At 45.5% G+C, this 144,179-nt stretch overlaps 1 long non-coding RNA gene across 1 annotated transcript; it reads right to left on the bottom strand.

The window, feature by feature from the left end:
- Positions 1–46,573: 46,573 nt before the first annotated feature.
- On the bottom strand, positions 46,574–109,524 carry LOC140912152 (uncharacterized). Its single transcript, XR_012159233.1, has 7 exons — positions 109,383–109,524; positions 50,482–50,540; positions 50,213–50,372; positions 49,711–49,773; positions 49,142–49,280; positions 48,414–48,537; positions 46,574–47,418 (listed from the first exon to the last, which is right to left on the bottom strand). It is a non-coding gene; the product is annotated as an uncharacterized lncRNA (long non-coding RNA).
- Between the last annotated feature and the right edge of the window lie 34,655 nt (positions 109,525–144,179).

Raw genomic sequence — 144,179 nt, 5'->3', positions numbered from 1 at the left:
GGCTGTGAGAAGAGTGTGACGGTGCCCCCCCATAAAGCTTTATGGAAATAGGCTTATGAATATATATGACATAACTGGAATATGTTCTATGCTACATATGCCATGTAACATATCTATGTAAAGGTTATGATCTACTGAATCTATTAATCCTATTTGTATGCATGCATCATTTTTGTTATGAATGTTGGCCGTGTACTGGCTTGATTTCTAAATAACCTTAGCAGAGCATTTGGTCAGTTCCTGGAGAAAGGAATTCGCACAGTTAAGTGCCCAATCGAGAAGCACTTAAGGAACAATGCATCTTGGAAGGCTCCAATCCACATAAGAAGTCTTCCTGGAGGCATTCAAGATGCCAGGTGGGCAATGGCTTCCACCTGTAAAAGTGTGTGTCATGCATGGACCTGTGACTTGACCAGGTGACTCCAGAACTCCATCGTGGAGCTGGACTTTGCATAGGCGAGAGGAGGGGGTCTCCACCCACAAGAGAAAGTCTATTTAAACCCGTGGGAGACCCCTCCATTTTGTCTTCACCTGACTAAAGAGAGAGCCTCTCCACCCGCAAGAAAGAAACTGGAACAAAGGACAATAACCCGGGGGGGAGGGAGTGTGATTGCTGGACCTGAATGAGAAGGAGATCAGTCTGTAAAAGGAAGCTTACTAGAACTGGTGAGGTTTTGTCTGTATTCAGTTTTATTAGACAGAGACTTGTGGGTTTTATTTTATTTTGCTTGGTAATTCACTTTGTTCTGTCTGTTACTACTTGGAACCACTTAAATCCTACTTTCTGTATTTAATAAAATCACTTTTTACTTATTAATTAACCCAGAGTATGTATTAATAATTGGGGGGGGAACAGCTGTGCATATCTCTCTATCAGTGTTATAGAGGGTGAACAATTTATGAGTTTACCCTGTATAAGCTTTATACAGGGTAAAATGGATTTATTTAGGGTTTGGACCCCATTGGGAGTTGGGCATCTGAGTGTTAAAGGCAGGAACACTTCTGTCAAGGTTTCTTCCCCACTCTGAACTCTAGGGTACAGATGTTGGGACCTGCATGAAAACCGCCTAAGCTTATTTTTACCAGCTTAGGTTAAAACTTCCCCAAGGTACAAAATTATTTTACCCTTGGATTTCCACTGCCACCACCAAACTTTATCTGGGTTTACTGGGAAACGTGGTTTGGACACATCTTTCCCCCCAAAATCCTTCCAATCCTTGCACCCCACTTCCTGAGGAAGATTTGGTAAAAATCCTCACCAATTTGCATAGGTGACCACCGACGCAAACCCTTGGATCTTAGAACAATGAAAAAGCATTCAGTTTTCTTACAAGAAGACTTTTAATAGAAATAAAGGAATCACCTCTGTAAAATCAGGATGGTAGATACCTTATAGGGTAATTAGATTCAAAACATAGAGAATCCCTCTAGGCAAAACCTTAAGTTACAAAAAAGACACACAGACAGGGACAGTCATTCTATTCAGCACAGTTCTTTTCTCAGCCATTTAAAGAAATCATAATCTAACACATACCTAGCTAGATTACTTACTAAAAGTTCTAAGACTCCATTCCTGTTCTGTCCCCGGCCCAAGCATCAGACAGACACAGACCCTTTGTTTCTCTCCCTCCTCCCAGCTTTGAAAGTATCTTGTCTCCTCATTGGTCATTTTGGTCAGGTGCCAGCGAGGTTACCTTTAGCTTCTTAACCCTTTACAGGTGAGAGGATTTTTCCTCTGGCCAGGAGGGATTTTAAAGGGGTTTACCCTTCCCTTTATATTTATGACAACTTCTGTAAGCTGCTTTCAGTTAAGCCTACAGCTGTTAGGGGACGTGGTTCAGACCTGGGTCTGGGTTTGCAGCAGGCTAGCGTGCAGGCAGGGTGCTGCAGTCCTAAGCTGACTGGGCAGGAAAGCAGGAGCAGAAGTAGCCTTGGCACATCCGGTAGCAGCTCCCAGGGGGTTTCTGTGATCCAACCCATCACAAAGAGGTCTTGGCCTGTTGAAAATGGGAGCCACAGACATTGTGCTCATGGCCTTTCTTTGGAATAGATTTTTTCTTGGTATTCCCCGATTCCCCAGTGGTGCCTGTGGTCTATTCTGGACTTCGCCTAATGGCAAAAATAGCCAGAGAAATCAAATCCTACCTGGTTTCCAAGGTGAACATAGACTCTCTCAACCCTCAGGCTCTCAACTTCTGAAACCCTTTTACGTCTTGAGATGGCAAAGGCCCTGAAAAAACCTCAGGTTCAAAGTGGACAACTAGCCTGATCAGTAAGGGGTGCTGTCATTCTGGCCGAGAGCAGTCCCCAGGATGTTCACCCAGTGCTTAGTGTGACTGAGTAGTCTGACACTTAAGGGTAGTGGGGCTCAATGGTCAGTCCACCACATGGCATGGCCCTATAAGAATCTGAAAGGTCCCAATAAATGTACCAGGACCTGGGAGATACTGGGAGAGAGGAAGCAGTCCTGCGAGTAACAAGTGCTCAGGAAGAAATCCCGGTACTGTTTCTTTAAGGGCCTGAGTCCAGGAGCCTTGCAGACAGGCCAGAATATGGCTCCCCGCTCCCCCAGCCAAATGAGGATGAGGTGGGAGAATGGGACCAGCATAAATGCTGCCTCCTCTGTCACGGACACCAGGAGATACCAGCAAGGAAAGGCTGCCTGCTGAGCACCCTGATTAAGGAAAAGGGGCCAGCTGAGTGACAAGCTGGCCAAGGCCTCACAGCTCGCTAAGGATATGTCTACACTGCAATAAAAGACCTGCAGCACCAAGTCTCAACTGACCCAGGCTTGTGGGGCTGGGCCACAGGGCTAAAAACAGCCGTGCAGGTGGTTGGACTCAGGCTGGAGCCCAGGCTCTGAGGCCCCGTGAACGGTGTGGGTCTCTGAGCCTGGGCTCCAGCCCAAGCCTGAATAGCTGCGCTGCTAGCTCTATAAGCCCAAGTCAGCTGTTCTGGGCTCCGAGACTCGATGCCGCAGGGTTTTATTGCTGTGTAGCCATACCCTGAAACACAACTCACTCCAGAGAGGAGAGCTGGGGCTGCTGCTTAAGGAAGGATGGAAAGGAGTAACCCAGAGAAGGAACTGGGAAGGGTTTCCAGGAACAGAGATGGTTTAGGGCATGGGAAAGACGAGCCTCCTACTTGGGTTTATGGCTTTTGTTAACAAATGAGACCCTGGGAAAAGGGGGTGCTCTTTTTAAATCAAAGGTCTGTCTGGACTTGTGAAGGGAAGTGAGGCAGGGCTCACCCCTAGTGCCATGCCTGACTGAAAGGGGGTGCACCGAGATGACCTCCACCCCACCACATGCGCACAGCTCATCAGCAGTGTCAGGCACTGCGGGGGCAGTTGATTTTCGTTGTCTTCATCAGCTGCTCCATATTCAGAGGCAGGACAAGACCAGCAATGGAAGATATTCATAGTTGAACCCTACAACCACCTCCATCAGCACTGGTCTGGTTTTGGCAGCTTTCTTGGTTCGGACATAGGGTGGAAGACCAACAAATTGCGAAGTGCATTTGCAAAGGAGTCCTGCTACTTGGCCAGCGATCACATGGTCGCCAACAGCTGGCGAGTGACAGACATAGACAAGTAAGATCACGAGTGACAGACATAGACGGAACACCAGCCAGGCCGTCTTAAAGACGTAACTAGAGCTCGATCATGGTAGGACTCAACTTGAACCCTGCCTGGAAGCTCACGGGCAGCGGAGTAGCTCATGGAGCACTAGGGCAAAATGGACAGTTATCTTATATTCTGCATTAACTTTTGTTTCTGGGTGGCCTTGAGGTGAACCCCCATCTAGAACACATTGTAGTAGTCTACTTTTCAGGTGACAAGGGGTGAGTGGGGTTAGGGGAGAGTAGCACATCTCAAAGGAATAGTTCCAGTCTCCTCTCCATACTCTGTAGGAGGAATATATTCTTGAGTGCGGTTGCTTCCTCAAGAGTTAGCAGCAGCAACCGGACTAACCCCCTGTGACGTTATTGACATAAACTGGGACCATATAGATCATTGTTGCAACCAAAGTCCTGTAGTGGCACCAAATCTTGTATAGAAGGGATCAAATAAGGTGTCTAAGACAAGATTATGGTTTGCTGATTATGATTATGCTGTCTATATGTGTGTATCATTTTGTAGTTGAAGTTATGAATATTGGCTCTATACTGTCTATATTTCAAACTTGTGCTATGCTTCTGGGTGACACCCCAGACAGTTTGGCATTAGCTCTGCCTAGTCTGCTTGATGGCCCATTAAGGACCATCGGCTATACAACTGACCCATTGAGAGAAGGCAGACACACCTTGTGACTCAGCAAGGTATGCAGGGACATGACAATGGACAGAACTTTGAGGTTTTTCCAGGCCATGTGATAGACCGCTTGTCTTTGGGACAAAGAAAGCTGAGACCACATGGCAAGAGACTATAAAAAGCTGCTGCAGCTCCTCCATCTTGTCTTCAATCCTGCTTCATACCTCTGGAGGGACTTTGCTACAGACGGAAGCTCTACACAGAGGCCTGATGACCCATCCCAGCTGTGGATGTTCTCCAGAGACTTGATTTGAACCTGCAGTTTATTCTATCACTGCTACAAGCCTGAACTAAGAACTTTGCTGTTACTGTATGTCATTGATTCCATTTAACCAATTCTAACTCTCATCTATATCTTTTTCCTTGTGTGAATAAACCTTTAGATTTTAGATTCTAAAGGATTGGCAACAGCGTGATTTGTGGGTAAGATCTGATTTGTATGTTAACCTGGGTCTGGGGCTTGGTCCTTTGGGATCAGGAGAACCATTTTTCTTTTACTGGGGTATTGGTTTTCATAACCATTTGTCCCCATAACGAGTGGCACTGGTGGTGATACTGGGAAACTGGAGTGTCTAAGGGAATTGCTTGTGTGACTTGTGGTTAGCCAATGGGGTAAAACCAAAGTTTTCTCTGTCTGGCTGGTTTGGTCTGGTTTGCCTTGGTGTGCATAGAAACCCCAGCCTTGGGCTGTAACTGCCCTGCTTGAAGCAATTTGTCCTGAACTGGCACTCTCAGTTGGGTCCCACCAGAACCAGCATTGTTACACCCCTCTTTCAACTATGTCACAAATGAAGATCACACCCTCAGTCAGGGGCTCAGATATGACTGAACTCCAGACCAGATCTCCCTGACACACACTACTTATGAAACTTATCTGGGACCTGTCTGAAGCAAGCAAAGGTGTATCTTCCCAGTGACGGCCAGGAATGGATTCACAAGTTAAAAATAATACAAAATCTTGTGTTACGTGCCAGATACATAACAATACCTATTATATAAATAACACTGTTGCCTCCAGTATTCTTACCTTGCTCTGCAGGGGAATTTTTTTTCTGATATAGAATCACATTGTGATACCCTTGTGACACAGAGTAGCACCTTACATCTCCAGTATTCTAACTGAAATCAATGGGACTACTTGATGAATAAGGTGCCACTCACCCTGGTGTCACAATCTAGCCCATGGCAAGAACTTCTGAAGTAGCACCATCATTGTTATGCTATTGAAGTTGCACCACTGTTATGCTGTTACTATAATTGATCACTTCAGCAAATGGCTAGAAGTAGCCTTTAGTTCCTAGGTTGCTTGTACAATAGTAACCAAGTTCTTGGTAACAATTTTCAGTCATGATAGAAAACCAATAGACAATCTCTTATCATGGACCTCAGTTCATAGCCACAGAATCAGAATTTCTGCGGGAGAAAAGTATTAAGCACAGACATTTTTCTCTTTAGTGTTTTCAGGACAACAGGGAAATAGAATATTTGAACTGAATTATGAAGAACTGTGCGCAGAATCCTGCCTTAGATGGGAAAGCCTTAGCTATGCTTGGCCCTCCTTGTAGAAGTGTTGAACAATCTGACAGGAAACAATGCAAATGCCTCCCACAAAATTGCTGCACTGGAGGAGTGGGCAGGCCAGGCTAAATGGTGACATCCTCCAAAAGCATAAGTCTGATTTTAAAAGGTGGAATACAATTCTGAACAGCAGCATGTGTTCAACAAAAGCAAGGCATAACAAAACAATGTACAGGTTTTATCTGGGCTAAGTTACCAGAACTCCAGTGTAGTCTTGTGTATGAGATCATAAACATGCATTTGTAAACAATGGCTAATCAACGTTTAGCAACTCCAGTTCACACAATGGAACTGAAGGGACCTGCACTTCTTCCTACAGGAACATATGAAATGCTATGCACTTTGCATCTGTACGTTAGGAACTGACGATCAAGACTCATGAACCTCTTGATGAACTACACTATGAGGTGTCCTTATCATCTGCAGGTGTGCTCCAATGAAATAAAGTTGTGGCAAATTACTGTAGAATTAGAACAAGAAGTGCACGTTTATTATCCAGAGATTGTTGTGACAAGAGACTATAAATGCGCCTGAACTCTATGGCTGCTCCGCTCTATTCATGTGCTGTTTGTTTCTCTGTAGTGCTTTAATATTAGAAACTCATTCTTATTAACTATATTTATGCCTTTGCCATCTGCATGAAGGTTCTGCTAAGAGCAGTATTTCATAGGGGAAATATATGGTGAGGTGAGTTGCATAGGAAGTTGGCTAGGTGGCGCTAGATCACAATTATGTGCTGTTAAAGGGCAGTGGTTCTCAGATTGTGATCTGGGCCCATAGAGTCTTTCCAGATGAAGAGAAAAATGAAACTTGAGGAGGTGCAGATTGGAGTGATGGGAAAGCAGACTGGTCCATGAGATACCATGGATATCAAAATAAGAGCCCTCTCCTTTTAGGAACTGGTCAGCAGAATGGAAAAATTAGATAACTCCTTTGCTCTACTGAGGCTGTTGAGAGTATGATCTTCATTGTTGATTAGAAATTCCTGCAGTAGAGAAGACCTGAACTTTTTCCTAATTAGAGACTGTAACAAAACTATTTGAGCATAAGCTCATGCTCAAATAAATTGGTTAGTCTCTAAGGTGCCACAAGTCCTCCTGTTCTCTTTGCGGATACCGACTAACACGGCTGCTGCTCTGAAACCTGTCACAAAACTGTTCCTCTAGTTCCATAAATAACACACACTTGGGGGTACATTTCCAGCTTCATTGGTTCTGTCACATAAGGCAGGTTCCATCTCCAGGAAAATCAGTTGATTCCATGAAACACAGCTAGCTGGAAAACCGTATTAACCAAGCAGAACTTTTGTTGTTCCTCCTAGAGGAAAAGACCTTTATGGGGAGAGAAGATATTAATAGATGGCAATTATCTGCAATAAATATGGGGAAAGCACAGATGGTTTGGCTGTCTGGTTAGGGTCAGCAATGAAAACTTAGAATGTTGTAATTATTTAGACCTACATATTTTTAGGCTTCCTTCACTTTCCTTGCCAAGTTTGGTGCAACTCCAGGTGTCATAGATATAAAGGGAAGGGTAACCACCTTTCTGTATACAGTGCTATAAAATCCCTCCTGGCCAGAGGCAACATCCTGTTACCTGTAAAGGGTTAAGAAGCTCAGCTAACCTGGCTAGCACCTGACCTAAAGGACCAATAAGGGGACAAGATACTTTCAAGTCTTGGGGAAGGGGGAAGGCTTTTGTTTTGTGCTCTTTGTTTATGTGGTTGTTCTCTCTTGGGACTGAGAGAGGCCAGACAGAAATCCATCTTCTCCAACCCATCCTAATCCAAGTCTCCAATATTGCAACCAGTATAGGTAAGCCAGGCAAGGCAGATTAGTTTATCTTTTGTTTTATGTGAATTTTCCGTGTGAAAAGAGGGAGGTTTATTCCTGTTTTCTGTAACTTTAAGGTTTTGCCCAGAGGGGGATCCTCTGTGTTTTGAATCTGAATACCCCGTAAAGTATTTTCCATCCTGATTTTACAGGGATGATTTTTACCTTTCTTTTTTTTTAATAAAACTCTTCTTTTAAGATAGACTGATTTTTCTGACTGATTTTTCCATTGTTCCAAGATCCAGGGGTTTGAGTCTTTGATGATTTCATACCAATTGGTTAGGAGATTATTCTCAAGTCTCCCCAGGAAAGGTGGGGTGTAGGGCTTGGGAGGATATTTTGGGGAGAAGACGTCTCCAAGGGGTCTCTTTCCTTGTTCTTTGTTTAAAACGCTGGATGCTGGCAGCATACTGTTCAAGGACAAGGCAAAGTTTGTACCTTGGGGAAGTTTTTAACCTAAGCTGGAAAGAATAAGCTTAGGGGGTCTTTCATGCGGGTCCCCACATCTGTACCCTAGAGTTCAGAGTGGGGAAGGAACCCTGACACCAGGTGTGACACTTTGTGCAAATTATTCATTGCATTAATTTGCATACTCAAAACAATTTGCATGTTAGTTTTGCAGGTTTAGCGCTAATGAATGGTGTTGCTCTGACAGCCCTAGTGAATGAAGTCCACTCTTTATCAGCAAGGGAGGCTTCCCCCATGCATCGCCCCATCAGAATGCTGCAACAGTATGCTATTGTGCACATTATTTCTTCCCCACATGGGTGGTCAGCAGAGTTCTTCAGAGCTGGAGTAGAGGGCTCTTCCATGTGAGCTAAAGGAAGTGGTAGCAGAAGCACACTGTTACGCTCAGTCTGGAGGGGGACATGATGCTACACAAGTGTTTGGAAGAGCAGTGGAAGTGCTGAGCATCAGGATTCCTGGATCTGTTCCTGGCTGTGAGAACAGTCTAGTTGTCAGAGCCGTGGTTATGGAAAGAACAGCCAAGCCAACAGCGCTGGCATATTCACTCTGACAGAAGTGGGGCTGAGTGGACAAAGTGGAATCCTCCCACTGTGCAGAGCATTTCCCAGCAGGAAGAACAGACGCAAAGGAAAAGTGGTTTAGAAGTACCCCCTTTCTATGCTATTGTAAATTAAAAATTTTACCTTCTGATTTTGAGATTTCCTGGAGCAGCTGAATCCATCTCCTACCCTCGGAGCCTTGCTTGCACTTTCAGCTGTGGGTTTGCCTCACCACCATTTTCAGTTCTCATGTTCCATTATAAAAATGAAACCCAGAGATCCCTTCAGCCTTTGCAACAGGCAGACAAGCCAGAAAGTGCTAAAGATCAAACTGTGCTATCATCTGACTCTCTTCAGAGCCCAGCGCCCACTCCAAGGCCTACTCGCAACAGCAAAAGGACACAGACGAACAAACAAGTGACCAAACCCAGGTGAAGAAAACCAGAGCCAAGTCTTCAGTCTTATGCCTCTCTCACTGTATGGCATTACATAACCTAGACACTATAGTGATTGGGACTGTATGAGTATGATTGGTTAGACCGAGAGTAAGCATGCAGATGGGACAATGACGAGGGACGTCTACTTTTTCTTCTCTCCCTTTCCTTTCTCTATCTGACCCCTCCCACTTTGGCTTCCTTCTTCCCCCTTCCTTGTCCTCCCTCCCCCCTTTTCACTATAAACTGTAGCCCAGCTGCTTCTCTAGCATTTTTCAGCACCACAGCTGCAGGGAGAGGCAGTGGTTTCCCTTTGAAGTCCTGTTGCAGTTGGAGTGCTACCAGAGAGACAGACTGTGTCCTAGTAGAATCTTATGATAGGATCTGCCTTCGAAGAATGATGAGCTCTCCTGGTCCGGTGGGAAAAGCCAGACAGATTGCCATTAAGAAGCCATCAAAGGCAAGAGATGGGACATTGTAAATTATGGATACAAAGAAAGAGACCTGGACTCAGCAGTACCAGAAGACGACGACATTTTAAAGTCTAGGCCTGCGGACCTGATTTCTGAATGATGATCCACCATCAGCAGAGTAGAACAAAGGGAGCTCCTATGAGTTGACAGGTGAGGAAAGAGAAGAAGGAAATCAAAATCCCTAGTTAGAGCAGCACAGGGAAGAGTGTGCAAATGTCTGAAACCACAGAGGCAGCGTGGCCAAGAAATGTCCCTGTTTTTCCTCTGCCTTATGGACGAGGAGTGCACAGCAAGTAGCATTAGGAGCAGTTGCTGAGCTGTTAGAAAAAGGGGAACTAAGGTTAGGTTCCAAAGTCTGTAGTTAGGCCCCTAGGTAGGTGATTTTCAAAAGTGCTGAGCACGCCAGCTGAACTGAGATGGCCAGCTGCTGTCCTCTTCTGGACTTTACACCCCTGGGAGTCTGACTGTAGGCCCCATTTCTGAAACCCTGGCTGATGAATTCCAGCACAACTCTCTGGGGTGATGCGGTTAAGCTGTGACTAGGTGCATGAAATAGAGGAGGATATTTTGAGTGCTCGCAGTGGTTCCACTCAACTGGAGAAATACAAACTTAGGTGTATAATCCCATCATCTCACACAGCGAAAGATGTGCTTAGCTTCTATTAGCATTATTGGAAGTCACGGGTGTAATTCCCTGCACAGTAAGAAGATAACAGTATGTGCTTAAAGCCATCACTCAAGGGAAGTACAGTAAATAGCTACCTTTTCATACCCTATGACTGTGAGTGAAGTAGTTTGATGTTTACCTTCTCAGCTTCAAAACATTTCTGTCTTGTGGAGGACTGAGCATAGAATCATAGAATATCAGGGTTGGAAGGGACCCCAGAAGGTCATCTAGTCCAACCCCCTGCTCGAAGCAGGACCAATTCCCAGTTAAATCATCCCAGCCAGGGCTTTGTCAAGCCTGACCTTAAAAACCTCTAAGGAAGGAGATTCTACCACCTCCCTAGGTAACGCATTCCAGTGTTTCACCACCCTCTTAGTGAAAAAGTTTTTCCTAATATCCAATCTAAACCTCCCCCACTGCAACTTGAGACCATTACTCCTCGTTCTGTCATCTGCTACCATTGAGAACAGTCTAGAGCCATCCTCTTTGGAACCCCCTTTCAGGTAGTTGAAAGCAGCTATCAAATCCCTCCTCATTCTTCTCTTCTGCAGACTAAACAATCCCAGCTCCCTCAGCCTCTCCTCATAAGTCATGTGTTCTAGACCCCTAATCATTTTTGTTGCCCTTCGCTGGACTCTCTCCAATTTATCCACATCCTTCTTGTAGTGTGGGGCCCAAAACTGGACACAGTACTCCAGATGAGGCCTCACCAATGTCGAATAGAGGGGAACGATCACGTCCCTCGATCTGCTCGCTATGCCCCTACTTATACATCCCAAAATGCCATTGGCCTTCTTGGCAACAAGGGTACACTGCTGACTCATATCCAGCTTCTCATCCACTGTCACCCCTAGGTCCTTTTCCGCATGCTAATATGCATCCTTTACTGAACTGTGATAAATTGGCACATAGTATTTGGTGGTAATTTATATCGTAACTCACCAAATACAAATACTCTACAACCTAATAATACACTTGATAAAACATGTGTCATTACCTTCTCTTAAGGACTACCTACAAGATGTTATTGATATTGTCAGAAAGCTATATGGGGCTTACAATGCACAATTATAATACTGTAACTTGTTAGGTATTCAGTAATATTGGTGCATGACATAAATACAACCATTACCATAAAGAAGGGATTCCCAGGGATTACACTGTTGTTTATTTTCTGCAAGGTTTAATAAGGGGCTTAGGAACAGAAGATGAACAGTAGTTTAATACAGTACAAGAAATTTAAGGACAATACCTTAACATTAATGGATATCTTATCAGATGCAGGATGCTTAACCTATCTATTTCCGATTGTACTGCACTCTAGTGTGATTTAATCAATACAGTGTCTCAGATGAACACAGATCTTACACTTGGAAGCAATTACTGAGACTCTTCTTCATTAAAAATGGAAGACTAGCCACTAATGCTGGCACTTAGGAATTGAAGAACAATATATGCAAAGTCTGAAATGGTTATTTGTTTATGCTTCCATCCAGCCAAATGCTTCTGCAGAGATGATAAGAATGCATCCGCCTCTGAGAGGGATGCTCCTCTACCACAGGGACGGAAGCTGTGCTCCTTTCCATCTCCACCTGCCTTGTGGGGCCTTAGCGGTTGGAGAGAATTTTCAAAACCCAAAGAGGAGACTGGGAGATGCTGGTAGAAAAAGGAAACAAAGACAATATGTCTTAAATTTTCAAATCTGTTATTGGGGTTTAAGCTGCAGAACTCCTAAGTGGCATAGCTAAACTCCAGAGTGACAGTTCTAAACTGCAGGAGTCCAGGGTTAAAATAGCAGCTGATTTTCCAAACTACCTGTTTAGAGAAAGAGACTTGTAAGAGTTGTTCGTTAGATTACAACTGTGGCAGTTAGGGATGATCCTATGTCACAGACATCAATGGAAAAGATCCCATTGACTTTCATGGTGCAGGATCAGAGCCTTAGATTCCAGAGGGAAACGCTATACACGAACCTAAGTTAGACAAACAGACTGTTCCTTTTAAAGCCTTATGTGTAGTCTGGTGTTTCTTTAAATCAAGATCAGACATCTCTGTAAAACGTGCTCTAGCACAACCAGAAGTCATGGGCTTCACATAGGAACCATTTGCTGAAGTTCACTGGCCTGTGCTATGCAGGAGGTCAGACTAAGTGATCATAATAGTCCCTTCTGCCCTTAGAATCTATGCATCTATACCTGACCTATAGCTGAGCATGGTTGTCTGTGGATATCTATCAGTCTACTGATTTATTGCTAATATGTCCGTCTCCAAGTGACATGTATACATTTTTAAAAGCATAATTTGTTCATAATCTGATTCAAATCCCACTGAGGTCAATGGGAGTTTTTCTATCAACTTCAACAGCCTTTAGATGAGGCCCTCTGTGCCTCTGTACCCCTATTTTATGGGTGGGGAAATAGTCCTTCCTTACTTCTACCTTTTGTCTGTCCTATCTACACTTAAACTGTTATAGCAACACAGCCTAACAGGATGGGAGACTCATCCGAGAGGCAGTAGCTAGGTCTACATAGGTACTTAGGTTGGCTTAACTACGCCACTTAGAGGTATGGATTTTTCATACTGCTGACCAAAGTAGTTAAACCGATCTAATTTTCTAGAGTAGACCTGGCCAGTGTCTTGCTATGTATACGTACAGTGCTGAGCACAATGGGGGCCCTGACCTCATCTGGGGCCTCTGAGTCTAACTGTAAAACTAATCGTAACTTATTCATTTACCCACACAAAAGAAAAAAAAAGAAGGATGTTAGAACAACCTGAAAAAGTCTGAAATCAAAATACTTGATCTCTAAATTAATTCAGCAAAAACAGCGAGGAGGCCTTGTGGCACCTTAGAGACTAACCAATTTATTTGGGCATAAGCTTTCATGAGCTACAGCTCACTTCGAAGTAAGAAGTACCATTTCCAGGTAAGAAAGCACAGATACATTTTCCTATTCTTCAGCATGCTATGTTCCAAAAGTCTGTCACAATGAGATTTTCACAGCAGCGTGCCTCCATAGTGGAAGCAGGATCATCCTTTAAATTGGTTTCAGAGTAGCAGCCGTGTTAGTCTGTATCTGCAAAAGGAAAAGGCGGACTTGTGGCACCTTAGAGACTAACAAATTTATTTGAGCATAAGCTTTCGTGAGCTACAGCTCACTTCATCGGATGCATTCAGTGGAAAATACAGTGGGGAGATTTATATACACAGAGAACATGAAACAATGGGTGTTACCATACACACTGCAACAAGAGTGATCAGGTAAGGTGAGCTATTACCAGCAGGAGAGCGGGGGTGGGGGAACCTTTTGTAGCTATAATCAAGGTGGGCCATTTCCAGCACTTGACAAGAACATCTGAGGAACGGGGGGGGGGGGGGGTGAAATAAACATGGGGAAATAGTTTTACTTTGTGTAATGACCCATCCACTCCCAGTCTTTAGTCAAGCCTAATGTAATGGTGTCCAGTTTGCAAATTAATTCCAATTCAGCAGTCTCTCGTTGGAGTCTGTTTTTGAAGTTTTTTTGTTGAAGAATTGCCACTTTTAGGTCTGTAGTCGAGTGACCAAAGAGATTGAAGTGTTCTCCAGCTGGTTTCTGAATGTTATAATTCTTGACGTCTGATTTGTGTCCATTTATTGTTTTACGTAGGACTGTCCAGTTTGGCCAATGTACATGGCAGAGGGGCATTGCTGGCACATGATGGCATATATTACATTGGTAGATGTGCAGGTGAACAAGCCTCTGATATCAGAGTATTAGTCTGTATTCACAAAAAGAAAAGGAGTACTTGTGGCACCTTAGAGACTAACCAATTTATTTGAGCATAAGCTTTCGTGAGCTACAGCTCACTTCATCGGATGCATACTGTGTCCACAGTATGCATCCGATGAAGTGAGCTGTAGCTCACGAAAGCTTATGCTCAAATAAATTGGTTAGTCTCTAAGGTGCCACAAGCACTCCTTTTCTTTAAGCCTCTGATAGTGTGGCTGATGTGATTAGGCCCTATGATGGTGTCCCCTGAATAGATATGTGGACACAGTTGGCAACGGGCTTTGTTGCAAGGATAGGTTCCTGGGTTAGTGGTTCTGTTGTGTGGTGTGTGGTTGCTGGTGAGTATTTGTTTCAGGTTGGGGGGCTGTCTGTAAGCAAGGACTGGCCTGTCTCCCAAGATCTGTGAGAGTGATGGGTTGTATTTCAGGATAGGTTGTAGATCTTTGATGATGCGTTGGAGAGGTTTTATTTGGGGGCTGAAAGTGATGGCTAGTGGTGTTCTGTTATTTTCTTTGTTGGGCCTGCCCTGTAGTAGGTAACTTCTGGGGACTCTTCTGGTTCTGTCAATCTGTTTCTTCACTTCAGCAGGTGGGTATTGTAGTTGTAAGAACGCTTGATAAAGATCTTGTCAGTGTTTGTCTCTGTCTGAGGGGTTGGAGCAAATGCGGTTGTATCGTAGAGCTTGGCTGTAGACAATGAATCGTGTGGTGTGGTCTGGATGAAAGCTGGAGGCATGTAAGTGGGCATAGCGGTCGGTAGGTTTCCGGTATAGGGTGGTGTTTATGTGACCATCGCTTATTAGCACTGTAGTGTCCAGGAAGTGGATCTTTTGTGTGGACTGGTCCAGGCTGAGGTTGACGATGGGATGGAAATTGTTGAAATCATGGTGGAATTCCTCAAGGGCTTCTTTTCCATGGGTCCAGATGATGAAGATGTCATCAATGTAGCTCAAGTGGAGTAGGGGCATTAGGGGACAAGAGTTGAGGAAGCGTTGTACTAAGTCATCCATAAAAATGTTGGCATACTGTGGGGCCATTCGGGTACCCATAGCAGTGCCACTGATTTGAAGGTATACATTGTCCTCAAATGTGAAATAGTTATGGGTGAGGACAAAGTCACAAAGTTCAGCCACCAGGTTTGCCGTGACATTATTGTAGATACTGTTCCTGATGGCTTGTAGTCCATCTTTGTGTGGAATGTTGGTGTAGAGGGCTTCTACATCCATAGTGGCCAGGATGGTGTTTTCAGGAAGATCACCGATGGATTGTGGTTTCCTCAGGAAGTCAGTGGTGTCTCGAAGATAGCTGGGAGTGCTGGTAGCATAGGGCCTGAGGACGGAGTCTACATAGCCAGACAATCCTGCTGTCAGGGTGCCAATGCCTGAGATGATGGGGCGTCCAGGATTTCCAGATTTATGGATTTTGGGTAGCAGATAGAATACCCCTGGTCGGGGTTTCAGGGGTGTGTCTGTGCGGATTTGTTCTTGTGCTTTTTCAGGGAGTTTCTTGAGCAAATGCTGTAGTTTCTTTAGGTAACTCTTAGTAGGATCAGAGGGTAATGACTTGTAGAAAGTGGTGTTGGAGAGCTTCCTAGCAGCCTCTTGTTCATATTCTGACCTATTCATGATGACAACAGCACCTCCTTTGTCAGCCTTTTTGATTATGATGTCAGAGTTGTTTCTGAGGCTGTGGATGGCATTGTGTTCTGCACGGTTATGGGGCAAGTGATGCTGCTTTCCCACAATTTCAGCCTGTGCACGTCGGCGGAAGCACTCTGTGTAGAAGTCCAGTCTGTTGTTTCGACCTTCAGGAGGAGTCCACCCAGAATCCTTCTTTTTGTAGTCTTGGTAGGAAGGTCTCTGTGGGTTAGTATGTTGTTCAGAGGTGTGTTGGAAATATTTCTTGAGTCGGAGACGTCGAAAATAGGATTCTAGGTCACCACAGAACTGTATCATGTTTGTGGGGGTGGAGGGGCAGAAGGAGAGCCCCAGAGATAGCCCAGCAGAAGCATCTGTCCTAAGAGTATAATTGGATAGATTAACAATATTGCTGGGTGGGTTAAGGGAACCACTGTTGTGGCCCCTTGTAGCATGTAGTAGTTTAGATAGTTTAGTGTCCTTTTTCTTTTGTAGCGAAGTAAAGTACGTGTTGTAAATGGCTTGTGTAGTTTTTGTAAAGTCCAGCCATGAGGAAGTTTGTGTGGAAGGTTGGTTTTTGATGAGAGTATCCATTTTTGAGAGCTCATTCTTAATCTTTCCCTGTTTGCTGTAGAAGATGTTGATCAGGTGGTTCCGCAGTTTCTTTGAGAGTGTGTGGCACAAGCTGTCAGCATAGTCTGTGTGGTATGTAGATTGTAATGGATTTTTTACCTTTAAATTGGGACATCCAAAAGAACATACACAGATCTTCCGTCATCCTTTGGGTACTAAGGTACGGCAAAGATTTGAGTGAAAAAATGGCATTGGCTAAAGAACGCATGACCAAGAGGTAGAATTTTAGGTGACTGTATGTATTGATGGTTCTTTGGCCACAAGAAATATGGCTACTCTGTCCTGAGACTGTCCGTGCTTCTAAAGACTGGCTTTGATGCTTAACAGAAGGAGCAGTGAAGGCAGAGGGAGGAAGCTGGGTCTGAAGGCCCCTTACCGCACTCTCTGGCCTTGGCAGCATCCCATGCTTTGTCCGGTGGCCTCCATCCACAGCCTGCAGGGAGAGAAGCAGAGGGTGCGGAGACAGCTGAGCTCCACAGTCAGAGGCATGGCTGCTGGTGTGGACCATAGGGACTCAGGAGTGATCTTCCATCCAGCTTTACTACCCGGAGGAGATGTGAGGCCGCTTGACCCAGAGCCAGTCCTTTTTCAGTCCTACCTGGCTCCTTCCCTGCGCTGGGAGCGGGGAGGCAGAGGCGACCCCGCCCAGACTAGGGTGTAAGGGACACTGCACTCTGTCTGCAGCCGCTGCAGATGACTCAGAAAGGGAAGTGGAGCTGAAGAATGGGCTCCCCAGAAGGCCAATGAAGCCCGGGGACCCGGCTGGGAATTAGAGAGACATTCCTGGGCCAGAACCTTAGGTAGAAATTTGAAATCAAGTTTGGCGTTTCCCTCAGAAAAGCTCTGCCTCTGCAAGGTCTGGCTCAGCTGCTGGGGAGGCAGCAAAACCTTCAGGGAACGTCATGAGGCAGGGCCTTCCCCTGCTGCCCTGACCGACGAGACTGGTTCCATCCCAGGGCTGCAAGTGGGCCAAGTAGCCATTGTGATGGGTCTGTGGCCCTTAGTATGGCAAAGGAACAAATTATTAGTCATATGGTAGCACAGGGAGGTGCCACACATGATCAGGGCCTCTGTGTGTACAAACACAGTGAGAGACAATCCTTGCCTTGCTGAACTTACAGTCTACATAGACAAAAGATGAGAGGGGAAAACAGAGGCACAGAGAGGTGAAGTGACTTGCTCATGGTCCCACAGGGAATCAGTGGCAGAGCTGGAACTAAAACCTAGGTCTCCCATTCCTGTGCTTGATCCATTACACTGACTCACAGAACACATTATTGCCATCCAGTACAAAGGAATCCCTCTGCTGGGGTCTTTTGAAAATTTTAATTGCACATGGAGCTAAATCAAGTGCTGTATAAATGCTTCCAATATGCTTTTTAAGGGAAAGCAAACTTTGGTAGCTGCCCACCAAGAGCTGCTGAGAGCAGCAACTGGATCAAAGGAGGGAATGCAGCAGTTTCTTTTGAGGTTTGCCTGCTCCCACTCAGCTGTCCATGGCAGATGAGCGTCATGGGGAAATGCCAATATTGGTTTTCAGTTTGGCAGGCACCGTGCTCAACAATAGCTTAGGGGTAGCTGAGCTGCTCCCAAGTTAAATTTATATTTAAAAACCTAAATTGGGAGCATTAATCATCTCCTGATTTCACCTTTAAATGCAAACTTGACCGTAACCCATAAAACACTGGTGAGCGCAGCAGCAAGGCATGTCTCATGGGAGAAAATCAAGTCCTTTAATGAGTGCCATAGCTGCAGTGCACCTGGAGAAGTAGGCAGAGGAGGGGACACGGAAGAGATGAAGAAGCGATGATCAACATTCTGGCCTGGCAGTCAGGTCCTGAGAAGGGAGATGGAGAGTGTGGGGAATGGGACAGAAGAGGAATTCAGTAAAAAGGAAGTGAGAACAACCTTGCAGATGCCAACAGCTAATACGGGCCAGATTTTCAAAAGCGCCCAGGACCTAACAGCACTCACTGAAAACAACAGCTGTTGGGTAGTGAATACTTTTGAAAAACTGGCAAATAGTGTGGGTGCTGGAAACTACTCAAGAATCCAACTAGTGTAAGAATTTGAAGAACAACATATATACCTATGCAAACAGTTAAAGCACTACATTAAACAGTAATGCTTTTCATCTGCCTGTTACACCATCACTAATGCAGAATGGAAACCAGTTTAACATTCTGGAATATCAATCTGCAAGGGTCAAAAATGATCTCACTTTTCAGTTATAAGACTGATTTAAGTGGGAGGCTCAAATACATTTTTAAATTAATCAAATAAAAAGAGAAATACAGATAAATTCTAAAATGTTATGGAAGACGCCTGTGTAACTGCTGCATGAAAGCAAGCTGTAGAGGGTAAGATAAAAATAGTCCCCAATTTAGTTGGTGTTGGTCCTGCTTTGAGCAGGGGGTTGGACTAGATGACCTCCTGAGGTCCCTTCCAACCCTGATATTCTATGATTCTACAATAAATGTGCACTTAAACCTTAATTAGCCAAACTCTGGTTAGCCATAACTCTTGGTTAGCCTGCAGAATTTATAAAAGCTTCAGTAAAAGAACTTGCTCCTGCAGAGTCTACAAGACTATATAAACTCTCTCCTACAGAGATCATAGGCTACAGCTCCAGTTTACCTGAGTCACCAGTATCTGACTGAATATTTTAATCTCCTTTTTATATTTGGATATATTTGGTTGTACTCTTACCAAACCAATTACAAACTGCAGAAAAGCAGAGGGAACATGGGGATGGCCAAATTGTTTACAGTAATCCAAAAGTGTGAGACCCATTTACACTTGTTAAAGATTAAACTAATCATCGTCTGGATTAAATCTTTTTAAAATGAAGCTATTTTTGAGCAGAGTGCAGAAACACACCTGGAACTATTTATCATACACATTAAAAAATATATAGTTATTTCTTTTTTGCTTGAACAATTTTTAAAAAGGTCAAGGAGATGCATTTGCGATGTATGTCGCCTGTGCTATGGCCTTTTGCAAGGCGCGATGTTCCAGCACGGACCCATTTTTAGGAACTCACCTGGAAGTGTGACCATGAAATACAAAAGGGAGCCCAGGCTCAACTTTTACAAAGCTGGTCTTTCCTGCTGCACTCTCACATATTCAGAAGATGCTGCCAGAAATGGGCTTTCAAAAACCTTCCCGAGAGATAAACGGCTGCTGAGAAAGGGAGGCTTCTTTTCCGGGAGAATTACAGAGAAGACTTGGACATTGGAAAACATCAGATGCAATCTGGGAAGGCAGAAACCAGCTAGCTGAGTTTCTTAGGCACTTGGCTGAAACCTAGGTTGCTGATATTCTGAGTAATCCAACGCTTTTGAAAGAGCTACTGATCTGATGCTGCTGCAACACAATTGTGATACAGAGCCATTTATACATAATTCTGGAACCTTATTTGAGATCATTACTCACATGAGTAACCTTGACTCATGCAAATTGTCCCAATGTCTTCAAGGAGACTGTGTGAGAAAAGAGAAAAGGAGTACTTGTGGGACCTTAGACACTAACCAATTTATTTGAGCATAAGCTTTCGTGAGCTACAGCTCACTTCATCGGATGCATACTGTGGAAACTGCAGAAGACATTATATACACAGAGACCATGAAACAATACCTCCTCCCACCCCACTCTCCTGCTGGTAATAGCTTATCTAAAGTGATCACTCTCCTTACAATGTGTATGATAATCAAGTTGGGCCATTTCCAGCACAAATCCAGGTTTTCTCACCCTCCGTCCCCCCCCTCCCCCAAACTCACTCTTCTGCTGGTAATAGCCCATCCAAAGTGACCACTCTCCCTACAATGTGCATGATAATCAAGGTGGGCCATTTCCAGCACAAATCCAGGTTTTCTCACCCCCCCCCCCAAACTCACTCTTCTGCTGGTAATAGCCCATCCAAAGTGACCACTCTCCCTACAATGTGCATGATAATCAAGGTGGGCCATTTCCAGCACAAATCCAGGTTTTCTCACCCCCCCCCCTCCACACACACAGAAAAACTCACTCTCCTGCTGGTAATAGCTCATCCAAACTGACCACTCTCCTTACAATGTGTATGATAATCAAGGTGGGCCATTTCCACCATGATTTCAACAATTTCCATCCCACCATCAACCTCAGTCCAGTCCACACAAGAGATCCACTTCCTGGACACTACAGTGCTAATAAACAATGGTCACATAAACACCACCCTATACTGGAAACCTACTGACCGCTATTCCTACCTACATGCCTCCAGCTTTCACCCTGACCACACCACACGATCCATCGTCTACAGCCAAGCTCTGCGATACAACCGCATTTGCTCCAACCCCTCAGACAGAGACAAACGCCTACAAGATCTCTATCAAGCATTCTTACAACTACAATACCCACCTGCAGAAGTGAAGAAACAGATTGATAGAGCCAGAAGAGTTCCCAGAAGTCACCTACTACAGGACAGGCCTAACAAAGAAAATAACAGAACGCCACTAGCCGTCACCTTCAGCCCCCAACTAAAACCCCTCCAACGCATTATTAAGGATCTACAATCTATCCTGAAGGATGACCCAACACTCTCACAAATCTTGGGAGACAGGCCAGTCCTTGCCTACAGACAGCCCCCCAACTTGAAGCAAATACTCACCAACAACCACATACCACACAACAGAACCACTAACCCAGGAACCTATCCTTGCAACAAAGCCCGTTGCCAACTGTGCCCACATATCTATTCAGGGGACACCATCACAGGGCCTAATAACATCAGCCACACTATCAGAGGCTCGTTCACCTGCACATCTACCAATGTGATATATGCCATCATGTGCCAGCAATGCCCCTCTGCCATGTACATTGGTCAAACTGGACAGTCTCTATGTAAAAGAATAAATGGACACAAATCAGATGTCAAAAATTATAACATTCATAAACCAGTGGGAGAACACTTCAATCTCTCTGGTCACACAATCACAGACATGAAGGTTGCTATCTTAAAACAAAAAAACTTCAAATCAAGACTCCAGCAAGAAACTGCTGAATTGGAATTCATTTGCAAATTGGATACTATTAATTTAGGATTAAATAGAGACTGGGAGTGGCTAAGTCATTATGCAAGGTAGCCTATTTCCCCTTGTTCCCCCCCCCCCCCCCGACGTTCTGGTTAAACTTGGATTTATGCTGGAAATGGCCCACCTTGATTATCATGCACATTGTAAGGAGAGTGGTCACTTTGGATGAACTATTACCAGCAAGAGAGTGAGTTTGTGTGTGTATGGGGATGGGGGGTGAGAAAACCTGGATTTGTGCTGGAAATGGCTCACCTTGATTATCATGCACATTGTAGGGAGAGTGGTCACTTTGGATAAGCTATTACCAGCAGGAGAGTGAGTTTGTGTGTGTGGTTTTTGGGAAAAAAAAATAAAATAAAAGGGGGGGGAGGAGGTGAGAAAACCTGGATTTGTGCTGGAAATGGCCCAACTTGATTATCATACACATTGTAAGGAGAATGATCACTTTAGATAAGCTATTACCAGCAGGAGAGTGTGGTGGGAGGAGGTATTGTTTCATGGTCTCTGTGTATATAATGTCTTCTGCAGTTTCCACAGTATGCATCCGATGAAGTGAGCTGTAGCTCACGAAAGCTTATGCTCAAATAAATTGGTTAGTCTCTAAGGTGCCACAAGTACTCCTTTTCTTTTTGCGAACACAGACTAACACGGCTGTTACTCTGAAACCTGTGTGAGAAAAGATGACTAATGGGCCAAAGCACTGTAGGAGCTGGCCCCAGTGACAGCAGCATTCCTTGCAACAACACAGGTTCCAAAAGCTTACAAGCACAGCTGGAGATTTTCAATCACTGTAAGGCACCTGGATACCCAGTTTCCATTTAAAATGAATGGAAGTTGGGCACCCAAATCCTCCAGACAGCTTTGAAAACCCCACCAGCACGATTAATGGCCCTGAGCTGAATTACCCAACAACTGCCACAGTTATCGATGAGAAGGAAATCATTCACATTTGATGATATGTTCTGGTGTTCATAGAGCATCCTGAAGCTGCCCAGTTTCTAAACAGTCAGCGTGACCAAGGGGAACAAAACCACCCAACGAGAGGACTGTCTGGTTTAAATCCAGACAAGTGGCCTCCCGATTTAAGCGTAAAAGCAACTATGGTTAAGAAATTCCTTTGCTAAACCAGTGTTACTTTCTTGCCTGCCACACTGTCCCTAAAGCGGTTAATGAAGAAGCTCAGAGCGCCCACAGTGAGGTGGAGCTCCGTGGGAACATTTATAAGCAACTAGGGGCTCAGGAGGGCTGGAGCACCTGTGCTGGGGTCTTAGGTTGCTAGGCTATAGAGCCGCACAGCCTCAGGAAGAGTGACAGACATGGGGCCTGCACAGAGAGTGCACCTTAGAGGCCAAGAGCTAGGAAGAGTGACCTGACTGGTTTAGGAGCATGGACGATCCAGCAGTCAGCCATCCAGAATGGGCCAGGTTGCTCCTGTATCATGATCAGTGCTGGAACTGGCGTCAGAGGGTCTAGGCTCCCTGGAGGGACTGTTATTAACAGGACACGAGTGGAACAGGGAACATGGTGCGTTAGGCTAGAAGCAACTCAGCCATAAAGACAGAGCACTGAACAGGGTTTAATAAAGTTTCACTTGTTCATTTAAACCTGTATTCAGCTTCATGCTTTGTCAGATTTCCAGACCTAAACTGTGATTATGTAAAAGGGAATTGGAATGACAAGAATCATAGAATATCAGGGTTGGAAGGGACCTCAGGGGGTCATCTAGTCCAACACCCTGCTCAAAGCAGGACCAATCCCCAATTTTTGCCCCAATCCCTAAATGGCCCCCTCAAGGATTGAACTCACAACCCTGGGTTTAGTAGGCCAATGCTCAAACCCCTGAGCTATCCCTCTCCCTAATTGTATATCGAGAAGTCGATATACAATATATTGTGCAAACGGTTTTGTTTTTGGAGAGGTACTAGCGGTAGTTCACAGACATGCAATTTTTTTTAACATCAGTGCCAGACCTTCCTTTTTATAACCTATACTCTTTGGGCTTGTCTTCACTGCAGGACTAGCTTGAGATATAACTTGAGTGTTGGCGCTAAACCTGACTCTCATCCACAGCAAAAATCTGTAGCTCAAGTTAAGTGATGCTTTACCCTTGAGGTAGCTGGCCCATTGAAAGGGTGGGTTGAAGCTACTAATGCAGGGAGGATGCAGCATCTACAGGCTACAGCTGGGGCCATGTCTATATTATAGAATTATGTTGACCTAAGTTACGTTGGCATCCAGCTGCCAGAGTTATTACATCTCTTGTGCGTGTCCACACTACACTCCTTGTATCAGCAGTGTGCATCCTCTCCAGGAGCACTTGTGTCAATGCAGAGAGCAGTGCATCATGGGTAGCAATCCCACTGTGCAACTCGCCGCCATGTAGTGCAGGGTGTTTTGGGAAGGTTTTACAGTGCCTCATGGGACCAAAACGAGTCACGCAGGGTGACTGGGAGCACGGGTTCAAGGTCCCATAATGCAGTGTTGTGCATCCCATAATGTTTTATGCCTCTTTTCAAAATCACCTGCACAAACCCATGTGTCCCTTCCTGTTTGCCAACCCAGACAGAAGCATGGATCCTGCGCAGCGCTGTACTATTGTGATGAGCATTGCAAGCCATGGGCTGCCTGATCCTGCAGTATCTGCAGAGCTGCAAGAGGAGCTGTGGGGAACAGGATGATTCCTTGGAGGCTAGATTGCTGTGGGACATAGAAAGAAACAATTCAAGGTTGTTGGCAGTGTTCCCAGAGCAACTTCAGATGGTGGAGCACTGGTTCTGGGCCTGAGAAACAAGCACTGACTGGGGGTATCGCATGGTCTTTCAGGTTCGGGATGACAAGCAGTGGCTGCAGAATTTTCAGCTGTACAAGGCCACATTCTTGGATCTGTGTGCGGAGCTTGCCCTAAACTGCAGTGGAATGATATAAGGCATGCATATCCCCATTTTCGCACCAGACCAACTTGCCACTGAGTACATCAACAGAAAGAGCTACTTTTCTATAGTTATGCAAGCACTAGTGGATCATAGGGGACACTTTACTGACATTAAAGTAGGCTAGTCAGGAAGGTGCATGTCACTTGCATCTTTAAGAACACAGGCCTGTTGAGAAAGCTGCAAGCAAGGACTTTTCTTCCTGGCTGGCGGATTAGCATTGGCAATGTTGAAATGACAACAGTGATCCTGGGAGACCCTGCCTACCCCTTGCTCCCAGCTGATGAAGCTGTACATTGGCCACCTTGAAAGCACCAAGGAGTGCTTCACCTACAGGCTGAGCAGGTGCAGAATGAGAGCTGAATGTGCCTTTAGTCATTTGACTGGTGGTGTGGTCTACCCACGAGATTGGCCCTCAGCGAAAAAATACTCCAATGGTTACAGCTGGCTGCTGTGTTCTACATAATATCTGTGAAGCAAAGTGGGAAAAGTTTCTGCTGGGATGGTGCTGCTGTCTGCTGATTTTGAACAGTCAGATACCCGAGCTACAAAAAGAGCTCAATGCAGAGCTATACAGCTCAGGGAGGCTTTGAAAGACCATTTTAATAGTGAGACAGAGTAGTGTGTATTGCTGTAGTGGTGGAATCTCTGTGGAGAATGGCATACAGTTCTTTGTAAAAGTGGCAGGTCTGTGGCTCCGTCCCAGAGTGGAGCCTTTTGGAACCTCTGCTGCATCTCCTTGGCTTTCAAGAAGCACTGTGGCTGGTGCCTCTTGTAGCCCTTGTCCTCCATGCCCTAAGCAATCTGCTTGTAGATGTCAATGTTTCTACGGCTGGATCAGAATGGTGTGTTCACAGCACAACCTCTTCTCCCCACAGACCCAGGAGAGCCAACACCCCCTGTCCTCTCCAGGCAGGAGCACGTCTGCAGAGTGGAGTTGGCATGATCAGTTGCCAGGCATGCTCTTGAGTTGCTAGGTGAGCTCTCCAAGCCGGGCAACCAGGAAATGGAATTTCAAAAATTAACGGGGCTTTAAAGAGGAGGGGCTGTTTCCTGGCCACCTGGTCATTGTTCCAGCTCCAGATGATGATATGATCCCACCAGTCTGTGCCTGTGGCCCTGCTCTAGAAGCACTGGTCTGCATAGGAAAGAGCAGCAGCTATATTGAGAGTCATGAGCAGCATCAGCCCATTAAAATCTGCCATGTCTGTATCATCCTCCCTCCTCCCCCCGACATGCGCCTTCAGTAGTTCAGAAAATGCTGCCGAAATGTCTGCCAGGGTCTCATGGATGCTCTGCCCGTTTCCTGAAATGGGAATGAAAGCCCAAGCAAGACACTTTCTTCAAAGGGCGACTCCTCCATATTTCTGGGAACATGCTGGATGTATTGGTGGGCTGCAACAACTTCCTGCGAAGTGCTGCAGGATGGATATGGTACCCCACTAACAAAGGGCTAGAGCGATGACAGCTGGGTACTGGGAAGCCTGGGATAGGGTGGTTTGACTCAGGTCTGCATCGTGCGGAAATGCCTGAGTATGGGTGTAAGATCTGGAACCAGAAATTCTAACCTGAGGGTTAACATTCGGTGTGGATGCTCAAGCCTGGCTTACAAACACCAAGCCTGCAGGCTCGAGTCCCACAGACCCCGGACTTCTGTTGCAGTGTAGACATACTCCCAGGGGATTTAGCCACATAACTCCCATTCATTTCAATAGGAGTTGTGTGACTAAGTCCCCTTACTGGCTTTGAAACTCTCCACCAGTGTCTGCCAGCCGGCAGGATTACTGCACAAATCGGCTCCCCGTGTGTTTTCTGATTAATAAAACAATAGCCAAAACCCCATGAATCTTTACTGTCAGCAAAGCAGAGCCAATATAGTTGTGGATGCACAAAATGATATCCTGTTATGCCTTATTGATCATCAGGATAGCTGCTACTTAAACTCTGAGACCAACATAGCTATTGTTGTTGATTACGTACATAAGACAATTTGATTTTTCACACATTGGGCTGAGCTATGCAGTGTTAGCAGTTAGAATAATCTAGTTTTAACTTGAAATATTGATGCAGAAGTTACTGATGTAGAATAAATATGGAAACCAAAGAGGACTATCATAGAATCGTAGAATATCAGGGTTGGAAGGGACCCCAGAAGGTCATCTAGTCCAACCCCCTGCTCAAAGCAGGACCAATTCCCAGTTAAATCATCCCAGCCAGGGCTTTGTCAAGCCTGACCTTAAAAACCTCTAAGGAAGGAGATTCTACCACCTCCCTAGGTAACTCATTCCAGTGTTTCACCACCCTCTTAGTGAAAAAGTTTTTCCTAATATCCAATCTAAACCTCCCCCACTGCAACTTGAGACCATTACTCCTCGTTCTGTCATCTGCTACCATTGAGAACAGTCTAGAGCCATCCTCTTTGGAACCCCCTTTCAGGTAGTTGAAAGCAGCTACCAAATCCCCCCTCATTCTTCTCTTCTGCAGGCTAAACAATCCCAGCTCCCTCAGCCTCTCCTCATAACTCATGTGTTCCAGTCCCCTAATAATTTTTGTTGCCCTTCGCTGGACTCTCTCCAATTTATCCACATCCTTCTTGAAGTGTGGGGCCCAAAACTGGACACAGTACTCCAGATGAGGCCTCACCAATGTCAAATAGAGGGGAACGATCACGTCCCTCGATCTGCTCGCTATGCCCCTACTTATACATCCCAAAATGCCATTGGCCTTCTTGGCAACAAGGGCACACTGCTGACTCATATCCAGCTTCTCTGGAATAATAATAACCAGTGCAGGAATGGAGCAGGATTTGCACTTGGAATGGGAGAAGGTGCTTGAACATGTAACAAAACCAGGGAAATGATCCTCATCTGTAGCTGCTTACGGCCCTTCTAACAAGCCAAGCCCCATGGGCGGCAGGTATTAAAGACCAGGGGAGGCTAGGCCTCCCCAAACAACTGCCAACCCGCTGCCTTTGACAGTACAGATGCCTGGGCTGTTGCCCTGCCTGCCCCGAGGTCCCACTCCCACTCTTCCCCGCTTCCCATCCCTGCTCCGCCCCTTCCCCTGAAGACCCCACCACCTGCCAAGTCACTCCTCTCCTTCACTCCCACAGTGGAGAAGAGGAGCAATGGCGAGAGGCTGGTGGGGAGGCCGAGTGGGAGCGGGGTTTGGGGCAGAATGTGGGCAGAGCATGGGCAGGGCCTCGGGGGGAAGAGGCCAAACTGAGGTGGGCCTCAGGGCAGAGCCATGGCCCAGGCACCAGAGGAACTTCTGCTGCTCGTGCCAGCCTCCCCAAATGCTGGAGCCACCACCCGCCCAGGCCAAGCCCCACATTGCAACACAAGGTGATTCTATACTAGAACTAGTCACAACTCAGAATTTTCATTTAGCAAGAAGTTTCATAGAAATCAATATGATTTCATGAAAAATTTTCCAACAGAAAACTACGATGACAAAAATGTTCCAATGCACTCTGTCCGCATGCACTACGCACTCACTCCAGCCTCATGCCACTGGGCTGGATCTCTGCTCCGGTGACTAGACACCCTGACAACCCCTGGTAAGCAGGCCCGCACCCTGCGGTATGTTCATTTTGGATGGTATCAAAGGCTTTATCTCGGCTCATCTTCCTTCCCCAACTTTCCCACCACTGCTAAGGCAGGATCAGCTCCCCCTTGACGTCAAGCTGTGCTCTGGCAGGGTTAGATGATATGGTGGTAAAAATGCTAGCAGCTGCCTGCAGCCCTGTTTGCACTCAGTGCTCACATCAGTGGGGCTGAATCAGTGCTAACAACGGTGGCAAGCTGCAATCTTTTTTTATCATAACCACCCTTTAAAGAGAAACTTTCAACTTGTCTAAGACTCCACATGTACGTTCCATAATGAAATACATTTTCTTGTCTCTTGGCTCTTATGTAACGCTTTCCTGTTGTTCCTCTTAAATACCAGTTGGAAATAGCCTCCTATCCAGCTCCTGCTCCAAATATCTTTCCCCCACTTTTCACTCATCAAAGCATTAGAAATTGGTCTTCCATTGCCAACAGTGTGTCTTCTGTCTATCTCTACTTCCCTCTTCTTCATTGCTGACAGTCATGCAAAGACTATAGGAAGAGAAGAGATGAACAGAGATGGCACATTAAGTCAAGACTTCTAGGCTAGGTTTGGCAAAATCAGAAGTCGCCTAACTGCTGGTCATTCTGCAGCATTGACCCTATGGACATTTCTAGAAAGCCAGTGCATAGCCCCTCAGGGCCCAGTGTAAATTCCAAAAAAGTGGTCTGAGTTATAGGAACCAGTTGAAAGCTCCTGTGTTCCTTCCTCCATGCCTTTCTCACTTGCAAAGCAGCACAATGCTACTTACTGTATAGATTAATGTTGTACCTGTCATATAATTCACTCTAGGGGCACTCCTGGGAGTTGAACTGTGAACGCTCCGTCAGCTGGCATGAGCAGGCAATCTGCAGTCTGAGCTGGATACCTGAAAGAACAGCACAGCTGTACTAGATCAAGTCACCCAGACAATGGAATTAAATAACTGCTAAGAAATACACTACCAGTATTTTGTAGTGTAATTTATTTGGAACCTCAGAAAACATGCATGAACTATCTGACCCAGAGGGAGCTAGGATCCTTACAAGTGCACAAGAGATTCCTCATTTCAAGCTTCCAAAACAGTGTTTATCTGCACTTGAACTTTGCAACTCAATCTAGCACTGTAGGCAGGCAGGCAGGCAAAAAGAAGCACCAATAACCCTCAATCAGCTCAGAAGCAAGCACTCTACACTGAATTCATCATTTTCCCAACAGCCTATTTCTTTTTCACAGAGAACAGAGATTCACTTACAAGGTTCTCGGCCTCAAAGATTAAACAACAAAAATGGTACATTCACTTTATTAGTAGCCAGAGGTGAAAGTAAGCCGGTACGTCGAACCAGCAAGAGCCGGTGCACCAGGCAGGGCCGGACAGGACCAGCTTCCCCAGGCTAGCGATTTAAAGGGCCCAGGGCTCCCTGCAACAGCCGGAGCCCTGGGCCCTTTAAATCGCCTCCTGAGCCCTGCTGCTGGCGCCCCAGGGTAGTGGCAGCAGGGCTCCGGCGGTGATTTAAAGGGCCCAGGGCTCCCCACAGTGGCCCGGGCCCTTTAAAGCGCCGCCCAAGCCCCGCTGCTGGAGCCTCGGGGTAGCAGCGGCAGGGCTCTGGGGTGATTTAAAGGGCCAGGGGCTTCCAGCCACTGCTACTGCACTGGAGCACCAGGCCCTTTAAATCTCCGTCCAAGCCTGGGATTGCGGCAGCAGCCGGGAACCCCTGGAAGTCCATCGGCGATTTAAAGGGCCCAGAGCTCCGCTGTGGTAGCGGTGGCTGGAGCCCCAAGCCCTTTAAATCGCCCCTGAGACCCAGGGCTCCCAGCCACCTCTGCAGCTGGTAGCTCTGGGGGTGATTTAAAGGGCCTGGGGCTTTCAGCTGCGCAGCCCCAAGGCCTTTAAATCTTGATCTAAAGGGCCTGGGTATTAAAGGCCCCACCTCTTCCAGTTAAGGCCACACCCCCTGCTCAGGACTCTGGCATACCAGTAAGTCCTTTAAATTACTTTCACCCCGTTAGTAGCCTATGTCCAAATTGATAACGGATTTCTAGAGCATCAGTCTTGTGTTTTGACAAAGGTTATTTAACATGACAAAGATACAGTTTCTCAGCACCGAAGTGAATTGCCTATGATGACTGCTATGCATTTAGCACAGTGTTCCTTGTAGAGCTAGTCATTTGCCGGGGGCAGTAGAGAGCTTTCACTACCTTCCCATGACCTATTCAATGAGGTCAATGACCATATTGTAGTCTGGAGGTATTCATTGTCACAAGGAGGAGCAGGGGTCTGTATAATAATTGCTTGTAAATGTCATGATAGCTGTTAATTAAAATGTCTTTTGCATTAAACTTAAAGATGTTTTGGTCTGCACTAACTAGTTCTGGTAATGGTTTGCTCCTTCAGGGAGATGACTCATTTCTGTAGCACCATTGCAAGGACTGTTTGCATTTAATTAGTTCAGAAAGAGTGGCAAGCAGCTGAGAAGAGAGGAGAAGGCACTGAGTTATAGAACTGAAATGTGCGGTGTTAGATAGGGAACGAAGATCAAACCTTGTGGAAGGCTCTGCCAGTTTTACATCTTTTAAGTGATCACTGTTCTTTGAAGACCACCCCCGAATGCCAAAGAACAGATTCCTGCACTGGGACACAAAAGGGTGGAATGGAAATGTTGGGGGTTAGGACAGATGCATGGCTCTAAAAGACTAACGCCCCCATGCAGAGGAAGTGTCGTGGGCATAGGCCAGTTCTCCCTCTAATGCTCTTCATGGCTGGTGGCACAGTAACTACCACTTAGTGTGGCTGAGAATTCCCTTTTCTGTGCATTTCCCTAAGTGTGCTCCGCTGATTTGCTTATTTCCAGCACTTGAGCCACAGATTGCAAGCTAGTGTTCCAAAACCAGCCTTGACCATCAGAGAGGAAAGCTGGGGCAAGGCTGAAGCCTCTATTTGTGAAGCAATTACTGACCATTGTCAAAGCAAAACCCCTTCCACCTTGCACTTATTTATTACCATTATAACAAATTGCAAAGCAAAATGAGGCTTTCAAAGTTTCTCTAGCAGCTGTGTGGAGTCTGTCCCCGCACAGGCCGCTCAGGTAAGCTCTGAATGAGCATCTGGAATGTTCCTGTCTGAACCGGATGGAACAGCTAACCTATTTTAAGTTTTCCCAACACAAGTAACAAAGAACCTTTGGCCCGGATCCTGCTAGAATAAATCCCAGCACCTGGGTCACTTTGTTAGCATTCTTTAAAAGGTCCTAGGAAACCAAAGTGAAAAGAAGCTATTAATCTATTAATAATCATAATGATAAATTATAATTATCTAGCGCCACATCCCTACTGGTATGCTCAGAGTTCTGCACAACAGTGTAAAATACAGTTTAAAAAATGAAAAATTAAGAAAAAAAAGCCCAACCCTTTCAGAAGTCATTGTGAAACGCTGAGGAGCGGGAGGGTAAGGCATGAGACTGGAACCCACGAGATCTGGGTTCTGCCGCTGGCTCTGTCACGGACTCCCTGTGTGTTACTTGGGGCGAGTCACTTAGGTCTAGTCAATCAGAAGTATCTAGGGTCCTAAATTCCATTTCAATAGCAGCTAGGAGCCTAAATACCTTTGAGAATCTGGGCCTCAATCCCCGTGTGTGTCAGTTTCCCACCTGTACACAAAGATGCTGTGATTCTTCCTTGCTCCCACCCTTCACATGCCTGGTCTACTAAGACTGCAAGCTCTTCAGGAAAGGGACTGTCTCTGTCTCAGTGTGTGTGCGTACAGTGCCTCTAGGAACTACTGTAATACAAATAACCATCATCATTTAAGAGGGAAAGAGTCTTATATAGGGACAGATGATGGTTCTGATCCTGCACAGAGACCAGCAAACGCACAGGGCCTGTTGGTGTCAGTCGGGCTCCACATGAGCACAGAGGTCTACCCAAGAAGAAGCAATTCCAGGAGGGGGACCTAATATTAAAGACACATCTAAGAAGTTATCCAGCTATGCAGGGACGGAGAGTTCCACACATGGAGAGTTGCCACCGCAAAAGTGCCATCTCCTGTCAACATAGGGTGCAGTAGAGAATTCCTGGGTGTCCGGTCATATCAGAGTGCAGACAACCACCACGATTCAAGAAAGGGGTCTCAAACACAGCCAGGACCAGTGTTATTCTAAGCTTTAAAAAAACAGCAGGATGGTCTTAAAAATCAGTCTGCTGCTCCATGGACAGCTAGTATAAAGAATACGGGACAGCTTTGATACCATCACAGATGATCAGTCCTATGAACCCCTGTGTTGCTGGGTTCTGCACTTGGAGCCTGATCAGTAGAAAGACTCCCATTAATTTTAATGGGCTTTAGATCAGGCCCTAAATAGCAGTAGTGGAGAAGCCCTTCTGGGAGGGCATTATAATAATCAAGCGTCATGATGGGGAGGCCATCTGCTGCTCCATGAAGACCCTACTTCTGATTTCTGAGGCTCTCTCAAAGACCGTCTCCCCGCCCACGCCCGCAGCTTTACTCAGTGGGGAGGCTGCGGCTGACAGCGGCAGGTAAAACTCTTACGAGCACGGGCTAGAACAATTCTGATGGATTATCCCTGTGCGATGGGACTCCCCTCACCACGCTGGCACCTCCTCCTGGCCATCTTGGGAATTAGTTGCATAGGTCAGTATGCCCTATCCCAATGGTGCCTCACCCACCAATACACCTGCTCTCTGCCCCGCATCACTCCAGGGACCGTGGCATCCTCTTCATGACATGGCCCTCCAGCTGTGTTACCATCTGTGCTCCCCCATTCCAGGGTTTAATACAGCCATCCAAATGTCCTGCCACTTCCCCACTGGCAACTGTGGTGGGGCGGGGGGGGGAAGGGGGAGAAACTTGGGCCCCCCACTACTCTGGGTCCCCACCCAGGGACCCTGTAGGTGACAGCCACATGCTGCATCCCCTCCAGCTACTCAGTACATTTCACTGGACCACTTCCCTCAGCAGCTTCTTCGCCCTTACCTCAGGGCCTCAGCATGTCAATCCTAGCAGCCAGCCAGGAGCTTCCCCTCGCTCCCTGCCAGCAACTGCTCTGTCCCTGGGGCTAGCTTCCATCCACCTGAAGTGGAAGATTGGACAAATGACCAGGGAGGAGTATAAAAATATTGCTCAGGCATGCAGGAGTGAAATCAGGAAGGCCAAATCACACCTGGAGTTGCAGCTTGCAAGAGATGTTAAGAGTAACAAGAAGGGTTTCTTCAGGTATGTTAGCAACAAGAAGAAAGTCAAGGAAAGTGTGGGCCCCTTACTGAATGAGGGAGGCAACCTAGGGACAGAGGATGTGGAAAAAGCTAATGTACTCAATGCTTTTTTTGCCTCTGTCTTCACGAACAAGGTCAGCTCCCAGACTACTGCACTGGGCAGCACAGCATGGGGAGGAGGTGACCAGCCCTCTATGGAGAAAGAAGTGGTTCGGGACTATTTAGAAAAGCTGGACGAGCACAAGTCCACGGGGCCGGATGCGCCACATCCGAGAGTGCTAAAGGAGTTGGCAGATGTGATTGCAGAGTCATTGGCCATTATCTTTGAAAACTCATGGCGATTGGGGGAAGTCCCGGACGACTGGAAAAAGGCTAATGTAGTGCCCATCTTCAAAAAAGGGAAGAAGGAGGATCCTGGGAACTACAGGCCAGTCAGCCTCACCTCAGTCCCTGGAAAAATCATGGAGCAGGTCCTCAAGGAATCAATTCTGAAGCACTTAGAGGAGAGGAAAGTGATCAGGAACAGTCAGCATGGATTCACCAAGGGCAAGCCATGCCTGACTAATCTAATTGCCTCCTATGACGAGATAACTGGCTCTGTGGATGAGGGGAAAGCAGTGGACGTGTTATTGCTTGACTTTAGCAAAGCTTTTGACACCGTCTCCCACAGTATTCTTGTCAGCAAGTTAAAGAAGTATGGGCTGGATGAATGGACTATAAGGTGAGTAGAAAGCTGGCTAGATTGTCGGGCTCAACGGGTAGTGATCAATGGCTCCATGTCTAGTTGGCAGCCAGTATCAAGTGGAGTGCCCCAAGGGTCGGTCCTGGGGCCGGTTTTGTTCAATATCGTCATAAATGATCTGGAGGATGGTGTGGATTTCACTCTCAGCAAGTTTGCAGATGACACTAAACTGGGAGGAGAGGTAGATACGCTGGAGGGTAGGGATAGGATTCAGAGGGACCTAGACAAATTAGAGGATTGGGCCAAAAGGAATCTGATGAGGTTCAAGAAGGACAAGTGCAGAGTCTTGCACTTAGGACGGAAGAATCCCATGCACCGCTACAGACTAGGGACCAAATGGCTAGGTAGCAGTTCTGCAGAAAAGGACCTAGGGGTTACAGTGGACAAAAAGCTGGATATGAGTCAACAGTGTGCCGTTGTTGCCAAGAAGGCCAATGGCATTTTGGGCTGTATAAGTAGGGGCATTGCCAGCAGATCGAGGGACGTGATCGTTCCCCTCTATTCGACATTGGTGAGGCCTCATCTGGAGTACTGTGTCCAGTTTTGGGCCCCACACTACAAGAAGGATGTGGATAAATTGGAGAGAGTCCAGCGGAGGGCAACAAAAATGATTAGGGGACTGGAACACATGACTTATGAGGAGAGGCTGAGGGAACTGGGATTGTTTAGTCTGCGGAAGAGAAGAATGAGGGGGGATTTGATAGCTGCTTTCAACTATCTGAAAGGGGGTTCCAAAGAGGATGGATCTAGACTGTTCTAGGTGGTAGCAGATGACAGAACGAGGAGTAATGGTCTCAAGTTGCAGTGGGGGAGGTTTAGGTTGGATATTAGGAAAACCTTTTTCACTAGGAGGGTGGTGAAGCACTGCAATGCGTTACCCAGGGAGGTGGTGGAATCTCCTTCCTTTGAAGTTTTTAAGATCAGGCTTGACAAAGCCGTGGCTGGGATGATTTAGTTGGGGATTGGTCCTGCTTTGAGCAGGGCATTGGACTAGATGACCTCCTGACGTCCCTTCCAACCCTGATATTCTATGATGATTCTGAGTATCCCACTGGGGATACTGCAACCAATCAGAAAGCAGAAGATTCATAACACTGGAAGGTAGGGGTAGTTATAGGTTTGGGTTTATTTTGGATATCACTTCAAAATTAATTCTGTCAGCAACATAGTTCAGGAAAAAACATTACCTCTCTGGGCACCTTTACTGTTTAACCGTACAGCGAACCCTGCACTAAGCACAACCTCCATCATGTTACCCCTGTCTTAGGGCACCATTTTTATAGGATTGGCAACATTTCCCATACAAGTTACCTTTGATTTTATCTTTATCCTGGTACTACATAATACTTTCGGTCCAAATATCCCAAAGTACTTTATCCAGGTGGAGAAAGTATTATTATCCCCACTACACACGTGGCGAAGCAAACACACAGAGTGGCGAAAGGTCTCACAGGAAGTTCATGGCAGAGACGGGGTAGAGCACAACTCTCCTGACTGACAGTCCAATGCCCTCTCCAGAGCATCATGATGTCCCTGAGGTGACTGATTCTTGCCACTCCCTTAGGTGGCATTAAGACAGTTTTCATTGTATATTTGATCTTTTCGACCTCCTGGCTCAATCATTTCTATTACAGGAGTGCCTAGAGGTCCCACTGTGGTGGTACTGTACACACACAGCATAAGAGGCAGTCCCTGACCCATACAGCTAATAGTCTAAATAGACAAGACAGGAGGGGAAACAAAGAGTGTTTTACCCACCATAGGTCAGTGACTTAGCTGTGAACAGAACCTTCATTTCCTAGCCCCGTGCATTATTCACTTGCCTTTCCCTGCCCATGCTGTCTGATCATCGAATCCCTGCCAACTCCAACTACCATTACAGTTTTCAGTGGTTGCTGACCTGCAGTCTGGTTGCCTAGTTGTTCCTTTTGGACACACAGGCTAAATCCGGATATGTTCATGACTCGGACTCCAGCAACAGCAGCGAAAAGGAAAAGTTCCAAATGAGTTGGCCACAGAGGAAGTCATTGAGCCAGGCTTAATCCAAAGATGAGCTGCTTTTATCTTGCATGTTTTACTTATTTTTTTAAAAAAGCAAAGCACAACTGTTTCCTGCCATTACAGTAAACAACAAAAACCAGACTATCCACTTTCTATTTTTAAAGTGCTGTCCTATCCTTTTAGAGAACTTTGCCCAGACTGCATCTATTTTAATATTGATTTTTTTGTGGGTTAGGACATTTGATTTTGTGGGTTTGTATTTTTCTCTCTCATATATTTACCAGTGATGACAGAGATGAATCATGCTATCCACTAGTAATTCTTTGTCTTCAATGATAGAAGCGTTTAGTACCTATGGTAGTTACTACCCAGTTGTACAAGAACAGGAAAAGGGAATGTATTAAATGTGCACGATTATGTGAGGTTGCCTGGTGTGACTCAGAACAAAGAAAAGCACCTTCCCTTGTTCAAAGTTCTTTTGCTTATTTAAAGGAAGATTTCACTTGAAGCATATCCATATAGTGCTGAGCACCGACAACTCCAAGGGATGCAGGCTGCAGGTGCTCACTACCTCTGAACATCAGGCCCTGAGTGTAAACAGTGATCGATAAAGCTCACGCAGCTTGGGGAAGGGGTATCAGAGAAAAACCCAAACATTCAAATGCTTTATTAATATGTCCTGCAATAGGACATATCTAGATGTTTTTGCAGACATAAATCTCAGGGAATAAGACTTTCTTGAAAGATTTTTAGTACTTCTTGTTTTCTGATAGGCTACTTAAATAGTGCAAAAGCACTTTTTCCCAAAGCATGTGGGTATTTTTGTTTCTGATCAATAGTAAGAGAAGCAACCCCACTTCATGAACTCCGATTCTATTAAATCCTCTTTAATCCCAGTGCCTATGGCCCCCAGTCTGACAGTAAACTATGGTATTTTTCCAATTTTATAGAAATTTTGGATGTTCCTCAAAGCTTGCAGAAAACTAGAGTGTATCTGTTTGACCTCTGCTTATGGCTAAAACCAGGAACTGCGGAGGAGTATTTCAAAAAGGTTAGCTTACCCTTTCTGAATTTCATAAAAAGCCCAGGTTCAGTTCAAGATGGACTAATTTTATTTAATGCAAATGAAGGCACTTTTCTCTCGTAGCAACCCTAAATGCAAAGATTGCTAATAAATAATACATAAAATATGGTTAGTATCACTAGCTGGGAGAAATGAAAGGATGATTATAAATGAGTCTTGACGAATCAAGGGTAAATGTGTTCGTGCCTCCTCTTGGTCGGAATAGGGACCTGCGCCAGATTTTACATCAAAGCAGAGAAGGGGAGAAGAGGACAAATAAATAGTTACTGTTAAGTATTTTTGTTAAGATATTTATAAATATTTGCTTTTTCTAGGTGTTCCTATTTCAGCTATATTTTGGATACATTAATTCACTTTAAAATCATTCAGTCACTATAACATGCTAGGCAGAGGAAGAAGATGGGAGTTTGAATTTAAAGAGACTTTTAGTTTCGTCGATACATCCTTGTTCTTGTACAGAGACAAAGGGTGAAATCCTTGCTCCACTGAAGTCAGTGGAGTCTTGCCATTGAATTCAGTGGAGTCAGGGTTTCATCTAAGCGGAATAAGAGCGGACAGACGCAGTATGTGTTATTTTATTTACCGTACTTCTATCATGTTCTGTTGCTCCACTTTCCGAACTTTAAGTAGTCATCAGCCTTTAAATCTCTCCTTCTGGGGGATCCCTCCTTTTGTCCCTTGTCTTGAATAATTTTCATTGCCTTTGTCTGCCAACCTTTTCTCTCTTTTCTATGTTTTTGATGGAAGGAGGAGTTCAAACCTGAACGAAAGATTCAAGGTGAGGACATGCCTGCAATTTCTGTTATTGAATTATATTTTCAGATTATTCTCCATTGTATTGTGAACATACTCTGACATCTCATTCATTTTTCTCTGCCTCTGCATATTGGGTTGTCCACAATGATGCCTAGAACTGTTCCCCTTCAGGATTTACAACTAATTCAGAACCCATCAATGTGTTCAAGTACTTATATTGTTCCTTTCACTGTGCATTACCAATTTACCATGCACTTATCTAAATTGAATTTCAGCTGCCATTCTGTTGCCCAATAATCAGTTTTGTTAAGTCCTTCTAGGGTTCCTCATAATCCTCTCTTGGCTTGACTAATTTAAATCATTTTGTAGCATCCGGAAATTTTGCCACCCAACTATTCATCCCATCTTTTAGGTCATTATTAAATATGTTGAGAAACACCTGGGGCAACTCACTATTAACTTCTTTCCATGCTGAAAATTGGCCATTCATTGCTACCTTTTGCTTCCTATCTCTTAACCAGTTTTTAATCCCCAACAAGCCTTAACCTCTCACCCCATTGTTACCAGCATTTCTGGCTCAAAAGCCTTTTGAAATTCTAAGTAAATTATCAGCACCACTTTCCCTGTATCCACTAGTTTGTTAACTCTTTCAAAGAATTCTAACAGGTCACAAAGGCATAACTAACCCAGTTGTAATATGCTTATCTGGATGCTTTATAATTCTGTCTTTAATGATTTTCTCATCTCTTTTTCCTTGTACCAAAATACAACACGCTCTTGTATAATTCCCCTGCTCTCCACTGGCGTATTTTTAACAGATGTGTAGTTATCAACAGTTTGCTGCTAAGCTGGGAGAGTGTATCTAGTGGGGACCCGCAGTAGTCACTCCTGGGTCTGGTATTATTCAATATTTTCAGAGTTTGCAAATGGTGATCACTGAGGCCCCGGATTTGGCGAGTTATTTAAACATATGCTTAACTTGAAGCACGTGAGTAGTCCCTTTGATTTCAGTGGGATTAGTCACATGCTCCAAGTGGGGCATATGCTGAAGCTCCTTGCTGAACTGCGGCCTTACAAAGTCAGCTACTTCTTAAGACGAATAAAATTGGTCTCTGAGAAGCCCACTTTCCTTCCAGTGCCTCAGTTAACTTCACATAAAATTACTACACCTAGAGAGGAAGCTTTTCAGAGTTTTATTACCGGTACACAATTATAAAGTGCACTGGATATGATCTGGGCACAGGGCAAAATGTGTGAATTCCTGTTTTACTCTAGTTAGATGTAATCCTCCTAATTTCATGCAGACAACTGTGTTTGCACACTGCAGTAATTTCATAAAAGTGAAGGAGAGAATTATGATAGTTTTGCTTGTTGTTTATAAAAGCAACCTGAAAGAGAACTGTTAGGAATGTGTAGGCTATTGCTTAAAAGCTACCTAATTTACTGGCAGTCTAACAAAAACCAGGCAGGTAATTTATTTGGATTTATTTTTAGACTCTTTGAGCCAGACCCATAGCTACATCCAAAGTGCTCTGAGCACCCCAAACTCAGCTACCACACTGAGGAACACCACATAAGTGGATGGATGGATGTAACTCACCTTCATCAACAATTTCTCAGATGTCAGCGGTTGGCTACCACGAAATTCAGTTTTGGTACTATGAAAAATAAGATCTGTAGAAAAACAGTATTGTCATTTCATTGAGTAGCCATCCCTCTTAGTACTTTGTCACAGAGGTGGGTGTTCCTTTCCAATATAACTACACTGCTTACTGCAGTGAGTTTCAAGGAGGCTTCCACAGTTTTGGGGTCCAAGAGGTGAGCTGGCTCTTCTGAGGCTCACCCAAATGCTGCTGTTTCCTCTTGTGGTGCAGTATATTGCTCTTCTGGAGAGCAGGGCAGAAGCTGCTATACAGGCTTTGACCTTGTATTCCCAGTGCCACAAATGATAGCACTTTTTAGCTGCATGGGGGCTGCCAGAAGCTGATTTTAAATAGAAATGTTCATGTCAAATATATTGTGCAGTTTGTAAGTGGCAAGAAAGTGCTTCTTACCCCTTTTGCACTTTAAGGCAGCATGCTGAGAAAAATATCCTCGGCTTGTTGCAGGGAGGAGGCAAAATCCCTAAATCCAGAAGCTATGCACACCTGGGGCTGACTGCTCTGGGAGCACCTACTATGTGGATTTCAGCATTACACACACTGAAAGCCATGTTAAAAATCATACTAATTCATAGGTGTCTCCGCCCTGCAAAGTTCTACCAATCAATATAGCCTGAGCACCCTAGTGGTCCTAAATTGAGATAATGTTGGAGAGAGGATAAAGCAAAACTCATCTGTTGGCGAGGAAGTGGTCACAAAAGCAGGAGGTAAGAGCCTTTCCTTTGGCCATCTGGGTATGTCTACACTATAGTGCTCGTGCAGTGCCACGGCAGCACCATAGCATAGATGCTTTCCACAATCGATGCAAGGGGTTTTGTCCATCAACATAGTTAATCCACCTCTCTGAGGCCTGGTCTACACTTAGGTCAGTTTAACTACGTCAGTCAGGTGTGTGAAAAATCCGCACCCCTGAGCGGCAGAGTTAAGTATACCTGAGTGTCTACACAGAAGTGTAAAGCTGTAGCACTAAGGCTATGGGGCTGTAGCACTTTAAGTGTAGACATAGCCTGAGAAACCTTTCCCAGCCCAGAAGAAGAGCTCTGTGTGTCTCGAAAGCTTGTCTCTTTCACCAACAGAAGTTGGTCCAATAAAAGATAATCACCTTACCCACCTTGTCTCTCGAATATCCTGGGACTGACAGGGCTACAACAATCTGCAAATATTATACCTCAATGTAATGAAAGCCCTAGGATTCAATGTTGCCTTATGCCCTGAAGAGCTATTTAGGACTGTACTGAAGTTTCACGTGCAAGGAATAGGTATTTGGTTGAATTCTGGCAAAAAATTATGAACCTCGGTTTCAGGCAAATAGTTTTTCACGGTTGTCTCATTGAAGCAACACCATTAGAAGGAGGCACCACTCCACTCCCGGAGACATGGCTGGCTGAGCTGCTTTTTCTTTGCTCTTCCTCATGTGCTATCAAAAATGGCAAAGTCTAGTCCTCTCAGCAGCACCCTCTCCTTCTCCCCCATTGCCATTTGTGCCAGAACTTTCAACTGAGCCTTCCTTGTGCACCCTCTCCCTGATATCACATCCCGCTCAGGAGCGGCCCAGAAACTGCAGCAGCCTCCGAGTGGAGATGTGCCCACAGGGCAAGATTTTCAGAAGTGTTCAGTATTGGCCTAAGTCTGCTCCCATCAGGGGTGAAAGTAAAATGCAGCTCTTACCGGTACGGGGCCGCTCTGGCCCCCCCCGAAGGGCGTGGCCTTGGGCGGAAGGGGCGGGGCTGGGCTGGGGTCAGCATCCCCCAGCCAGCCCATCTGCCCTTTTTGCGCCCCCCATCGGCAGCCCTGCTGGATCATCGCTGCCCCTTTTGTGCCCCCACCATTGGCGGCCCTGCTGGAAGGGACCCGGCAGGGCAGCTGAGCGGGGGCGCAAAAGGGGCAGCGCTTAAAAGTCAGCGGTATGGGCCGGTATTGGCGGCTACCTTTTACCGGTATGCCGTACCGGCCCATATCCCCTTACTTTCACCCCGGCTCCCATTAATGTTAAAACTCTAGACGTCAATGGGAGCATAGATTCATAGATATTAAGGTTGGAAGGGACCATTATGATAGTCTAATCTGACCTGCTGCACAACGCAGGCCACAGAATCTCACCCACCCTCTCCTGCAATAAACCTCTCACCTATGTCTGAACTATTGAAGTCCTCAAATCATGGTTTAAAGACTTCAAGGTGCAGAGAATCCTCCAGCAAGTGACCCATGCCCCATGCTACAGAGGAAGGCGAAAAACCCCCAGGGCCTCTTCCAATCTATCCTGGAGGAAAATTCCTTCCCGACCCCAAATATGGCGATCAGCTGAACCCTGAGCATGTGGGCAAGACTTACCAGCCAGACACCCAGGAAAGAATTCTCTGTTGTTACTCAGATCCCACCCCATCTAACATCCCATCACAGGCCATTGGGCCTATTTACCATGAATAGTTAAAGATCAATTAATTGCCAAAATCATGTTATCCCATCATACCATCTCCTCCATAAACTTATCGAGTTTAATCTTGAAGCCAGATAGGTCTTTTGCCCCCACTGCTTCCATTGGAAGGATATTCACTCCTCTGATGGTTAGAATCCTTTGTTTAATTTCAAGTCTAAACTTCCCGATGGCCAGTTTATATCCATTTGTTCTTGTGTCCACATTGGTACTGAGCTTAAATAATTCCTCTCCCTCTCTGGATTTATCCCTCTGACATATTTAGAGAGAGCAATCATATCTCCCCTCAACCTTCTTTTGGTTAGGCTAAACGAGCCAAGCTCCTTGAGTCTCCTTTCATAAAACAGGTTTTCCATTCCTCAGATCACCCTAGTAGCCCTTCTCTGTACCTGTTCCAGTTTGAATGCATCCTTCTTAAACATGGGAGACCAGAACTGCACACAGTATTGCAGATGAGGTCTCACCAGTGACTTGTATAATGACACTAACACCTCCTTATCTCTACTGGAAATACCTTGCCTGATGCATCCCAAGACCACATTAACTTTTTCCACGGCCATATCACATTGGCGGCTCATAGTCATCCTGTGGTCAACCAATACTCCAAGGTCCTTCTCCTCCTCCATTACTTCTAATTGATGCGTCCCCAGCTTATAACTAAAATTCTTGTTATTAGAATCACAGAATCATAGAATATCAGGGTTGGAAGGGACCCCAAAAGGTCATCTAGTCCAACCCCCTGCTCGAAGCAGGACCAATTCCCAGTTAAATCATCCCAGCCAGGGCTTTGTCAAGCCTGACCTTAAAAACCTCTAAGGAAGGAGATTCTACCACCTCCCTAGGTAACGCATTCCAGTGTTTCACCACCCTCATAGTGAAAAAGTTTTTCCTAATATCCAATCTAAACCTCCCCCACTGCAACTTGAGACCATTACTCCTCGTTCTGTCATCTGCTACCATTGAGAACAGTCTAGAGCCATCCTCTTTGGAACCCCCTTTCAGGTAGTTGAAAGCAGCTATCAAATCCCCCCTCATTCTTCTCTTCTGCAGGCTAAACAATCCCAGCTCCCTCAGCCTCTCCTCATAAGTCATGTGTTCCAGACCCCTAATCATTTTTGTTGCCCTTCGCTGGACTTTCTCCAATTTATCCACATCCTTCTTGTAGTGTGGGGCCCAAAACTGGACACAGTACTCCAGATGAGGCCTCACCAATGTCAAATAGAGGGGAACGATCACGTCCCTCGATCTGCTCGCTATGCCCCTTCTTATACATCCCAAAATGCCATTGGCCTTCTTGGCAACAAGGGCACACTGCTGACTCATATCCAGCTTCTCGTCCACTGTCACCCCTAGGTCCTTTTCCGCAGAACTGCTGCCTAGCCATTCGGTCCCTAGTCTGTAGCGGTGCAGACTACATCCCTAAATGCATGACCTTACACGTCTCACTATTAAATTTCATCCTATTACTATTACTCCAGTTTACAAGGTCATCCAGATCCTCCTGTATGATATCCCGGTCCTTCTCTAAATTGGCAATACCCCCCAGCTTTGTATCATCCGCAAACTTTATTGGCGCACTCCCACTTTTTGTGCCGAGGTCAGTCATAAAAAAATTAAATAAGATTGGTCCCAAAACCGATCCCTGAGGAACTCCACTGGTAATCTCCCTCCAGCCTGACAGTTCACTTTTCAGGATGACCCGCTGTAGTCTCCCTTTTAACCAATTCCTTATTCACCTTTCAATTTTCATATTGATCCACATCTTTTCGAATTTAACTAATAATTCCCCATGTGGCACCGTATCAAACGCCTTACTGAAAGCTAGGTAAATTAGATCCACTACATTTCCTTTGTCTAAAAAATCTGTTACTTTCTCGAAGAAGATCAGGTTGGTTTGGCATGATCTACCTTTTTGTAAAACCATGTTGTATTTTGTCCCATTTACCACTGACCTCAATGTCCTTAACTACTTTCTCCTTCAAAATTTTTTCCAAGACCTTGCATACTACGGATGTCAAACTAACAGGACTGTAGTTACCTGGATTACTTTTTTTTCCCCTTTCTTAAAAATAGGAACTATGTTAGCAATTCTCCAGTCATATGGTACAACCCCTGAGCTTACAGATTCATTAAGCAGAGCAGCGTGCCTCTGAAAATCCCATTATTATTTTCAATCTCTATTTTCAGATGAAGATTTTGTCACTAACAACAAATTTTGCTTGAACAAGACTGAAATGAATGTCCTCAAGTACACTTATTATCTTAACCCTCTAGGTAACCAGCATGTGAAAGAGAGCTTTCAGCACAAGGTCCTTAAATGTTGCAGGTTGCGTTAATTCAATTTCAAAAAAGAACTAGATAAATTCTTGGAGGATAGGTCTATCAATGGCTAGTCGACAGGCTGGGCAGGGATGGTGTTCCTAGCCTCTGTTCGCCAGAAGCTGGTGATGGGGGATGGATCACTGGATGATTGCCTGTTCTGTTCATTCCCTCTGGGCACCTGGCATTGGCCCCTGCTGGAAGACAGGATACTGGGCTAGATGGACCTTGGGTCTGGCCCAGTGTGGCTGTTCTTATGTTATGTTCTAAAAAATGAAGAAAAAAGTAATTCTTTGCTGAATATCAGTAATTGCCAAAGTATTGTGATAGAAAATGGAAATTACAACCTTTAACGATATCTAGGGATTTTTATACATCTCTTTAACCAAACAGGGGTTTTCTCTGTAGTGCTTCTTCATCAAGGGTCTGGCGTCAATAGTATTTACTAACGAAATTCAGCAAGTAAAGTCATGTCTGATATGTTCTGCTTTCTGATTTTAGGAGATTGCAGAGTTCTTGATATTTATTACAAACATTTTGCTGCAATAAACGATTGAGTATAATACATATGTCTGTATCATTTATTGTTCTATCCATGCTGGCTTGTAATTCAGCTTTGGCAGAATACATTTGCTACCGATTCAGCATTTGGCTAAAGATAGCAATTACACAAGCCACACACTCCTCACACCAGGTGTCTGATGTAGTGGTAAAAGGGAAGTACCTCGTAAAGGTGGGTTTGATTTTCCAGAATCCTGAGAGCACAGTTTCCTGCTCTTACTACTGTCTAATCAACACCGTCACCGAGGGCCTGCTCCAGCACCCACTGATGTCAATGGAAATTCTCCCATTGAGCACTGAATTGGGCCTCGAGCGTTTACCCAGGCAAACCCCTCATTTAAGTCAATGGGATTTGTGATGGAGTAAAAACTGAGTAAGACCCATGGGATTTTGCACTGAAAGAGGGAAAAAAATCACTTCTATAAACCTAATGTCCTCTCACCTGCTAAATGCTGACCAGTCTTCACAGCTGTCCTGCCCCTAGCCTGCACACTTACCCTAGTGGAGAGGCACTAGAGAGGGAGAAAAACCATCCCCACCTGCCACCACAGGCACCTTTTCCTCCTGGAGGAAGAAGAAATAAAAGTTCACTGCCCAGCTCCCTACCCCTTCAGGATAAGTGTTGATCTCACTGCTGAGGAGAGTGGAAGCACCAGCATGATGCAAGGAGCCTTGCACAGGTTTCCTGCACTGAGCCAAATTTCACCCATGAAGCAGCTTCCAGTTCTTGTGCAGTATCATAGAATATCAGGGTTGGAAGGGACCTCAGGAGGTCATCTAGTCCAACCCCCTGCTCAAAGCAGGACCAATCCCCAATTAAATCATCCCAGCCAGGGCTTTGTCAAGCCTGACCTTAAAAACTTCTAAGGAAGGAGATTCTGTTTGTGCAATCCAAGCCAGAAGTCTGCAGGGATGGGTAGCTGACATCTGTTAAAAGCTGTTAAAAGCTGCAGCTGCTCCTTCTTAGCATATGTTTAATGACAGCTAATCAGTCTGAGGTCTTTCCAAGAGCCTGATCCTATCTGATTGGGGAAGACAGCTCCTTTTGCTTTGAAGCAAGAGGATTATTATACCAGAAAGGGATCTAGTTGGTCAGCGGGCAGCAGAGCAGTTGAGAAACCTATAGCATCCTGGGGATGCAAGAAAAGAGCATGCATTCCTAAAGCCTAAGGAGAGTAGCCCTTCCTATATAAGATTCAATAATGAAGGAATTGTATAAGTGGTGGTTTTATAAGGTGCTCTTGAGGGATACACTACTTTCCAGGGAGCCACCCCTGAGAATGGATACCAGGACGGTGAAACACAAAGGCATGGGCTCATAGAAATGGGAATGCTTCACAAACCACACTGCACAGGCACAGCCTTGGAGGAAAGGGGTTTGGAACAAAACCCTGCTTGTAAACTGCTGAGCTATTTCCTAGGCTTACTATCAATAGGCACCTAGAAACGTAACAGACTGAAAAAGGCAGCAAGCCTATAGTCTCTGTAGTAAGAGCAATGCAGGAACGAACTGGGTTCCTTCTGTGATGGAATTCCCCCGGGGTGCAGCCCGGGACTGTGGGACCACTGTGCACCCTGAACTCTCTCCAGCCTGGGCTGTCTCTCACAATGCTTTGCTAGTGACCATCAGCAACCCCTCCAGGTGCTGTGATCACTAGCCCCACACCCAGCTAGATTGCATGAATACTCCCAGAGACACTCATGAATCACAAAGAGAAAGGCACCAGCCCAAACCCCCCAGCTCCCAGCACTGTACCTCAGAATATACCGTCTTGCACTGCTCAAGATGAGCAATGCAGATTTATTAATTGGTTCACCACTTCATCAATGGAAAGTGCACATACACCAGCCTGTGTCAAACCCGAGCAGGTTTGCCACACATTTCATACCAACTCACTGGTAAAGATAACAGTAAAACAAATGTATGGACTATAAAAGGTAGTTTTTAAGTGATATCGAGTGATAGGCAAAAAGTCAGAGTTAGTTACCAAAAGAAATAAAATATAAGCACACAGTCTAAACTCTCAACCCTATTAGACTGGGCAACAACAAGATTAAGCAGTTTTTCTCACCCCACTGGATATTGCAGTCCTTAGTATACAGATTTCACCCTTGAAATATGGGCCAATCTCCTTGATTGGAGTCTTGTCTTCTTCTCAGTGTCCTAGTTGCTTGAAGCATAGGAGAAGGGGCCAAGCTTATGGCCACTCTATCTGTTTTATACCCTTAGTCCATGTACTTGGAAAACACAAGTCCAGGCATGTCTGGGGCAATGCTGAGTCTCCCGGCAAGGTTGAGCAATTCCCCTGGTGTGGCCTCATGTAGGTGAGTCATTGCATTGTAGCTCCCTTGCTGGACAATGGCTGGTGATGGGTTGTTTGACACCCCGCCTGGGCGTTGGTTACTTTCGTTGCTGTTGCCTCTGGGGAGCTAATATCCGGCTGATTCCCCAATTTACAGCATGTTTTAGTGACCACCATACAACACAATTCTAATAACTTCATATGCATGAAAGATACACATACATGGGTAGAGAAATGACTTTCAGCAGTTCATACGCTTTCCCCTGATACATATAAAGCATGCCTTGTAAGGTAAGATCGGGATTATATAAAAATGAGTAACATGGGTTCCAGGATGCTCCCACAACATATAGAATGTCACGCCTTCCATCAGCTGTGTTCTCTCCACAATACCTGCCAGGTGACAAGAATAACAGGTCATAATCCACATGTGGGCATTGAGTCGCCTAACTATGCACAGTTGCACACCGTACACAAGCAGTGACTAGGAACTATGCAATCCACTTCACATAAAGAACACCCAGAAAGAGGCTCAAGATTATGACCAGAATGGACACCACTGAGAAGAACTGACAGCTTTCTCATCTAATCGTGAAGACTCCAGAGAATACAAACAATAAGTGGCCTGGGATTCACATATGGATAGATTTTAAGACCAGTAGGGACCATCAAGTCTGGACCCCTGCCTAGCGCAGGCCAGAGGATTTCACCCAGTGTTTCCTACATCAAATCCACAACTTCTGGATAAGCTAGAGTAGCTCTTCTAGATCCATGTTAACTTATAAGCGGCAAGGATTCTTATCTGACCTTATCTGTCAGATCGACCGAGTTGAAGGAGGAGTCAGTGGCAGAGGTGGGAGAATCCAGGAGTTCCTTCTATCACGCTAAATCCACTGATTCCTGTGCCTCTCACACTGCTGAATGGCCTTCTTTCATGGTCGCACTGGCTGCCTGCCAGAAGTGCCAGCACAGTGGCAGGCAGACCGCCAACTGCCTGAGTGGCATCCCTGTCACAGCTATGAGTTAATTGGGAGACTCAGGGCCTTGGACTTCAAAGGCCTCAGTGGCCAGCCCTAGGCTACTCAAGGAGACAACCAATACCCCAGTATATTTACGACATGTCACGGTTGCAAACTTTCAACCCTAGCTAGTGGTTTGTTCAGATAGACACCTCTTGTTCAGGCATTAAGCTCTGCTTCAACTACTGCAGTATCCTCTTTTCTGGCCTCCCAAAAGCAGACACTTTCTCCTGTCACAAAATGCGGTCACTCATGTCATCCTCCTTGCCAGCTGAATTGGTCACACCACTCTTCTCTTTGAATCCATCCACTGGCTCCCCATTGTCCCCACAAGTCCCCAAAGCATGGTACGGCCCCTCCTTAGCTCACCTGCAAGGCTCCTTCTCTGTCCACGTTGAACTCTCTCTCAAAGCCCCACTTCTGCCGGACTGCTTACAGTGCGCTGAGTTGACTTATACATACATTGCTTATTGTCTCTGGTTCTTAAAGGGGTCTGAAAAATGAGCGGGGTATCTCACCACTCCCTCATCCCCTGCCCAACAATTAATTCAGCCCTTAACCCTCAAATCAATCCCCCCAAGTCCCATATCAATTCTATCCCCCACCTGTTCTGCCTCCCCTCTGCTCCTTCTGCAGCACCTGGGGTACTTTGCCCCACTATCCCAGGCCTGGAGGGGGCTGCAGTGGAGTCCCCTCTCCCACCCCTTCCCAGGTCACATGTTTCAGGGAGGGAAAGGGAGGAGCCAAGGAGCCATCCTGTTGCTCACGGAGTTTGGGGTGGGGGAAATGGACAGGAGCAAGCAGAGATGCCTTGAGCTTCCTGCAGCAGTCTGATTGGTTTTTCTTCCCCAGGAGGCATGCAAGTGAGGGCAGCAGCCAATTGTAGGGTTTTTTCCCCCAATGCAGTACAAAAAACATGCACCCCTCAGGGACCCACTTCGCTATTTTGAAATTTTACTTCCCAGTAGGGCTGCCACCTCCGAGATGTCCAGGATGATCCTGAGCCCCCAAAACTGGCCAGCTGGCAGTGCGTGCTGAGCACCCATACAGATTCCCCAGAGATGACTCTGGGAAACCCTGGACATGTGGCAGCTTACTTCCCGGCTCAATTTAAGCAGTGATTGTCCTCTTCCCCTAAACTGTGGCAACCGGTCAGTCCTTAAATTGTGGACTCCTCGGAGCAGGGCCCATCCCTTCCTGAATGTCTAGGAAGTGCTTCACATACAGCAGGCATTACTGTAAATAAATAATAAACAACAATCACAATCTTTAAAGCTGTGCGACTAACAGGGCTAGAAACAGACTTTTCCACACATCGTAAATATTGAGATTAGCCTTGACATTTCTTGAATCCCCAAACTCAGGAAGGATCAGTGACCATGGGTTTCATAGATCCCAGGGGCCAGTTCTGTCTACTAGGCTAGCTGCTTATGCCTTATCGTTAAACCAGAGCAATGTCCTTTATGTCACTTATATGGAAAGCAACAAGATCTGTTCTCCCCCGTCTGCCCGCCATTCTAGCTGAGGTGGTTTTCTGATTCTATCAAGAAGAACAGCTTTTTGTAAAACAGAGCGCTGCTATCTTTGTAGAATGCTATTGTAAGCATATCTATCTTTTGTTTGTTTATTCCCTGCAGGACAGAGCTGTGCCTTATGTCTCAATTACCTTTCTTCTGCTGCAGAGATTATTCGATTTGGAGTTTCAAGGGACGGTGAAAATACCAGCAATCTAGACAGAAAACCAATATCTCAGGAGCCAACAATTTGCTGGGCATATCTTATAGCACTTAAACAACTCAAGTCTTGCAGCTTAATGACTTTAATGGTATAGTTATTAGACAAGTATGGAAAAGAAAAGAAAATGACATGAATGTTTAATGAGGACACTACTAGAAGCCACATGTAAATGCTGAACTCTCTTTTCTGCTCAGGAAATACAAAGTGGCTTTAACCACTTCATCAATATATGATGAGCAGGTTTGATACAGATTATTGCATTTCCTAGAATCAGAAGGATCTGTTCAAGAGAAAGTCTAAATAAATTATGTCAACTTCATCCATTACTTTTTTGATATGTTCAAAGAACTCTAATAGATTAGTGAGACATGATTTTCCTTTCCAAAATCCATGCTCGTTACACCTTTTCATTCTGGTCTGGAACAACTTACCATAGGTAGTGGTGGATTCTCAATCACTGTCAATTTTTAAAGAGATGGGCTGTTTTTTCTTAAAGTTCTGCTCTAGAAATTACTTTGATGAAGTTCTATGGCCTGTGTTATACAGGAAACCAGATTAGATGATCACAATGGTCCCTTTTGGCCTTGGAATCTATAAGACATTAGGTTAATATCAAATGGAAAAGTACAGTACATGTATTCATCAAAACAGTATGTCTAGCACAAATTCCTTTATGACATAGTATTGCAATTAAACTTACCTGGCTATCTTTACTTCCAGCTTTTTTTTTTAAGGGATTTTTTTCATTATACAAATGTACTGCAAAGAAAAGAAGCATAAATGTAGAGGAAATACCTAATTAGGCTAATGCAAATCAGCAGTAACTCTGCTGAAATAAATCGTGTAAAACTGAGCCATGGAATACAATGACCGCATGTGCACAGGATAGTTTCTTTCTGCATGCTTATCTTGGCCAAGCTGAACAAGCTTAAAAAACAATCATTCCAAAGTAGAAGATGGAGGGCAAGTGCTCCAGCATCCTAAACCAGCATGGTTCTATTGACTTCACCAGCGCTACACAGATTCACCCAAGCTGAAACTTAGCACAACCAATGAATTAACTTCTAAGTTTGCTCACCATTTTAGTGATGAAGGCAGACAGCAGTCCTTTTGCAAAGGCCTGTTTATACTAGCTATGGGACAGAGAATTTATACCTGCTCGTTGCAAGTCTGTGTCTGAGCACACCTGTTCCTGCTCTTCAGGGAGGTTACAATTAATTATAAATGTTCTTAGGCTATACAGTGGCAGTTTATACAGCAAAAACGTTGTATATTTGGCGACAAAAGCAACTTTCTCAACATGTTAAGTACAAGTGTATGTCCCTAAGACTTGAATTAAACATTTTGTCCATCTGGTTCACACGTGGGCTAGCGTAATAGAGCTGTAGAAAGTTTGGGGTGAATACAAAAAAGGTCAGGTCATCTGGTGTCAGGTTAAATCAAGTGTGAATCCTGCTGCTGTTGGATTGACATCCCTGATGACTTCCTTAAGTGTTTCCTAAGCACCCAGCAGTTCCTATTTAGCCATCTAAATAAGTGCCCAGATTTGCAAAAGCTTTCAGCACCCAGCACTTCCTATTGAGAGCAATGGAAAATTCCAGTTCAGGACCTAAATTACAAGGGGAATATATTTCCACATCTGTGTTTTTGGTTTGCTTCTGGTTACTTATCTAAATTGAACAACACAGAGTTTTGAGGTTCACCTACCACCCTCTATGAGCAGCAAGTGGCAGTTAGAGCTTCAGAAGGCACAAAATTTAATGCTTTGTTTGCTCAGGGACTATATAAAATCTACAACAATCTACAACCTATCCTGAAAAATGATCCCTCACTCTCACAGACCTTGGGAGACAGGCCAGTCCTCGCTTACAGACAGCCCCCCAACCTGAAGCAAATACTCACCAGCAACTACACACCACACCACAGAAACACTAACCCAGGAACCCATCCCTGTAACAAACCCCGTTGTCTACTCTGTCCCCATATCTACTCTAGCGACACCATCAGAGGACCCAATCACATGAGCCACACCATCCGGGGCTCGTTCACCTGCACATCTACTAATGTGATATATGCCATCATGTGCCAGCAAAGCCCCTCTGCCATGTACATTGGCCAAACTGGACAGTCTCTATGTAAAAGAATAAATGGACACAAATCAGACATCAGGAATGGTAACATACAAAAGCCACTAGGAGAACACTTCAATCTTCCTGGACATTCTATAACAGATTTAAAAGTAGCCATCCTTCAACAAAAAAACCTTCAAAAACAGACTTAAAAGAGAAACTGCAGAGCTACAATTCATTTGCAAATTAAACACCATTAATTTGGGCTTGAATAGGGACTGGGAGTGGCTGGCTCACTGCAAAAGCAACTTCCCCTCTCTTGGTATCGAGGCCTCCTCATCAATTATTGGGAGTGGACCACATCCACCCTGACTGAATCTGCCCTGTCAACACTGGTTCTCCACTTGTGAGGTAACGCCCTGTCATAAATATAAAGGGAAGGGTAAACCCCTTTGAAATCCCTCCTGGCCAGGGGAAAGCTCCTCTCACGTGTAAAGGGTTAAGAAGCTAAAGGTAACCTCGCTGGCACCTGACCAAAATGACCAATGAGGAGACAAGATACTTTCAAAAGCTGGGAGGAGGGAGAGAAACAAAGGGTCTGTGTGTCTGTCTTATACTGGTTTCTGCCGGGGATAGACCAGGAATGGAGTCTTAGAACTTTTAGTAAGTAATCTAGCTAGGTATGTGTTAGATTATGATTTCTTTAAATGGCTGAGAAAAGAATTGTGCTGAATAGAATAACTATTTCTGTCTGTGTATCTTTTTTGTAACTTAAGGTTTTGCCTAGAGGGGTTCTCTATGTTTTTGAATCTAATTACCCTGTAAGGTATCTACCATCCTGATTTTACAGGGGGAATTTCTTTATTTCTATTTACTTCTATTTTTATTAAAAGTCTTCTTGTAAGAAAACTGAATGCTTTTTCATTGTTCTCAGATCCAAGGGTTTGGGTCTGTGGTCACCTATGCAAATTGGTGAGGCTTTTTATCCAACATTTCCCAGGAAAGGGGGGGTGCAAGTGTTGGGAGGATTGTTCATTGTTCTTAAGATCCAAGGGTCTGGGTCTGTAGTCACCTAGGCAAATTGGTGAGGCTTTTTACCAAACCTTGTCCAGGAAGTGGGGTGCAAGGTTTTGGAAGTATTTTGGGGGGAAAGACGCGTCCAAACAGCTCTTCCCCAGTAACCAGTATTAGTTTGGTGGTGGTAGCGGCCAATCCAAGGACAACGGGTGGAATATTTTGTACCTTGGGGAAATTTTGACCTAAGCTGGTAAAGATAAGCTTAGGCGGTTTTTCATGCAGGTCCCCACATCTGTACCCTAGAGTTCAGAGTGGGGGAGGAACCTTGACACGCCCTTCTCTTCATGTGTCAGTATAATAATACCTGCATCTGTAATTTTCACTCCATGCATCTGAAGAAGTGGGTTGTTTACCCACGAAAGCTTATGCCCAAATAAATCTGTTAGTCTTTATGGTGCCACTGGACTCCTTGTTGTTTTTGTATATAAAATAAATGTCTCTATTGTCAAATGAGCTGTGTCAAATAACCTTCGACTAAACTTTCAGACACTACAGTCCACGGTCAGGAAATGAGTGTATCAGTATTTCATTATAATATCCAAACTTTTCACAGAAGAACAAAAGCATACTACTCTTGATACTCATCATGGTGGTGACAAGTGGTGCAGACCGCCATGTAGAGAATCTTGGGATCTACTTAGCCAGAGTAAATCGGCCTAGCTCCATTGAAATCAGTGGAGCTTGGTAGATTTACACCAGCTGAGGGTCTGACCCGTGGTGGTTATTAGCAGTTATGAAGAATCATTCTAGAAGTCAGAAAAGCAAATGGCCAAACCTAATGTCAAATTCAGAATACATAGAAACAAAGTAAACCGCAGGATGAGACTTAACTTGACTGGAGGAAGGGGAATAGATGGCTCATGGGCTTGGCCATGGGGAGCAGTGCCTCACGTCAGCAGGTCAAATCCAGTCCACATAACAAAAAATCATTTTGCAGCCCATATGAAATGAGTTGGTGGATATCAGAGCTATAGACACCTCAATACATAGAACTAGTATTTGGCTATACCATTATGCTAGTTGGCAAATTTGATTCACACATCCCTTGTGGAAATACTGATAATAAACCATATTCTTCATCCAGATTTCTGCTTCTGGAAGTCAGGTTTTTAACTGATGCTGAATAGCACAAACCTCATGCACCCAGACTAGACATGTGGCTTCTGGGAAGTTCAGTGCATGTGATAGGGAAAATGTCTAGTTTCAGAAATAACACTTAAAAAAAAAAGCATACCTGCATGACTCATTTATTAACTACAAGTAGGGGGACTCTGTGGCCAAGGTACTAATGTTAAGCTTTTCCCCATATTAATATCTTAAAGCTGATTGCTATCCAAGAGACTACCCATTATAATATGTAATTTAATCTCCCTCCTCCACCCAAAAATGATGTATTAAAGCATGAAAAGTAGCGACATACTGGGTCTACAAACAAACAAACAGCAGAAATAATCACAAACAGAATCATTTTGAAAATACTAATCAATTCAAGAATGCTAAGAAAACATTCAAGCATCCTTCAATCCAGTGAGAGAGCAGGAATGTGATACACTTACAGGCCCAGAACTACCCTCTTTGTTTCCCACTTATGCAAATGTCTTGTATTCTGTGTGGTTGAATGGGTCTGATTTGCAAACTGTCTCTAATCATGTCCTGGGTTGATAAACTCTATGCATGTAGGTAAGGGAGTTCCTGTTTTATAACCACTTCAGCCTCAAGCTCTAGTCAATTCTACCAGGCACACTGATGGAAAAGCTTTGTGTTGGCTAACATTTCTCATGCTTGATTCTGCCCTCAGGTAATTTTTTTTTATGGAAGTCTGAACTAAAGCAGTTTAGTCACTTTTGCCTGTGAGAACAGTGAATAAAATGCAATTCCTGTTATCAAAAATGAACGGAAACCTTCTTTGAACAGCCTCCAGCCAAAATAGTTGGCACTTGGAAGGTGAAATTTGGCCTGGAAGAAGCCTGCTTTGAGAAATAGGGCCTTTCACTGTTCTGGAGGGAATTGGTTTTGGTAACGTTGCAAGCCTTTGATAGTCAGACACAGAGCATGTGCAGTAGATTTATGGTCACTAAACTTGTTACAGGTTTGCTCCATGTGCCGGCAGGGCATGCCTTAACTCCAGATTGAAAAATCTGTAAGCCACAACAGCTGTAGTGTAAAGATGTAAAAGATGGAGAAGGCGGGTGGTGGTGGTCGGGGACTCTCTCCTCCAGGGGACTGAGTCATCTATCTGCCGCCCTGACCGGGAAAACCAAGAAGTCTGCTGCTTGCCAGGGGCTAAGATTCGCGATGTGACGGAAAGACTGCCGAGACTCATCAAGCCCTCGGATCGCTACCCCTTCTTGCTTCTCCACGTGGGCACCAATGATACTGCCAAGAATGACCTTGAGCGGATCACTGCGGACTACGTGGCTCTGGGAAGAAGGATAAAGGAGTTTGAGGCACAAGTGGTGTTCTCGTCCATCCTCCCCGTGGAAGGAAAAGGCCTGGGTAGGGACCGTCGAATCGTGGAAGTCAATGAATGGCTACGCAGGTGGTGTCGGAGAGAAGGCTTTGGATTCTTTGACCATGGGATGGTGTTCCATGAAGGAGGAGTGCTGGGCAGAGACGGGCTCCATCTTACGAAGAGAGGGAAGAGCATCTTTGCCAGCAGGCTGGCTAACCTAGTGAGGAGGGCTTTAAACTAGGTTCACCGGGGGAAGGAGACCAAAGCCCTGAGGTAAGTGGGAAAGCAGGATACCGGGAGGAAGCTCAGGCAGGAATGTCTGTGAGGGGAGGGCTCCTGCCTCATACTGAGAATGAGGGGCGATCAACAGGTTATCTCAAGTGTTTATATACAAATGCACAAAGCCTTGGAAACAAGCAGGGAGAACTGGAGGTCCTGGTGATGTCAAGGAACTATGACGTGATTGGAATAACAGAGACTTGGTGGGATAACTCACATAACTGGAGTACTGTCATGGATGGTTATAAACTGTTCAGGAAGGACAGGCAGGGCAGAAAAGGTGGGGGAGTAGCACTGTATGTAAGGGAGCAGTATGACTGCTCAGAGCTCCGGTACGAAACTGTAGAAAAACCTGAGTATCTCTGGATTAAGTTTAGAAGTGTGTGTGCAACAAGAGTGATGTAGAGGTGGGAGTCTGCTATAGACCACCGGACCAGGGGGATGAGGTAGATAAGGCTTTCTTCTGGCAGCTCACGGAAGCTACTAGATCGCATGCCCTGATTCTCATGGGTGACTTTAATTTTCCTGATATCTGCTGGGAGAGCAATACAGCGGTGCATAGACAATCCAGGAAGTTTTTGGAAAGCGTAGGGGACAATTTCCTGGCGCAAGTGCTAGAGGAGCCAACTAGGGGGGGCGCTTTTCTTGACCTGCTGCTCACAAACCGGGTAGAATTAGTGGGGGAAGCAAAAGTGGATGGGAATCTGGGAGGCAGTGACCAGGAGTTGGTTGAGTTCAGGATCCTGACGCAGGGAAGAAAGGTAAGCAGCAGGATACGGACCCTGGACTTCAGGAAAGCAGACTTCGACTCCCTCAGGGAACGGATGGCCAGGATCCCCTGGGGGACTAACTTGAAGGGGAAAGGAGTCCAGGAGAGCTGGCTGTATTTCAAGGAATCCCTGTTGAGGTTACAGGGACAAACCATCCCAATGAGTCGAAAGAATAGTAAATATGGCAGGCGACCAGCTTGGCTTAATGGTGAAATCCTAGCGGATCTTAAACATAAAAAAGAAGCTTACAAGAAGTGGAAGGTTGGACATATGACCAGGGAAGAGTATAAAAATATTGCTCGGGCATGTAGGAATGATATCAGGAGGGCCAAATCGCACCTGGAGCTGCAGCTAGCCAGAGATGTCAAGAGTAACAAGAAGGGTTTCTTCAGGTATGTTGGCAACAAGAAGAAAGCCAAGGAAACTGTGGGCCCCTTACTGAATGAGGGAGGCAACCTAGTGACAGAGGATGTGGAAAAAGCTAATGTGCTCAATGCTTTTTTTGCCTCTGTCTTCACTAACAAGGTCAGCTCCCAGACTGCTGCGCTGGGCATCACAAAATGGGGAAGAGATGGCCAGCCCTCTGTGGAGATAGAGGTGGTTAGGGACTATTTAGAAAAGCTGGACGTGCACAAGTCCATGGGGCCGGACGAGTTGCATCCGAGAGTGCTGAAGGAATTGGCGGCTGTGATTTCAGAGCCATTGGCCATTATCTTTGAAAACTCATGGCGAACCGGGGAAGTCCTGGATGACTGGAAAAAGGCTAATGTAGTGCCAATCTTTAAAAAAGGGAAGAAGGAGGATCCTGGGAACTACAGGCCAGTCAGCCTCACCTCAGTCCCTGGAAAAATTATGGAGCAGGTCCTCAAAGAATCAATCCTGAAGCACTTGCATGAGAGGAAAGTGATCAGGAACAGCCAGCATGGATTCACCAAGGGAAGGTCATGCCTGACTAATCTAATTGCTTTTTATGATGAGATTACTGGTTCCGTGGATGAAGGGAAAGCAGTGGATGTATTGTTTCTTGACTTTAGCAAAGCTTTTGACACGGTCTCCCACAGTATTCTTGTCAGCAAGTTAAGGAAGTATGGGCTGGATGAATGCACTATAAGTGGGTAGAAAGCTGGCTAGATTGTCGGGCTCAGCGGGTAGTGATCAATGGCTCCATGTCTAGTTGGCAGCCGGTGTCAAGTGGAGTGCCCCAAGGGTCGGTCCTGGGGCCGGTTTTGTTCAATATCTTCATAAATGATCTGGAGGATGGTGTGGATTGCACTCTCAGCAAATTTGCGGATGATACTAAACTGGGAGGAGTGGTAGATACGCTGGAGGGGAGGGATAGGATACAGAGGGACCTAGACAAATTGGAGGATTGGGCCAAAAGAAATCTGATGAGGTTCAATAAGGATAAGTGCAGGGTCCTGCACTTAGGATGGAAGAATCCAATGCACCGCTACAGACTAGGGACCGAATGGCTAGGCAGCAGTTCTGCGGAAAAGGACCTAGGGGTGACAGTGGACGAGAAGCTGGATATGAGTCAGCAGTGTGCCCTTGTTGCCAAGGAGGCCAATGGCATTTTGGGATGTATAAGTAGGGGCACAGCGAGCAGATCGAGGGACGTGATCGTTCCCCTCTATTCGACATTAGTGAGGCCTCATCTGGAGTACAGTGTTCAGTTTTGGGCCCCACACTACAAGAAGGATGTGGATAAATTGGAGAGAGTCCAGCGAAGGGCAACAAAAATGATTAGGGGTCTAGAACACATGACTTATGAGGAGAGGCTGAGGGAGCTGGGATTGTTTAGTCTGCAGAAGAGAAGAATGAGGAGGGATTTGATAGCTGCTTTCAACTACCTGAAAGGGGGTTCCAAAGAGGATGGCTCTAGACTGTTCTTAATGGTAGCAGATGACAGAACGAGGAGTAATGGTCTCAAGTTGCAGTGGGGGAGGTTTATATTGGATATTAGGAAAAACTTTTTCACTATGAGGGTGGTGAAACACTGGAATGCGTTACCTAGGGAGGTGGTAGAATCTCCTTCCTTAGAGGTTTTTAAGGTCAGGCTTGACAAAGCCCTGGCTGGGATGATTTAACTGGGAATTGGTCCTGCTTCGAGCAGGGGGTTGGACTAGATGACCTTCAGGGGTCCCTTCCAACCCTGATATTCTATGATTCTATGTGACAGGGTTTGAGGAAGGCCTCCTGCATGCTTGCTTTGTAAGGTGCATTGGAGGGATGCTAGTTCTAAGGCAATTTATGAGCTCCTGGTGATTTCCCCAGCTGCTGAGCTCCTCTGAGACCTAGCCAAGCAAACTGCCCAGGAGTAACTTTGTTCTTGTGTGTACTCCCATTGCACAGGAGTAGGGCACTAGTGAAGTAATTCAGGAGTACTGAATATAAACCTGTTACTGTATTTGCATAATATTGCGAGCCAGCAAAGCTTCACAGTCATGGAAAGTGAAGTTCCCTTTTATGATTTTCCCTTTTTTCCCTCTCTTAAAAATATCACTTCACCACTCTGCCTCTGTTATGCCCTTTCACCCTTTGCCAGTCTATTTGACCTGTCAATTCTTCAGGGCGTGGGGTGTCCCTCACTATGTGTATGTGCAGTGTGGCTCTGATGTAGAAGGGTGCTACTGAAATGAATAACGATATATTTAGTATATTCCATGGGAAAAACTACATGAACAGAACATTTAGGTTGCATGATTAAGCATCCAAAAGTCAGGACCTGACAGTTAATGATGTCCATGAAACTTTACCTCGGCCCTCTTGTGCAGCGTGAGCATTCAGTTTGCCTAATCAAAACTTATTTCAGAAATGCAAACAGTGCTGCCAACCCCAAGCATTCACCAATCAAAAGGCGGGCCCTCCCCAAAATCATGAGACTGCTTTAAAATCATGAGACTTGGGTTCCTTTTGCCAGGGCCAGTGCACATTTTTAAAAATGGAAATGTCTTCTCACTGGAAAATGTGGTTTAATCAAACTCAATATTTCCCACAGGAAAATGTGAAAAATTTCACTGAAACCAAATTTTTCTATCAGGTGATTCAACACCAAAAAATGGGTTTCAAAAGGTCAGATCATTTAGTTTCAGGCAAAAAAGTTGAGTTTTCTACATCAACATGTGTGAAGCAAAACTTTTCAGAGTTTTTTGTTTCATTTAAATTTTTACTATTTTGACTTTTTGTTCTGATTTTTGGAATAGACAGTAATTTTGAAATGTCACAATTTGCGATGAAAGGACTATTCCTTTTTTCTGCTTTATAGTTGCCTTCTGTTTTTTGAGTCTATTTTTGAGATCTTTTCTGCAACTCTGAGGGCTAGAAAACATACTTCTTTTTTTAAAATGAAAGGTGAGATTTTCATGTATTCACATAATTCCAGCAACTAAGTCTTCAAGAACGATACCAAGTATCACAAGACTCATGATAAAAAATGATCAGAGTTGGCAACAGTGCAATATATTTCTCAAATATTACAATTTGAAAAAGGGTGCATGAAATCACATTTGGCCCCAAACACCCTAAACAAGTCCTGTCCCCCCACTTAGAAATAGATTGTGAACTGTCCTTGCCTTGGTGTGCCGGAGGATTGAGTCTCTTTGCATGGCCTCAAAAGGGCAATACATAAGAGCAGTCCCTTGACAAGAAGCAGGCGAAAGGGTGTAGAGGAGGCAGGACCAGCATTTTGGCCCATAGAATGGGCTTGGTACAACAGAAGGAACAATCTGTGCTCTGCTAATGGGTCCCTGTGCATGCTGAGAAGCCCTGAAAGACCCTGTGCTGCCTGAGCTACTCTATCCTTTCGCTGTTCTACAGGAGAGCCTGGAAGCCACAAGCAGGTAGCGACCCCGCTATGCTAGACACAGCACAGACATAAAGTAACAGACAGCCTCTGCCCTAAAGAACTTACAACCTCAAATCTTAGTGTTGCACCAGGGGCAGCAGGAGGGCAAAAGGTTGCATGCAAATCACACCACATAGCCCTGAGGTCAAGATTCAAAAATAGGAGCCTAAAGTTAGGCTCCGAAATTCACAGGAAGGCACCTAAATAAGGCGCCAGATTTCAAAAGTGCAGAGCACCCAGCAGCTCTGATGAGCTTCATCTGGGTGTGGAAGTGCTCAGCATTTTTCAAAATGGGGCCCTTTATTTGGGCACCTAAATAAAGATTTAGGAGCCTAACTTTAAGTACCATTTTAGACAATCAGCTTCAGTTTGTTCATCCTTCAGCTGTTTAACAGCTATCCATATCCCTCATCACTTTCTTAATCATTTCTCAGAGGGGTAGCCATGTTAATCTGGATCTGTAAAAGCGGCAGAGTCCTGTGGCACCTGATAGACTAACAGACGTATTGGAGCATGAGCTTTCATGGGTGAATACCCACTTCATCGGCTGCATCATGCTGTTAGTCTATCAGGTGCCACAGGACTCTTTACCGCTTTGAATAATTTCTGTTGCTGCTCTCTCAACTCCTTCCACTTTGCCAACCATTTTTCTGGTCTGGAGGTGCTCAGTCCTGCAGGCAGTACTAGAGCAGCAAGTGCATCACTGATGTACAGGCCAATACCTCCCCAAATCATGACCTAATGTCTCTGCACATAGCTAAAACCTGATTTCTTTTGGCAGGGAGGGCACATCACATGCCAGGACAGAATTAGACAAAGCTTTTTTGCTCAGCCTTTGGGAGCACATTAAAACTTGCCCATCAGTCAGAGCACCAACCCAACTCTGATGCCCCGAAAGCATCTCTTGTATTTGATTTACATTGGGAGTGTGACTTAATATTATCACCTGTGTTTGTAAACAATTGGCTCATCAGTATTCCAGTGTTGCCAGCTCTCACAAATTGAACGTGAACGTCTCAGTGTTTGGTTGTGGGTTTTTTTCCCTTCTTCTTAAAGCACCTGGATTTGTAAGAGAAACTTGGCTTTCATTAAAAATAAAAGGGGAAGTTTGTATCCTTGTGGTTGAAAATGTGAGGCTACAAATGGATGAAAAACCCAAAAGCAAATCAAAAGAACATAAGATGTATAGGGTTTTTTTAAAAACAAATCTCATTATTTTAAAACTGATCTCATGAGTTTTTGGTGCCTCACTCAATTTTTGAATATTGGGGGTTGGCAATACGGGTTTTCAACACCCACGGGCATAATAACAAGGGGGCAGAGGGGACAGGGGGAACTCACGAGGAAATAAAAAGATACTGATCAGCAGTAAAGAGCAGATTTAAGGCCCAGTCTCACAAGACTTTGGGCATCTACTCTGAGGTCCTTAGTGCCCTCAGCTCCCACCAAAATCCCCTCTGCTGGCCTCTACAGTTCTTATGCTTTCTCTCTGTCCCCTGCCCAAGCCCCACAGAGACCACTGCTGCCCTGCGGCTGCAGAAACCCTGCAGAGTGACACCTCTGCAACACGCTAAAAGAGGGGAATAGAGGGGATGGAGGTGCTTGGCAAGAGAAGCTTCACTGTTCCCCAGCCAGGCCCATTCCCCATTGAAACAGGGTAGCACGGGGCTCTGTCCTTGACACCAAATCTCTGACAGTTCCCATGCCTCAGGCCAAGAAGGGGCATTTCCTTAGCTCTCCTGCCTACTTGGCAGCTGTGACAGGGGCAGACACTACTTCCCATACACAGCCATCAGAGAGGCACTCCCTCCCCGGGATCATTCCCTGCCACAGAGGGCACTGAGTCCGAGAACCTGCCTCTGTGGGGAAAGGACAGGGCTGTGTGCCCACAAAGACTGTCTGCAGCTGCTTCTGAGGGTTCCCCCTCCCAAATGGAGTAGCAGAGTGTGGGTGTGAGAACACCCAGACCATGGAGCTGTACACACACTCAGGGACAGTGCTGCACCAGGGTCAGGACATGGCCTGCTGTCATGTTAGAGCCCGAGCTTTGCTCACTTCTTACTCTGTGGATGAAACCATTGGGAGTTGGCTGAGTACGGACTGAAAGGGAGTTGGGCCCCAGAATATGGGGCATTGACTTCAGTGGGAGTAGCAGCTGTGCAGCCTCTCACAGGTGGTGTTTTACCCAGAACCATGGCTCTCATCCTCTAAGGGCCTGATTCTGCAAGGTACTGAGTTCAGTGGGAGCTGAGGGCTTTCAGGCCTGGTTGGTTGGGACCCTAAATCATCACTGTTATTTATTTGTGCTGTGGTAGAGCCTAGGGGCCTTGCTCAGGGTCTGTCAATTCATGTCTTTACACCAAACACATAACAAAAAAAAATTCTACAAATATGTTAGAAGCAAGAGGAAGACTAAGGACAGGGTAGGCCTGTTACTCAATAGGGTGGGGAGGGGGGGATAACAACAGAAAATGTGGAAATGGCGGAAGTGCGAAATGACTTTTTCTTTTCAGTTTTCACCAAAAAGGTTAGCAACAATTGGATGTCTAACACAGTGAATGCCAATGAAAATAAGGTAGTATCAGAGGCTAAAATAGGGAAAGACCAAGTTAAAAATTACATATACAAGTTAGATATCTTCAAGTCACCAGGGCCTGATGAAATACACCCTAGAATACTCAAGGAGCTGACTGAGGAGATATCTGAGCCATTAATGATTATCTTCAAAAAGTCATGGAAGACGGGAGAGATTCTGGATGACTGGAAAAGGCAAATATAGTGCCCATGTATAAAAAGGGAAATAAGGACAACCCTGGGAATTACAGACCAGTCAGCTTAACTTCAGTACCCAGAAAGGTAATGGAGCAGATAATTAAGCAATCAATTTGCAGACACCTAGAAAATAATAAGGTGATAAGTAAGAGTGAACATGGATTTGTCAAGAACAAATCATGTCAAACCAATCTAGTAGCTTTCCTTGACAGGGTAACAAGCCTTGTGGATGGGGGGAAGTGGTAGATGTAATATATCTTGACTTAGGCTTTTGATACTGTCTTGCATGACTTTCCCATAAACAAACTAGGGAAATACAACCCAGAAGGAGCTACTATAAGGTGAGTGTACAACTGATTGGAAAACCATTCCCAGAGAGAAGATATCAGTGGTTCACAGTGAAGCTGGAAGGACATATTGAGTTGGGTCCCACAGGGATCAGTTCTGGTTCTGTTCAATATCTTCATCAATGATTTAGATCAGGGTAGGCAACCTATGGCACGCGTGCCAAAGGCGGCACACGAGCTGATTTTCAGTGGCACGCACACTGCCCAGGTCCTGGCCACCAGTCCAGGGGGCTCTGCATTTTAATTTAATTTTAAATGAAGCTTCTTAAACATTTTAAAAACCTTATTTACTTTACATACAACAATAATTTAGTTATATATTATAGACTTATAGAAAGAAACCTTCTAAAAACGTTAAAATGTATTACTGGCAGGCGAAATCTTAAATTAGAGTGAATAAATGAAGACTCAGCACACCACTTCTGAAAGGTTGCTGACCCCTGATTTAGTTAATGGCATAGAGAGTACACTTATAAAGTTTGCGGATGATACCAATCTGGGAGAGGTTGCAAGTGCTTTGGAGGATAGGATTAAAATTCAAAATGATCTGGACAAACTGGAGAAATGGTCTAAAGTAAATAGGATGAAATTCTACAGGGACAAATGCGAAGTACTTCACTTAGAAAGGAACAACCAGTTGCGCACATACAAAATGGGAAATGACTGCCTAGGAAGGAGTACTGCGGAAAGGGATCTGGTGGTCATAGTGGATCACAAGCTAAGTATGAGTCAACAGTGTAACACTGTTGCAGAAAAAGCAAACATCATTCTGGGATGTATTAGGAGGAGTGTTGTAAGCAAGATGCAAGAAGTATTTCTTCCACTCTACTCTGTGCTGATTAGGCCTCAATTGGAGTATTGTGCCCAGTACTGGGAGCCACATTTCAGGAAAGATGTGGAGAAATTGGAGAAAGTACAGAGAAGAGCAACAAAAATGATTCAAGGTCTAGAAAACCTTGAAAATTGAAAATACGAGGGAAAATTGAAAAAAAATGGGTTTGTGTAGTCTGGAGAAGAGAAGACTGAGGGAGGCCATAAAAGTTTTCAAGAACATAAAAGGTTATTACAAGGAAGAGGGAGAAAAATTGTTCTCCTTAATCTCTGAGAATAGGACAAGAAGCAATAGGCTTAAACTGCAGCAAGGACAATTTAGGTTGGACATTAGGAAAAATTTCTTAACTGTCATGATAGTTAAGCACTGGAATAAATTGCCTGCGGAGGCTGTAGAATCTCCTTCATTGGAGATTTTTGAGAGCAGGTTAGTTACACAAACATCCGTCCGGGATGGTCTAGATCAGTGGCTCTCAACCTTTCCAGACTACTGTATACCTTTCAGGAATCCGATTTGTCTTTCATACACCCAAGTTTCTCCTGACTTAAAAACTACTTGTTTACAAAATCAGACATAAGAATACAAAAAAGTGTCACGATCACTGAAAAATTGCTGACTTTCTCATTTTTACTATATACTTCTAAAATAAATCACTTGAAATATAAATATTGTACTTACATTTCAGTGTATAGTATATAGAGCAGTATAAACAAGTCGCTGTCTGTATGAAATTTTAGTTTTTTACTGACTTTGCTAGTGTTTTTTATATAGCCTGTTGTAAAACTAGGCAAATATCAAGATGAGTTAATGTACCCCTGACAGACCTTTGCATAACCCCAGGGGTACACATAACCCTGGTTGAAAACCACCAGTCTAGAGAATACCTAGTCCTGCCATGAGAGCAGGGCACTGAACTAGATGACCTCTCAAGGTCCCTTCAAGTCCTACAGGTTTCAGAGTAACAGCCGTGTTAGTCTGTATTCGCAAAAAGAAAAGGAGTACTTGTGGCACCTTAGAGACTAACCAATTTAATTGAGCATGAGCTTTCGTGAGCTACAGCTCACTTCATCGGATGCATACCGTGGAAACTGCAGCAGACTTTATATACACACAGAGAATATGAAACAATACCTCCTCCCACCCCACTGTCCTGCTGGTAATAGCTTATCTAAAGTGATCATCAAGTTGGGCCATTTCCAGCACAAATCCAGGTTTTCTCACCCTCCACCCCCCCACACAAATTCACTCTCCTGCTGGTGATAGCCCATCCAAAGTGACAACTCTCTACACAATGTGCATGATAATCAAGGTGGGCCATTTCCAGCACAAATCCAGGTTTTCTCACCCCCCCACCCCCATACACACACAAACTCACTCTCCTGCTCGTAATAGCTCATCCAAACTGACCACTCTCCAAGTTTAAATCCAAGTTAAACCAGAACACCTGGGGGGGGGGGTAGGAAAAAACAAGGGGAAATAGGCCACCTTGCATAATGACTTAGCCACTCCCAGTCTCTATTTAAGCCTAAATTAATAGTATCCAATTTGCAAATGAATTCCAATTCAGCAGTTTCTCGCTGGAGTCTGGATTTGAACTTTTTTTGTTTTAAGATAGCGACCTTCATGTCTGTGATTGCGTGACCAGAGAGATTGAAGTGTTCTCCGACTGGTTTATGAATGTTATAATTCTTGACATCTGATTTGTGTCCATTTATTCTTTTACGTAGAGACTATCCAGTTTGACCAATGTAAATGGCAGAGGGGCATTGCTGGCACATGATGGCATATATCACATTGGTGGATGTGCAGGTGAACGAGCCTCTGATAGTGTGGCTGATGTTATTAGGCCCTGTGGTGGTGTCCCCTGAATAGATATGTGGGCACAGTTGGCAACGGGCTTTGTAGCAAGGATAAGTTCCTGGGTTAGTGGTTCTGTTGTGTGGTATGTGGTTGTTGGTGAGTATTTGCTTCAGGTTGCGGGGCTGTCTGTAGGCAAGGACTGGCCTGTCTCCCAAGATTTGTGAGAGTGTTGGGTCATCCTTTAGGATAGGTTGTAGATCCTTAATAATGCGTTGGAGGGGTTTTAGTTGGGGGCTGAAGGTGACGGCTAGTGGCGTTCTGTTATTTTCTTTGTTAGGCCTGTCCTGTAGTAGGTAACTTCTGGGAACTCTTCTGGCTCTATCAATCTGTTTCTTTACTTCCGCAGGTGGGTATTGTAGTTGTAAGAAAGCTTGACAGAGATCTTGTAGGTGTTTGTCTCTGTCTGAGGGGTTGGAGCAAATGCGGTTGTATCGCAGAGCATGGCTGTAGATGATGGATCGTGTGGTGTGGTCAGGGTGAAAGCTGGAGGCATGCAGGTAGGAATAGCGGTCAGTAGGTTTCCGGTATAGGGTGGTGTTTATGTGACCATTGTTTATTAGCACTGTAGTGTCCAGGAAGTGGATCTCTTGTGTGGACTGGCCCAGGCTGAGGTTGATGGTGGGATGGAAATTGTTGAAATCATGGTGGAATTCCTCAAGGGCTTCTTTTCCATGGGTCCAGATGATGAAGATGTCATCAATATAGCGCAAGTAGAGTAGGGGCTTTAGGGGACGAGAGCTGAGGAAGCGTTGTTCTAAGTCAGCCATAAAAATGTTGGCATACTGTGGGGCCATGCGGGTACCCATAGCAGTGCCGCTGATCTGAAGGTATACATTGTCCCCAAATGTAAAATAGTTATGGGTAAGGACAAAGTCACAAAGTTCAGCCACCAGGTTAGCCGTGACATTATCGGGGATAGTGTTCTTGATGGCTTGTAGTCCATCTTTGTGTGGAATGTTGGTGTAGAGGGCTTCTACATCCATAGTGGCCAGGATGGTGTTATCAGGAAGATCACCGATGGATTGAAGTTTCCTCAGAAAGTCATTGGTGTCTCGAAGGTAGCTGGGAGTGCTGGTAGCGAAGGGCCTGAGGAGGGAGTCTACATAGCCAGACAATCCTGGACAAACTAGACAAGCCATTTACAACGCACACTTTGCTTCTCTACAAAAGAAAAAGGACACTAAACTTTCTAAACTACTACATGCTACAAGGGGCCACAGCAATGGTTCCCTCAACCCACCTAGCAACATTGTTAACCTATCCAACTATACTCTCAGCCCAGCAGAAGCAGCTGTTCTCCCTCCACCCCCACGAACCTGATACAGTTCTGTGGTGACCTAGAATCCTATTTTCGACGTCTCCGACTCAAGGAATATTTCCAAAATACCTCTGAACAACATACTAATCCACAGAGGTCTCCCTACCAACACTACAGAAAGAGGGATTCTAGGTGGACTCCTCCTGAAGGTCGAAACAGCAGACTGGACTTCTACATAGAGTGCTTCCGCCGACGTGCACGGGCTGAAATTGTGGAAAAGCAGCATCACTTGCCCCATAACCTCAGCCATGCGGAACGCAATGCCATCCACAGCCTCAGAAACAACTCTGACATCATAATCAAAAAGGCTGACAAAGGAGGTGCTGTTGTCATCATGAATAGGTCAGAATATGAACAAGAGGCTGCTCGGCAGCTCTCCAACACGAGTTTCTACAAGCCATTACCCTATGATCCCACTGAGAGTTACCAAAAGCAACTACAGCATTTGCTCAAGAAACTTCCTGAAAAAGCACAAGATCAAATCCACACAGACACACCCCTGGAACCCCGACCTGGGATATTCTATCTACTACCCAAGATCCATAAACCTGGAAATCCTGGGCGCCCCATCATCTCAGGCATTGGCACCCTGACAGCAGGATTGTCTGGCTATGTAGACTCCCTCCTCAGGCCCTTGGTCTACAGCCAAGCTCTGCGATACAACCGCATTTGCTCCAACCCCTCAGACAGAGACAAACACCTACAAGATCTCTGTCAAGCATTCTTACAACTACAATACCCACCTGCGGAAGTAAAGAAACAGATTGATAGAGCCAGAAGAGTTCCCAGAAGTTACCTACTACAGGACAGGCCTAACAAAGAAAATAACAGAACGCCACTAGCCGTCACCTTCAGCCCCCAACTAAAACCCCTCCAACGCATTATTAAGGATCTACAACCTATCCTAAAGGATGACCCAACACTCTCACAAATCTTGGGAGACAGGCCAGTCCTTGCCTACAGACAGCCCCGCAACCTGAAGCAAATACTCACCAACAACCACATACCACACAACAGAACCACTAACCCAGGAACTTATCCTTGCTACAAAGCCCGTTGCCAACTGTGCCCACATATCTATTCAGGGGACACCACCACAGGGCCTAATAACATCAGCCACACTATCAGAGGCTCGTTCACCTGCACATCCACCAATGTGATATATGCCATCATGTGCCAGCAATGCCCCTCTGCCATGTACATTGGTCAAACTGGATAGTCTCTACGTAAAAGAATAAATGGACACAAATCAGATGTCAAGAATTATAACATTCATAAACCAGTCGGAGAACACTTCAATCTCTCTGGTCACGCAATCACAGACATGAAGGTCGCTATCTTAAAACAAAAAAAGTTCAAATCCAGACTCCAGCGAGAAACTGCTGAATTGGAATTCATTTGCAAATTGGATACTATTAATTTAGGCTTAAATAGAGACTGGGAGTGGCTAAGTCATTATGCAAGGTGGCCTATTTCCCCTTGTTTTTTCCTACCCCCCCCCCAGGTGTTCTGGTTTAACTTGGATTTAAACTTGGAGAGTGGTCAGTTTGGATGAGCTATTACGAGCAGGAGAGTGAGTTTGTGTGTGTATGGGGGTGGGGGGGTGAGAAAACCTGGATTTGTGCTGGAAATGGCCCACCTTGATTATCATGCACATTGTAGGGAGAGTGGTCACTTTGGATGAGCTATTACCAGCAGGATAGTGAGTTTGTGTGTGTGGTTTTTGGGAGGTGAGGGGATGAGAGAACCTGGATTTGTGCAGGAAATGGCCCAACTTGATTATCATGCACATTGTGTAGAGAGTTGTCACTTTGGATGGGCTATCACCAGCAGAAGAGTGAATTTGTGTGGGGGGGTGGAGGGTGAGAAAACCTGGATTTGTGCTGGAAATGGCCCAACTTGATGATCACTTTAGATAAGCTATTACCAGCAGGACAGTGGGGTGGGAGGAGGTATTGTTTCATATTCTCTGTGTGTATATAAAGTCTGCTGCAGTTTCCACGGTATGCATCCGATGAAGTGAGCTGTAGCTCACGAAAGCTCATGCTCAGTTAAATTGGTTAGTCTCTAAGGTGCCACAAGTACTCCTTTTCTTTTTTCAAGTCCTACAATTTTATGATTCTATGAAATAGGCAATCCCTTGCCCAGAAGAGCTTCTTGTGGAAGTATCTTTTCTCCACAGCTTGCTGACTGGGAATGAGATGGGCCTTATGCTTCCTGGGGTCTGTTCCCTGGTTTTTGATGGCTCCATGATAACTGCTGGTCTTTATTATTCTGGTATTCTTGAGATTGAGGCTTGAGGATAGAGAGTTGGGGAGCCAGGCTCCACGGAAGTAGAAACACATTGTAAAATCATGCAAAAAAGGACAGACACATTAATGGAGATAGCTAAGAGTCGCCTGCCATTCAGTTACATTACTGTACATTACTGTATATTATATATATATAAATTAAATTGATGTTTGTTACAACTTCCACTACAGAGAGATGCTGTGATACTAATGAAATTTCAAAAGACAGCAACAAAAATCTTGTAGTTTGGAGTGGGTGGCAATATACTCAGAAAAATAAATTCCTCAGCTCCAGTCACCTTTGTGTTTTTAGACATGCTAGAGCCTACTCATTCCCTTTATAAATAACTGGGGGAGAAACTGGCAGTAGCATCACCCACCAGAAAGATGGATCTTACCAAAGTCTACCTATTGACTGTGCCCCCAGAAAATAAATGTGAGTGAGGATCCAGAGTGTGTCCAAAAGCACACTTCATTTTTTGTTGCTTGCGAGTGCTTTGAGCAGTGCTCTGAGCAGTGCAGCAGGACACAGAAATTGTGCTCTGGGGAAGGAGCAGCTGAACTCAGAATTATACTCCCCAGCTAGATGGAAGCAGTGTTGTCTGCACACAAGTGTGGTGGCATATCACCAGCATCCACTGTAGCTAGTTTCCATTTCAGGTTTTGGGGCCCCATTCTCTGAGGCGCTGTGCACCTGCAGCTGCCATTGACTTGAAGCTGGACTTGTGGGTGCTCAGCACTTTGGAAAATCAGAACCTATCCCTTCTTCTTAAGAGTGTGATCCATCTAAAAGCCTGATCCCAAAGTCAATTGGAGTCTTTCCGCTGACCTCACTGTGTCTCAGACCCCACGCTCCCTTTTCCCATCTCTGTAAGCTCTTCTTGGGGCAGTGGAGACAGTCAGTGGATTGTGTAGTTCTTATAGAATCATAGAATATCATGGTTGGAAGGGACCTCAGGAGGTTACCTAGTCCAACCCCCTGCTCAAAGCAGGACCAACCCCAACTAAATCATCCCAGCCAGAGCTTTGTCAAGCTGGGCCTTAAAAACCTCTAAGAATGCAGATTCCACCACCTCCCTAGGGAAACCATTCCAGTGCTTCACCATCCTCCTAGTGAAATAGTTTTTTCTAATAGCCAACATAGACCTCCCCCACTGCAACTTGAGACCATTGCTCCTTGTTCTGTCATCTGCCACCACTGAGAACAGCCTAGCTCCATCTTCTTTGGAACCCCTCTTCAGGTAGTTGAAGGCTGCTATCAAATCCTCCCTCACTCTTCTCTTCTGCAGACTAAATAACCCCAGTTCCCTCAGCCTCTCCTCCTAAGTCATATGCCCCAGCCCCCTAATCATTTTTGTTGCCCTCTGCTGGACTCGCTCCGATTTGTCCACATCCTTTCTGTAGTGGGGGTCCCAAAACTGCACACAATACTCCAGATGTGGCCTCACCAGTGATGCATAGAGGGGAATAATCACTTCCCTTGATCTGCTGGCAATGTTCCTACTAATGCAGCCCAATATGCCGTTGGCCTTCTTGGCAACAAGGGCACACTGTTGATTCATATCCAGCTTCTCGTCCACTGTAATCCCCAGGTCTTTTTCTGCAGAACTTTTTCTGCAGCCAGTCTGGACAGTAATAACAGAGGACAAATAGATGCTGTTGAATTCCACTGATGCAAATATGGAGGAATTTCCCTTTGCCTTTTGCTCTCCTCTTTCAGTACAGGGACCACTCTGCTGCCATTCATCAGTGGGTGTAGGAGATCTATCATCTGAAGAAACAGAGCCAAGTATTTGATTTGGATGCATGATTAAGTTGGCAATATCTCCTCTGTCCCGTCCCCCCCCCCCCCGCACACCCTTCACTTACATGCATTTTGCACTGAACACTAACTACACGGTGTGACTCATCACAAACAGCTTCTGTGTCTCCTTTGGGGAGATGAAGACTATCCCAAGAAAAAACATGCTGCTTTTTGAGTGGAGATAATGGAAACTGGTATTTCCAGAGGAAGCAGAGTGGTTGTTGTTGTTTTGACTTGGATTTAGAAAATGCTGATCCTTTCTCGACCTTTCACTAGGAGGGCTTGAGGTTGGTATTTAGCCTGCAGGTTTGGAAGAAGGTTAGGTTACCGGAGTAATAAATCATAACTATGACTGCTCCCATTATATACATCACCACCATCACGAGAGTCACATTCATAACTGAGATCACTCTTATTGTCATGAGCCTCGATGCAAACTTAGGGGGTTACTGTCATTTTTTAGCATCACTGCTGGGCAGGGACAACAAACCTGTCTGGTCAAAATGCAGATCTTCGCCTTCTCCTCAAGCGTTTTTTTTTTAAACCTTTGAAAAGGCTGTGATTAACCCTCTCTTCCTGCCATCTGCACTGTTCATGCTGTGTACCTGATGGAAACTGGGAGGGGCACGAGAAAACCTGTTTTATGAAATTTGCATGAAATTTCCTGCCATGTTTTACAGACTCAGAGTTTCAGACAGTCTGGATGTTCATCTACACCAAAGCCTTCCCATCAAACAATCTGGGAATGAAGGCTGTCACACTTACATTGCTGTCTCCACACTGCCACGATACTGCCTCTGCCTCCCACTTCTGGCCTCACCCCAACCCAGAACAGCTACAGGTGTGGATGCTGAACACTTTGGACTCCCCACAGAAGGGCTGCCAGGGTTTCAGGAGAAAGGGGCAGTGGAGACAATACTCTGCCTTTCTATGTCTCTTGGGCTGGGAGTCACGGGATCGCTTTATCTTCTGCACACAACACTAGAGGCCACAATATGGCCCTACATTTTTTGTCATGACAAAGTATATTTATTATCTGTGGAGCACACTCCCCTCCAAAACCTGGACTTGAACCCTTTATATTTGAGTCTCAACATTCCTTTGTGCTATCAAGCTGGGAAACTGACAGGCCTGTCCGGCAGCTGGTTATGGCTCCTTGTTTCTCTGCCCTAGACCTAAAATGTTAGAACAGCCTTAAGGCTGCTCTAACGTATGCCTCCTGGTAATGGTTCCCTAGGGACCAAGTGCCAACTGGCAATAGCAGAAATGCAGCATGCTTTAGCAAAAGCCCCACCAGCCCTTGCACACTCCTTGTGCTGGGGGATGTGAGGTGGGTATAGGAGCTGGTTCTCTCCCAACTTAGAACCAACCCCACTCACACTCAGAATTTCCCCTGTAGCAGGGCTTCAGCTTCCTTTATGCTGCCCGAGCATAAAGGGAATGTGCCCTGAAATCTTTCATAAGACTGAAATCTTTACTGCATGTCAAGCCTTACAATAAACACAATATTATGTATTGTCATACATTTCTGATTGACCCTGACCTGTATTTTATAAATCACTTCTGTCCAGAGATGCACCCTGAGTAAGACTAGTTTCATCTCTCTTCGGGGAATAGTCCCTTAGATGTACACTTAGGATCATTCTGATATCACACGTGAGTGAAGGTGTCTTGATGGAGACTCATAGAATCATAGAATATCAGGGTTGGAAGGGACCCCAGAAGGTCATCTAGTCCAACCCCCTGCTCAAAGCAGGACCAATTCCCAGTTAAATCATCCCAGCCAGGGCTTTGTCAAGCCTGACCTTAAAAACCTCTAAGGAAGGAGATTCTACCACCTCCCTAGGTAACGCATTCCAGTGTTTCACCACCCTCTTAGTGAAAAAGTTTTTCCTAATATCCAATCTAAACCTCCCCCACTGCAACTTGAGACCATTACTCCTCGTTCTGTCATCTGCTACCATTGAGAACAGTCTAGAGCCATCCTCTTTGGAACCCCCTTTCAGGTAGTTGAAAGCAGCTATCAAATCCCCCCTCATTCTTCTCTTCTGCAGGCTAAACAATCCCAGCTCCCTCAGCCTCTCCTCATAACTCATGTGTTCCAGTCCCTTAATCATTTTTGTTGCCCTTCGCTGGACTCTCTCCAATTTATCCACATCCTTCTTGAAGTGTGGGGCCCAAAACTGGACACAGTACTCCAGATGAGGCCTCACCAATGTCGAAAAGAGGGGAACGATCACGTCCCTCGATCTGCTCGCTATGCCCCTACTTATACATCCCAAAATGCCATTGGCCTTCTTGGCAACAAGGGCACACTGCTGACTCATATCCAGCTTCTCGTCCACTGTCACCCCTAGGTCCTTTTCCGCAGAACTGCTGCCTAGCCATTCGGTCCCTAGTCTGTAGCTGTGCATTGGGTTCTTCCGTCCTAAGTGCAGGACCCTGCACTTATCCTTATTGAACCTCATCAGATTCCTTTTGGCCCAATCTTCCAATTGGTCTAGGTCCTTCTGTATTCTCAGGCTTAATAGCTACAACTGATACTTCAGTTTCTGGGTCTGGGCTTGTCAAAAATACTGAAATATTGTCACAAGTATTAGGAGAGCAGAGAAAACTTATAAGATGTTCTATATTTACACATCTATCCACCCACCTACAGAAAAACCAAGCACTGTAGACAGATCAAGAAAAAGTGTATAAAGCGGGACCAGGCCCAAATGTTGTGTTATAGTTTTGAGAATATGCTAATAAACTCCATTGTGTACATCATAATGCATAATAAGTTTTGGTGCATTTGGAAAACAAAGGACTGTCGGGATGGCAGGAATTGGCTGCCATTGAATCCTCCTCTAAGTTTTTTTAGGAAACTAAAGAGCAGAATAATTTCTGTAATAACTTTTTAGACCTCTGAGCTTTTCCATTGTCAGACTGTCCTAGTGCACAGTAAATCATATCGGAGTGTATCAGGGTTCACGTTTTCCCAGTGAGCAATGAGGTAAAGCATGCTCCAAGAAAGAATATCTGCAAGTGGGTCAATTATGGAAAACTTCCCATTGACTTGGATGGTGTAGATTCAAGCCTTCACAGTTCAGCCCCACTGCAGTCAATGGCAAATCTCCCATTGAGTTCAATAGGGACCGGACAGCATCCTGTGGCCCGGACTTCCTGTGACTCTGCGACTTGTGCAGTTATTTACAGCAGTGGAAATGGTATAAAATGTACTTTGACTAGAGCAAAATGACTGCACAAGTGCAGCACAATAGAGAACCAGGCCTATGTGCTCAAGTACACAGAAGGAGTTAGCACATTGTGTACAAAGCTATAGCTGGAGAAAGTCTAGTTTGTTTGTTTTTTAATGGTATAAGCAAAATTTAAAAATCAAGAATCAGAATGAACTTGGCAATAAGTTGCTATCAGTTAGAGATATCTTACTGTATCTTGTGATACCACCACTTGTTTTAGATTCTAAAACATATTGATCATATTCTGATTTATCAGATATCGCTGAGTAGCCATTCACCAGCGGAAAGGCAAACCTGTCTTGACAAATCATTTGCAGTGTAATACCTACGGGTGAAGGTGACGAGATTCACAGGACGTGCTCTTTATGGAATTAAATTCACACTGGCACAGAGGAATTCTCAGCTTCAGCAAAGCTTTGATAAAAATGTAAAACCACTCTTTTCAGTGACTAGTCTGACAAAACAATTAACAGTGCAATTTGTTTACAGATGAGCTCACCTGCCCCTCCCCATTACAACACTTGAGTGATCCTGAGCTAGCGGTCGCTAAAACTGAACACACTAATGCCGACTTTAGAATAATGATGCCATGAGGAATGGGGTGAATGCACAGCCAGTAATGGCTTTTTTTAAGCTACATATCTTTATTGGCTCAAAGCATCGCCAACTACCCAAGAAATGGTGCTATTTTCTACACCATCGCAGGATGAATAAATGAAGAAGCTACACTCACATTTCACAGCAGATGATGTGGCAACTAGCAACGGAATGCACTCTTTTGTATGCTGGAACAATGGCTATGTGCATCTGGTAATTACAGACCCCTAGACCATTACATCCACTACTCTGGTAGTGCTCCTAGGGTGTTATCAGTGACCTCCTGCTTCCTTCTGAATTGTTATTAAACCTTATGAGCCAGTTTCTCATTTACACCAAGGACTGTTTACTCTGCTTTGTAAATAAGAATAAGGAGCTATGAATCTTCCTGAAGCTTAACGCCTTCAGAGGTGTAAGATTTACCTGGCACATGGCCCAGGATTTCTAAAAGATCACCTGCAACTCCAAGATGAGGAGTCTGGTCTACAGCTCCACTCCTCTGGCACAATGGAACTTTCTACGCTAAGAGTAAAGTTCATCTGTGCAGGAGACACAGCTTTCTCAGGGCTGGTCCTACACTGTGGAATGAACTCCCCCAGCAATTAAAGACCATCACAAACCCCTCCAACTTCTGTTCCAAGCACAAAGTGCACCTCTGACTGGGCTTCTCTAGTCAGTGTGGACATTAAAATGTTTATCTAAATAAAATAAACTTACTACAAAATGTCATACACAAGTCGTCCCCCAACCCCCACGGAAAGGATGAGAGAATGAATTGAAGCACACACAAAACTGATGTTAGTGGCATTGCTGAAAACACCACTGCAAGAAATTCAGAAACTATGGTGATGAGGGAAATAAAGGAAAAAGAAGGGAGGGGAATCATTATTTCTCCAGTGATACTGAAATGAATAGCTAATAATTAAAACACAATTTTCCAGCAATGAAATGCTTTATTTCATGTCCAAAAAGGTGCTTTGGTGGATCAGCTTTACAAAGCTAGGATTGGTGGCGAGGTGGCGGCTATTTTTGTACGATAGAAGTCATAAAGACTAGGCAGCAGAGCGAAGATGCCATATTAGTGTATAGTAGGGCAGATTCTGCCCTCATCATCTTTGTTATTAGCAGCAGCATTGCATAGTGCTTAAGAGCCCAGTCACGGGCCAGGACCCCATTGTGCTAGGCACTGGACAAACACACAACAAAAAGCCAGTTCCTTCCTTAAACAGCTGTCAGTCTGAGGAACTACATGTACACGCGTGGACACCCAACCTTATCAATGGGATTGCACTGTGGTAAGCAAAGGAAAAATCTGGCCACTGGGTACAAGTTTTGCTCTTTAGCCATCAGAAATTCCTAACTTTATTAAGAAAAATTATCCCCGGATGGTGGTGGTGGTTGCTTTCTGATCCGGGTGGTGGATGCAAAATTTATGGAGATATTACTTAGAATATTACATTTCCTAGCTGTCATCCTTTGAGATGTCAACTGAATAAGCAAAATATAATGAATGAATTTTCCATGTACCATCAGTACAATTGCCAAGGGAAGAAGGAAGAGAATCTGCAGAAGTTTGTTATTTCTAGAGCTGATAAAGTAACATAACTCCGACTCGTAGTTTTGCAGCATATCCTACGTTATAAAACATCTTAAACGGGGGTGGGGGGGAAATGCACACAGACAGCCCTAGAGAGAAGTGACCTATATGGTTACACATGGTACACCCCATCTGCCAGGAGCACCATGTAGGCAAACTGATTCCTTCTAGCTGCAATGCTGGCAACTTGTTGGAAGAAGGCGGCCTTCCTGGCACTGCCTCCTACCCCATAGATCAGCTATCCGAACTGCTTTGAGGAAAGAGAGGGTCCATAACAGGAAAGGCAGAAGTGCATGCCAATGAAGAGCGGCATTAATACAGCCCAAGAAGGCGCTCACAGGCAGGATCCCTCCCATGGGTGTGTAAAAGAATGTGCTGGCCCAAGGGACACCCTCGATCTCAGCAAGGAGTGAGGCTAAGATGAAATCCTAGTAGTGGGCTCTGCTGCTCCCCAGGGAAGGATGAGGGAAAGACGAGATCTGGCTCCTCTCTACCTGCCAGTGGACATCACACGGAGGGGCAGGTGTAATGTCACTCGTGATGATACCAGAGCGGCAGGTGCATGAACATGAAGCATATGTGGGTATGCAGCACCTCACCTCCGTGACATCAGTGTTTAGTGCTACTCTAATGGTAGGTGCATGGAAGAATGTGCAACCACCGGGATTATTGTCAACCATAACGATGGACACTCATTCACATTAGTAGACAGTTTATTTATATTAATGATCACTGCTTTTCAGGAACTCTGTAAAAATCATCTTGATTTAATCAGATGGGTTAAAGCACAAAAATGAAAGATTTAATTATGGAGAGGCACTGATTAAGGTTTTAATGGGGCTGGCACCCCAGGGAGGCAATGAACTCCATTTTAATGGATGGAACAGATTACTCATCCTCTTGGGACAGGGAACAGCCCTGGGAGAGATTTTTGCATTTCTAATGCACAATCCCCTAGTGCTCCTCTGCGCATGGTGGGGCTGTGCACTGCTCCTTTCACAGGGCTATGTCATAAAAGCAACAATCTAGACCCACACAATTAAAATCTCAACCTTAGAGGAGACAATTTCTTCTTTGAGTAGATGCAGATTCCTGGTAGGTGTGCGTGTAGGTGCCCAGCATGCTGGAGCCAGAGAACTTTTGTCTCGCAGGACCCCGTAAGGGCGGCACTTGTGGTCTTAGCCCCTCCCCTGGCCATATAAAGGTGGCCCTGCTCCATCCCTGTCAGTGTAGGTTTCACGGCTTGTCTCTCACACCAGCAGAAGTTGGTTCCCATTTTGAACATTTGCAAGGCAGCCACTTGGTCCTCTGTACATGTTTATGAACAATGCCATTGCCATGGCATCCTGCTGAGATGCAAATGTTGGGAAGGCAACCCTGCAATCCTTGTTTAAATAGATTCTGAGCCCCACCTCCTGTGGGTCCTGCTTATGAATCACCTACATGGAACACATGGCTGCATCTATGCAAAGAAGAAAACACGGTTAATTACTCTAAGGGTTATTCTTCAAGATGCAATGCCCATGTGTATTCCACAATCCACCCTGTCCCCTCTGCATTGGAGTCTCTGCTTCTGATGTTCAGTGCGAAGGAGCAGATGGGGGTCAGGGCACTACCTCCCTTATATGGCCTGGGGAAGGAGTAATGTCATAGGATGCGAGTACTGACCCTACAAGCACCGCTAGGCAAAGTTTCTCCAGCTCCTGAGTGCTGGGTGCGCACACACCTACATGGAATACACATCTTCATCACATCTTGAAGAACAAAAGTTACAGTAAGTAAGTGTGTTTTACCCACAACATCTAATTTAATAAAAATATATTAGTCCATTATGTGTATCTACATTTGTAGGATAAATTGTATGATGGTATATTGTATTATTTAAGAAATAGTCACATGCTATGTAATTATAGAAATCATAATGCATCTACATGAGAGGGTAGAGTTAAGGTTACCATGCAAGCTACACCTGAATTCTCTTTAATACCTCATGAGAGATGAAAATGATGAATTATCCATTTCTCAGCAGCAATCAGTTCTTCTCCCAACCATGAAATTGCTATGCAGAGAAAATGCTCTTACAGAGAATGTAAATAATATTGAATTATTTCATAGTACAACAGTTTCTCACACTTATTAGAAAGCGCATTGAGGATGAACCAAATAGGGTTCTATAGAAATTACTCTATAAACCAAGACCACCAGATTCTTGACCTCTCCCAAACTCTCTGCACAGCTCAGGCCATGCAAAGAGAAGGGAAACTGCCATCAAGTTCCCTGATGGGGTTATCCACAGCACAAGGGAGTCCCCAGCAGGCAAAGGGCCAACAGAGCTAGCTCCTATTCCCCTCTCACTGCAGTCACCAGTGCAGGGGGTGTACTGGGGAAAGGGAAGGGACAGGAAGGAAGAGTGTCCTTAGGGGAACATACATCACTGGTGCAGTTGAGGGCTTGTCCCTACTTTGCTAGTCTTTTGTGGCCCGCAGGGCTGATTTGCTACCTCACGTGGCTCTGCCCTGGTGGCTGTAAGAGGAGAGCTGCTGTGCTGAGCTGTTCCATGGGACAGCTCCCTCTGGAGCTCAGCAACCCCTGCTCCCTCAGCTCTGCTCCTTGAATGACAATGTCATTTGCTTGTTAATGCTGCACAGAGGATCCTGGCAACAGCTCTTCTCTAGGCCTCTTGCACCCCCAAGCAGTCACTGTATCAGTAGTCCAAGACAAAACATAAGCCAGCATTCAAGTCTGAAACTAACCGCCTCATTCAGTCTCTGAGGCAAGACCATTTAAATTGATCCTTTGCCCAGAGCAAGGTTGAGGCCTGACTTCAAGCCAAAGAAGGTAATGATCTGATCACAGAGAGTGCAGAATGTACACCTCTCCTGTTTCAAATCTCATCCAGAAAGCAAGCGCTGAGTGTTTCCGCTTCTGCCTAGGGGCCACGAGCTACTGAGCTGAGCCCCCAAATCCATCATTTTTACAGATATTGGAGTCATCCTAAACAAAACACAGGCCAGACATGGCTCCTATTGATTTCAATGGCAAAATCGCCCTTGCCTTCGATGAGAACAGGAGCTGATCTATACTCTAAAGCCAGATCAGAGAAAAACTTGATCTGCTTTATTAGGGGGTCTGAAGCATAGAGGGCACCTAAACATCAGTACAATTCCAATTTGTAACTCCATCCCAGGACTCATGTAGGCTGTAGTTTCCTTTACTCTCTTTTCTGAGCTCTCCGGCAGTGTTGCTGCACAGTCAGACAGCTGCTGCTTTTGAACCACTCAATAAAAGAAAAAGAAAAAGAAAAAAAGAGATGGGCAATTCAGTCTTCATAAAGGAGCAGAGCAGCCTTCCAACTTCGCTGTCAGAGGAAGAGGGCAGTTTGAAATGCAGTGTTTTCCTTTGATGTTTACCAGCTGGCCACCACATTCATGAGTGATTTATGGAAGGCTGAGTTGCTGCAGTTTGAACTTTTATTTTAAAAGGTGAAATTAGGAACATTTTACAGCTCCTGATGTAGTCTCCGGGAACTTCCAAGGAGTCAAGCTATTTACAGAATGTGTTGATTGCAGCACTCAGGCTATTTTTATATTTATTTTAACTTTTATAAAACATACCTACCTAATGCTCTAAGTAAATTGCACATGTACTTAAATTCAAAAGGGCATACAGATGCCACGATGGACCAATGTCCATATAATCCCCCTGACCAATGTCGACAATTCCATCCTCCAACACACCCATGCCATTCTCTGCTAACTACTCAATCACGCTCCCATCTACTAGAAAGCGTGGGGAACACCACCACCAGATATCTTGGGCTCTGCAGCCTAACTTTAAGGTAAACAAATTTGACCTCTGTCAGTTCAGTGCGTGAGAATATTATAAGTTCCAGCATCAGAGAACCTACACTGAAAATGCCCTGCCGCCCAACCCCACCAATTTAAACCTGGGAGCTGTTAGTTGGGGCTCAGTTGCCATGTCTAAACTAGCGGAAAAAAAGTTATATTTTAAAATGTGTTAGCAAACACGTTTTAAATGAAGGGAATGTCTAGACTAGGAAAAGTGGCCAAGGTTATGTTAAGCTTCACGAACACATTATAGTGTTAAAACCTGTCTGCACTAGATGCTAACACCTTTTTAAACACAATTCAAATATCTGCTAAAAATATCTCTTTCCTACTCTAGACAAGGGAGATTATTTTCCAAAGTGTCTAAGGGTCATAGAAAGACCCTAAGCCCCAAATCTTCAAAAAGCAATGGAAGTTAGGAGCCTAAATACCTTTGAGGAGTTGGACTGAAGTGCCTAAGTCACTTTTGAAAATGGGACATAGGCACTTTGGAAAATTTTACCCAAGGTCTAAGGTAGCCCAGACCCAAATCCGTGGTGCACGTAGCTATGACTGTTTTCTGGGTACTGCAACTTTAGATGCAAGAAGTTGGCCTATCTGTGAGGGGGCAGGGCAATTCAAGCTGGAGACTCTAGGAATTAGTCTTCACTGTACCTGGAGTGAACACTACAGGTACAACTCAAGTGTTACCAGACTCCCAACACACAGATTTCTGGCCCTTATGCTTGAGCTGGCTGGCCTGGTAGGGAGGGAGGGCGGGAGCTCAAGCGCTCCTGAAGCTCAAGCTAGTAATGCAGTGGGAACTCAGCTCTAGCAGAAGACACACTCTCCTTTCTCTTGTTCTTTCTTTGCCTCAATCTAAAGCAAAGTCACGGAGTGTGGAAAGTACAGGACACGCTTTGCTCTTGGTGGGTGGAATACACGACAAGAAATCATTTAGAACTTTATCAAACAAACCTACCACTTGGAACTGCCCCTGTGAACCACCTGGGCACCAGTACACCACAGAGAGAGAGAGAGAGCAGCCCTCTGCCCCATACGACAAGCAACAGGAGGGAGAGTCATGATGGAGCCCAAAGCAATAGATTAGACAGTTCCTAATGCCTCTAGCATTGCACTGACTAGATACAAACACCCCTGGAAAGCATGTGACCCATTCTCCTCTGCCCATTTCCACACAGACTTGCCCAGCTTAGATAAAGCAAGACTCAATAGTGACTTAGGAAGAGAAGGCAATTCTGGCTAGACTGTGAAACCCTTACTCATGCTGGCGAGCATTAACTCTCAGCAGCAATCTCGACTGACTTCCCATTGACTATTTTTCCATAATTCAAGACAAATGTCTTGCATTGATGCTGACTCTTTTATAGTTCAGCTGTCAGGCTGTATTGGATAACAGAATCAAAATGCCAAGCCTTATAAAACATACAACCTTCCTTGCTGTTATAAAAAATTCTTGCCAGAAGAAAAAAAACTTTTTAAATTAAAGAGGAAAAAGCTCAACAACTTAGTATGCAAATTTGGAACTCTAGCAGATCTGATATCTTCTGCACCAATCTCGATTAAATAGAAGCCCAATCATTTTCAAAGGGAAAAGGATGGATTCATTTCAGGATGCTTATTCAAAACCGAAGAAAAACAAAGATGAAAATATGTTTGCCATCCACAGCAGTTTATCCGTGAAGAAAAATTACCAAGAAATCAACTCTTCCAATAGCTGGAACAAGACTATTATTTTTAATGAGCAAAAGTAGTACTTATATATGAGGCTTTCAGAGAAATATTTCATCCAGGTCAGAACTGGATATATTACTGTCCATGACGACTTTGCTAGAAACAAGGTTAAAATAAAATTTCAGCCAGAGTTACTGATCTGGATCGACAAATGGAGGGAGCCAAGCACCTTGCCGAGGCAATGGAAACTCCACTGATAGATCTTGCAACCACTGCATCTGAAACCACTACTTGAATTAAAACTAATTAAAGTAAATATGAGCTTAGAAACAAGAATAAAATCTCTGGAGAACCAAGACATTACATTTCTGGTAAGTCATCAGATGTATTGAAGATGATCTTTCTAGATCTGTGTGGATCTTGGAGAAATGCCTCTTGCCAGCTGTAAGCACTTCATTATCACCAGTGGAATCTGTTCTGCTTCAATCTCTCTAACTAGAATAATTCCTAGGTGCAGCTGCCCTCAGGTTATAAGCAGGCAAGCAAACAAAACATTATATGGTTCCAAAGCATTACTGGTCAGATAGGGGCTGTTTTATGCAAAAAAACCCTAGACCCTAATTAATGCACGGAAATTTTTGTACCTCAACTCACAAGGTTAAACTCCACCTTCAGAGAGGCATGCACAACTGCCATTGCAATCAGTAGCCATTTCGCTCTTTCCCTCTGAGAAACCTCTGGAGCATCCTCCAGGCAGTCAAACAAACAGCATCTCATGGCTTGGTGAAACAAGAATCAGAGGGCTCTTCAGTCCAGGATGTATCTCCTCTTAGAAACCTGGGAATTGCTTCAACGCATTCAGAGAATGACAGCTCTGCAACTGAAGCCCAAGAGAGAAGCAGCAGTGCAGGTAATTACAGTAAAGTCACTTAATAAATTACAGTAAAGTCACTTAAAGTGACTGTTTAATAGGGAGGGAGGAGAGGCAGCATAATAGTTCTGTGAGCTCCGGCTGGAGGTACTGAGAAATTTGAGTATTTAGAACTGCAGCTGATTGTATGTGAAGTAAAGGAAAATGCATTGTTTCTAGATAACATGCTTGCAGAAAGGAGAGAGCTGAAGAAAAATCAGAGGGATTTAAATAACAGTGTGTCCACCTTCTCAATTAGCTGTGTTGACCAACATCAGTGGATACCTTGATCACCAGGCACAACGCCCTACATTACAGAACTGTAAACAGACTTTTAGCATCTCACCCCCTGCTGAAGATCCAGCTCTCCATTATCTCAATACCACACTCAGAGGAAGAAATGTTCCATTAAGACACAAGCTGCAGTTGAATCTGGTGACTAGAGCTAAATTTTGCCTCAAGTGCCATCTCCTGTCAGTCGGCTGAAGCCAATGGGCTGGCAGGGGGGTGAGGGCAGAATTAGAACCCATGGTGGGTTTATATTGGGTGTCTATGTACTGACTGACCTCTGCAATGTGATCAGCTGTTTCAGTTTATAGGTTGTTGCCTTACCTAGCCCTCATGCCCAGCACTGCAATGTTGGGAGACTGCAACACACAGGTCTATGGTAGGAGAAAAACTGAGCTGCTAGTGTATCTGTAAACCTGTTGTGTCCTCTCTCATGCTTCAGCTGCTGTGTCCATGGAAGGTCCTTCCACCTCTATTCTACTCTATTTCACTGTGTAAATTTCCATCTATCCTCCCCTCTCCCTCAGGCACCATCTATCTCTTTCCTCCCAGACCACAACCTTCTATGACAAGTCCTGACCCAGTTCCTCCAAACTGACTGTTTGCCGCCCAGGGGAATTTCTAAATGGTGCCCCCCCGCACTGACAGCTATAGTAGATGCTTGCTGCTTTCAGGCATCACAGATTTACCTAGTCTGTCCCGGTGACCTAGACTGCTGTGGTCCCTATGTGAACCCCCCGTATTCCACCAGACATCTAAAGTGATTTCTTTTTAAAGTGACTAATCCAAATCTAGTCTAGAACTAACTTGATAATATTATAAGACTTGTTCTGCTTCAATTGTACAGGTGTCCGGGGATTTAGAATGGGTCTCATACTCCAAGACTTTGGAGGGTAACCACTAGCAACAGGTTTGCAAAACAAGGTTATATAATGTGCCCTCACATGACCCGCTACAATCAAAATCTAAAAAATGGACACATGGAGGAAAAGAGAAAGGAGACTGATTGGGGTCAGAGAAGGACAACGAAGCTAGCCAGAAGGCAGATAGAATCTGCCTAATGTCATAGCAGCTCCTGCAGTCAGAATACCATACAGATCGCAGCAAGGGAATTTGGTGTTTGACATGTTGAAGGAAAATTAAAAATGAAGGATGCTCTCACCGAGTAACACCTGTTTTGTTGTACACATTCTCAGGTCTAAGTGTTTCCTCCTTGGCCCCCATGTGAGGCTGCTGCTGTCCCTTTCCAGGGTAGTTGCAGTTGACAGTTTTTCTCCCTCTTTAAATTAACTTTGCCTTATACTTCAGAAAACAGAAACAAGGTGATGATATGGTTACACGTGAGATCAACATAAAAACTATGGGCTAAGTAAGTGCAGGAACCATAGGATTACAACACAGGAAGTGAGTGATACAAACAGCAAATAGAAAGAAGAACAATTTGTATATACAGGAAAAATACTTCAAAATAACAACTACTACCTCCAGGAGATTTCTAGTTCTTATTTCTATTGGAAGACCTATAATGGCCTGTCCCAGAGATTTAGATCACCTGGGTAGCAGTCTCTGAATGTCTGTGGAATTGGCAACACCAATCCTGGAATGGATTACCTAGAGAGGTGGTGGAATCTCCATCCTTAGAGGTTTTTAAGATCCAGATAGACAAAGTCCTGGCTTGGATGATTTAGTTGGTGCTGGTCCTGCTTTGAGCAGGGGGTTGGACTAGATGACCTCCTGAGGTCCCTTCCAACCCTAATATTCTATGATCCTTCAGGCAGCCTCAGTAAAGAGAGGGCACTAGTATACAGATATGCACTGTATTTTTGTGATGGAGAAGCTGGAAAGTGAAAGAGACAAGGAGGAAGGAGGCAAAGAGAATGCACCTGATGACTGAGGACAGAGAAAGGCATAAGGACAGACCTTCAGCTGGTGTAGAGTTGCTATAGCTGTGAGAATTTACAGCTGCTGAGGATCCGTCCCAAAATATCTGAGGTCTGGAGTGATTTTACCATGTGTGAAGGCTTGTGATGTTATCCTAAACAACACAGGATGCGGGAAGGAGATTAACCAGCATGAACATGCACCTGGGGCACAAAAGACATCAATGGACCAACCTCTTGGTCCAGTCCCCATAATGGATGGCTTCTCACTGGTTTTTAATCTGAAGCCAAAGCATTACTGCAAGCGCCCTGTGCAGGCAGTGCATTGCACACAGGCACGGAGTGGCAGATTAAACCACGAGAGAACACCAGCCAGATAGGCTGCTCACCTACACAGCAAGCGACTATGGACATTTCAGAGATTGAAGTGGGGCTCATTGATGAACCATTTGGCAAGATCCTCAGCTGGTTTAAATTGATGTAGCTCCACTGATTTTGGTGGGGATCTGGCCCACTGTGCATGTAATAGATAACATTAAAGTCATGGAAACGGAGAGAAAAACAAGGGTCACCCCAATCCACTCATTCAAAGATGGTTTATGTGTAAAGGAGCAGCCAAATCTAACTGGTGGTCAGTTATGCCCCTAGAGATGGAGTGTGGAGAAGTAGTTTGGGGTTTTGGATTCAAAGGCTGTCAAATATGGAGTATCTCCTGCCCAGCTGCAATTCCCAACCTGAAATGGCTGTCTTCTTTTCTCATTTCAGTGATTCTTGGCCTGCTTGTAGAACGACAAGTGCAAAAGAAGGAACTGCGGGTGTTTACAAGGGACGAGGGTGTAAAGCATACAGCAAACCAGCCTTCCTGAAGAAAGCCCCAGGTAACTAACCTCAGCAGCAGCAAAACACAGAGAACTAGGAAGGTGGAAACCTCAGAATGTTTATACCCTGTCCACCGACACAAGTCCCCTTCCCTCAACAGGTCCTGCAAGAGACCTTCCCTCCAACAACCCTCTGGCCTCTCCTTTGGACTAGTGTCTCACAACTCTTTCCTCCACAGTGAAGTAAAGTGGCTCAGATTGCAACTCCAGCCATAGGAACGAGCACAGGGACAGCTTGCCAGATGCGCCCTCCTTTGGAGGGGTGAGGGAGGAACCCTTCTCTACTTGCTGACCAGGTAGCTGGCTGGAATAAACTGCTCCATGACAAGGGGTGAGGTAATTTACCTTTCACATAAAGCAGAGTGACGAGCAGAGGAGGAATTGTTACTCATTCGCTGTTCTGTTCCTAGGGTGGTACATGCTACCTCTTACTCTAGGCACATTGCAAGGTTACAGTCTAGCCCTTTGTATTGGCTACATGTTGTCGAACCACCGAGTCGTGATTTGTGCTTTCCAGACATTAGCTGGGGAGCTAATAATTCCTGGAGATGACAGCATTTTTTAACAAACCCGTGTTTTCTTTATATTCATCTCTACACCTTTACATCTTTTCATGAAATAAAGTAGATCATGCTCTTTCAATGGACAGTAATAGGCTTCAGGGGCTTGAAGCGGATGCATCCGGTGGTGAAATTGGAAAAGCTGCACCTTTTTTCACTTTAAAAGAATATTCTCTATTTGATGGAGGGAGTGTAATTAATCTGCAGTCTATTTACAGGGTACATTTCCTACCACCTGACTGAATTGCAGGAAAGGGAGCTTGCCAGTAGCTGGCAGGGTGTTACTCAGTCCAATATCTAGCCAGTAGAGGGCTCCATAATCCTTAGAGCAGTGGTACTCAACCAGGGGTACACGTATCCCTGGGGGTATGCAGAGATCTTCCAGGGGGCACATCAACTCATCTAGATATTTGCCTAGTTTTACAGACTACATAAAAAGCACTAGCAAAGTCAGTACCAACTAAAATTTCATATAGACAGTGACTTGTTTATACTGCTCTATATACTACACACTGAAAGGTAAGTATAATATTTATATTCCCATTGATTTACTTTATAACGATATGATAAAATAAGAGCAATTTTTCAGTGATAGCATGCTGTGACACTTTTGTATTTTTATGTCTGATTTTGTAAACAAGTCGTTTTTAAGTGAGGTGAAATGTGGGGTATCCAAGACAAACCAGACTCCTGAAAGGGGTACAGGAGTCTGGAAAGATTGAGCGCCCCTGATCTAGAGCACAGGCAAAGCCAGTAAAATGCTGAGGTCAGAAGGGGTCAGGACTGGGCAGACAGCAGGCTGGGGGGCAGCAGCCTGACAGCTGGGGTTTTACCATTGAGATCTAAGCAGGGAAGCTGTCTGTTGCCAGCGGCAGGGTGCCAGCAAGAGACGCAGCAGGAGGGTGCAGGGCAGGAGCCTGCTAGCAGGAGACATGGGGATAAGTGCACGTGTGACAGCAGGACAAGGGTGGAGAGGGGCTCTGACACGGCCATGGGTATGTCTACACTACAAAGAAAAGGGGCAGTAAGTCTCAGAGCCCAGGTCAACTGACTCAGGCTGCGGGACTAACTATAGCAGTGCGGATGTGCCCCAGGTTCAGAGACTCTCCCCCCTCACCGGGTTTCAGAGCCCTGGCTCCAGCCTGAGTGTGAACTCCTACACTGTTATTTTTAGCCCCCCAGCATGAATCTATTGATCCAGGCTCAGAGATGCAGTCCCACAGGTTTTTCTTTGCAGTGTCGTCATACCCCAGTTGACCTGGACTCTGGCCAATGGGGTCTGTAGTGCATGAACGTATCTAGGACAGAAGTGGACTAGAGGGAGCAACTAGTACTGCCAAGCCCCAGATTTCAAAAAGGCACAAGTCAGGCCACAAAAAAACCATGAGATTTAAAAAATATAAATAAATGTTGGGCGCTTTTGATTTGACTTCTGGTTTTGAAGCCTTTCTGGGGCACGCTTCCAAGCTTGTCTTTGAAAGCCTGCGGGCTAGACACTTCCATCTGAAAAAAGTAGTAAGCGGAGATTCTGACAATCATTTGACTTCAGGAGCTTGGGCTTGATGAAAAAAAAACCCCAAACCCCAAATAAATACCACATAACTCCCAGTAAAAGCATGAGAGCTGGCAACACTGGTCAGTAGCCCAGGCACAGTCTATGGAGACCTAAAGGATCCAGTAACCTTTATATCCTGCACTGGGGCCTAGTCTACTCGGGGTGGGGGATGGGGAGGGGAAATCTATCTAAGTTACGCAACTTCAGCGACGTGAATAATGTAGCTGAAGTCGACATACTTAGATCTACTCACCGCAGTGTCTTCACTGCTGTAGGTCAACTGCTGACGCTCCCCCATCGACTCCGCCTGCGCCTCTCGCTCCGGTGGAGTACTGGAGTCAATGGGACAGTGCTCAATTTATTGCGTCTACAGTAGATGCAATAAATCGGACCCCCGCTGGATCGATCGCTCCGGAGGTAAGTGTAGACATGCACTGGGGTTGGATAAGGAACTCCTGGGTCGATCTTGTTAGTATCTGGTGAAGTTGTTGTGGACTCTGTTATGGGAAGCCCTAGTACTGCAACACTCCACTGCTTAAAGTGTGTGAGCATTTACGGGAGCCCGCAGAGCCAGCGTTTGCTTCTCAGCTGTTAGTACAGAGAGCTCATCGGCAGACATCGACCATCTCACTGCAACATCCTGCAGCAGAGTCAGTTATGCTACAGTAGAACCTCAGTGTTATAACAGAGTTATGAACTGAGTGGTCAACCACACACCACATTTGGAGCCGGAAGTATGCAGTCAGGCAGCAGTAGAGACAAGAAAAGCAAATACAGAACCGTACTGTGTTAAACATAAACTACTAAAAAAAATAAAGGGAAAATTTTTAAAAAAAGATTTGAAAAAGTAAAGAAACTGTTTCTGTGCTTGTTTCATTTAAACTAAGATGGTTAAAAGCAGCATTTTCTTCTGCATAGTAAAGTTTCAAAGCTGTATCAAGTCAATGTTCACTTACAAAGTTTTGAAAGAACAACTGTAATGTTTTGTTCAGAGTTACAAACATTTCAGAGTTAAGAACAACCTCTATTCCTGAGGTGTTCGTATCTCTGAGGTTCTACTGTATATGCAGAATACCAAACATTTCTGAAAACGTCACATTTCTAGCATGTACACACAAAGCAGTGTGGGTAAATATTGAGCAGCTGTCTAACTTTTTAAAACATTCATTTAATTGTTATTAGACATTACAGTTAAAATTATTCCACTGTAACCATGGTAATTTTTATTACTGACACACTGTTGATTGTTCTATGTGGACATGTCAGTTTGTTCCATACTGATCACAGATGACTGGAAGCGCCATTACAACAGGAGACCTGCCTGTTCATTTGGGGCTAGAATGCCATGTCAGATCTCTCCCAACTGAGGGATGGGTCACAGATCCATAGATTCCAAGGTCAGACAGGACCATTGGGATCATCTAGTCAGATCTCCTGTATAAACACAGGCCACAGAACATCTCCCAACTAATCCCTAGAGCAGATCTTTTAGAAAAACATCCAAGCTGGAATTAAAACCTGTCAGTGATGAGAATCCAACACGAACCTTGGTAGCCGCAGTACCCCAGGAGCAGACTAGTGATTCCATTTTCATGCAACAGCTGACTCCTTGCAACCAGCAAATAGGGCGAAGAGATAGGCAGACCAAGGGCTCTGCGAACACCCAACCCTGGTCTGCCTCCTCTCCACCCACATGTTTCAGTGAGGAGGTACTGGGCCAGCAGCTCCTGCTACACCTGCCCCCACCAGCTAGAGCTGCCATCTGGGCAGGAGGAGAGTCCAGGGGGTGCTTTATTTCCCTTTACTCCATTGTATGGCTGAAGAGGAGCTGGGATACACTAACCCTAAGGTGATGTCTACCTGTGACAGGGCTCACTCATCATGTTAGCTCCACCTGCTGGCCCTCTTGAGGATTAGCTCCGCAGCTTGGTACGCCCTCTCCCACGGGTGCCTAGCCTGCCATCACATCTGCTCTCTGACCAGTGTCACTCCAGGGACTGCAGCGTCCTCTTCATGACACGATCTGCTGCTTTGCTCAGTGCTGGATCTGTAGCTCTCTCCTCCTGCTTGGCCCTCTGGCCAGGTCACTTAAGTCCTCCCCTTCCGGGAAATCAGAGTCTTTCTAGGCCCTGCTGTCTGGTGGGTATCTCCCACGCCCATATCCACTACCTGGTCCTGGCTCAGGGACCCTGTGAACTGCAGTCACCTACTGCATTACTTTTCCTCAGCTACCACTGCATTTTCCTGGGCCACTTCCCTGTGGCCACAAATCCCTACTTAGCCTCAGCAGTCCATCCAGAGTGCCTTCTCTACTCCCTGGGTCTCTGCCTGCTCTGCTCTGTCCAAGGTGCTACAGGTTTGCGGCCTACTAGGGAAACAGTCTTCCCCCTCAAGCACCCAGAAGCTACTGACCCTCCTCTGCACCTCTTCCTATATGGGCCTGCTGGGCCAGGATTGGCTGCTCCTCACAGCATCTCTCCTATTGGATACTTCCTCACACAGCCTCCCTAGGCCTTTTTTAACCCCTTCATGCCAGTGTGGGCCGGACGCCCCATTACACTAACTTCTTAGGGGGGGATGTGATTCCCAGCTCTAGGAGATATACCCAGGCTAGCTCTCATCAAGCTAGCATGTTAAAAATAAAGAGTTGCCATCTCAAGAATGGGCCCAGCATCTAGGCTGAAACCATACTGAGAGAGGCTAGCCCCTCCTGCCTCCAGGGCTACCCTCTGTTTTTAGTACATTAGCTCAAGTATGTCTCCACAAGCTGGGAATTACATCCCCTGCTCGAAGTGTAGACATACCCTTAGTGTTATCAGCTGCAATAACAGCACCATAGCAGCAGAGTATCAGCTCAGGGCATGCGTACAAAGAGCATATTCACACAAATGCTGCCAACGTTTGCTACGCAGATTGTGCCGTCCGCAGATTGCAAAGTACCTTACTCAATGAGGATTAAGGTCCTACCCAGCTGAGGAAAGGTGGCTGAATTTGGCTCTTCATGTACTTCTGCTGGGGTTCCACAAGGCAAAGGCCAGATTGTGCACCCCTTGCCCCGACTGATGAGCAGTCATGCCATGAGTGCTCCCCTTGATTTCAAGTGGAGAACTTGTGTGAGTAGCAGTTCCCCATGGGAGGAAAATGTTCACCATGTGGTCCTAAGTTAGGAGATTCAGTGTTCCCTAAGAGAGGAAGTGTTGTCCAGTTGCTGATGCAGGAGCATAAGGCAAGGTGTTGCGGAAAAGCAGTGAAGATAGTGCAGTCCTGTTGATCGAGTGATTTGTGTTACAGAAGGGGCTAGAGGCCCCAGATGACATTGGAACTTCTATTGTGCTAATCACTGTAACAACACAGACCATCCAAAGAATGTTCAAGCTAAATAGGCAAGACAGACATGATGGGAAAGGAAACAGAGGCACAGAGAGGGGAAGTGGCTTGCCCAAGGATACCCAGCAGGGAAGTGGCAGAGCTGGGAACAAAACAGGTCTCCTGGCTCCTATTCCAGGGCCCTATTCAGTAGATCATGCTGCCTGCTTTTCTAACAGAGATCACCTGATCCGCAGGATAGATTCCACTGAGTGACAATGACATTCCCATATCTGCAGGGAAGGTGGGCTTTGGAGTGGATAGGAAACATGCATTCTTGATTCCTCAGACTGCATTTGCATTCACGTCAGCCATTTAATAATAACTGCGCTGACATTTTTTCTGATTCTCTGCTTTTTAAAAAACACTTCTAAAAGTGTTTTATAAAAAACCTCACCATTGATTCAAATTCTGGCAGGCAGAATCTGAGTTTCCCTGAGAGGGGACATGTTTTCATTGAGCAGCAGGCACTGGAAGTATTAAATCTGGGAAGTTCAAAGGAGTTCAAGGGATTTGGGCACCCAAACCCATCTAATTTCAGCATGATCTCGGCACCCAATTCTTTTTGGGTCCTCTGAAAATCCCAGTTTAATCTCACAGAGGCAACATGACATGAATGTTACTATGTGGGGAACACAGTCTGATCATGATAAAAAGGTTCTTACTGAAATGAGAATGTATAATTTTGTCTTTATTCTTAGTTTCTCAGTTGATTCAATTCCACTTCTTCAAAGTGTGCTCAAACCAGTATGGAGCATGGATCCTATTGCCATTAAAAGCCCTGGACTGTTTTTCCTCATAATTATGTCTGCGCTCCACAGCCGAGTAGGGAAGTCAGTTTGGAACTTGCTTAAATGTGATGGAGGAAAGCTGAGCAGAGCAGGATCTGTGTTTAACTATCAGGAAATGAATCGTCACTGTCAGAGTTGTAAATTCCATTTAGATTTTCGGGTTTGGATTGATTTTAACTCATTTATCCTTTTGGCCAGAAGCACTTGCAGCTTCCCACTTGAGATTTGTTTCTTCCACTCTTTTTGCACTCCATGCCAATGTTCTGGGTTAGTTCACTTCGTCATTTGAGGGACAGGGGCGGCATTGCTACAAGTTCTGAGTAAGGCACAACATGCAGTTGTGCTGTCCTAGGAGCAGACTCAGAGTCTGAATCTTCTTCCTGGCTCCCTCAAGGCTCCCTGGGGTGCCAGTCCTCAACCTGATGGAGATGACTTCCCACAATGCACCAGCTCTGTTGGCTGCAGACTCAGGAGGCGGAGCCTATGCTGCTATCATTGGTGCACATAGCCAGTGCATGAGTTGGACCATATGTTGGCTTTTGTGTGTCTAAAATGTAAAGTGCCTTGAGGACATACTGTACATCTTAGTTCTGAAAACAAAGCACTGGCTTTTGATATTATTATGAGGATCAGGGTCCCATTGTGCTAGGCACTGTACAAAAACAGGGCATCAGTCCCTGCCCCCAAAGAACTTATAAATGAATGAGAACATTGATAACTGGTAAGGCTGCAGATACTAATTAAAACATAATAATATCTTACTAATAACAAAATTAGCATTTGGAAACCTGGAAATTCTTCACAGAAAGAGTGTGTGACAGGCTCGAAGCCAGGGGTGGGGAAACTTTGTGGCTGAGGGCCAATGAATGCTCACAAAATTGGGTTTGGGGTACACCAGGGGGTGTGAAGGCTCTGGGGTGGGGATGAGGGCAGGAGGGGAATCAGGGCTGGGGCAGGGGTGAGGGTTCCGGCTGGGGGTGCAGGCTCTGGGGCGGGGCTGGGGAAGAGAAGTTTGGGGTGCAGGAGGGTGCTCCAGGCTGGGACCAAGGGGTTTAGAGAGTCGGAGGGGGATCAGGACTGGGGCAGAGGGTTGGGGTGTGGGGAAAGGCTCAGGGGTGCAGGCTCTGACCAGTGCTTACTCCAAGTGGCTCCCAGAAGCAATGGCATGTCCCTTCTCCAGCTCCTACACGTGGTACGGCCCCTGACCCAGTGCCCCGGCTGGAACGCCGGAGCGGCCCCCAACCCATAGGAGCTCGCGGGCCAGCTTAAAAATGGCTTGCGGACCACATCTGGCTCGCGGGCCTGTAGGTTGCCCACCCCTGCTCTATGCAGAAAGTGATTTCTGAGGAAGAACTTTAAAGGAGAGATAATGGGGCCTCTAATGCACAGTGGGATAGGAATATGTGTTACAGCGGCAGGGGGCAGTTTTACATCTCTTAAGGGAGAAAAAAAAAAAAGCAACACAAACCGGTGAGAAATAGCATGAAAAGAGGGTGGTCGGGAAGAAGTCAAGCAGACCATACAGAGACAGCGGGACCCAACAACCATACACATGGGATGAAATCTCCGCAGCGGATTTTAAATGTGGGAAGTGGGGAGGGAACACAGATTGAAGGTACAGCTAACCATGCAATTTAACCTGGATGGGTTCAACCCATCACCGCTGTTCTTTGATGACAGCAGTGAACTGGACAAGATGGGAGCAATGCTTTCATGGTGTGATGAAAGGCTTAAGGGCAGATAAAATAGAAAAGGGTTTTTGAAGTAGCTATTTAATTTCATGTAGTGGGTGAGGAAGCTCTTGAAGTCTATAAACAGACACTGCCTGAGGAAGACAAATGTATTTGGCAGGAAGTCTTAAAAATATTTAAGAATGACTCTAACCTTAAAGAGAACATTGTGTTTGAGTGGCATCAATTTGAGTCTCCTCATGTGGGAGCAAATAGGATTGACAAGTCTGGAGCCAAATTGAGACAGAAAGATGAGAGAGTCTGAGATTACTGAAAATGATCTGCTTAGAGAGAAAACTGTCCCTGGTGTGATTGACAAAACCAGAGAGAAAGGTTATTAAGGGAGTCTGATTTATGCTTGCAAAAAGCAATAGATATCTGCAAGGCCCTGGAGGCCACACCATGCTAGAGAGAGATAATAAAAGCACTGAAAAGTTGGTACAAACTGTCAGACAAAACAGTACTGGGAGTAGCATCACCAGAGCTTAGCCACATGAGACTGAACAGGGGGTGCAAATGAACACCATAAACTGAAACGTAACAGGCCTCACCAATTCCTAGCATACCTCTGCACAAGAAAGCCAGAGGCTGTTTGATTCACAAACAGTGATGCTGAACATAGGCTGAGTTGAACACAAGGAACTTTATTAAACCTTGTGCACTGCTTTGTCCATGTGGCTGGGTTGCTTCCAGCCTAACTCCCCAACTTTCCCTGATCCACTAGCATCCTGTCAACAACAGTCCCTCTGACCCCAGTTCCACTGATCGTGATATATTTCCCCTATTTTACAAAAACAGTTTATGGAAACATTAAAAAGTAATTGACACCACCCCACCCACCATCTCCCTTTGGCCCCAGGTTGCTAGCACACAGCCCAGTCGGAGTCTTGTCTTTACCACAGATTTAGCTGGTCACATAGCTTCCGACATAGTTTGGTCTGCTCAACGGGCAACCACACCAGAAGTGACCTCTCTCAGTCTCTCTCTCAAAGTCTAGCAAACTCTTTCTGTGGCGTCTCCTCCCCCACCATGGGGTTGGCCTCTGGATGGTTCTCTGTCTCGCCATTCTGTGAGGATCTCTGTGTCTCTGTAGGCTCTCTGTGGCTGGTGTCTCTGCTAGCTTGTAAGCCTACCACTTGTTTTTCTTTTATAGTCACCTTGTATGCACTAGATACAACTCTCTAGTGACTGGATCCTCACAGGACAGCCTGTCTCCAGGGCCAACAGGTCCTTGGTTGACCTGTCGTACACTTGTATTTGCTTTCTCTGATTGTCGGCCACCTCCTCTCAGCAGTATCTCCATCCTTCTGGGTGCAACAGGTCTCCCCTTGTGGGTAGCAAGGCTTTGGTCCTTTGGGTACCCCTGTGATGGGGTATTTCTGTGTGCCAAGAGTGTTAGCAAGGGTTCTGAGCCAGAAGAAACAGCTTTGTCTAACAACCTTAGCTGTTTTCACAGCTGATTCCACCTTACCATGGCTCTGTGGGAAAGTTGACGAAGTGGTGTGCCGGTCAAACTCCCATTTGCGTGCAAATTCCTTGAATTCTTCCCAGGCAAATTGGGTTCTGTTGTCAGTGAATACGCTATCCGGAATGCTGTGTCTTGCAAAGTGGGCCCTCAGTTTGCCAGTCACTGACTTGCTTCTTGTGTCAGGCAGGCCATTAACCTTCCAAAAATTTGAATAGCAGTCTACTGTAATCAAGTACTGCTTTTCCTTGAGGGTAAATAAGTCTGCTCCCACCTTTTCCTATGGTCGGATGGAGAGCTCATGTGATAAGTGCCAGCAGAATGACTGGCCGATGTCACACTCTCCTATTAAAGGAGCGGAGTTGTGTATTCATTCCCAGCCAGTAAACACACATTCAAGCCTGTCTAAGACAGCTGTTACAGTCCAGGTGTGAATCATGTATTTTTTGAATGACATCCTTGCATAATGAGGCAGGGACAATAGCTCTGTGTCCTTTAAATAGGATTCCGTTGCTGTACGCTCAGCTCATCTTTAATTTCAGAATATGGTTCTGCTCTCACCAATACTTGGCTTTTGTCATCTGGCCCTCCTTGAATCATTCTCTCGATTGCCTGTAGTTGGACATCCTTTTCTGTAGCCTCTGATCACCAACAACTTTGCAGCCAAAACTGGGGGACAGCGCAACATGTGAATGGATTCAATGTCCTGATCCCCTTACACCAGCTTGCTGAAGCTAGGTATACATGCTGCTCAGAGTGTCAGCGAACAACAGTAGCCACTGTGGAAAATATCTGATCTTTAGTTGTTAGTGCTGGAGTCTTTGTGGCATGAATAAGGGTCTTGGCCATGATTGTCTCTTGGGGTTTATGGTCTGATAGCACTACCAGTGGATGGCCATAGTTGTACCAATGGAATCGTACCACTCCAAATACCACAGCCTGAAGCTCTTTTTCTATTTGAGAGTACCCCGTTCAGTCTCAGACAAGGCTCAGCTGCAATAAGCAACTGGCTGCTCCTGCAAAAGAGCTACACCCAAACCCACCAGCCTGGAGTGTCAGTGGCTCTCATGGCTGGTAGTATGTAAGGACAGGGGCATCTGTGATCATTTCTTTGTGCGTCAAATGCTTGCTGTTGGGAATCTGCCCAGTCCCACTAAACATTCTGTCTTGTTAACTGATGTATGGGTTCCACTACTGCAGCCAAGTGTAGACAGAACTTGGACACAACATTTATCATTCCTATGAAGTGCTGTACCCCATTCACATCTAATGGAGCTGGCATATCCGACTACCCTAATCTTCTTAGGATCTGCTTTCAAACCTTCTGCTGTTAGCAGATGTCAAGTGTATGTCACCTCACGCTTTGTGAGACACACTGTCTGGCTTGAATTTTATGTTCTTGTCCCTGCATTGCTGTAGAAAAGTTTGTAGTTTTCTGCCATGGTCTCATTCAGGTTTCTATCATTACTCCCTTCACTTACAGTGAGGATATCTGCAGTTATTTTCACCCTGGCAGCTCTTCCAACACTTGGGTGAGTCTTCTCTGGAACACTTCTGGTGCTGTGCTTATGCCTATTGGCATGTGTGGCCATCTGTAGCAACCAAATGGTGTTGCAAAGGTCGCCAGCATGCTAGTCTTCTTCCAGGCTTATGTGCCAAAACGCATTCCTCACATCACAGAGCATGAACATTCTGGTTTGAAAAGTTCTGGCAAGATGTCACCAGTTGTAGGCAGTGAACAGTGGCATCTTTTCACTGCCTGGTCCAGAAGCTTTAGGTCTATGCAAATGTGTAATTTGCCAGATAGCTTCTTTAATAGCATCATGCTACTTACCTAGGGTCTGTACTGACCTCTACAGGTGCTATGTTATCCCTTGCTCTGCAGTCTTTTGAGCTCCTTGCATGCTGAATTTTTTTTTTTTTTTTTTTGTAGTAAGCACACAGATGGGAAATGGAAACAGCTTTACTTTGAGGCACCTGTTGCCTTTGAAAATATCCCCATATGCTTTTTAAATTTTCTCCATTGTCCATGGGACTCCTTTTTTTTGCTCCTTGCACTGCATCTATAAAATTCTGATGCTGCACCCTGATTAAATCCCAGCTTCTACGACTGTATTCTCCCAGAGGGGTCTGTGGTGCTTATCATCCCATCACCACAAACTTCACCTAGTACCACTGGTTATTTTTCAGGTTTGTTACTATAAGGTCACATTCTCCTAAAATCTGCATTATGCTCTCATTGTATATTAGATTGCACCTGCTGTTTGTAATGGGTGTGTTCCATTCCAATTTACCCCGAGGAATCACAGTGCAGGAGGCCCTATTATTCACTGAAATTGCATGAGGTGTTTCCCTAATAACATTGTTGCAGACACGGAGGTTGGTATTGTCCCTTGTTGCATTCCTGTCCCAAATGCCTGTACCCAATATGCTCTCCAAATCAAAGAGAGAGAGTCATGATGTCACCATTGCTGTGCCATCCCCTTCTTGTACAAGTTTGATCATCTTTCTGAGACCTTCTTCTGCTCTTAGACACTGATAAAATGGTTCAACTTGCCACATTCCTTGCAATGCTGTCCTAGTGCAGGGCAATTCTCCTTTACATGCTCATGCTGCCTCCCACAGTAAATGCACGTCACAATGGGCATGGAACCTTGGTCACTTGCTCTTCTTTGCTGTTGTCTCACTTCATGTACTTCTGGGGGTATTGTGCCTCCTAGGGCTTTCAGTGTTTCTAGGGGCTTTCAATGCACACCCAGGTCTAAGTATCTGTCTAACGTGAGGTCCACTTCCCGGAGAAGCTGCTCCTGCAGGTGATGATCCCAAGTACTGCAAACTATCCTGTCCCGAATCAGGGAGTCTGTCATTGGATGGAGCAGCCAATGTGCATAAGGCATAACATAGGGGGTCCACCTCCTCCTCTTCAAACTGGTGTCTAGTGAAAAAGCTGGGTCACGCCACAGTTTTGTTCTGCTGTGGGGAGCAATAGGCCCCCATGGATCTTAGGACTGCTATGAAGCTTGAGGCAGTGGTGAGTTTCAGAGCATGCAGCTCTCTTTCTTGTGCCCCAGCAAGGTCAAATAATCCTTTTAGTTTTACTTTCCTGCTGCTGTCATCGCCCTGCAAGGCCAGGCCTGTGTACAGCTCCAACTCCTTCGTCCACTGGATCTATCCCTGGGCTAGGTTTGTGTTTGCAAAAATCTAGGACTCCAGAGTGAGTTCCGTGGCTTATGCCATCAGCTGCTGCACGGCAGAGAACTCCCTGCTCAGACACAGACACCATGTTTCATTTACAAAAGCTGACTGCAGGTGAAATTCAAGGGATTGGAACAAATTGAACAAGTGAAATTGATTAAATCCTGTGCACTGCTCTGTTTATGTAATCCAGCCTAAGTCCCAGTGTTCCCTGTTCCCCTAGTGTCCTGGGAATAACACTGCAGGGAACATGGGCTCTCTGACTCCCGTTCCTCTAATCCTGGTACAGAGGCACTGCAGAACTGTGTGAGGAATTCCTATCTGCTCATAACAAGAGCCTTTTCCAAGAATCTAGAACTTACATCAGCAAACGCAGCAATTGCCAAAGCAGAAATACCCCTCCTGAGACATGGCAGGCCAAATATTTGAAGGCAACTAGTGATTGGGTACCCAAATTAAGACACCTTAAAGGCACCTGATTTTCAAAAAGTGCCAAGAAATGAGGCACCTTTCAGCTGTCTCAAGTTGGGGATTTAAAAATTGGGGCGTCCAAAATCTCTTTGAAAAATTTACGCCAGCATCACTAAGGAACTAGTGAAGGACTATGTACCATTTGCATCAAGAGACGCAGTAGATTTGTAAGGCTTCTGGGAGTGAAACTCCACTATTTCAGTTCAGGGACCCATAATTGGATAGAATAGCGGAAACAGTCATGCAGGAACATTCATGTTTTACAAACCCAGATCCGGGCAGAGGTCCATAGGCACTTGTTCTAGTGTTTGGAAAGACCACGGACAGCAGAGTCAAAAGCACTGTGACGCGGGCAGCCAGGCCTCCACTGTCTGCATAAATATAGACACTGGACCAGCATAAACAGTGCCCCTTCCCCACGGAGAGGGGATCGCAGACGCAAGTTTGCTATTGTTTGCACCCCTCAGTGGTGTTTGCCAGCAATCCTTTCTGAGCACCAGTGACTGGCGCCTATGCACAGGGAATAACCCTTGGAACTCCCCCACCCTCCGACAATGCCCCAGGCACAGAGGAAGAGCTGCCCTGCCTCTCTAGTGGATTGATTTGCCTGACTGAAATGGGCCTCTCAGTTTTTTGAAGAAGAAAATTTGCATGACTTTAGCAGAGCACTAAATACCTCCCTCGAGCCAAACTAAACCCCTTGGTGTACTGGCCCGGTGTGGGGGTTTCTGTTACGGCCAGATGTGCTCTTTCAAGGGCGCAGAAGTGGCACTGTGTCGGAGATACACTCTTTGCCAGTACAATTCCTCCTGGGGCTCCCCTGTTTTGCTGAGGGGGAATGATCTGTATCACCCCTTCACAACCAGGATATTCCTCCCCATGGCACACCCAGCTGGCTCTCCTGGCTGGCAAGAACCATGACTCTGCCTACTCCCCCACCCAGCACCTGGAGTTTAGATCCAAATAGCCCTCATGTGGTTGGCAAACTATGTGGAGTGGGGAAAGGGCAATCAGTGTTGCCCCCTACTCCTCTGCACTGCTGTATCAGGGCTAATCACAATCCCATCTTTAGAAGAATGGGTACTAAAGGCTAAGGACCTGATGCAACCTGCACTCAGATAAACTAATAGACTGGCAGGTAGATGTCAGTGGGAGTTGGATGGGGCCCTAAAAGCATTATCACCTGGATCACATACAGGCAGGTCCCTTTCTATACAGCAGGAAGCAGGATATATTTTTAAAGACATAAAAATCTCAGAAAAGTTTAAAAAACGCTCTAGTTTTTGGAATTTCCCAGATTTTAAAATGACCCTAAACTTCTCCCTAAGAAAACGGTGGGTACTTGCTTTTCTCACATATTTACTCTCTGAAATTAATTTCTATTTTAGGCACGATTTCTCTTCTCTTAACTAATTGCTCCCAATTTACATCCGACACTTCCTGATAAATTTTGTTAGGCTTGTCTGCCACATCTGCACCATACACAAAATTATTCATAATACTACAGACTGAACTTTGCCAGATGGGTGTTTAGATGTATTTATTTAACATTTTCTACATAAGACTGAGGCAAATGCAATTTAGCCTTGAGAGTGCTATGTTTGGCAAATCTATTGCACGTTGTTATTAAGAAGCAAATTTAAATTTAAAATAGGAAACAACACTGTGCTTTATATCTGTCTATCACAATATTTTCAAAAGAGCTTGTGTGTGATAGAATGTACACCATTCGCTCAGATATATTTTATATCAATAAACCGATTCCTAGATTTAAATGTCAGAAGGGACTGAATACTATGATAATTTAGTCTGATCTCCTGCATAACACAGGCCATAGCATTTCACATCATAGAATATCAGGGTTGGAAGGGACCTCAGGAGGTCATCTAGTCCAACCCCCTGCTCAAAGCAGGACCAATCCCCATTTTTTGCCCCAGATCCCTAAACAGCCCCCTCAAGGATTGAACTCACAACCCTGGGTTTAGCAGGCCAATGCTCAAACCACTGAGCTATCCCTCCCTCCTCTATCTTGCATCAAGCCCATTACTTTTGATTGAACTACAGTGTCTCTATTAGCAGCATCCAATCTTGAGTTGAAGACTCCAGGTGATAAAGAATCCACCACACTGTATAATGTAAGTGTGTGCAAGGATGCCTTGATCTGGCAAGACAAAGGTTAAAACCAGTAGTAGAGAGACACTTTTGGAGGTACGGGGTATGAAAGCAGAAGGGAATGTTAAACTACACTGAAATTTGCACTTCAGTCCGGGATAAGGAATATTTACATGTTAATTGACCTTCAGAAAGGGAGAAATCATTGGTAATGAATTGCCTATGCATTTTTTTTTAATATCACATACACTTTGAATAGGTTTGAGTGTCCACTGAGAGAAAATGCCTCTGTTTTTGTTGCTAGTTGTCCATACTCTGCTGAGGACTTATGAGTCTCTCAGAAGGAGTCACTCTTTGCTTCATGTCTATTTTTCTTTGCCTTTATTCTTCACCAGATTGGTTTTCTTTACCGCCCTCCTGCCCATACTGCTGCTCGCAGTAACACTACACGTGGCCGTTTTCACCACTAAATTAAAGCACACTCTCAAAGCACCAGGATCCATCAAAGAGTTAAGAACGCTCCTGAATATGCACTCACATGGCTGGTTCCCTGGAAAGACGACGTTTTCTGCCAGTGCAGGAGCACCTGCATTTTTATATCAGACCCCTATTGATACATAAAAACACAGATCTATATCTTATGTCCTGAGGGGGGACGAGTCATATGCTTTTAGCCCCTGAAGTCCTCTCCTGTCAGTCTGTCTGTATAATCACACATATTTGCTATAGGAAACTACTGACTTGCTAGCTCACATATGAAGTATCTTGTGTAATTACCATTAAACATAATTTAATAATTAATACAGTTACTCCTTCGCTGAGCAGTAGCAGATCCCAGGGCTTGGCAGGTTGGTTCTGGAGGGAAAAAAAGAAAAATTGGCTCTGTGGAACAGGCCTAGCTTAACCAATATGCACTGGACACACTTGTTCCTGACCATCTAACCAGTTTTTAACTGGCCACGTTGATCTTTCCCCTGCGTTGCTGGCTGCAATAGTGCCAGGGTTTTTCACTTGTAACTTACACATCGCAATTGGCAACCATTGTTGCCCACACGCATGGGAACGCCAGTGGCTGCTTCCACTCTGGCGCAGAGGTTGCATGGCCCGTAGGAGGGCTGCTGGCACAGCACTTGCCAGGCCCTCAACGTGCAGATGTGGCAGCTGAGGCTCCTGCTCCTCCCAGTGCTAGAAATCAGGGTGGACCCAAGGCTCGCCTGCAGGAAGGGATAAGGAGCAGGGGTGGGGCTCCTGGGAGAGGATGGTAGGGGAGCTCCCTGCACTGAGGCTCTGGGGATAGGGTGGGTGCAGAGGCTTAGGGCCGGGCCGGGCAGGGGTGGGTGTCAGAGGGGAAGAGGAGGATCAGGCTGGTGGGGAAGGTAGTGCTCAGTTTTTATGCCTCTTGGATGTGACAACCCTACTTAGCTCCCAACCAGGTTTGGTCCAGCTGCCCCAGCCCAATCATGACTCACCCCTGGCACGAGTGGTCAACACTTCCGTGAGTGGTGTTGCAACCTGGCACATGGGGTCGCAGCCGCACTCAGGTTTCGTGCCATAGGTAGATCTTTGCACCCTGGGGAGCTGCACCACCGCCTCTGGATGCTCCCCCAGATGCCAGAGCGATCAGACCATGTCAGAGAAAGACCCCTCCCAGGAGCCCCAATTCTCAGAACCCTTTTCAGGGATCAGTTTGTCTTCAGCCCATTCTGCCTCTTTCCTGGTGTTGGTGTCTGTCATAAGCCACGATGGCCTCTTTGGGGTCTTGGTAGCTGGCCATCATGGTACCCAAGTTCACCCTTTGTCCCAAGGAAAAGAGCCTGCTTTCTTGCTTGCTTGGCTGCTGACATGGTCTGATCGTCCAATCAATGTCTCAGAGTCAGTCCCTTATTTGTATCGATTTGAATCTAATTTCTGTCCCAAGCCAGCTGAGACTCAGTGCCCCTTTCCCTGAGGAGCTGGTAAAGCTCTTCTCTTAGCCCTCCCAGTGTTTCAAAAGGCAGGAAAGCACCTCTGGCTCAGAAGGCTCAGCTATCAAATGCACCCAGGTACTTGCTCTTTTCTGCTTTCCATGGTCTCCAACAAGTCCAGCTTTAATCAGGAACCTGTCCCCTGTGACTGGGGAGCCAATTGGGCACAGCTGAGTTCATTGCTATGTCACATTACATACGTGCACCCCAGCAATTAGCCTACTTAGCAAATGTCTCCGAGAGCAAAAGGAGAGAGAGAATGGGTATTAGATTTTTTTTAAAAAGTCAAATTGTCATGTATATTTAAATTCAATATTCTAGATTTATACTTTTCATTATATTTTTAAAACACTTCTCTGATCTAATAAAGATGTTCTCTTACTTATAGATTGTATAATCACACACTCTAATTTATGGAAGGTGTGGGTCCCTCCCATTTCCATAGTGCACAAAACTGCAAAATACTTTATTCAGTCCCCGATGTGGAGCGTGTGCCTTGTTTTCTTCACATTGTACATACCAGTCCTCCAACAGACACAGAGGGAACACAGCCAATCCTGTCTTTCAGAAACCACACTCCCAACACCAATGCTGGGTTCCCAGGGAACACCTCTACACCAAGAATCAACTCTAGTTAGAGGGCAGAGAAAACCCTCCTGTCCCCTGCAGTTACTTTTCAGGGAAGATGTTGCACCAAAACAGTAACAATAAGAGCATGTGTTCAAGGACTGTACTTTGTTACCATGCTAAAAAAAAGAATGCAAGTCTACATGTAACAGCACCACCTGGCGACTCCTGTCACAAGACTATATTCCTTAAACTTAATAGGCTGGATGACATGAAACATTCCCAAAGCCTTGTGTCACTGTGCAGTTCCCCCAACGTACCACTTTACACATGTATTTCAACTAGTCTGTGGAATGTCTAAGACTAAGGGCAACATCCTCACAGTTGTGCTAGGGTTACTTCTGGCTTTACCTTTGCAGCTTCCTGATCCTGGGGATTTATAGGAACCAATTTGGCCAGTAGTGCAACTCAAAACAGCCTCAGAGCTGGTCTAAACGGTGCCAAACTACAATGCCACCAAAGACCTGTTCTGGTAGCCAGGCAACACTAACACAAAAATGCTCCAATCCCTGTTCCCTTAACCATGCCCCCAACATCAGAACCAGCAGGCAGGCCTGGAGTTGGTACTGCCTGTGTCAGGGACAACTGAAAGAGTTCATTGAGCTTTGTTCCAGCATAGCAATCTAGGAGGTCCTGTACTATGTACATTGCATGATGTGAGCAACGTACTGTGTGAACTGGTTTGGTGTTGGACAATGGATAGGACAGCTATGGAACTTATGGCACTGCATACCAGAGAGCCTGGACAGCAGAGTAGCTACTTGGGGGTTTACCATTATTCTGGGCCTCGTGGCAATGTTTCCTCACAGAGACAGACTGAAGCTGAGGCAGTGCATTTTGCAGAGGATACATAGGGCTTATCCGGGGTGCCCCCTAGCTATCTCATGATGCAAGATAAACAGGATCTTGGACATCTCCCTAGCGTGTGCACAGCTTGTAAACAAACCAGCTCCTTCGTTGAGCCCTGCAGAAATAGGGTCCATGCATTTGTCCATTGCTGGTGTGTTCCCTCAGCTGCAATGCGGTCACACTGCTGGCTAGCAGAGGGTGAGAGCATGACCCTAACTGCAGCTGAGGCAGCACAGAACTCTGCGAGCAGAGGGCTTGGAAGCACAGTTGCACATTCCTTACGTCTATTGCGCTCTCAGTGCTCCTGACAGCGCCTGCCCATGTCCTGCACCCAGGCGGGGCAGTGACACAGCAGAATGCCAAAGCTCTACTGCGCCAATCCCAGCACGGGCCATGCAGCACAGCCACCACCGAGCCCTGAATCCCCGAGCTGACAACATCTGTAATCTAGATTTGTAATAAATTATTCAACTTTTCTTCATTATTTGCCGGACTTTCAGAGCTGGGGGAATCATTTGTGATTTTATAACTTGCACCATACTATAAAAGATACATTAGTGAATAATGTTCAGTTGTTACCCAATTCTAATATGAAATAACACTGGACCCAATATCCCCATTATTAGCCTGTCTCCACTCCCCTACACTGCTGTTTCTTATCACTTAGTTTCCATAGGAACACGGGATTTGCCATATGGAATCAGACTCGAGGTCCGTCCAATCCAATATCCTGCCTCTGACAATGGCCAAGGCCAGACACTTTGTACGATACAAGAAAGCCTAAACAGGCAAATAATTCAATTATTATCCAATCACGCAAGTCTTTCCCCCTTGATTTACCCTTCTTTATTCCATACAGAGCACAAGGCCTTCACTAGTGCCTTCCCTTGTCAATGAGCTCTTGCTGCAGTCTTAGCTTTTAATTCTGCTTCAGTTGTGTGTTTCCATGTTGCCCTCGGCCCCTCTAACCCTGAGGATTTCAGTCTAATGCTCGTCTTGTTATGGTCTTCAGATCTTTCCTCCATGTGTATTCTGGCCAACTCCATTTTCATTCCATAATTTCCTCTCCTGTTTGTTTCTGTTCCATCCTCCTCCAAAGCGCTTCATTTGTGATTTTTTTGGCCATCTGATACTAAGGATTTGTTTCAGGCAGCTGTTTATGAAAAGTTGGAGTTTATGTAGTAGTGTCTTAAGTCCCCAAGTTTTAGCCTCTTTCCCCCAGCTACTGTATGTTTATTTTCTTGATCCTCTTAATTCCTAATAGCCATGGACGAGGTGGTGCCTTTTGCAACTGGTTATTGAGAATTCAGGAACGAAGCAGTTAATAATCCCTGAAGGAGTTCATTAACATAGTAGGAAGAATTATCCTCCTCCCTGCCAGAAGCTTGAGAGACCCTCAATTACCTGGAATAGCAAAATGCAGATGAAAGCAGCTCTTGCTGAGACCCTTTGTATCAGGGCAACTTCCCTCTGGATTCTGATTTACATGATGTACAGAACACACCCAGTCCCTGCTGCACCCTACTGCAGATGCCTCAGGCCGAGCGCATCTGCTCTGTCAGGCAGAGCTACTTTGTACCCTGATGCTGAGGTGCCCATACAGGGACTAGGATGGGATGGTCACATGGTCTAGGATTGGTACTCAGATGCCAAGAGATCCAAATAGGAGGTATTACTTCTCTGTTCTATTCAGCTTTGTCATATTTATACAGATTTGTAAGCTCCCTCATGCTTCTCTGGCCAATTAAAATGTAGAACACTTGGGAGTGACTGTTCTGTTAAAAGAAAAGGAGTACTTGTGGCACCTTAGAGACTAACCAATTTATTAGAGCATAAGCTTTCGTGAGCTACAGCTCACTTCCTCAGATGCATATCGTGGAACCTGCAGCAGGCTTTATATATACACAGAGAATATGAAACAATACCTCCTCCCACCCCACTGTCCTGCTGGTAATAGCTTATCTAAAGTGATCATCAGGTGGGCCATTTCCAGCACAAATCCAGGTTCTCTCACCCTCCACCCCCCCACACAAATTCACTCTCCTGCTGGTGATAGCCCATCCAAAGTGACAACTCTTTACCAGCAGGAGAGTGAGTTTGTGCGTGTATGGGGGTGGGGGGGATGTGAGAAAACCTAGATTTGTGCAGGAAATAGCCCAACTTGATTGTCATGCACATTGTGTAAAGAGTTGTATAAACAGGAGCATAGTGAGTAAGAATACGGAAGGGATTTTACCTCTGTGTATGGCAGTGGGGAGACTAATACTGCATTCAGTTCTCCTGTCCTCATATTTAAAAGGATGTTGAAAAATTGGAAATGGTGAGGAGAAGCACCACAAAAGTGATTCGATGGCTGGAGAAAATGCTTAATAATGAGAGAGATACCAGGAACTCAATCTCTTTAGCGTGTCAGAAAAGAAGAAGCTCAAGAGATGACTTGATTATGGTGTATAAGTACCTTCACAGGGAGAAAATACAGGAACAAAAAACTCTTTAATGTAGCAGAGAAAGCAATGACAAGACCCAATGGCTAGAAGTTAAAACCAGACCAATTCCAATTAGAACTTGGGCACAAGTTTTGCTGAACAATGAGGCTGGTTAACCACTGGAACAAAGGATTAAGGGAAGAGGTGGAATCTCCACCTCTTGGAGTCTCCAGGCCAAGACTGGACGCCTTTCTAGAAGATGCTTTAGCCAAACGCAAAAGCTATTTCACTCAATACTGGAGTAACTGGATAAAATTCTCTGGCCTGTGTTATTCAGGAGGTCAGACTAGGTGATCCCTTCTGGTTTAAGAAAACAAACAAACAAAAACTATGAATTTGGCCTTAATGAGTATGGGTCACACATTTCTTCCCAAAATTCAGTGAAACTACTGTTTAATAAATGTGATTTGAGTTCATGTAAAATCTGTGAAACTGTTAGACTGCAGGATTGCATGAGGTGGAAATTTCTAAATCCCTCTGGTGACACACTCTGCCAAGAATTTATATAGGCGGCAAAATAACTGTAAACAAACATTTATATTGTATAGCTATAACAGATCTCACTGAACAGAAAACATTTTAAAGAAGTACTGGGAGTTTATGGGAGCTAACCAAAGGATTTCAGGGACTGGCATTCCATTGCCCACCTGTTGTATATAGTCCTACTCAAACCAGGATCAATATAACAATAACACCAAAACTTATTTTCCCCCCAACATTTCCAATGAATAGCATTTCTGAAAATGGTGCACAGCTAATTTACACAGTTCAAAGTCCATATCAGCTGGCTGACTGCTTCTCAAATCCTAGTCCATTTATAGTAAACAAACAAGACAATAAAAGTGTAGTGGTCCCACATATTCCAGGTGCAGAGTGAACATTTTCAGCATAAACAGAAAAACTCAAATTGTACAGTGGTTCAGTTGTCTTAGTTTTCCAAAATCATGTACACTAGGCTAACGCCAGTGACTATGCCAAATTCCAGCTAGGGCAATTATATCCTGTCAATCTAAATTCTGCATGCAGTTTCAGTTGAATACAGAATTTTTATCCTACATCTCCTGTTGTCAACTTTCACATAGGATTACTAGACCTTGTTACACTGCTACCTCACTCTATCTCAGAGGTGGCTGCATTTCACTGGTGGGTGAAGTGATTTATATAGCTAGAGTTGGATATAGGTCTTGTCTATCTCCAAAGTTACAGTGGTTTAATTAAAGGTGTTATTTTAAATATTTTCTAATAAATTGTATGTGTTTGCCATGTGATCTAGAGAAAAAAAATCTCTGAATTGGAAGGAAATCTTTGCTCTGTTTAGTGTTCAAATACTGTGCCAGCGAGTTAGTTCAAGTGTGTAACACTAACTTTATTTTTGTCAATCCACTGTGTGCGTTTCCGTGGAAACGGGAACCAACAGAAGAATGCTGGCTCTTAGTTTTTGGTTTGCTCTTGTCTCCATGGAAACAGTGGTCTCATTGGTGAAAATAAGGATAAGGATTTTTAAATAATGACTTTCTGAAAGCTTCCCTCTACTTAATTGTGCCTTTGTGATCTTTATTGTCACAGAAAGAAATGCAACAAAATTACAATCTGAGAGCTTCAAACCCAAGTTATTTCCCAATTAATACAAACAGCAGGTCTATCAAACTCCTTCCCCAATCAGACTATACTGTGGCACTCTTTGGACTATCCCCAAGAATTTCCCAATTCATTTTTTAACCTCTTCTTTACAACCGATTAGGAACAATTCCAGTGTTTTACATTTTAAATAAAGACAGCCCTCATGGCCTGGAGTCTGTACCTTGTTGTTTTGTTCAGCTATTTGCCAAGTCTGGTCCAGCTGCTTCATCCTAAATGATCTCTGAAATTCTCCACCGCCGGCTCCTGCATTGTTCTCTTTTAAAGGCATTCTTCCGGCTGCCCAAAATGCTAGTGACATTATTTTGCTGGGTACTGCTAGCGTCTGTAGGGTTAATGTTCAAAGGTGCACAATTAGAACACTAGGGGGTGTTGTGGTGGCTGTTTCACTTCCATTGAAAGATTCATGTGAGCAAGGGCCATTCTGTTGAGGCAACTCCAGATAAATAAAACCCATAGCTAAGAATTACCTAGCCAAAAATGCACAGCAGGAATTAATTGAGTCATACAGATTAGCTGCTAAAATGCCTTCTGAATCCAGGGGACTAATAGAATGAGAGCTCCTCTTCTTCATATTATTTATAACTCGGTGGTTGCTATCAGACAGCCTCCACCAGCCACCCCCTTTTCAATGGGCATCCATGAATTCAATGAGTTAAAGTACTTTATGTCCATAAATGACTATTATGACTTATTGTTGGTATTGTGGTAATTTAGCAGGGCAGTTACCCTGCTCCTGTGAAAGGCTAGGCTGATTGGGGAAGCAGCCACAACTGGGGCCATGCCCCAATCAGGCCACAACTAGCCCTATAAAAGGGCTGTGAGCCAGGAGCTGAGTGAATCTCTCTCTACCTCTGGAGAGAGAGAAGGGTAAGTGAGGTAGAGTAGTGCTGGGGAAAGGCAAGAGGGAGGTGGGGAGTGCCAGCCTGGTAACTCCCCAGGCTTCAGGCCTTGTGCAAGGCCTAAAGAAGGTACATCCTAGGAATAGGCAGAGGCAGCTGGTCCTAGCCCCTTGCCAATGATGAGTAGCCATGACAGACTGCAGCTTGTCCCGGTGAGCGGGGGCTAGATGATGACTGGCAGTAGTCACTGAGGTGAGGTGGTGATAGAGGGTTGGGGGTTCCCCTGGGAGGGGAAACCCAGAGTGTGGGGGTACTGCAGGGGCAGAACCCCGAGGTAAAGGGCAGCGGGGTCTGGGAGGGACATGGGGGTGGACTGAGGCAGGTGAGCCACTGGCCTGCAGAGGGCACTCTGTATGCTGGAAAACAGCTAACTCCCAAGATGACCAGCAGGAGGTGCCACACTGGTGAGGCTTCGCTACAGGTAGCATCTAGACAACCCCATTCAGGACCCATTGTGCTAGGCCCTGCATGAACACTGAACAGAAAGATGGTCCAAGCATAAGAAGACAGACAGACATGGCGGAGCACAAGGTAACAGGTTCCACACATGTGGCTGGGGAGAGAAAGGGCAAAAATGAAGTCAAATAGCTGCAACGGACCTTTCAGGGCAAGGATGTATCTTATATCTTATAGCTGAAATTCTGAGTTGTGCGTTTTGGAAGCTGGGTAAGGGTGGCTCTATGTATTACATTACAGTTAACTGCCAAATCAATGTCCATTTTTCTTCTTTACCAAACACAAAGGCAAGCCTGGCTCACTAGAGATGCCAGTGTAAAGTCAGAGCAGACCAATTAAGAGTGCTATTGTGGGAACACTGAAAGTACCAGTAGCCTCAAAGTCAATGCCGGATTAAAGAATTTTGAGGCCCTGGGCTCTATGGAAAAAAGCCCTCTCCCTGCCCCCCCCCCAAAGTGTTCTCCTCTGAGTTCTCAGCTCCCTCCCAGGAGTCCCCCTACTCTTACATGGTCTGATCCCCCTGGCATCTGGGGGAGCACCAAGAGGGGACCCAGTTGCCTAGGGCACAAACCTGCCTATGCATCCCCTAGGGCACCAAAGCTGAGCACTGTTATGACCCCATGTGCCAGGCTGCAAAGCAACACACTTAAGTTTGTCCGGCCCACCCCCCAGCATGAGTCATGACACGGGGGTGGCTGGACCAAACCTGGTTGTGGCCCAAATAGGGGAACCAACTCCAAGAGGCAGAAAAACTGGGTACTGCCCCACCAGCTTGACCCTCCTCTTCTGCTCGCAAGTGCCCCCCCCACCTGCCTGACCCTCCTATTCCCCTGTCAGCAGCCTCCAATCAGCCTGAGCCCATGGGCTCCTACAGCCCCCCCCTCCCAGAAGCCTCAGCCCAGGGAGCCCCCTGCCATCCCCTCCCATAAGATTCTGCCTCCTCCACCCGGGTCCCCTCTCTGTACCCCTCCCTGCTGGCGAGCCTCGGGTTTGTCCTGCTTTCTGGGGCCATGAGGAGCCTCAGCTGCCCTGTTTGCACGTTGAGGTACTGGCACGCAGAGTAGGAATCAGGTGCTTTGCCAGCAGCGCTCTCCGCACCCATGTGACCTGCACTCCGTAGGAGAAGTAGCCACTGGCGCCTCTTGCACTTGCGCACAGCAACAGATACCAGTTGCAACGTCCCAGGGTTTTTTCCCCACTTGTAACTTACAAATAACTTTTAAGTTACACATGAAAATATCCCTGGCACTTTGGAACTGGCAAGGCAGGTGGACAAAACAGCCAGGCTAGTAAAAAACTGACCAGGTGGCAACCCTAGTCCCAAACCTGGTCATGAGCACCCCAAGATTGGGTGTCCTTGCATTTGCACAGAGCGCACATGGATTAATCCAGTCCTGCACATGCCCTGAAGCCAGCTTGAAAGTTATGATTCATCAAGTGCTTCCTAGTTCTTTCAAGGTGTTCTTGATGCTTTTTCTTTGGTGCCTCCCGCAGTTTTAGCCCAAACTATTGGTCTCCTCCTTTACAGACCATTGGGAGTTATAATCTGAACTTGAGTCAACAGAACTATGCCGTTTGAAGATCTTTATTCTTATTTGTATAGAGTAGCCTCCCCTGGAGACCCGAGTCAGAATCAAGGCCCATGGAACTGGGCACAGTACAGAAAACACATTTAAAAAACACTGTAAGCACTTTGGGGAAAAGGACTAAATCTAAATTAAGACAAGACACAGCAGGAGGGTCTAACAGAGCATTGGAAGAGGTGGAACAGAAAGGAACGCGTGGTTACACAAACTTGCCAACTTATGTTAACGAGGCCAACCAACAACACTCCACCACCACCTACTCTAAAGAACACAAAGACAACTCCATGCCACAATCTACCCAGGAATTTGGGGAAGGATTTGATGATATCCTTAAACAACTCCAAGAGAAACTCTACAAAACTCATCCCCCACAAACCCACCCCAGGGACCTTTTACATGCATCCCAAGATATACAAACAAGGGAACCCAGGCAAGCCCATCATATCTGACCACAGCACTCTTACTGAAGGAATATTGGGACTCATGGAAATCATCCTCAAAGCACTCAAAGGGCCAGCTTCCTCCACCAACTCTGCACCATTAACAGCCTCTCTTGCCACCATGGATGTCACTTCCCTATACACAATGACAGCATAGCTGCCTACCTCAAATATTTACAGGCCAACGCACAAGCTTCAGATATCCACCCCAAATATTGCCAAACTCATTCATTTCATCGCCATCCGTAACAGTTTAACATTCAACAAACACTTTGCCCAAACCATGCCCAAACATGCCCAAACCATGGGTACTAGGATGGCTCCCCAATACACCAACCTCTTCATGGGCCACCTTGAAGAAGAATTTCTGGACAAATGCATCATGAAACCAGTGACATACCGGAGATACATCAATTACATTTTCATCCTCTGGACAGATGACAAACTCCCACATAGAATTTCATGGATGGGTGGTGGTTGTTGAAATTATGATGGAAATCTCTCTGGAACACTCCTGTACCAGCATTAACTTCCCAGATACCATGATCAGTTTAAACAATGGAACCCTTCAGACAACTGTACACAAGAAACCCATGGATCACCTCACCTACCTTCATAGATCCAGTAACCACCCCAAACACACTAAGAAATCTGTTATTTACAGCCAAGCACTCAGCTGCCACAGAATATGTTCCAAGGAGAAAGTCTGGGGTGTATACCTTAACACACTCAGAACCACCTTCACCAAACAAGAACACTCCACCAGAGAAGTAGATCACATCATGGAACGGGCCACACTAAGAGAACCTGCTTCAGAAATAAACCTCCTCCAACTACATACCCCTAGTTGTCACCTACCACCCCACACTGGAACCCATTTGGAGTATCATCAAAAAAAACTACATGCCACATTCAATGGGAACCCCTGAAAGAAATCTTTCCTGAATCCCCTCTTTTGGCCTTCAGACAATTCCCATCCTCTCCAAACTCATCATCAGAAGTAAGCTCCCCACAGACCAAGACACACCAAAGCAAAGTGGCTCCAGGTGTTGCCAGAACAACAGATGCAAAACCTGCAGACATATCTCCACTGCTACAGTGATCAACACCCGCTTCCCCACCCACCCACAAACACATCTTTCAAGATCTATGGATCCTACACATCCCTATCCCAACATGTGGTGTACCTCTTCCTTTGTACTAAATGGGTGAAACAAGACAGTCACTAATCTCTCAAATGAACTCACGTAGGAAAATGAAAAAAAGACAAGAACACCCTATCACCTGTGGGTGAACTCTGTTCACAAAGCAAGCATTCTGTATCTGACCTCTCAGTTCTCATCCTCAAAGGAAACCTGCATAATCCTTTCAAAAGATGAACTTGGGAGCTTAAATTCATAACTCTGCTAAACACTAAAAATCATGGACTGAACAGAGACACAGGATTTATGGCTTATTACAACAAACAACCCCCCCCCCCCATCCTCTTATGTCTGGAGCAGAGTTAACAGGCCACTTCACCTTGAATGGTCCCTGGGAATGTGTTAATTAATTACTTATGCTAAACAATCTGTTCCACTTTATATTTAGCTGTGACACTCTGAATTAGTTTACCAGACCTGAAGGAGAGCTTTGTGTAAGCTCAAGAGCTTGTCTCTCTCACCAACACACATTGTCCAATAAAAGATATTACCTTACCCACCTTGTCTCTAATATCTTGGGACCAACCTGGCTACAACAACACTGCATACAAGCTTGCCAGTTAGCAACTTTCAAGTAAAAGCAATTGGTTTTTAGACTATAAATAAGCCAGAAATGTTAAGGATTTCAGAAAACTATATTAGCCACCAGATTAGCCATAGTCAGCCGGCCAATTCTTTTTTGAACCCAGTTACACTTTCCGCCTTCACAACTTCCTCTGGCAATGAGTTCCACGATTGAATGTGCATTTTGTTTTAAAACTGCTGCCTATTCATTTTGTTGGGTGACTCCAGGCTCTTGTGTCATGTGAAGGGGTAAATAACGCTCACTTAGTCACTTTCTCCACACCAGTCATGATTTTGTAGATCTCTATCGTATCCCCTCTTAATCATCTCTTTCCCAAGCTGAACAGTCCCAGTCTTTTTAATCTCCCCTCACATGGAAGCTGTTCCACCCCCCTCATCATTTTTGTTGTCCTTCTCTGAACCTTTTCCAATTCCTATATATCTTTGTTGAGATGGGGCAACCAAAACTACACACAGTATTCAAGGTGTGGGTGTACCATGGATTTATATAGTGGCGTTTTGATACTATCTATCCTTTTCCTAATGGTTCTGAGCATTTTGTTAGCTTTTCTGACTGCCATTGTACACTGAGCAGATGTTTTCAAAGAATTATCCACAATGACTCCAAGATCACTTCCTGGAGTGGTAACACCTAATTTTGATCCCATCATTTTATATGTATAGTTGGGATTATGTTTCCCAATGTGCATTACTGTGTATTTACACACACGTTGAATTTCATCTGGCATTTTGTTACCCAATCACCCAGTTTAGTGAGATTCCTTTGTAACTCTTCACTGTCAGCTTTGGACTTAACTATCTTGAGTAATTTTGTATTGTCTGCAAACTTTGCCACCTCACTGTTTTTTCCTTTTTCCAGATCGTTTCTGAATATATGTTGCTTAAAAGGTATAAGGAATCAAAAACAAGTTACTGTGGCAGTAATGGGGTTTATAAAGCATATATAAATTCAGCTACAAATCACATGCCATAATATCAGAGGTTTTTGGCAAATAAGTCTGCGCTCATCATTCAGATACATTGATAACACAATCTTCATCATAGAGGTGGTACTTTAAGCTCAGAAGCCTCCCTCTAATGTTAGCTTCCTTATCATATATTGTAAGATCCAAGACAGCTGCTATATAATTGGGACAGCCATTTACTCATCTAGTTGGAGAGTAAAAAACCCCCACCAACTGATTTATTTCATTATTTACATGTTCTAGAAATCACAGCCTGGGAACCAGAACTTTCAGACCAGCTGGACAGAGACAGTGGAACTCAGTCTTGCAAGAAGCAAGAATGACTCTGCTCCTCACCACATTCAAAACAAAACATCTCTCACCTTTTTGCTTTGGCTTCCCCTCAAGAAGACACTCAGATATTGTGATGATGTGGGCTGTTCAAGTACCTACACACACATTCCGTCCCCAGATAGTCAAGATTGCAGCAGTAATATCACTGTGATCATGGTAACTCTCACTGCATTCAGGGTCTGAACCAGCTCCCACTGAGGGAGAGTCTTCGAGAGTCTTTCAATGGATCGGGCCATAAGAGTGCAATGGGGAATGTGCAGGAGAGGAGAGAAGGGTACTGTAAGTCATTATACAGAAGTCTTAGCTGGAACCCATAGTGAGTCATCAGCAAAAGCCTACACAAAAAGTCCCTAGGAGAGAAATAAGTGACCAAATCCCCCGTACTGGTTTCTTAAGCAAAGAAGGATGGAGGGAACAGGAAGAAAGGATGGAAAGCAATCAAAGTAAGCAGCTGATACCAGATGTTGGCCTGCTTTTTATAGCAGAGCCATCACTCTGCTGGAGATACTGCAAAAAGCTCATATATACGTTAAACAGACTGGTGGAATACAAATTGGATCGATGCAAAGACGTACTAGAATACAATTATATAGCTAGCCCAACAGCATGTAATACATACAGTCACATAGTGGTGAAAAGATTAATGGAGCTTAGCAATAGAGTCAGGATTGCACCATTTCTGTTACTTAGCAACAACATGTAGGTAAGGATGCAACAAACCCATGGATACAGACACAGGACTGTGAAACAGTTAAGGTAAACTGCAATGACAGAGGATTCATCTAAAGGGCCCAGGGTGCTATATGACTGAATGCCGACACCACAATTAAACAGCCCCTTGGCCCAAGCCAGCTGGCACAGGCCAACCACAGGTTTTTAATTGCAATGTAGACATACCCTAAGGTATACCTGGCAGGCTAAAGGACAAGCCTGCCCCGATTTCCATTTACCATCCACAGATAAACTGCAAATTGAAATAGTTTAATGACATCTCAGAAGGAGATCTGCCAGTGCACACTTACCAAGGAGTCTTTCCCTGCCCCATTACAAGAGATGTTACTCCCTTACTGAGTGTTAGTGCAACTGCTGCTCAGTGCCCTTCCTGACCCTCAGGAAGCAAGCAAGGACCGCAAGTGGCATTACAGGAGTCATTCAAACGGACTCCCTGCCCTTACTCTGCCTTGCATGACCTCATTTTACGCGGTTACCAATACTTCCCTGGTACTTGATTTTACAGCAGATTCGAGCGCCTGTCGGATTTTAGACTTCTGCATTTCATGGTCACCCTGGTAGAAAAATCTAGTTGTTTCCCTGTGGGTAGCATCTGGCTCAGATGTTGTTTTTAGTAAATACACACATTGTTTGGGAAATTCCTTCCGATTTGTAGATTATGCTGGGAACAGAAAGGCGAGTTCCCCTCCCCCCAATACTTCCTCCAGATTGGAGTGAAATTGGAATTTAGCTTTAGGACAAATTTTGGAGGAAGCCTCTCTGTTTCTGATCAAACCTGATTCTGCATTGGCTACCTCACCCTCCCTCAGTGATTCAGGGCATCCTTTTTTATACTCAGGATAATATGTCCCGATATTAGCCATATCCCAGAAGGCAGTACAAACATTTATCCTCAGCATCGCAATTTTCCTGGTGCCTCTATCATGCACCTTTCTCTCTGTCTCAGAGTTATGTCTCCAAGAAATATCTTCAGGGTTTTAATGTCTAACACCACTTTTCTGTGTCTCACCAGATTCTGTCACTTTAAATTACTCAGGAAGATTAAAAAATGTTTCCTTCTGTCTCTTCTATCCTCAAAGCAATGGCTAAAAACAAAACAACCCACACCACTTAATTCAGATTAAAAAAGAAAAAGCTCTTTTGTCACTCTTCCTCACACAGCCAGCAGTGAAATAAAACTCCACGCATCCTTCCAAAATTCACATGTTTTGGGATCACTCCTATTCAGGGGATGGCATTCAGGCTAATGGCCATAGTAAAGAACACTTTGGGGAAGGGAGTAGATTCTGGCACTGGGCTTTGGGCTCATCTCCAGGGGCAATCTACCTGGGACAGGCAAAGGTGAAGTCCTCCCACCTTTCGGGGAGGAAAAAGGAAATACAGCAGCTAGCCAGCTGTTGTTGCTCAGCCCTTTGCTCTGCTTGCCAGCCTCTGGCAGGTCAGCACTGCCACAAAGACACACACAACCAGACGAAAACACAACTGTACGTGATTCAGCAATGTACCCTTCCTAGCTGTGGGAAGGATGTAACAAGACAACCTGCCGCTTACTTTGCCCTGTTGTCTTTGTTGGTCACAGAGCTCCCACCGAACCCCTCTGTCCAATGGCCACAGGCAGCTGGCTGTATGGCAAGCAGCTGCCACCTGCTAGCACAGGGGTGGAAGTACTCTGGTGGGTCCATTTTCTCTCTCAATATTAATTCCTCCCCTTAATATAGTGTAAGTGCAGCCTTGCTCTTTAGTTCACCTCCAACCACACACTAGGGAGCCACTGCTCAGGCCTGGATCTGGATGGGCTGCTCACTTGCCATGGGCTGCTCACTTGCCATGGGCCACTTTCAGGTCACTGTTGCACCTGCCCTCGAGTACAAATGCCACGGGCCAGCTTTCAAGTTTAGTCAGCGCCCACCATTGGGCTGGATTTTCCATAGAGCTCAGCTTCTATTTAGGAATCTAAACAAAGTGGCCAAGTTTTCCAAAAGTGCTCAGAGTCCCATGGGAGCGGCTGGGTGCAGAGCTCTTTGGAAAAAATCTGTCCCTAGCTGTACAGCTATCCTCTAGATGGTCTCACAAGGATCGTGTCATGAATTTTCCACCGGCTCTTCTGTGAGCAGTGCAGCCAATGCTGAATATTGCCAAAGACCTTGGCCAAAACATTTTCTAATTGTTGGATCCCTACACCTCACTAGCAAGAGCTGAGCATCTTAATGGGAAACGCTCTTCTGGGACATGGCACTGGACTGTCTTAGTTATCATAAAATGCATCAGTTAAGAAAAGATTCCCTGTTTGGGGGAAAAAAACCTCACATCTGTAAAGTCTCCAAATGTCAGTCCCAGCCATTATTACACTTTCATTAGCTGTAGCTTGGAATTTCTAGTATGACCAATGGCCGGTGGGTGGGTGGGGGCATCTTAATTTGCACATAGTGTTTTTCTCTAGATACTATTTTTAAAATCTATGTTCTCTTGTACTAACCTAATGCAGGCAGAATAGATCAAATCTGAAATATATATAAAGGAATTCTATCTGGATTTAGAGGCCTGAGATGGGATCCGTTAGGATGAGGGCTTGGGCAGGATGAGCAGACAGAGGGTGCGTAGGAAGAAAAGAGAGGAGTCAGAGTTATTCAGAGCCTTGAAGAGAAGGATTAGTAACTTGAATAGGAGGAGAAGAGAGGAGTCAGAGTTATTCAGAGCTGTGAAGAGAAGGATTAGTAACTTGAATAGGATGAGAAGAGATTATCGCAGGGAATGGCATGGCCAGAGCAGTGGAGAAGGGAGAGGACTAACCTTTGGGATAGATGGAGCTTGTAGTTATGGTGAGAGATGAACAAGGAGCTGAAAAAGGTGTTAGCAAGAGAGATGGAGAAGAAAAGATGTTATAGAGGGAGAAGTGACAAAACTTTGGAAGAGCTGTTGAAATATGCAACTATTTCTCTTGGTCACTTGATCTTCTAGTCCATTGAATCAAGTATTTTCAATAAAACCTCTATTATGGTTATACATTTCAATGGTGTGTATATGTTTGGAGTATTTTAGGTTATATATAACAACTGGCATAAAAACCCAAGAATCTAAACTACTAATTTATCTACTCTAATCAATTGGAGATTAGAAATAAACTTAACTGGAAACCTAGGGTTAACTATTTTTTTAGATAGCCAGCACACGTGCATGTGTTGACACACACACAGAAAACAGACAACTATCTATATTACACACACAAAATACCACGTTAAAGAGCATTCAAGTTGCAAAGTCAAGCACTCAAAAGTTAGGAAGTGCCTGAATTAACATTGCCTGTGCAAAAAACTTTATTGGGTTTGTCTGTGAAAAGCACCTGGGTGCATATGCACTGCAACTGGCATATAGGAATTGCACGAGGCAGGAAAGTGCTCAGTACATTGACATGTAGGACTGCTGTAGTGATTTTAGTGTAGATGAAGCCAGAGACTTAGGCTTTTGGCTAGGTCACTTACAGTTCTAGCCCTTCTACGGAACTCAAAATCCACAAGTATGATGAACCATAAACATCTCCCATACCTCTGGGAGATCTACGAAGCAACAGTTTGGCCCTGGTCTGACTTCTCTTCCGAAATCTGTTCTCTCTGCGTGCTCCTCTCCCATGGAGCAGGGCTCTTCTTTTAAAGCCCCTCCCTGGAAACCTGCCTTCTGCTCCAGTTGTCTCAATTTAGGCAGACTGTGCCTTTAGTAGGTCATTAACCTCTGCCTTGCTTGGAGGCTCTGGAGCAGATACTGGAAAGTGACAGGCAATCTTAATACAGGCATCATTGTGATTTTTTCAGAGGCTTATAACTTGGCCAAATGTGGGCAGATTTTCACTGGGATGCCCAAAGGCACATCTCTGACCCCTTGCCAAATTTCAAGTCCCTGCTCCAAATCTTGGGGGCACAAGAGCTATCCAAAGAAAGGTCACCATAATTTTTTAGCATGGGCAAACCAGTGTGTTTTTCCCTGGCCTCATGCTTGGTGATGGTTGAGCCATTTGGGGCTGAAATTAACAATCAGGTGCTCATCATGGATAATTGCAGCCCAAATGGTTAAAGTTTGGCAAAGGTCTAAGCAACTGAAAACAGGGTCTTAGGATGGGAAGTGTCAGTCAGCCTTAATAGGTGGAGCTACCAGCATTACCTAAAATATATTCAGCCCAGCAGAGCCTCTTAGCTAAACCAGACAATGGAGAAAAGCAGAATACTCTAAAGAGTCCAGGAAGGACTTAGCTATACTGATCCAATGTATCTGGTATGCACTTAGATATTATCATGGGAGATCCTACAGAAAAATCCTAAAATAGGCTAAAGTATACTAAGAACATAAGTGACAGGTACATAAATGTAAAACACAATCAAGCAAAAAAACTGTACATATATAACCCTGATCCTGAATCCACTATTCATGTGAGTAATTCTTACTCACGCAAGTAGTTCCACTGACTTCAATCGGATTATTTATTTTAGTAAGGGTTGAAAAAAAACGGTTACCCACCTTTTCGTAATGGTTGTTCTTTGAGATGTGATGTCCATTCCATGCATGTGCACCCCAAGTGCATGGTCATAGGAGATTTTTACATTAGCGGTATCTGTCTGACCAGCCATGGCACCCCCTTGAGTGCCATGCTCATGTGCTGGTATATCAGGTGCCGCTGGTCCTGTGCCCTCTGTTCCTTCTTGCCGACAACTCTGATAGAGGGGCAGGAAAGGGAATGGACATGAGCAACACATCTCAAACAACAGTTAGGAAAAGGTGGGCAACCATTTTTTCTTCTTCGAGTGCTTGCTCATGTTGATTCCATTGTAGGTGACAACCAGAATCCTCGAAGGTGGGCTTAAACGTCAGTCTGGCTGAGCAGTGCTCCAAACTGCAAAAGCCAGCATCGTCGCAAGATTGCTGAGTCAGTGCATAATGCGATGCAAACGTGTGGACGGATGACCAGGTCGCAGCCTGACGGATGTCCTGGATTGGCACCTGTGCCAGGAAGGCTGCCGATGATGCCTGTGCCCTAGTCAAATGAGCCATCACAGATGGTGGCAGGGGCACCTTTGCCAGCTCATAGCAGGCCATGATCCAGGATGAGATTTTCTCAGAAGACAGTAGGCGACCTTTCATCCTGTCCGCCACCACAACGAACTGCATCGACTTACGGAATGGCTTTGTTCTATCTGTGTAGAACGCCAGTGCCCTCCTGACATCCGGAGTGTGAAGCCTATGCTCCTCCTCCAATGCATGAGACTTTGGACAGAAGTCTGGTAACTGTGTCCTGGCCAGTATGAAACTGTGAAATGACCTTGGGCAGAAATGCCATGTGCAGGCACAGGTGGACCTTGTCCTTGAAGGTGAGCACCTTGGTCTCAGACACCCTATGAGCTGATGTTATAGCTACCAGGAAATAAATCTTCCAGGAGAGAAGCAGGTAGCCAGAGGCTCCAAGGAGGATCCCAGGAGCCTGGACAGCACAAGGTTCAAGTTCCAGGGAGGGACAGGGTCCCAGATGTGCAAATAGAGGCGCTCTAGACCCTTTAAAAATCTTGACGTCCTCGGATGGGTGACAAGAGACCTGCCCTGGAGCAGGGGTTGCAACGCCGAGATGGACCTTGATGGAAGAGAGGGAACTTGAAGCTTGGGATGCAGCAAGTAATCCAAGATGTCCTGCAGTGAGGTCTGAAGGTGCCGCTCCAAAGCCCAACACACAAGGGTTGAGGGTTTTCTGCTGCTCAGCAAAACCTATTGAACATGGGCCAAGCATGTCTGTTCTTCTGTGCTCAGCCACCCAGGAGCCAAGCCAAGAGATGCAGCATCGTCAGGTTCAGATGCAGCAAGTTGCTGTGTTTATGTGACAGCAGCTCTGGCCAAAGAGGCAGCGGAAGAGGGGCAGCTGCCGAAAGGTCCAGCAGCATGCAGAACCAGCGCTGACATGCGGAGGCCACAAGGATAACTCTCACTCTGTCCTTCTTGACTTTCACCAGGACCTTGTGGATTAACAGCAACAACGGAAAGGCATACATGAGTGCCCCCAACCAAGAGATGAGGAAGGCATCCAAAAGGGAACCTCTGTCCAGACCCTGGATGGAACAGAACTTGTGGCACTTCCTGTTCTGTTTGGACACAAACACAAACAGGTCCACCCGGGGAGTTCCCCACCTTTGGAAGATTATGTCGACCAACTCCAGATGGAGAGCCCATTCGTTGCAAGATGAGAAAGTCCTGCTGAGGCGATCTGCCAGGATGTTCCTGGGTCGGTGGACTGCAACCAGATGAATACCATGCTGCACACAAAAGTCCCAAAGGCCGAGAGCCTCCTGAGAAAGGGTCGAGGATCTGGCACTGCCCTGCTTGTTGATGTAATACATCACAGCTGTATTTCCCATCACCACCTGTACCATCTTTCCTCTCAGGTGGGGCAAGAATGCCTGGTAGGCTAGGTGTACCACCCTGAGCTCCCTCACATTGATATGGAAGGCTAGGTTGTCCCATAGCTAGCAGCCCTGGGTGTGTGGCACTCGCCAAGGTGGGCTCTCCAGCCCAGATCTGAAGCATCAGAAACCAGGGTTAGAGACTGGGATGGAGTCGCAAAGGAGACCCCTTGGAGCACTGACCCGGAGTTCAACCACCAGCGTAGGGACAGTAAGACACCAGTAGTATTACACAGGTCAGGGTAGAGGCCGACATTGAATAAAGTGTCCACCTGTTTGGCCATCTCCTCCACCTCAAGGCCCAAGTTCTTGGCCACCTGCCGAAGTAAGGCCTGGTGGTCCTTAAAATCATCAGGCGGGCTGGCCCTGGAGGGTCCCACAACTGTCTCATCCAGGGATGAAGATGGCATCTGTCTCACTGGAGGGGGGCCGTAGTCATCCTCTTCCACCGAGGAGAGTGGCTCAGGGGTGGGCACAGCCTCCTGAGTCTCAGCTTCTGGGAGTGTCTCCGGTACCGGGCTCAGTGCTGATAGCTGGCGCTCTGAGGCAGCCGCTGACAAGTGGAGCAAAGGGGGCATAGCCATGACTGGAACCCCCTGATGCGTTCCAACAAGGCCACTGCACAGGCCACTGGCCCGGCTGCCACTGCCCCAGCACTATTGATGCCGTCTTGGTAGCCCACTCTCACTGCCAGGGTCTAGGCAACGGGCTAAAGTGGCCCTCAGTTCTGGAGGAACCCCCTTCCAGAGACCACGGAGGGGCTGTAGACACCTGAGTCTGCCTTGAGACCACCAATAACGGTGACCAATGCCCTGCACAGAGAGACCGATACCAATGGCATAGAGACTGGGGCCAGTGTCAAGGGGACGAGAGGTGGGAAGGAGAACTCTGCCATGGCATCAGCAACTGGGATTGGAGACGAGACGACAACCTGCAGGATGGTGATCAGTGCCAGTAGTAGAGGGACCGTGCCTCCCTCTTGGCAAATTGTATCAGGACAACTGTGACCATGACACTGGCAACTGATGGCGAGTATCCGCCAACCTGGACAGAGACTCCAGCGTCTGTCAGTGCGGAGGTGCAGAGCGCTTCATCGCCTTAGGGGATCGGTGGCGCTCCACTGTTCCCTAGGGAGCCATATCAGCTGGCTGCTGGGCCTGAACGGGTGGAGACCTGTGCTCCTTCGATGCCTGGGGAATATGCATCAGTGTCGGTGCAGCAGGGGAGTCAGTCCAGTACTGCTTGCTGGAGTCAGAGGAGGACCCTTTACTGGGCCAACAGCCCCAACTGGAGAGGGCCGACTGTGGGGCTCCAGGGTAGGCGGACGGCCCGAGGCAGTTACTTTGCCCGCTGCCACCTGGCTTTTCTTCACCAGTGCCAGGAAGCCGTGTTCTCTCACCTTCTTTTTTGGTACCGGCGACAAGGAGCGGTGCCAGGCAGAGCCTGGTGCCGGTGGTGCACTTCTCACTGATGCCAAGGTGCTCAGTGACTTGTGCCGAGACGGCTCAGACACCAGATGGAGGGCAGGCTCCGTAAGGAGAGCCCAGAGTTGAATATCTTGCTCTTGTTGTGTGCTGGGCCGAAAGTTCTTACAGATCCAGCACTTGTCTTTGACGTGTGCCTCCCACAAGCACTTGAGACAACTGCCCGATATCATGTGGTACCAGAACATCCCAGTATCAAGGATTGTACAAAAACATTCCCCAAGGATAACAGGATAACTTACCCCTCCTAAAAAGATAAGGTCAGGATGACAGTATGTAATAGAAATGTTTTGATTGAACCAACATGTACAAGGTGATGGGTGATAACTAGTCACGTCAGCTGGCAGTAACTAACTATGTCAGAGGGGCAGTACATAACCGGTTTGTAGGAGGGTATAAAGATGTATTTCAGAGGGAGTGTCTTTGTCTAGCCTAGGAAGGAATGGAAAGTCCCACCATTCACTGAGCTGGTCCATTGTTACAGGCATACACGTATTCATGGTCCAGCAGAGCCTGCGGGATACTAGTACCATGCTTCGTCGACAATAAACGTGGCCTGGTGTCTTCGTACCTTAACGGATCTTGTGGTCATTGGGTAGTTCCTTCGAAGTCTGCCATGCCGGCTGTCTGCACAGAGCTGGGGCAGCACACCAGAGGGAACACACACAGCCAAACTTCTGAGCACAAACAGCACTGGTCAAAATAAACCAAATATGGTACAGAAATCCCCTGTGAAAACCTGTACTTATAACAGATGCAAGTCTCAATGGCTCAGTCATAAGAGTCTAAAACCAAGGATGATAAGCTTCCTAAATCACCAGCTTTTCCCTTTCAGAAATACGAGCCAGATTCTCAGCTGCTGTCAGTCGGTGTAGCTCTAGTGACTTCAGAGGAGTTGTACCCATTTACACCAGCTGAGAATCTGGTCCTATTTTTTCTAGGCTCACCAGCTCATTCATTTCATTGCACTATTTAGTAATAGTCCATTTATCTGCTGTATTCCAGCATCTTGAGATAGTTCTCTTAGCAATTGCAGATGCTTTTAACAAAAACTCCCTTGCAGGATTATTAGAACCTCCATTTGACCCCAAATCTTCTCAAACAGATATCAGAGTGTCGTTAGGGGTGTTGCTATGGAGAGCCATGTTCTTTCTTTTGCTAAACTCTTAACAACACTTAAGCATCTAGTATCCTCTTTTTCAAAGCTGCCTCTTTTAGTAATTCTAACATAAAGCAGATTCTCTTGTTGCAACGTCTCTTCTTCTACCTAGTATCAAAACAGCCGGAAAAGATCTTTTGTTGTATTAACCAAAGTGTAATTACAAGTGATTTTTTTTTTCAATGTTATGTCAAATATTCTCCCATCTCTTTGCTAGAATGTCAATATCAGCAGTATGAGCCCGGTGAAGACATTTTTACAAATTCACTTGGACTATAGTCATGCATCTTATATGTTCACTTTCTCAGAATATTCTAGCAAACAAGTTTATTGGCAGGAATATTAGTGGAACCAGCTAGTTTTAAGCAAATACTGAAGTATACACAGAGAAAGTTCATTCTGAACTCATAATTGCAAGCATTTGCACTGCGGCATGATTCTAAGAATTAAAGGGAACAGGACCTATGTAACCAATACAATCTAGCCAGCACAGCACTAGTTTAAATAATATCAACTACTCAAAATGAACAATTTACAGGCCAAAAATCATTCATGGAAATTTGGCAGATAATTGTTAATAACAAATTCAAGATAAAAAATTAAGCTGCCTGCAGACAATTCATTAAATAATTTTTTTGCTATACATTATTTGCCCAGCTTCGCCTCGCCCCCTCCTTCCCCCGCCCCCAGCAAACCTGATGTATTTATTGTGTTAAAACAACTTAACACCTTCAATAAAGAATTACAAATATTGGACATAATCAAAACCTTAGAAAAATATTAGCATTTCTTTAAAGTTGGCAACTGGCTCAAGTTTCCTGTGGTGTATTAACCGAACATTTGTGTTATAGCCATTCTCATGTTTAGATATTTCTAATGTTGTTATCTTTGTAAATGGATCTCTCTAGTGGCTATTTATTTGTTCAGAGTGAGTTTGTAATGGGGTGGCACCAACTTCTCGTGAGCACCCCACCCATCCCCCAGCTGGGTGCATCTGCACCTCTTTCAGTCTGTGGTGACCCCTTCTGGCAGTTTCTCTGGCGGTTTCTAGGTACTCAGCTCTCTGGCCAAGTCACAGACAGTCTGTATGGAACACAACTCAAACAGACCCCTTCTGGGGTCTTAGTATAACAAAGTCTTTATGCGCTCCTGGCCCTGGTAGGGGGCCATGCCCCCAGGGCTTCCTCCCAGGAGACACTTTGCCCACTCTGGTCTGTTCTGGCCCCAAATCTCCAGCTGGGCCTCTTACAGTTCAGCTTCCCTTCTGCAGTTTATCACTGTCCAACTGTAGGCCACTTCCCCAGTGGCTTATGGGGACAGGACCTGGGCCCGCCCACTACACCAGGTCCCAGCCCAGGGACCCTAAGAATAGCAGCCACACACCACTGTGTCCCTTTAACTAAAGTGCTTTTAGTTCCCTCTGTCACTTCTCCATGGTGTCAGCCTCCACCAATGCTTCACCCTTACCTCAGGGGTGTTCTACATTCAGGCCCAGCAGCCAGCCAGGAGCTTACTCTCACTCCCAGTAGCACTGAGCTGACTAACTCTGGGCTGCGCTGTGGCTTCTTTTATACTAGCCTGAAACCCACTGATTGGCTGCATCCCACACAGCCTCTCTAGGCTGCTTGGAGGACTTAGCTCCACTACTCTTTTCCTGGGACAGGTGTAGCGGGGCTCTGAGGCCTCCAGCAGGGAGACTCTGGGCCTAGTCCACCCTGTCACAGAGTTATTTCAATGAAGGGTAAGAATAACTTGTGTTATGATTGTGTCAAACAACAACAATAACAACATATAAAGAAGCCACATGGACACAGGTGGGTCCCAAATAACCAGGTTAACTAAATACACACAAACAAGCCATGCTAGCTATATACACTTGGCTGGTCTGTCTGGTTTCTGTCCACTTCTAAAACACAGAGAGCATCACTAGAAGGCTCACACAGTATTCCTGTGCACTTGATAACTCATACTCCTGAAACAGGATAAAGTGCATTACAAAAATCAAAAAGCACTATGTTTCAAATGCTTCCATATCATTGTCCTTTTGGAGCTCCACTGTTATGTAAGATGGAGACAAGAGTGCCTGGAGCTTAGCACTCCTTAAGATATGGCAGAATCCTTCGGATCTTCAATTAAATTAAATCTTTAATGGTGTTTGCTTTTCAGGAAACATCTGTGAATCTGGTTCCAGAATTTGATGTTGGCAATTATAAAATTAACTCATGGGACTATCTTCTTCCTAAAATTATGTACATGTAACTCCCATTGATTTCAACAGGAGTTTTGCATGCGTATGACAGGGAAGAATTTGACCTCACATGGACTGTTAGTCCAAATTTTACTGTGAATTACAGTGAGCACACATTTGCTGCAGAGACATTTTGCAGAGAGATGTGGTAGCTATGGAGGAAGGAGCACACCCTTGTATTTGCCTTTACACTTTGCATAGCCCATAGCCCCATTTCCACGGAATGAGGGTGGTTTTGTTCCCCACTGTGCTGTGCCTTGTAGGGAACCTATTGGGCAATAACTTTAGCAGCATGAGTTGGCACCATCTGACTGTTTTTGAGATAATTTCTTCATGTGTGTTGTTCTGCTGAAATATTCATGGGGATCTGGCAACATGTTTGTGACGGTCTAACTAAAAAGCTGAAAAAGGATTTTCTGTTACAACAGCTGCTCTGTGCGTTCTGGGACTTTCGGATGGCTTAGGGTTTATTGTATTAAGTTTGAAATCCAAAGCGTGCAGTTGGCATTAGTTGTCGCTGAAGCTCAGAAACTGCAACATTGGGTATCCTCATTTCTCCAAGTATCTAATTTTAATCAGATTACAAATAACAAGAAGCCTGAGGCACCTGCCTCTCACACTATTTACTTGGCGTTCCAAATGGTAAACACCTCTCAGGATTTGGCCTTCCCAATTTGGAAGGGTGGTCTAGTGGTTTGGGTCCTAGCTGCGGATTTGGGAGACCTGGGCAAGCCACTTAGTCTTTCCCGGCCTCAGTTTACAAAGGGAGATAACAGCACTTCCCCACAAAAAGGGTTTTGTGAGAATAAATACACCCAAGATTGTGAGGTTTTCAGACACTATGGGAATGGGATTTATATAGTATCACAGAAATGTAGGACTAGAGGGACCTTGAAGGTACAATGGTGGGGATTCCACAACCTTCCTTAGGAGTCTATTCCAGAACTTAAACTACCCTTATTGTTAGTTTTTCCTAATGTCTAATTTAAATCCCCCTTGCTGCAGATTAAGCCCATTACTTTTTGTCCTACCTTCAGTGGACATGGAGAATAATTGATCATTGTCCTCTTTCTAACAGCCCTTAACTGATTTGAAGACTTATAAGGTCCCCACTCAGTCTTCTTTTCTCAAGATTAAACATGCCCAGTTATTTAACTTTTCCTCAGAGATCAGGGTTTCTAAACCTTTTATCGTTTTTGTTACTGTCTTTTGTACTCTGATTTGTCCAATTTTTTCCTAAAGTGTGGTGTCCAGAACTTGGCACAGTACTCCAGGTGAGGCTTCATCTGCCTAAGTGAATGGAGGGCGGGGATAGGAAAAGCACCCCTCAGACTTATGGACTTACATATAAAAGAAGGAGGAGCTGTGCACTGATGTCTCACAATGGGTTCTGTGCCGTTTTCTATAGCTGGCTTCGATCGGTGTCTGCCTGGATTTTTTGGCACTTGTTATGTTTGAGGAAAGTGAACCCTTTTCTAAGCCATATGTCCGTGTGGCAGCAGAGGAGGCTACATCGTTATGAATTCTCTTTCTAAGCTGGAAGGATGGTCCTGTGGCTCAGGCAAGAGATGGAAACTTGAGAGGTCTGAGTTCAACTCTTGGCTGTACCAAAGACTTCATGTGTGACCTTTGGCATTACTAAGGGCCTGATTTGGCAATGTACTCAAATGTAAGCAGGGCCTGGAGGAGCTCTCCCCTGACACCTAGTGATGAACTTGGGGGGAGCCTCAGGAGCAGACTGTATTTGCATAGACATGCCTACTCCGCCGAGGGGATCAGCAGACAGACCTGCTTTGCCAAAGTGATCTGTTTTGGGTTAAAACTCACATTAGTTTGGTCCGATGGTCCAGGGACATCTACACCGAACACATCACCGGCCACCAAAGTACCAGGAGACGTGAACCAGAGCGACATCATGCACCGACTACAAGAAAGAGACTGAGAGACTTTTTCCATTGGACCATACGAACTGGAACTATAAACTCACTGAACGTTAAATCTCACCAAATGAGGGTCAAAACATCCTCACCATCGTATCCACTCATTATACGCCACACCTGAACAAAGCCATCATATGAACAACATACCCTCATATCTCAATGTCTGTACTTTGACCCGCTAACCTTTTACCCCAATCGGAGATATTGCAGATTATGTATTCCTTACGCCATCTGATCTTAAACCGAACTTTGCACCCCTTGATAATCTGTATGTTATTCCCTGATAACCAGAAACTTCTACGCTTAAACTCTGTACCGTTCACATTTTTTTAAAACATCATTTTAATAAAATTTTTAAACTTGAATACAGGAGTAATTAAGTGTTATGATCCTTACTGTATGCGTAAAGGGCAGGAGGACTGTACTTTAGCATGCCCTGATGAAGGGGGTCACAGTCACTCACCAAGCAGGGGTAGTGATGCCAAATGCAAGTACAGGGCGGGGGGTGGGGTGGGCATAGTTGTTGCTATGTGATGTGTGGACCTGTTTAAAGGGTCCCAGAAACCCTTTGACCCTCCCCCCTCCAGGGTTTAAAGACAATACTCACTAGACTGACATGAGAGCCCTGGTTCTTTTTCAGTGATCATTAGAGCTGAACTCACTGATAAGCTAATTTTAGGGGGGGCTGAATGTTACACCTGGTATGGAGACAGCACTGTGGTGAAAAGACAATGCGGAAGAAGTACCAGCAGCGAGTTTCCCAACTACCTGAAGAAATCACTAAAGAGCTGAAATCACTGAACTGGACAAAGTGGGAGAACCCCAGAACCTGGCACCGCAGAGGGAGGCGGCAGCGATGGTGGCAGCTGTGATCAGCAGCATCAGTGGCAGCAGTAGTGACAACAACAAGCAGCAATGGTGACATGCAGCGGCAGTGACAGAGGCACAGAAAGCGATCGACAATGGCAGAAACCTCTGAGGAGCAGAGGCATCACTTCAGGGGTGGGAGGCAAACCCACCCAAGTTTTCTCAGATTGATGGGTGGGAGATCAAGCCACTTCTGTTTTGTATTGTTCAGAAGAACCTGGCTATTGAACCTGGCCCTTTTTGCTGCTGACCCCACCTGGCACAAGGGCTACATGTAACTGTAAACATGTCAGTGCAATAGGGTAACAAAGCGGGACTCACCACCGCAGTGCCTCCTGCTGGCCATCCTAGGAATTAGCTCTCAGCCCTTACAGTCCACCTTCAGCTAGTAGTGTCACCCCTGCTGTCTTCGCTCTTTGGTCCTGTATCACTCCGTGGACCACAGCATCCTCTTCTGGGCATGATTCTCCAGTTGTGTCCCCACTCTGGTATCTCCCCACTTCCGGGGGACCGGCAGTCCTTAGTCCCGCCACTTGCCTCAGCAGCCAACTGCAGTCCACGGTCCAGCCCCTTGCCTCAGGGGCAAACTGCAGCCACTCTTCTCATTGGCAAATGGGGTGCAAGGGGGGGAGGACCCAGGCCCACCCACTACTCTGGCTCCCAACCCAGGGGCCCTATAGCTGGCAGCCACCTACTGCCCTCCTCCAACCTGCTGCCTGTTTTCCCTGGGCCACTTCCCCCATAGCCCTAGCACCCTCTCAGCCCTTATAGTAAGGCCCCAGCCTGGCAGTGGTCAGCCAGCAGCTCACCCTCACACTCTGCTGCCCCTGCCCCGTGCTGCTTTATCTACGGTGCTTCTTCAGTCAGTCCTCCTCCCTTGCCTTCCAGGGAGAGACTCCCCTCTGCTCTGATGAGCAGCCCTTTATGTTTGGCCCTCACCAGCCCTGATTGGCTGCTCCAGCAAGCCTTCCCCCACTTGGTGGGTTCAATAAGCCCTTTCTTGATTCGTGGGTTCTGCACAGCCTCCCTGGTGCTGCTTTTAATCCCTTCTTCTCCCTGTGTGGGGCAGCCACCCCACCACAAATAGCCTCAGTATCTCAGCATGGTCAGCTGGGATCTGGGGCAAAAATTGGGGATTGGTACTGCTTAGAGCTAGATGACCTCCTGAGGTCCCTTCTAACCCTGATATTCTATGATTCTATGAACGTAGCACAGAGGGAACCACCAGGGTACAGGGTCAGCTCCTCTCAGGTCTGCGGGCAATGTGGAGGGGAAGAGAGGGACTAGGACCTGGCCTCCTTCCCACTCCTCCCTGCCTACTTTGTAGAGATCAGCGCTGCCAGCAGGACTAAGCATGCAGAGACCTTGTGCTCCAGTACTCCTCTTGTGTCTGGTCCCAAGGGTCACTGATGCTTTTGATTTAATTTGCGTTCCATCAGAGACCATCATGGTAACAAGATGACTAAGAACAAGAGAGACCCAACTAGCATAAATACATCCCAGTTAATACAGGACTTGCATGTGTGCCAGGGATCCTTAGAACTGGAAGGGAAGTTGGTATTAACATGAGACCACGTGAAAACAGTGACAATTAGTGTCTGGTATTGCAGGAATTGGCCTGATTTCACAAGGGGAGAAATGAAACAATGGTTCAATAAGGCTGGCTGAAAAGTGGGGACAGGGAGAACTGGGAAAGTTTCAAAATTGTTTTCTATTCTAAGGGTTAGAAATGAACCCTTTTCCCCCCAAAAAATTCACAATTTCCCCAAAATGGCAATTTTTCAACCCCAAAACCCCCTTTTCATTAAACAGTTTTTGACCATCTGTACTATTCAGAAATGACATTACTGACAATTCTAACACACTCTCATTGTCAGCTGTATCATCATAGGCACTGACCTGGTCCAGGTTTATATTCTTCTTCAGTCTTTCACTGTGATGCTGTCTCTCCTTTTGCCCTAAAAGTAAGCATATGAAACCGTGTGTGTTGAACAAACTGTCAGAGAGGGAGGTTTCCCCAAGCTCTAACGATATTTTAGCAGTTTTCAAAGTAGAGCATGAACATACAACAGAGTGTCCTCTAGGAGAGGAAATTACAGTATTTAAAAGCAAGTAGCAGGTCCTTGTTGGAACTATATCTACTGCAGCTGTGCTGAGCAGTCTGGGACATGTCTTTTTATCCCAGAGTAAACTGTAGATACTTCACAAGACGCTTGGCAAACCACAGTATCTGTAACTGCCATAAGTGTTTCATGAATATTGTACAGCAGAGGTACAAACTAGAAAACTCAGCCCTATGTGTACGTTGTCCACACATGCTGGAGGAGTGCTTGGGGGACGAGAGGTACCTAGTCACTCACTGGAGGGGGTCTGTGTGCAGTTGGATGAGTTTGGGGGTCTTATACAGCGCATTAGCTATTGCACTGTCACAGCTTCCCTGTGAGGTAGCTCAGGATTATACCCATTTGTAGAAGTGCAATGTGAGGCACAGAAAGGTTGAGGGGAAAATGTTCAAACTTGGGTGCATAAAATTGGGCACCTAAGTCAAGAATTAAATATCTACTTGAAAACATCCTCAGATTTTCAGAGGTGCTGAGCACCTGCAGCTCCCATAGAAGTCAATACGAGCAGTGGGTGCTCATCCCCTCTATATTTAGGTGTTTAATTTTAGACAACCAAAGCTTGAAAATTATGGTGTGAATTGACAGGGACAGAGTGAGCAAGTGTGTTTCAAAGCTGGGATCAGAACCTTGTGGTCAGTCCTTGGATGATGTAATAGCTCATGCTACTTCACCAGGTACTTAGCTAGCCCCTCCTTGTGGTTGGAGATGATAATGGCTGCTCAGCTGAGGAGTTACCTCAGCTGCAGGTTGGGATTGACAGGGAACTTGAATGGCCCTAGTTCCACCAGCTGTAGCCTAGATGACAGTGTCCCCAGAGCAGAGAATTGACTTGGGGGAGTTCTTCCCAAACATCAAGGAATCCGTAGTAATGGTTGCTCCAAAGTCCCGCCCTGAGTAGCTGTGAAGGGACTGCAAGTAACCCGAGATCTTTAGTGATGAGCTCTCAGCCCTTGTTATGGGATTCTGCAATCTGAGGGTCACAACCACCCTGCCGTCCATTGTAGCTAAAGGGGAGGAGGGTCCCCAGGAGGTCCCTCTATGGAAAAGGCATTGACTTATTTGTATAGCAGCATCACCTGAATGTCTGTTCCAGGACTGGGGACTCCCTGTTCAGGAATTCTGGATGCTGTTCAAACATATGGGAAGACACATTCCTTACAATCTGACTATTCAACTCACTCATCTTTTTTCAAAACAATAGGAGGGAAGCTGAGTGCAACAACGTGATCCCATTATCACATAAGTTAGCTACACGCACATCAACAATTTTGATTAATATGACAATATTTATGAAAGAAAAGATACTATCAGCTAACCCATGCCATTCAATCTAGCCAACATTAGTTAGCCAATTTCTTATTGGCATCACAACAGAGGTAGGACTTGGGAGTTATTGGAGGGAGAGGCGGTTTGAGGATGTAAAGGAACAGCATGGGAGAAAGCAAGGAGAGATTAATGAGGGAAACAGATAAATGGACCATGATGATGATGTGTGCATGGACTCTTTAAAACTGTAACAGACAGCCGGGCAAAAAGGGGCTGGGAAGGGCTCTAAGAGACGCTTGTATTATGGAACAATTGCCCCACTGGGAAAGTTTCTTCCTTTATTAGTGGTCAGTCAGAACTATGACTTAGTTCTTAAAAGTTTGATGACAATTTCATTCCAAAAGGAACCATACACACACACTTTCACCAAATGGTATAGAATCCAGTAAAAAGCACAGATGCCTTTGTGATTTGGGTTTTGGTAAGGAAGAGCCCATGAGAGATTATCCAACAGCTGGAATTTTAAGCAAGAAGCTTTCAAAAAAATGTACACAGTGAGTGAGTGAGCTACCTCTGGATTAGGTGCAGTTGCAAGGCAGTCTGAACTAGTGAAAATGGAAGTCATCCAGCAGGAAAGCAGTGGCAGCATATTGTAACAAACAGGATAGAAACATCCCCCTACAGGAAAAGGGAAGGGAACCACAGAAAATGCCTCAGGAATCCTGAAGTCCTGTGCAGAAATGTGGCAAGGCAGAATACAGCAGGGATGAGGCCTGCCCAGCCAGCAGAAGCATGTGCAGGAAAATAAAAAGATACTGAGAGCATATGTGCTGAAGAAAAAGAATTGGAGAGTGCATCCAAGCAAGGGTGAGTAATACCTATTCCATGAGATCTGTGGTCATAGAATCATAGAAGTTTGGGGTTGGAATACACCTCAGGAGGCCATCTAGTCCAACCCCCTGCTCAAAGCAGGACCAACCCCAATTAAATCTGAAGCACTTAGACGAGAAGAAAGTGATCAGGAACAGTCAGCATGGATTCACCAAGGGAAAGTCATGCCTGACTAATCTAATTGACTTCTATGATGAGATAACTGGTTCTGTGGATGAAGGGAAAGCAGTGGACGTGTTATTCCTTGACTTTAGCAAAGTTTTTGACACGGTCTCCCGCAGTATTCTTGTCAGCAAGTTAAAGAAGTATGGGCTGGATGGATGCACTACAAGGTGGATAGAAAGTTGGCTAGATTGTCGGGCTCAACGGGTAGTGATCAATGGCTCCATGTCTAGTTGGCAGCCGGTATCTAGCAGAGTGCCCCAAGGGTCGGTCCTGGGGCTGTTTTGTTCAATATCTTCATTAATAATCTGGAGGATGGTGTGGATTGCACCCTCAGCAAGTTTCCGGATGACACTGAACAGGGAGGAGTGGTAGATACGCTGGAGGGAAGGCATAGGATACAGAGGGACCTAGACAAATTGGAGGATTGGGCCAAAAGAAATCTGATGAGGTTCAACAAGGACAAGTGCAGAGTCCTGCACTTAGGACGGAAGAATCCAATGCACCACTACAGACTAGGGACCGAATGGCTAGGTAGCAGTTCTGCAGAGAAGGACCTAGGGGTGACAGTGGACGAGAAGCTGGATATGAGTCAACAGTGTGCCCTTGTTGCCAAGAAGGCCAATGGCATTTTGGGATGTATAAGTAGGGGCATTGCCAGCAGGTGGAGGGATGTGATCGTTCCCCTGTATTCGACATTGGTGAGGCCTCATCTGGAGTACTGTGTCCAGTTTTGGGCCCCGCACTACAAGAAGGATGTGGAGAAATTGGATAGAGTCCAGCGGAGGGCAACAAAAATGATTAGGGGTCTGGAACACATGACTTATGAGGAGAGGCTGAGGGAACTGGGATTGTTTAGTCTGCAGAAGAGAAGAATGAGGGGGGATTTGATAGCTGCTTTTAACTACCTGAAAGGTGGATCCAAAGAGGATGGATCTAGACTGTTCTCAGTGATAGCAGAGGACAGGACAAGGAGTAATGGTCTCAAGCTGCAGTGGGGGAGGTTTAGGTTGGATATTAGGAAAAGCTTTTTCACTAGGAGGGTGGTGAAGTACTGGAATGCGTTACCTAGGGAAGTGGTGGAATCCCCTTCCTTAGAAGTTTTTAAGGCCAGGCTTAACAAAGCCCTTGCTGGGATGATTTAGTTGGGGATTGGTCCTGCTCTGGGCAGGGGGTTGGACTAGATGACCTCCAGAGGTCCCTTCCAACTCTGATATTCTATGATTCTAAATCATCCCAGCCAGGGCTTTGTCAAGCCTGACCTTAAAAACCTCTAAGGATGGAGATTCCACCACCTCCCTAGGTAACCCATTCCAGTGTTTCACCACACTCCTAGTGAAATAGTGTTTCCTAATATCCAATCTAGACCTTCCCCACTACAACTTGAGACCATTGCTCCTTGTTCTGTCATCTGCCACCACTGAGAACAGCCTAGCTCCATCCTCTTTGGAACCCCCCTTCAGGTAGCTGAAGGGTGCTATCAAGTCCCCTCTCACTCTTCTCTTCTGCAGACTAAATAACCCCATTTCTCTCAGCCTCTCCTCACAAGTCACGTGCTCCAGCCCCCTAATCCAGCCCCCTTGCCCTCCGCTGGACTCTCTCCAATTTGTCCACATCCTTCTTGTAGTGTGGGACCCAAAACTGGACACAGTACTCCAGATGTGGCCTCATCAATGCCGCATAGAGGGGAATAATCACTTCCCTTGATCTGCTGGCAATGTTCCTACTAATGCAGCCCAATATAATGTTAGCCTTCTTGGCAACAAGGGCACACTGTTGACTCATATCCAGCTTCTCATCCACTGTAACCCCCAGGTCCTTTTCTGCAGAACTGCCGCTTAAACAGTCAGTCCCCAGCCTGTAGCAATGCATAGGATTCTTCTGTCCTAAGTGCAGGACTCTGCACTTGTCCTTGTTGAACCTCATTACATTTCTTTTGACCCAATCCTCCAATTTGTCTAGGTCACTCTGGACCCTATCGCTACCCTCCAGCATATCTACCTCTCCCTTCAGCTGAGTGTCATACGCAAACTTGCTGAGGGTGCAATCCATCCCATCATCCAGATCATTAATGAAGATGTTGAACAAAACTGGCCCCAGGACCGACCCCTGGGGCACTCCGCTTGATACCAGCTGCCAAATAGACATTGAGCTGTTGATCACTACCATTGATCCTGATGATCTAGCCAGCTTTCTATCCACCTTATAGTCCATTCATCCAATCCATACTTTTTTAATTTGCTGTCAAGAATACTGTGGGAGACAGTATCAAAAGCTTTGCTAAGGTCAAGGTATATCACGTCCACTGCTTTCCCCGTATCCACAGAGCCAGTTATCTCATTGTAGAAGGCAATCAGGTTGGTCAGGCATGACTTGCCCTTGATGAATCCATGTTGACTGTTCCTGATAACCTTCCTCTGCTCCAAGTGCTTCAAAATGGACTCCTTGAGGATATGCTCCATGATTTTTTCCAGGGACAGAGGTGAGGCTGATTGGTCTGTAGTTTCTCGGATTCTCCTTCTTCTCTTTTTAAAAAATGGGCGCTATATTTGCCTTTTTCCAATCATCCAGGACTTCCCCCATTCACCATGAGTTTTCAAAGAAAATAGCCAATGGCTCTGCAATCACATCAGCCAACTCCCTCAGCACCCTGGGATGCATTCCATCCAGCCCCATGGACTTGTGCACATCCAGCTTTTCTAAATAGTCCTTTACCTGTTCTTTCACCACTGAGGGCTTCTCACCTCCTCCCCATATTGTGCTGCCCAGTGCAGCAGTCTGGGAGCTGACCTTGTCTGTAAAGACCAAGGCAAAAAAAAGCATTGAATACTTCAGCTTTTTCCACATCATCTGTCACTAGGTTGCCTCCCCCTTTCAGTAAGGGTCCCACATTTTCCCTGACCTTCTTGTTGTTGCTAACATACCTGTAGAAACCCTTCTTGTTACCCTTCACATCCCTCGCTAGCTGCAACTCCAATTGTGCTTTGGCCTTCCTGATTAAACCCCTGCATGCTCAAGCATATTTTGGGTGTCCAAAGACAGCACCCATCAACAGGCATGGACTGTTAGTCTCAAGATTTACAACACAATTAAATTTAAATTGATGTGGGGGCGTACATGATGACTGTGATTTCTAAATCAACTTAAGAAGGTGAGCACTAAGTCTACACTGGAGCAGTCCCAGAGAGTGCTCAATAAGCCAAAGGCATGTTGGAAGCCAATTCAAAGCCGGTACTAGCTACAAAGGCAGGGAGCATGAGTTATCATAAAATATCAGGGTTGGAAGGGACCTCAGGAGGTCATCTAGTCCAAACCCCTGCTCAAAGCAGGACCACTCCCCAGTTTTTGCCTCAGATCCCTAAATGGCTCCCTCAAGGATTGAGCTCACAACCCTGGGTTTAGCAGGCCAATTCTCGAACCACTGAGCTATCCCTCCCCCACCCAAAATTGGACATCTTTGTCATTAATGGGACCAGCACATGTAACCTCTTAGACTGAACCACAGCCATTAAGATGGGCTTGTTAAACACAGAGGAAGTTGAGTCCGCATTTGGTAAAGTGGCCTCAAAGGAGAATCAGTGTGAATTTTGCTGAAACTGGGGGCCATGTTATATGAGCTCAAAAGGTACTTAGGTACAGTTATCTGGGGATTTCATGAGTGCTGGGATGCTCCATGCCACTTCCCAGAGTTTGCATTCACTGCAAAAACACACATTGCATTGTATGTAAAGAGCAGTATGACTGCTCAGAGCTCCGGTATGAAACTGCAGAAAAACCTGAGAGTCTCTGGATTAAGTTTAGAAGTGTGAGCAACAAGGGTGATGATGTGATATGAGTCTGCTGTAGACCACCGGACCAGGGGAATGAGGTGGAAGAGGCTTTCTTCCGGCAACTAACGGAAGTTACTAGATCGCAGGCCCTGGTTCTCATGGGAGACTTCAATCACCCTGATGTCTGCTGGGAGAGCAATACAGCAGTGCACAGGCAATCCAGGAAGTTTTTGGAAAGTGTAGGGGACAATTTCCTGGTGCAAGTGCTGGAGGAACCAACTAGGGGCAGAGCTCTTCTTGACCTGCTGCTCACAAACCAGGAAGAATTAGTAGGGGAAGCTAAAGTGGATGGGAATCTGGGAGGCAGTGACCATGAGATGGTTGAGTTCAGGAGCCTGACACAGGGAAGAAAGGAGAGCAGCAGAATACGGACCCTGGACTTCAGAAAAGCAGATTTTGACTCCCTCAGGGAACTGATGGGCAAGATCCCCTGGGAGAATAACATGAGGGGGAAAGGAGTCCAGGAGAGCTAGCTGTATTTTAAAGAATCCTTATTGAGGTTACAAGGACAAACCATCCTAATGTGTAGAAAGAATAGTAAATATGGCAGGCGACCAGCTTGGCTTAACAGCGAAATCCTTGCTGATCTTAAACACAAAAAAGAAGCTTACAAGAAGTGGAAGACTGGACAAATGACCAGGGAGGAGTATAAAAATATTGCTTAAGCATGCAGGAGTGAAATCAGGAAGGCCAAATCACACTTGGAGTTGCAGCTAGCAAGAGATGTTAAGAGTACAAGAAGGGTTTCTTCAGGTATGTTAGCAACAAGAAAAAAGTAAAGGAAAGCATGGGCCCCTTACTGAATGAGAGAGGCAACCTTGTGACAGAAGATGTGGAAAAAGCTAATGTACTCAATGCTTTTTTTGCCTCTGTCTTCACAAACAAGGTCAGCTCCCAGACTACTGTACTGGGCAGCACAGCATGGGGAGGAGGTGATCAGCCCTCTGTGGAGAAAGAAGTGGTTCAGGACTATTTAGAAAAGCTGGACGAGCACAAGTCTACGGGGCTGGATGCACTGCATCCGAGAGTGCTAAAGGAGTTGGCGGATGTGATTGCAGAGCCATTGGTCATTATCTTTGAAAACTCATGGCGATCGGGGGAGGTCCCGGACGACTGGAAAAAGGCTAATGTAGTGCCCATCTTTAAAAAAAAGAAGGAGGATGATCCTGGAAACTACAGGCCAGTCAGCCTGACCTCAGTCCCTGGAAAAATCATGGAGCAGGTCCTCAAGGAATCAATTCTGAAGCACTGAGAAGAGAGGAAAGTGATCAGGAAGAGTCAGCATGGATTCACCAAGGGCAAGTCCTGCCTGACTAACCTAATTGCCTTCTATGACGACATAACTAGCTCTGTGGATGAGGGGAAAGCAGTAGGCACGTTATTCCTTGACTTTAGCAAAGCTTTCGATACGGTCTCCCACAGTATTCCTACCAGCAAGTTAAAGAAGTATGGGCTGGATGAATGGACTATAAAGTGGATAGAAATCTAGCTAGATTGTCGGGCTCAATGGGTAGTGATCAATGGCTCCATGTCTAGTTGGCAGCTGGTATCAAGCGGAGTGCCCCAAGGGTCAATCCTGGGCCAGTTTTGTTCAATATCTTCATAATGATCTGGAGGATGGCGTGGATTGCACCCTCAGCAAGTTTGCAGATGACACTAAACTGGGAGGAGAGGTAGATACGCTGGAGAGTAGGGATAGGATACAGAGGGACCAAGACAAATTGGAGGATTGGGCCAAAAGAAATCTGATGAGGTTCAACAAGGACAAGTGCAGAGTCCTGCACTTAGGATGGAAGAATCCCATCCCATAACTATAGACTAGGGACCAAATGGCTAGGAGGCAGTTCTGCAGAAAAGGACCTGGGTTTACAGTGGACGAGAAGCTGGATATGAGTCAACAGTGTGCCCTTGTTGCCAAGAAGGCCATGGCATTTTGGGCTGTATAAGTAGGGGCATTGCCAGCAGATCAAGGGACGTGATCATTCCCCTCTATTCAACATTGGTGAGACCCCATCTGGAGTACTGTGTCCAGTTTTGGGCCCCACAATACCAGATGTGAAAAGATTGGAAAGCGTCCAGCGGAGGGCAACAAAAATGATTAGGGGACTGGAACATATGACTTATGAGGAGAGGCTGAGGGAACTGGGATTGTTTAGTCTGCAGAAGAGAAGAATGAGGGGGGATTTGATAGCTGCTTTCAACTACCTGAAAGGCGGTTCCAAAGAGGATGGATCTAGACTGTTCTCAATGGTAGCAGATGACAGAACGAGGAGTAATGGTCTCAAATTGCAGTGTGGGAGGTTTAGGTTGGATATTAGGAAAAGCTTTTTCACTAGGAGGGTGGTGAAGTACTGGAATGCGTTACCTAGGGAGATGGTGGAATTTCCTTCCTTTGAAGTTTTTAAGGTCAGGCTTGACAAAGCTCTGGTTGGGATGATTTAGTTGGGGATTGGTCCTGCTTTGAGCAGGGGGTTGGACTAGATGACCTCCTGAGGTCCCTTCCAACTCTGATATTCTATGACTGAGAGTTAATCTTCTCACACTGACCAACCAGGACATGTTAGCCGAGAAAGAATAATTTAATGACCCCCCTCAAACCTGTAGGCCCAAAATCTTACGGTAATTTTGATAGTCACTCACACTTTGGTTCTGTCACCCTCAGAGGTAGCATGCACCTGAAAAGCTGATCACGGCAGGCAGGAGGTGCTGGGAGGAAAGGGGAGGCGCTGACCCACAGGGCTGCAGTGGCCTATGCCCAGAAGTCTAAGTGAAATGCCACGTGCAACTGAAAAACATACCATACCTAGGTCAGTGCTCTCCCTTCACAAACGCACACGCAAACTATTAGATTGTGAAAGCCTTACTGGGGAAGCAGGGGAGGGCTGGGTTTGTCTTCACCCACTGATCAGCACCATCTTGCTCAGTAGCAAACACGTCCCCTCCAATGCGTGTTCTCAGTTGCAGGCAGTGAACCACTTCCCAACAGCAACTTTCCCCTTGGCACAGAAGCATAGTCTAGCTTTTGTGAGCACAAAGCAAATAAGTAGCAGGTAAGGGCTTGTTTGTAATTACATGGAGGCCATATTCATATTCCATGTAAAACACAAAACATCATTCTCGGATCCACTTTCGTTCCTCACACATATGACTGATAGTTTGCCATACTCAGACCTCAGACACAGAGACAATACCTCTCAGAAGGCGCTTTTGGAGAATGAATCCTTTAACCTGCATCTCTTATTAGCGGAGGAAACTACTGCTCTTTTCTCTGTGTGTCTTTTTAACTACACGTGATGAAAATATATCAGAGCCTAGGCAAATGTGTCCATGATTTCTATGTCACCCTTCTGCCCATCAGAGTTGGCAGCAAGAAGGGCCAGGTTCAGTATCTAGGGGTTCCATTCCAATAACACAATGCAAAACCGGCTCGAGCCCCGACCCAGTGACCTGGGACGAATACATACCACGCCCCTGGGCGCCTCTAAGAGGCAATACTTCCCCTCTCGCAAGCACAGAGTCTGAGTGTAGCAAAAGCCTTTTAATAACAGAGAGAAACAATGTGGCATTATGTTGGGGGAACACCACCAACAGGATTCATAACACAACCCATGAGAAAAACCCACCCCAAGCAAATTGGGCCATATTCTTTCCCTTTGGTTCTTGAGTCCAGCAACTCAAAAGTCACCCAAAGTCCCAAAAGTCCAACAACCCAAAAGTCTCTGTCCCTGGTCAGTGCAGCCCCAGAGTTCAAAAGTTTATCTGCAGAGTTTTACCTCCCAGCCTGGGTGGAAATGGGGGGGGTTAAGGGGCACCTTACGTGGTCCGAAGACAACTGCCCCGCTTCTCTGTGGGGCTCCACTCAACTCTGCTCCACCAGCCATCCCACGAACTGCTCTGCTCCGCCACCCTCTCCGCTCTACCAGCCGTCCAGTGAGCCACTCCAGCCATCCCACAAACTGCTCCGCTCCACTCCACTCCACCAGTCCCATGAACTACTCTGCTCCGCCAGCCACTCCAAAATATATCTTCAGCCCCCCCCACTTAACACAGCACTCAGCAATTTCAGCTCTTAGTAATTTTAGCTCTTTAGTGATTTTAGCTTGTAGTAGGGGAGCCTCAGTGATGGTGCACTATTTGCCTAAAATGAATTCAGCTCAGCAGCCCTTAACTAGACTCCTACTGGACTCAAAATTAGCTCTGATATTCTACAGTGGAGAAAGGAGGTAGCAGTACAATTAGTCTTTAAGCCCCCAGATATTAATACCTATCCCCCAACCTCTCTCAATTCACTGGCTTTTGGAACCCATGACCCTTGCCTAGTGAGTGCTACTTAGTTGATGGTGAGTCCCTCCAGCATAACACAAGTCCAATTACAGTTCCACTGACCTTGATTCACATAATCAAGATAACAACAGTTTATTCTTCCTGCCCCAATAAGAGAGAAACTGGGGCTCCTACAGCAGCCAGAGTGACCATCTAGGCGGGGTGGGTGTGCCTATGCAAATGAGATCAGCCCCTGAAGTTCTTTTCCACAACCCACCACAACTCGCCACCAGATGTCAGGGCAGAGCTCATCCTGACTCTGCTTACATCTATATATACTTGGATTCCGGGATATAAATTGGGCATTCCCTTCTAAAATGAGTCATTTATCATCAAGTAACTGGATCATCCCCTCTCACAGTAAAATCCATAGGAGAGGAGGAAATGACTGCAGAGAACCCCCCAACATCATCCTTCTGGCAGAAGGGAAAGAGACATGAGATTTTTCCCCCTTCCAACCAATAAAGATCAGAGGACTCAACCCTGAACCCAGCAGATCTCCAATCATGGGCAGTGCAGGCTTCATTACCTAAGCATCTCCTTCACTGACATGTAACTAACTGTGAAGTTAACAGCTGTGAACCAAGGTGGCCTATAGAGGTTCACACATTTCATTATTGCTCTTTGTTGTATAATATAACAGGTACATGTATTGGGCTAGATGGGAGAACAATTGGTTGAGTTGGGCTTTATTATACAGGAAGTCGGACTAGATGATCAAAATGGACCATTCCAGCCTCAATATCTATGAGTTTTGTATAAATGCAGTTTATGGTGTATTTTTCATAAAAATGACTTTTGTGGCCACTGATCCGCTAGTATATACAAAACTGTACATATTAGAAAACCTGCATGATATATTAGCTCTGAGTATGGGATCAAGCAGAACGAATTAAAACTAGTGGAGTGACAATCATCTGGCCATACCACAAGCTTGTCAATGTGATTTGCGAGTTAGAAGATGGCCAAAGACTTGGACCCAGCCCCTGATGGTTCCCATTCATAAAAAGGAGGGCCCGGTTATTTGTTATTTAT

Source organism: Lepidochelys kempii, chromosome 5, assembly GCF_965140265.1.
Source record: "Lepidochelys kempii isolate rLepKem1 chromosome 5, rLepKem1.hap2, whole genome shotgun sequence".
NCBI lineage: Eukaryota > Metazoa > Chordata > Testudines > Cheloniidae > Lepidochelys > Lepidochelys kempii.
Note: the sequence above shows the minus strand (reverse complement) of the source record. Positions and strands in the feature narration are given on the sequence as shown.